Raw genomic sequence first — 144179 nt, forward strand, 5'->3', positions numbered from 1 at the left:
GTACAGAGAATCTGTATTCCCTATTTGAGTGAGAAAGGGTTCATACAAGAGATATTCATTCTCACTGTCTGTCACTCACTCTCTCACTGTCTGTCACTCACTCACTCTCTCTGTCTGTCTGTCACTCACTCTCTCACTGTCTGTCACTCACTCTCTCTGTCTGTCACTCACTCTCTCTGTCTGTCACTCTCTCAGACAGACAGACAGACAGACAGACAGACAGACAGACAGACAGACAGACAGACAGACAGACAGACAGACAGACAGACAGACAGACAGACAGACAGACAGACAGGACAGACAGACAGACAGACAGACAGACAGACAGACAGACAGACAGACAGACAGACAGACAGGACAGACAGACAGACAGACAGACAGACAGACAGACAGACAGACAGACAGACAGACAGACAGACAGACAGACAGACAGGACAGACAGACAGACAGACAGACAGACAGACAGACAGACAGGACAGACAGAAGACAGACAGACAGACAAGACAGACAGACAGACAGACAGACAGACAGACAGACAGACAGACAGACAGACAGACACTCACTCACTCACTCACTCACTCACTCACTCACTCACTCACTCACTCACTCACTCACTCACTCACTCACTCACCTCACTCACTCACTCACTCACTCACTCACTCACTCACTCACTCACTCACTCACTCACTCACTCACTCACTCACTCACTCACTCACTCACTCACTCACTCACTCACTCACTCACTCACTCAGCCTTAGGTATCGGACAGATAGCTTTGCCAGGTTATGTGACATCCAAGTGTATATGTGGTCTGTGAGAGGGGTGTATGTGGTTCAGATGAGTGAGTGTGTGAGATCCAGGTGTATATGGTGCCTGTGATACAGGTGCAGCATACCTGGCTCAGGGGGAATGACCCAGCCTCCTCTCTCCTGCTGCAGCATCCAGGCCCTCCACCCCCTGGCCCCACGCTCCCCCACCCGTGGCTCACCACTGTCCCAGAATGGCTCAAAGAACTCGACCTGAATGCATACACGTGTACACACACCCACCAAAAGTCAAGAGTTAAGACAGCATGCACATTCCCCCAGTAGAAAAAAAATCGCTGTCAGTCCATTGGAAACAGCTAGGTGTACAGTTGCTAAATGGTGGTGTGAAGAATGAGCTCAGAGGAGAGGTCTGCTTTTATAATTATTAATCCCTCTGCATTGTTGCTTACAGCCAGAAATACCTCATACTGCAGCACATACCCAGACCTCAGCTGTTACACAGCCAATCGCACACAGTCAGCATGACGAAGGCAGCCAATCTTAAAGAGACAGCTGGTAGCTGACCAAATGCAGCCTGTAGCATTAATAGTTAAGTCAGGTTTGGGAGGCTCACTATGTGAGATGAATATGAGCAACAGTGGAGAATGCTAGCCAACTGATGACATCCGTCTTTTCTGTCATTCACTACACTCACAGTCCGCTACGCTAACACACAAAAACGTAGCGCTACACCACCCTTCTACACAAGCAACTTAGCAACTAATCAGTAACATGCCCAAAGTAGTAAGAGTCGAACTTTTTGGAAGGTGCCTCACTCAGAATGAAGAAGATTTGGCTTAATTCTTAAAAGTCCCTATCAAAAAGCAACAAATACATCTAAAGCTGACAGTTTTGCAGAGTCATAGCAGACACAACCCATATCAGAGCTTTTGTTTGACAGGTAATTCATACATTACAGTCAACTCAATATATGAAATTTGTACGTATGTGACCTACTGCTTGGTGGGTAACTAATACATTACAGCCAGCTTAGTATATTAAATTTGTGTGTGTGTGTGTGTGTGTGAGAGAGAGAGAGAGAGAGAGAGAGAGAGAGAGACCTGTTGTCTGGTGGGTAGGTCTTTCAGGCTGTCAGGTTTAAAGAAGGTGAAGTCCAGGAGGGCCTGGAAAAGAGACACAGCCTTCTCCGAGTGGCCCACTTGGCGCAGGAAGTGGCACTGTAGCAAGAAGATGTCTACAAGAACGCAACAGAATGACAGCATTAGAGACCAGAAGAACACATCAAAATGACTTCATTAGTGCAAGGTCTCCCACACGCACACAAAACCAGGATAAATACTATATCACCAAGTAAAATTAAACTGAAAACTGCAATGCAGTACCAGACACTGCCAGACGCAGTTGTAGTATCATTACTTAATGCATGACATCCACCTCTGGCCACATTAAAAATATTAATAGGCATATTTAAAAATATTGCAGTTCAGTTGTTTTTGACTTCTTTCTTAAAGCTCAACCAAAGTCATCGCCAATTCTTATCTATCTATCTATTTATTTATTTATTTACATTTGTGACCACACATCCATTGCTAGTGCAGCTAACTGGCTAGCTACAGCTTTCAATCAGAAACCTAAAAAACGAATGGATGTGACTGGTTAATCTTGTTTTTCTCCACAGTAACTGTTAGACAATGGACCATTGAAATCATATCACTGAAATCACTGATGACATATCGTCATTTTGTTGTCAGCAGCATGCTCTTATTCTGTTACAAAGTACTTCAATTCTAATAGGTTCTTGTCAATGAGAAAATTTAGTTTTCAGAAATTGCCCGTCACACCTTGTGGTATGCAAAAATGTTTAAAATATATGTAGTCTTGTCCTACATACATTTTTTCTCCTAAATATCACTGGATCATTTGAAATATGTTGTTAAAGTGTAGAAACACACTAAATAAATCCTTCCATTCAGTTCATAGCTTGCTCAATCCCTACAAGCAGCCTTGCTTTCAAACTGCTGAACACAACCAGACTGAACGAGCTTTCCACCTTGAATAAGGTACTCGTCCTTGGAAAAGTCTGATCAAGCACAGAAGCAGCAACCCACCCCAACCGTCTTACTGAAGTAATTTATATGTGCAGTAGCTTTATCTTACGGAACAATATTCGTGTTTTATATTTTAGACTTTGACAGAGGTGATTTTCGAAAACAATATTAATTTGTCTGTAGAGAGAAAACATTTAAACCCAGAGTTCCTAATATGGGAATGACACTTACCTGATGTGCAACTATTTGAATGTAAATAAACCACAGGTTGGCTATGTACAAAATCGCATACTTCTGTACTAAAGTATGCCAAAGTTCCTAGATTATATGATACACAGGGTGAAAATCTGAACTGTGCAAACACTGGACACTATTCAATCCTATGATTCCAATGTCGAGGGATGTTTCTGAAGCCAAACCAAACAATAAAAAAATGGTGGATGCTGACAAAGCAGTTTTGGAGTGTAAATATAATGCTTAATAGAATTGTATAAAAATACATAAAATTAACACAACACAACACAACTGCACCAAGCACAACTGAGCAGTTCACTTGCACGGGAAAGGCAGGGTTAAAAGCTGTACTGCGGCATACAAGTGGACTGGTGAAGTCACTATGTGGCAGACAGCTTTTAACCCTGAATGGCTCAAACTTTCGTTTCAAATTAAACACCTAATTATTTTGTTTGGCGATTAAATGATTGATTCATATTAGTTGTCAAATTGCTGAGCACACAGGTAGCTTTATTAGACTGAGACTCCACAGCAGCTTTTTCAAGCTTTGCTCAAATTTTTTTGCCTTTGACATGTCTTAATAATATTGACTGTTTTACTTAAAATATTCAAAGCAAACAATGTCTTGTTCAGCAGTAAAGAGTTTCATTCCAAAACATGGTTCATGGCAGTGAAAGCACACATTACTGATTATGGATGATCATGGATCGTTAAGAGAAGGGATGCGTTTGTTTGCTTATAATGCTCCTGCATTAAGAGAGAGGGAGAAGTGAACGATATCTATGTGTGTACTAACACATGTAGCCAGGGTCTGAGTGGAGATACTGTCTGTCTACAGTCTCCATTACACATGGCTTTGGCTCTAATTACTGCGAGAACTACTAAAACACTGAGTTTGCACACTAAAACACATCAGTCAATATTCACCATTCATATGACCTCATGTTGATATAAGACTTATTTATGCAAGGCTGCATGAATGAATGAATGCTGTTGTGTATACTAATGAAAGTGTCTGTATAAAATGTTATTTGCTTTCATTTAACATACCTAGCATGTCCTCCTGTGTCCCTGGCAGAGGGGGGTGGGACACCATGCTTCCATCCTGCACCGCACTGAGCGTGCTCAAACACTTTCCATAAACAGCATTCACCTTTGACATAGAAAAGGTGCTGAAGTGACTCTGAGCGAAGAGCAGGTAGCTTTTCCACAGGGGGGCGCTGTTGGGATGGATGAACACCAGTTTCTTCCACTCTTTCAGAAGCATCGCAGGCTCCCAGAGCTCTTGGCACAGCTGCAGTCTCTTTAGCTTGAGGTCGACGCTGCCAGGGTTACTCTCCAGCGCACGATCTAGAATGGAAACCTTCCTCTCCAGCAGAGCGCGTACAGAAAGCCTCCGAGCTTCTGCCTCACTGTCCTGCGCATCTGGAAATGCGCCACATGCTGCACCCATCTCATCCTTAACACACACACACACGCACACACACACACACACACACAAACTCAGGACCTCCTGCAACAGGTTAGCCAGCAGATTTGACTGAAAGGTGTTTTGACAGGGCTTCTAGGCTGGACAATGCTTATGTTTACCTGGAAGCATATAAAAGCCAGCCATGTTTGAATATCAGTGGGATTCTCGCGTAGTTTTCTGTTGAACTCCTCCACTTTGGCTTTTAGCAGGGTGGCACTGTTCTCCGGAGGCTGCAGCACGTTGTCTTTTACCTGTTGCTGACCTTTGCCCTCCAGCCACAGGAAAGTACCAGAGTCATAAACTCCAAGAGGGTTGAGCCCGGCAGTACATGCTCTCAAGCCGGCATCCTTGTCCTGGGTGGAGCTCAGGGGGATGAATGCGGCAGAAACAGAGTCCAGAGCATCAGGGAGCAAAGGCAGGGCCTCGCAGCGGAGTAGCTGGCAGACAGACAGGGAAAAGTAGCGTTTTGGTCTCTGGTCCCCTCGCTTTGTCTGCCCTGCAGAGTCGTCCCAGCACACAGCCTGTGTCCTGCTGTCCAGCCCCAGAACAGAACTGCCCTTTCTTTTATACCTGTGCACATGATACACAGCATGCAAGTACATGCACACAAACACACAGACAAAAGAGAAAAAAGACTAAGAATTGATGAAGCTATCTGTCCAATACCTGATGGTGTGAATGAGGGAGAGAGAAAGAAAAAGTGTGTGCATATCTTGTATGAACGCTTTTAGTCATTGCAGTGTGAAATAGGGAATGCAAATTCTCTGTACTGCTACAAATCATCCAATGATCCTGGCCATTGGCATATTTTTAGCTGAGGGTTTAATAGCCTCTATGAGGAAAAAAGAACAGAGAGGAAATATGAGCCTGTGTATGTGTGTGTGTGTGCAAGAAAGAGAAAGAATATTGACTGCTAGTGACAGATCGGAGCCTTGACACCAGAATCAAGCAGACCTCCCTGACTGCCTGTGAGCCCTGCACGCACATGTGCACACAATCGTGCACACACACACCAAAGTGGAAATAGTCCAGTATAATGCATCACTAAACAAAATGCTGTAGAAGTGGAAAATGTGGGCCAGAGAGAGAACAGCAGGCAGTGCAGACACGGAAACCTTCCCAACGGCTATGCAGAAAGTCACACATACCAACAGTAAATCTGTTCCCAAAGTCATACTGTATTGAACATTGTAAAGTTAAAAAAAAGGCAAGCAGAATTAGAAATCAGAATTTCAGATTTATGATATGCTTTAATATTTAGAGTAAGATAAACAGCTAAAGTCATAACCTGTCATATACACACACCCTGCAGTGGCTGCAACATCACTGAAATGTGGAGTGAACGAGTATGGCTGTCTTTCACCTCACCTTTGTACACAACTCCGAGGGAGACAGACAGACAGACAGAGAGACAGAGAGGCAAGTGCCCTTACCTGGCTATGTGTGCCCTATAAAGGGATCTGTATTCCCAGTTGGCAGGGTCTGCCCTCCTGTCAATGCAGAAAGATTGACTGGTCGGGGCTTGGAGGTCGTCCAGCCACATAAACCCCCCTACTTGTACCTGACACTCCTGTCTGGAGGTGACAAAGGGAAAACTGAGACATACTTGGGGGGCTTAAAAATGTACACTTGTACTTTTACTTTGTAAAAAAAAAGTTCACGGACAGGAAAATGCTCATTTCTTACAAATATATACAGTACAGGCTGTAGGTGCGTTAGCTTTGTACTAGGTTTGAAATTAACCAGACACAGAAAAATGACTATCATTAGCACTACTTTGATTAACTTAGTTTTCTCGATGCATGACCATAAAATAATTTTACAATAAGACTTCTGCAATGTTTATGATCAGTTTGCAGAGGATAAGAAATCTCTGTGTCTGGTGGCTACTAGTAGATTGGCTACTAGATTTACTTGCTGCTATTGTATGAAACGATCCACGTGTAATATGTAGCTTTTGCTGGACTACAAAATATTGTTGCTGCATTAAATATGAATTTATATTAACAAACATTATCTGTCTAGTACTATTATGAACTCACTTGCCTGTAATCCTACATACATCGTCTATGCAAAATGTTAATATTTAATAAAATTGCTTATTAGTAACAGTATCTTGGGTTTTAATAGCAGCAAGATACATACATTTTCCTAAAGATACTAGAATTGTCTGCTCCCTGAAGTCTTTGGCAAATAAGTGCCAAAATATAAATGCTTCATAAGAAGCACAAGATGTGACTGAATATTTGCTGACATGGCAATTTGCACAGATTTAAAATAAACGGGTCATTTTACAGAAGGTAAAAAAAAAATCTTTACAGGTGTGGATGTGTGCAGCCGTATGAATGACATCGAAGACTTGGAAGAGGACCAAATCACTGAGTAATGGGGGTAGTAATTACATTACCCCTCCCCCATGTAAAACTAATCCCAACGAATAGGTTGATATTCTGATATTCTTCATGATCGCCAGTTTTTCTTTAGTTATCCACTACTACCGTGACCTACAAGGTCAATATTTTCTATTGCTAAACTAACCAATGCATATTTGATTCTTAATAGTGTGTCAAGAAGATTTTATGACTCACTTTCACTTTGGTTGATTCATTCAGAGTTGTGTGTCTTGTAATACTTATGTGGTTTACTATCCAAACACAGACTCAACAGTTTATAGGGTCTATATATATATTTTTTCCTTTCTCTCTCTCTCTCTCTCTCTCTCGCTCCCCTTCTCTTTCTCCATCCCTCGCTCCCCTCCCTCACACCCCATTTCTCTCACTCTCCCGCGTATCTCACTCTCCCCTCCCTCTCTCTTGCACCCCATCTTTCTCACTCTCCCGCATCTCTCACTCTTCCCCCCCCCCTCCCTCCCTCCCTCCCTCTCTCTCTCCCTCTCTCGCACTCCATCTCTCTCACATCTCTCACTCTTTTTGATTTTTGGATCATGTGAAGGCTGTGATTCATTAAAACTACAGGAGAACACTTGTCTGAGATCAATCAGGATGCTCACAAATGACTCTGCACAGGCCAATACTGCAACAATTAAAACACAGACCAGTAGGCAGACCTTACAAAGACAAGGGCAGTCACACACAGTGTGTGAATGTCATGGTTACTGGCAGGTAAAACCCAGTGTGTAAACATCATGGTTACTGATAGGTAAAAAAAAAAATGAAGTGTGTGAACGTCTTGGTTATTGACAGGTGAAAACCAGTGTGTGAACATAATGGTTGCTGACAGAGGCAGTGTTGTGTCTCCTACCTGTCTGGGTTTTGTTCTTTTTTCTTGAGCAGGTCACTGGGGTAGACTGTGTCACAGTCTGAATCGCTGCTCTCTGAGCTTGCTCTATTCGTTTTTTTCTGTTTCTTTCGCTTCTTCTTCTTTTCTTTCTTTCTTCTCTTTTTGGATTTGAAATCATAATCATCCTGCTCTTCAGGTTTCTGCAAACTAGACATTAAACACCTTAAACTTGCCATCAAAAAAACAGAAAATCCATTCAATTTCAACTTTACTGTAATGTTTATTTTTATGTTTTTTGAAAGTCTGTCAGATATAAATAAAGTGTACACATATGAATAAACCTTAAGTTGTGTGTGCGGGCATGCGTGGAGTTTCTGTGGGATTTCGTTACCTTGCATGCGGAGGACTGGGAGGACTGGTAAGGCTGTGATGTAGGTTCAGGGCATCATTTGTGCAGAAACTCTGATTGTTCAGCCATTCAAGGTCTGTCAGGGCAGTGAGGAAAAATGACCAGTCAATGTCAGTCTTAAGAAGTTCTTAAGAAGTTTATTAATCTGCCAACACGTGAAGCCTCCACATCAAGCTAAATTTCTCCACAAGATACAGAACAGTATTAGTGCATCCACTGGAAATCTATTTAACATCAGACATCGATGGATAGAATGTGAGGGTATTACTAAACAGACTGACTCACTTGTAAAAATGTCCCAGTACTACAGGTAAAGTTAGCACACTGAAGCAGTCTGGTCTACTGGACTCAATGTGTCTTACATTTCAATTATTTGACCATTCAGACATAAAAGGAGTAATCTTTTTCACTTTAATGGAAAGACAGACCCATGCACCAGACACATTTGCCTTTGTAGGCCTTATGACTTACCATAATCTTGCAGTGATATGTTCAACATGCTCCTTTCCATTTAACCTTTCTCAGTCCTTATGACTTGTGCTACAATACTGTACATACTTTGGTACTGCACCAGTGTGTTAAACAAATGGCACCACAAGGCTACAAAAAAGTACATGCTACAGTCATAAACACTGGTTTCAGTGGTCTTTAAAACTGTCTGAAAATATTTACATTTTACATTGTAATTTGACGTTAAAACCTATGAAGACACTATGAAAAGACAGTAATGACATCCACAAGTAATCCTAATGTCAATCTTACAGTGTGAGCACTTTTGTATTTATTCATGTTGATTTGATTGGTCTATTACTTAATAATTAATTATAAATTCTCCTTGTGCATAAAATCACCTACATGCAAAATATATAATTACCAGTAATACTCAGGACTCCCACAAGTATAAACAATGAAATGAATATATCACATTTAACCAAATGCACATCTTTATTAAATACTGATGTATAACTATATCTAAATTTGCTGATAATGATTAAAGAGCAGGCTGGAAAAAAACTCTATCCAAAAATAACTATAGTTTTACTCTTCTTGAATTTCCTTTGCAACGTAAGAATATGATTTACCTTACAAAGTGGAAATAAATTAAGTAAAAAAACAAAACAAAACAAAAAAAAACAAAATACACACACACACGCCTATTTCCTCTCAGCACTGTTCAAGGTTGCTATATGCAATAAATATGAAGTTTTTAATCTAGTTTAAATTACAAATATGAGTTTTGGTTGACAGGAGTTTGATGTCACTGTTCATCCCAGTGCTAGAGGACAAAAAGGGTTGCTAGTAGGTTAAACTAGTAACTACTGATTTTTTTGTGAAATAATATTATATTTAACTTGTCAACATCTATTTCACTATTATGCCATTTCCAATGGTATAATAGTCATTAACATCACAAGAAAATATTATTGCTGTTTGGACTAGTGTGTTATTTTTCCTCAGTCTGAGTCTGTAAGTATCTGTACTCCCTCTGCTCAATACACGCAATTCAGTTTAACAATTACTTCAGTCTGTCATGCTGACTCAGGAGGTAATTGTATAGAAAATACAAAACTGTACAGTGCATGTGTGGGGGAAAAATAACTTGCTGTTCGTACTGCCTACAGTGATTACATTTAGGTTATCAAAAAAAAAAAGGGGGGGGGGGTCCACATATACATACTTTTAACCAATTTATTTATTACTTATAGGAGCAGTAAAAACTGCCTTCAGAGCCTACACGCCCAAATAATCTTATTCCTCTCCATTTGGCTCTTCTTTACAAATAACATTTTAAACAATGTATAAAGTAAAAGAATATACTTTCATGGTAATAGAATAAATGAAAAACAGTTAGTACAAAACTCTACTCTTCAGTAGTTCTAATGCTCTCAGGTACTCTTTTCTGAAAATTAAATGTTTTAAATACAATATTGGCAATTTAAAACAAGCCAAATGTGCAATGCACACAAACTCTGGCCACTTCACTTCATCTATACCTCTGTCAAATTTGTTTTTCATTTGTTTTATTATATTTACAAGCCTAAAAGGTCATTTAACCAAAGTGTAGGTGCTGAGGTGTGAACATAAGGAGACTGATGTATGTAAAATTCTTGTGTTACATGCAGACTGTATACAGACAAAACAAAACAAAACAAACAAACAAAAACCCTAATAGCATCACAGTTCTGTGTCTGGGCATTTTAGGTCTTAACAGGCTCCATACAAAATAACATACAGAAAGTAAACTTCCCATGTCCTCTCAGGCCATACGCTACTGTGAAGCAGCATAATAAAACCAATCTCACCAATGGTAACGTGTAGGTCGTGTACATGACTGGCCAACTGACCAATGGTAGCGTGTAGGTCGTGTACATGACTGGTCAACTGGCCAGTGGTAGCGTGTAGGTCATGTACATGACTGGCCAACTGACCAATCTGACCAATGGTAGTGTGTAGGTCGTGTACATGACTGCCCAACTGACCAATCTGACCAATGGTAGTGTGTAGGTCGTGTACATGACTGCCCAACTGACCAATCTGACCAATAGTAACATGTAGGTCGTGTACATGACTTGCCAACTGACTAATGGTAGCATGTAGGTCGTGTGCATGACTTGCCAACTGACCAATGGTAGCATGTAGGTTTTGTACATGACTGCCCAACTGACCAATCTGACCAATGGTAGCGTGTAGGTCGTGTACATGACTGCCCAACTGACCAATCTGACCAATAGTAACATGTAGGTTGTATACATGACTGCCCAACTGACCAATGGTAGCGTGTAGGTCGTGACTGCCCAACTGTGCTGTGCATGTAGGTGGATCCTGTAGAGACTGGCCAAAGCAATGCAAAAAACATGCCGACTGTATGGCGACTGTAGAAAGCAAAAAATCAACATGAAAGAAATGCCAAATCCCGGACATTTCAGAAATACCAGTCGGAAACATTTTTAGATCCCAAAAAGATGTAAGGTCACCCTATTACTGCCAGCTATGACGCACTCACATTGGGTAACAAACACTCAAATCTAACCTCACTGTTAGCAAACACCAGTTAGCTAACGCTAGCTATTTAGCTACTTTTCAATGAAACGGACAGCTAATTATTGAAAAGACTATGCATTGTACTTATTCAGATCTGCAAAGTTGAAAGGGAGAATACACGGCGTACTTAACTTACCTCTATTTCGAGAGCTGTCAACATTTTAATACTCCGCGGAAAGCAGGAAACAGTGCCATGTCGCAGGTGGCTAAGATAAAGTGGTTTAGTTAGCCCTCAAAAACAGTCGCCTACACATGACGTCATTTGCAGCCTTCCGGTGGGAATGATGACGTCACAAGTGTGGCTGAAAGTCCGGTTCAGCACTATTGACGGTATAAGCGTCAGCTTGTCTGGACTGAAGACGTAATATAAAACAAGCTTGTTTTTGCATATTTGGCTGAAAGCACTACTTGAATGTTTTCCCCCATATGGTACAGTGACGTTTTTTGTTTTTTTTTACTCCATCAGCTGGTGTAACTGCCATGCTTATGCAAATATCCGGAGTGCTTTCCATACTTTGGCAACTTTACTTTTTTTATTATACTTTACTCTTTTAATGCCTTTTTCAATCCCGAGTCTCCATACATTTTCCATGTTTCCACACGCAGTGGCAAAATGCTTCTTATAAAAAATAACCATAGCCTCCCTTGACATACCAAAAGTGTCGTTTTGAACATTTATCCCCTTAAAAATTATTCCACTGCAATTTCATTTCGTGTTTTGTGAACGGTGTTTTTCTTGCTTTATCAAGCCTAAATTGAACTCCAATGCTTGACGCATTGCAGGTCTAACGAAACCAATTACAGACTCTCGCAAACTCCAGACAGTATTGCGGGTCTGCTGTAACCAATCGGCTACTCTGTTTCACGTTGGGGCCGCAATATATCCAGCTCCAACAACGATAACATGGGGGATAACCTTCCGCCACGAACTAGTACCTTACTTAGAAATAGTGCGATATGCAAATTTTTGACATATTTTAACCTTAGAAATAAATGCTATGCATGAGATCACATTTTGAATGAATTTGTATGAACGATGATCAAATTATTTATCATTATTTATCAGAAAAAAGCCAAGTAATTTACATTTTAAAGAAAATGACAAATGTACATTTTTAAAAGCTTTTTGGACCCCTCAAAAAACAAATTATTTAATAACCACAAATTAAACTAATTTAAAACTCACAATGTCTTCACACAATGCTGTGCTGCATTAATATAATTTCACAATGCATGGCATGAGTTTTCTAGATGCCTCATAAAATGCATCAATACTCTATACTGACAAAAATTAATTGTTATTGGGAGATTGTACAGAAGGTAAGCTATTAATATTTTTCTGATTGTATATGGCTACTGAATATATCCTGATATTGTCCTTATCTAAATAAGATGTAGCCTGTTATGGAAGAATAAAAACTTCACACCTGAAATTAGTCAAGTGTGGGATGGTAAAACATACCACAGTTTTGACTAATTATGACTAATACCTCACTTTAGAGTTTCAGTGAGCTTCAGATCCATTGCTGTAGTGTCGAAGTGGAAGGGCTCTGATGAGTGTTCTGCAGCAAGTATATACGGAAGTGAGTGAAAAGTCTCATTGGTGGAGGAACATTTACAGACCTCATTCGATGCCACACTTTACCTACAGTAGGGTGGAGAGAAACACTTACAGACCACACTCGACACACACTTTACTCACGGTAGGGCGGAGGAACACTTACAGACCCACATTCGCTGCACACTATACCTACAGTGGGGCAGAGGAACACTTACAGATCACATTCGACACACACTTTACCTACAGTAGGGCAGAGAAACAATTACAAGACCACATTCGACACACACTTTAACCTACGATAGGGCCGGAGAACACTTACAGACACATTTCATGCACACTTTACCTACAGTATGGCGGAGGAACACTTACAGACCCCATTCTATGGACACTTACCTACAGTAAGGCGGAGGAACACTTACAGACCACATTCGAAGCACACTTTACCGGCGGTTAGGGCAGAGGAACACTTACAGACCACATTCCACACACTTTACCTACAGTAAGGCGGAGGAACACTTACACCGCATTTCACGCACACCATTACCTACGGTTAGGGCGGAGGAACACTTACAGACCACATTCAAAGCACACTTTACCTACGGTAGGGCGGAGGAACACTTACAGAGCAGTAGGGGTTTCTGCCGGGCGACAGCTTCTAGTAGCTGTAGTGTAGGTTGATAAGTCATCTCATTCGCTGCGCTAAGAAATGGTACGTATGGAGTTTTATCTGTGATTACAATATCAGGCGTATAGCCACAAACAATTGTTCTTTGTATTATTTTAAAAAAACGGGGACAAGTGAATCCCCATGCCATCTGCGTTTTGATGACAGTTTCGAGTGACTCCTACGTCGAGATTTCCCCCAATTATTGTCTCATTCATTGCTTTTGCTACTGATTATAGTGTTAGTTGTATAGGGAATTCATTTCGCAACACCTATTTTAGAATTGCAGGTATGTGAATTAGCAATTAGCAATTACAGGGTTTATTAATGCATCTAAACGGAGAGACTGCCATGCGTTATAACTTAAGCGATGTGTTGAATAGACACTGCGTGTGCAAACAGCCTGCTAGCAACATTGCCGTTTTATAGCATGTTCAGTAAGATCTAGCTGGATAGATATGTGAATAAGCAGGGTCGTGTGATCGCCGTTGATTCTGCTATTTTATATTGACCTTATTCGTGACTGGTTATAAGCAAGCTAGCTAAACTAGCTATCCTAGCTAACAACCGTTTCTGAAGTGCCAGCTATCTTAGCTTGCTAGCTACATACTTATGCTTAAACCGCTTCGCGAAATACCATCCTATCTAGGGCGTAGAAAATCAAAATATTTAAATTAGATTATTATTTGCTTGAATCAAATGTTAAGGTGTATCCGAATTACGCAAGCAACGATGTAGTCTTCTGATGCTAGATAACTAGACAGGAATAGCCTGAATTTATTTTGTAAAATAACTAGGCAATCACTGTTAGTTGTGTTAAGACTCATTTGTTTTACAATCTCAACGTTTATTAAACAGTATGGTGGTTATTTAAATCCCAATTGTAGCAGTTCTTTTAATTGCTTTTAAAGAATTTGTTATCTTTTGGTTAGGTTCTCGTTTGTGATTACTTCACTAGATTTTGCTGTTACCTCACCCCAAGAGAGCACTCTTAGGAATAATGTCACCAGCCAATTTCTATACCTCTAGTGATGAGAAGAGTCTTACAAACGTGTTTTTGCTGCAGCTGTTTTTTCACAATATGCGCTACCAGATCATCTGCTGTACATGTTCAACTGGGCTTAATGAAAGTTAATAAACTGTAGACAGGGAGGCATAAGTGACTGACCTTGGCTGTAATGTGGTAATAACTGCAGTATTGCTCCACTTTAATTTTCTACACCTCTGTTGATACCCAAAAGTACAGGGTACTCTTCTGCAGGGTCATGCTCAGTCATGCTGTGGGAATTAATGTGTCCAGATGAGGAAATATTTGTCATTTGAGTTTACATGCACAAGGATGTAGAATGCTTGTGTCCAAAGTAGAAAACGCTGCAGCTCTGCATTACTCCTCAAAGAGAGACGGTGGAATCAATGGATCTAAATTCCTGAAGTGTAGATTCACTTACTCTCCAACCCAGAATGACATTGTAAATAAAATAATTGACATTGTTACTAGTCAATTGTAAAGCCCACATAATGCATGGAATTCTGTTGTAGAAAGCTGTCTTTGTCTGAGTAACAGTGTCAGGTGGGTACTTTGAGCTTTCAGTATCTTCACTGAATATGTGCACTCTACGCTCCTCATATCACAACAAAACTGCCCGCAGCAGTGACCTCAGGAGAATACCCAGTTAATTTAGCACACTTCCTGGTAGGATGATTTAGTCTCAGTAGTGGCTGCGGGTTGTAGGCAGAGCCATGGGGGTGTTGCATTTAGTTTGAGTTATATGAAAGAGCAGCAGAGGACAGCTCTGTGTACAGTAGCTTTGTGGGATGTATTATAGGCCTCACTACTCCGTGGGACCATGCTGTAGCCAGCAACCTGTGTAACGCAAGTTGTGCTCCCAGGAGAAGCTGCACCATGGTCACACATACACATACACTCTTCCTGTAGCCCATGCTGTATTGGACAGCACCATAGTAACGGCCGGGACTTTCTGTAAACAAGGTGCAAAAAGTGGTATTCACACATTGATTGTTAGCCCCTGATTTAATTGCTGGTCTGTGTACTGACGTCTGTATACATTCCAAGTTCCAAGTGTTCCACTGCATTCTTGAATCCATACCAAATTCCCAACAGGAGGATGTGGTATGCTTGATAGGCTTGTGCAATTTAGATTTTTTTTATCGTCCAGAACAAATCTTTAGATTAAAAAAGAAAGTAACAGCCAAAAAATAAAACTTCAGAGTGATGCTGTTAGCACATTTCTGTATCACAGCCAAATAATCAATGCAATCTTGAAAAGTCGTTTTTACTATTATTCAGTTGTATCAATTACACACTCTTTGAAATGAAACATATTCAATATGCCTCCAAGGTAAACATCACAGTTTTCCTCAGCATCAAGAGCAAAGCCAGCATCTGACAAGTGAGAGGAAGCGTCACAGTCCTCAGCATTGAGAATCTGCAGTAATCTGAGAAATGTCACCTGATGCTGAGAAGGGCAGTATTAAGTATAGACATAGAAGATCTAGAGAGGAGAGAGAAATGCAGTTCTGGATCCTATAGATGGTCATGGAAGTAGAAACTGGAACACACATTGTGACGCGGGGAGGCATGGTAGCATGCAAAGAAGAGCTGCATGAGATACATTTATTGTTAAACACAAAAGACAACATTGTGCTTAGGCTATCAGAGGATCGAACACCGACGATATTCACTGTTAAACAAAAGACTTATTTACTCACACACTAACAACAGGCAATGAGGAGCAGGTGTGAAACACAGGGAGGGCATGACCATACGGACAAACGAACACACATACACACACACACGGAGATGTTTGGGAGGAGGGGCCGTACCGTGAGACACATACTGCATGGAGTAAACCATGAAGACCAAAACACCAGTATGCAGTGATGCATTTGTGGACTGCAGCGTTGGCACAGTAACACTGAATACCATCGATGCATACAGTAGGAAACGGAGAGTAAGACCCTGGAGTGGAAGTAAGCTTACAGAGTGGCACACTTAAGTGACATCAGAAAAGTGATAGCACTGAGTCAAATCCACAGATTGAGCTAGCGGGTTATCACCGCAGGTGTGAGTTATGAGAGAGACCTAAAGGGACTCCCGCGTGGCCCATCTGTAATCATGAAAGTGATCTAAATCACACTAACTCTACCATGGTGCTGACAAGCTGGATTCTGGCAGCGTGGCAAAAAGCAAAGCATGATGCAAATCCATCAGATGGACCCCTTGCTGAAGCAACCCAAATGGCAGGACACAATCTTGCAATGCCCACACTGTCTCAGCATACAATCCAGCAACACCCACACTGCCTCATAACACAATCCACAATCCAGCAATACCCACACTGCCTCAGAACCCAATGCAGCAATACCCACACTGCCTTAGCACCCAATCCAGCGATTACCCACACTTCAGCACACAATGTAGTAATACCCACTCTGCCTCAGAACACAATTCAGCAATACCTACACTGCCTCAGAACACAATTCAGCAATACCTACACTGCCTCAGAACACAACCCAGCAATACTCACACTGCCTCAGGACACAACCCAGCAATATTCACACTGCCTTAGAACCCAATACAGCAATTACTCACACTTCAGCACACAATCCACTAATACCCACACTGCCTTAGCACACAATCTATCAATACTCACACTACCTCAGGACACAATCCAGCAATTTTCACACTGCCTTAGAACCCAATACAGCAATTACTCACACTTCAGCATACAATGTAGAAGTACTGCCTCAGGACACATCCAGCAATACTCACACTGCCTCAGCACACAATACAGCATAATGACTACTTTGGAGCAGAAACCGAAAGTAAACAAACTGGTGGCAGATTTGACCGACATTCAGCTGGACAATATTTAGTAGAGTAAAAAAGCTGGTGGCAGACTTGACTGTCATTCAGCTGGACAATATTAAGGTTGTGCTGGTGAGGGACCTACATTTTTATGCAGAGCAGAGTGCTGTATCTGTAATGTATTTACAGTGACTCATATAGGAGATTAAATTGTTTTGCATTTGTTGATTCAGCCTATGTAACATTTCACCTGTCTGTCATATTTGGGCATGTGCTCTGCTCATGGGCTTTATATAAACATTGACAGATTTTTACAATGAAGTGATTGTTAGTTTCAGAACAGAAAGTGTTGAGCAGTGTCAAGCAATGATCATTTTTGACAGAAATGGGTATTACACGTACTGCTTATTTTTTTTAACTGAGAAATGTTTTTTTTTGTGAGAAATGCTTAAGGAAAACATATTTGTGTCAAGTTGACACTATTTTTGTTACTTGGGACCAACAAAATCATAAATCCTTGTGACTCAGCTTGGACTTCATTACTGGTGTTATGATTCCAGTAGGAACGAGGCAAGAGGTAGAATGCAAATGCAGGAGACATACATATTAAATGAGGGACATACAAACATGAAGGGCAAAACAAACAGAAGCAAAGGGGTAACACTGAGGGTAAAATAATACATGAGCAGAGTAAACAGCAAAGCAATGTCGACGACAGTACAACAAGCATAAGGTAAACCTGATGGAAGGAACGTAACTTACCACAATAACTGACAACATGGGAAACCAAACACAGGGTTTAAATAACCAAGACAATCAAGTGCTAATCAGACACAAGTGAACATATGAACAGGGAGAACCAAAACAAGGACTGGAATAAAGGAACAGACGAGGGGCGGAGAAAACGAAACCAAGAAACTGAACAACCAGGAAGCAAAAGGAAAACAGACACAACAGGGAAACTGTGGAAACAGGGATGTCAGGAGGGTGGCCATTCGTGACAGAACCCCCCATGAAAGCATGCAACACCGTAGTATGCAAAACAGAACACAGGATAAGATGCTGACAAGTGGAATGGCCAAGACACGGAGCAGGGACAAGACCCAGACAAGACATAAGAATGGACAGAAACAGGAGACCCAACTGGAGCACACAAGGGGATCGATACTGAAACCAGGCAAAAGGAATGGATAGAAACCTAGGGAACAGGACAAGAACCAGAAACAGATGTAGGAACAGAGGCAGGAATTCAGGTAAGACAGACAGCAGGAACAAAAGTACTAGCAGAGTATAAAGCTGAGACAGGGACAGGACCAAAAGGAGGAGCTAGGGATGATGAGGCAGAACAGGAAACAGAACCATAGGATGCTGAGAAAGTTAATCTGGACTTAGAAGCCTGAGGGACACAAGTGGACCTAGAACCAGAACCTGGTTGAAGAGCAGAAACAGATAAGGGGACACAGGGAACAGACATAGAAGTAGGAACAGGTCCAGGAGCAGGACTACAGATAGACATTCAGGATGGGGCAGGACTACAGTCAGGGATAGTGGCAGGACAAGGGGCATACACGGGATTCAAGGCTAAACCCTGGGCAGGTACTGGAGTCTGGGCAGATTGAGGGACGGAAACAGCACAGGGAAAGGGAGTCGGACCGGCAACGTGGCTGGAACAGGAGGCGGACGCAGAGTAAGGAGAGGAGAGGAGACATGCTGGTAGCAGGCACAGTTGCGGGAACAGGGACAGGAACAGAAGCAAGGACAGAGGTAAGTATAGTCAGCATAACAGACACAGGAACAGGAACAAAATACACAGTCGGCATGGATACAGGTATTGGGACGGACAAGGAAACACTAATGCCACAAGGCAGGGTAACGGGTTTCACCAAGTTAACGTAAATAGGCATCGATATATTGACAGGATCAAGGACAAAACCGGGAACAGGAGCAGGCAAAACAGGAATTGAGGAAAAAGACGCAGACACGGGGGCAGTAATGGGGGCTGGCACAGCAGCCTCAAGGGGCAGAAGAGGTACATAAGGTGTAGAAATAGGAGTCGTAGGGGTATGGGAGGCCGACGGAGAGGGCTTAAGAGTCACTGGCCTGCTGTGAGGTGTGGTCGAAGGAGTCCTAAGCATCTTAGGAGGGACACCTGTAGCAGCTATTAGGGGCACAGGGGAGCCTCGAGGAGCAACCACACGGACAGGCCTGGCATCAGGCACAGGGACTTGTGGAATGGCTTCTTCTACTACAGGAACAGGAACTGGTGGATCCGGTGACGCGGTATCCTGCGGCAGGTCCGGGGGTGCGGCTGCAGCGTTCAGCGGCGGCGGGTCTGGGGGGTCTGGAGGCGCGGCTGTGGCGGTCAGTGGCAGGTCCGGATGCACGGCTTTGATGGTCTGCGGCAGGTCTGGGTGCGCAGCTACAGAAACAGACTTGACACAGGAAACAGAATTGGTGGCATCTGCTATGCCGGGAACGGGAACAGAACTGGTGGCTGAATCAGGATGGGTGGCGTCTTTCGTGCTGGGGACTGGGACTGGGTCAGGACGGGCGGTGTCTCTCGCGCCGGAGGCGGAATCTGGCCGGGCGGTGTCTCTCACGCCGGAGGCGGGATCTGACTGGGTGGTTTCCTTCACACAGGGTGAGAGCTAACAGGGTGTCTGGGAGGGCGGTAGCTAAAGCAAGTTGTTTTGGTGGAGCAAATCGTGTGGTGAGCAACCAGAGAAAACCCTCCACTGTCATTGCTTCCTGAGCCCTGTGCTGGAGTATTATTTCTGCCCATTTGAGCGCTTTACCCCAGAGAAATGTTTTCAAAAATATTATCTTCACAAACTCTGGCGGATTAGGGCAGGTCAGGTGGTGAAGGTATATATGGCTTTGCATAGCATATGTTCCAACTGACTTACCCTCCCCTAGGAGTTGCTATAAGTGAGGATAGAGCCAAAGGCTTCCCGTCTCTAAGCGTAGAGAGTAGTGACTTGATGTAATTCATGTCTTCGTCTGGGAGCAAACCATTGTGCGAAGGTGGCTGGGCTGACGCGGATGGAGCACGACATGACTCAACATGGCCCTCCTGCTGCATTCTCATTTTACGGTTGGTTATTTTGTTACGATTCCAGTAGGAACGAGGCAAGAAACGGAACAACCAGGAAGCCAAAGGAAAACAGACACAACAGGGAAACTATGGAAACAGGGATGTCAAGAGGGTGGCCATTCATGACAACTGGCTAGAGACTTGAACTGACCTGTAGGTCAGTGACTTTCTAGACACTTGAACTGACCTGTGGGTCAGTAACTTTCTAGACACTTGAACTGACCTGTGGGTCAGTAACTTTCTAGACACTTGAACTGACCTGTGGGTCAGTGACTTTCTAGAGACTTTGATTTTTACTTTATTTTTATTTTGAGTTTAGCTTTAGAACTTTATAAAAGCAGATAAGTATTGCCCACTAACTGAAATGCCCTTTGAAACAGACCACAATATGTAGGGAAGAGCACTATATATAGGGAAGAGTACAGCTCTGCATATGTTTAGATACTATACTCATTTTGGACATCTATCTCACAAGTTGGGTTTACTATGAAATGTGTAACAGTGTGTAGCAATGAAAGGGTACATTCTCCCCATTTTCAAAAATAAATTTCAGGCATGGTTGTTGAACACAGGGTAAAATGAATTAGGTTAATGAGGGTTGTATTGCTTCATATCAGACTCTGTCCCTTCTCACCTCTTTCTTTTTTCAACAACAGGCTGACCAGCTCACAGAGGAGCAGATTGCTGGTAAGGAATCCAGCACCTTATGTGTTTGTGTGTGTGTGTGTTTGTGTGTGTGTTTGTGTTTGTGTGTGTGTGTGTGTGTGTGTGTGTGTGTGTGTGTGTGTGTGTGTGTGTGTGTGTTAATTCATGAGTCATGCACATTTAAGTTCATTTTTAAACTATTTATTTGTTATACATCCTGGCCATCCACCTTGTACATTGTTTATCTGACTGTACGCTCCTCCTGTCTGCAGAGTTTAAGGAGGCTTTCTCCTTGTTTGATAAGGACGGTGACGGTACCATCACAACCAAAGAGCTGGGCACAGTGATGCGTTCACTTGGTCAGAACCCCACAGAGGCAGAGCTGCAGGACATGATCAACGAGGTGGATGCAGACGGTGAGGAGATGGGCAGGGTGTTGTAAATTTAGAACTTTTAAATATCCTACTTAAGTGTTTTGGCCTGTGCCATGGTCAAATCATTTGACAGCTGGATTCTCTGCTGGAGCAGGTTAATCTCCTGAAGAGCACAGTATTTATCAAGAATAGTGTTTATCAAGCATATTTATCATGCACGGTCTTCATTAAGAGCATAGCAGCAGGTCTTCAGCGCTGCTATGTTTTTTTTCAAAAATGTTTTTTTATTCAGTGTGCGCAGCATAAAATGATGCCAGAAAGAAACAACAGATACAATAAGTATAGCTTAAACTTCAATTCAAGGACTGTTAGGTAGGTTGGTTCTGTTTTGCATTGTCACTGAACTTATTCCTAATGACAAAATCCGCAGGTTTTGTGTTTCTGATAATGTCATTAATTAAAATCTGATATTAGGCCCGCAGAAACAGCTAAATCATAAGCCATGTACAGGATGCTCACCACATGTGAATAACCACCTGTGTGTCAACACCACACATGAAATCGCAATAACCATGTGTGTAGTCAACTATGTGGTCATGTCTACATTTATAAAACAACACAGTCTTGCATAAAGATACTGAAAATGAGAATGAGAATGAATCTTCCTTGAAAGCATTTTCTAACCTCTGTTTAAAGTGATCAGTTCTCTTTTTTTCATGTGGATGGAGGGACAAAACTTGAAGAAAAAACTTATTTTTCAAAATCTTATTTTCCAGGCACATGTTGCTTTGCATTGGAACAAAAGATTTTTGACTACTGCTATTCACAGTTTTAGTTTCCTAGTGCAGAGATCCATGAGAGAAACTCCTGAATTGCAAAAATAAATTGATGCTTTTAAAGAGTCACAACCATTTACTTCACACTCAACCATCACTCCATATGCTGCCTGGAAGAGCATTATCCAGAGGAAAATGTGACTAAAATCAGTCTAATCAAACTAAAATCAGTCAGAAATGTGAGATCCTGGAGGCTAATTAAAGATGCGGTAATAGTAATTTTATTGCCATCCAGATTCATGAGTTTGCTCACTGAAGAGATGTGTAAAATATAAAAAACTGCATAAAACTAATCTACTCAGAATAGGGCTATAGGATTAGTAGTTCTGACTACAGTTTAACATGCTGCGTGTCTGTATAGTGTGTGCTTTTTATACGGTGTTCATGTGATGCAGACAGAAGGCCTGCCTCATCACCAGGACTGCTTGGACTACTGCTTGGAATTTGGTGATTTTTAAATGTGAGGGATGAGAGGAAAAATCTATATGTGTATTTACTTACCCCTCTTGCTGTGAGGGGATGTTGTAAACCTCAGTGTGAACCCCTTGTGAGAAGCATAGTTGTGACCCTGGAAGGGTGGATGCGTGAGGGACACACAGAATGTGTGAAGTGCTCAGGTGTGCTCTCCAGTGGTGAAGTAAGTGTGATGGAGTCTGTTTCTCCCTGAAGGAGAGGATGGTGTGATGGAGCCCATCGCTCAGGACGGTCCAGTGGTCAACACATATTTACCACCTGCAGGACCGAGGTTTAAAGCAAGGTGTTGTTGATGCCCTCAGCCTTCTGCACATCTCATAGCTCACAGCTGTGGCACTATGCCAGGTGAGCTTGGTTTTAGAAATGTCTTTTATGTAAAGTAAAATTTATGGAATATGAAGTGGTCCAGATACCTAAGCAAGCCAAAGGTGGCAGTGGCAAGGAAAACCTCCCTGGGCAGAGTTAAGGAAGAAACCTTGGGAAGACCCAGAATGAAGAGGCAACACAATAACCAGTACATGCTTTACTACATTATATATAGTCCAGGTAGTAAGTTCAGTATAGATGTGAGCGCTTCACCTACTTTGCTGGGTCTAGGGTGGGTGACCTGTTTCTGCATCCATTGGAGAAGATGGAGTGGGTAGAGGAATATGGCAGTATCAGGCTGTGAAACTCCTATGGCAGCAGATAAAACAAAGACATAATTATATATGTAAAGATGAACAATCCATATATAGTAGATGTGCCAGTGATCGGCATGCATCTCTGGCAGGTTTATCTGTAGCAGCTTAACTAAAAGTGAGGGACAGAGGATGACCACAATCCTGAGGGACCAGAGGATGATCACAGTCTTGAAGGCGAGTGTGTGTGTGTGTGGGGGGGGGTGGGGGGGGGGGTGGGGGGGTATGAGACTATGGGTATCAGACTGACTGTGTGTGTGATATGGTATGAGACTTATGTGTGTGTTTGTGTGTATGTGGTATGGTCTGAGACTAGTGTGTGTTGTTTGATCCTGGGGGAGTACGGAATCATTGGTCTGGACTATGTATCAGACAGCTATAAAGCTTGTTGAGTAACAGCTTTACATGAATTCTATTACTAAATCGTATGTGTGTTGCTCAGTCCTGGCTGAGAAGGGTGACTTAATTTCTTATAGTACCAAACAGTGCTATGCAGAATCCCCCAAGATATGAATGAGAAAATGCTGATCTAGCTGTCCAGGTAAATAGACCCTAACATCACAGCTCAGTCCAATGAGAGTGTTCAAGGAACTTTGGGATTAGTTTTAGTTGAAGCTTAATGTTGGTGAGGTACATTGTGCTGAAGGGTTAAGTTCTTATAGACACTCCACCCCTTTTCTCTATGAAGGTAATGGAACCATCGACTTCCCTGAGTTCCTGACCATGATGGCCAGAAAGATGAAGGACACAGACAGTGAAGAGGAGATCCGGGAGGCTTTTAGGGTGTTTGACAAGGTCGGTGGAGGGGGGGGGGGGGGGAGAGAGAGAGAGAGAGAGAGAGAGCCTATATAATAACATAAGCCACTGGAGTGAAGACAACGTTATAGTCACACCTCCAGGTATCGGTTGCTTGGTTCAGTGTGTCCCCACTCATGCACCCTCTCATGGGTCAGGACGGTAACGGCTACATCAGTGCGGCGGAACTGCGTCATGTGATGACCAACTTGGGGGAGAAGTTGACAGACGAAGAGGTGGATGAGATGATTCGGGAAGCTGACATCGATGGCGACGGACAGGTCAACTATGAAGGTAAGACCTGACTTTTGTTTTCTCTCTGGGCTTTTCAGTTCCACCCTGCTGATTACCATCACGCACAATGCACAACGTCACGCACAAGGGATTCATAAGAACAGGCAGTAAATACGAATGTAAACACATAAACAGATTATTCTGGATGAAAACATTGAAAGGAATCAAACACAAGATGAGGTAAACATCATCAAACCTCACAGATGATCACACCTATTGACATTCAGATCACTTCTGCATAACATTAATTCTACTTGAATATAGCTGATCTAAGCAATTTGAAATATAGTGAAGTGATTTTCTATAAAGCTCAGTGATTTTAACTTCTTTATAAAGGACATGTGCAATGCAATGCTTATCATTATACTTAAAAATCTAGATTGCTAAAGTGCCTAAGCAATGATGAAGAATTATGCAAAAGTCCCGAATTATGCATAACAGCACATGCACTTGTTGTAATGCCTTTTGTAATATGACAGAAGGTTTTATGTTTTTGTGTGAAGATGGTTTCACTACATGCTGTTTACCATTGGAATTTAACATTTGACCCTGTCCTTATTTTCTGCTTTTATTCACAGAGTTTGTACAAATGATGACGGCAAAGTGAAGCTCTCATTTTCTCTCCTGACCACCCTTGAAGACAAAAAATAAATAAATCAGTCAAATGTTTTACTTACCTCTCGCAAAAATATTCATATATTCATAAACACTTCTGTATAGAAAAGCATTACTGAATGTTGAAAATGAAAAGTCCATATAGTGAATAATAATAATAATAATAATAATAATAATAATAATAATAATAATTATTATTATTATTATTATTATCATAAAAAGCTAACAGAACTTATGTGCAAACAAAACTGATGTGCATGTTCTGGGTAGGGGTCCTGTTTCTAATGATCAGTCATAAACATCGGTATTCAGACCTAAATCTCCAAATAACCTTTCAAACTTTGCAAACTGCTTAACTGAATATTTGGCTGGGGGCAGTGTTTGAGCTGGCCACTTGTCTTTTACTTTCAGTTTATGTTCTACATACAACATGACAAGGAATTATACAGGGCAAATGATGGAGGGCAGAGAGGAGTGGTGCAGTGTGGTGTAACACATTGGGAAGAGTCAAAATAAGACTTGATAAAAGGGACCTTTGCAGTTTGCTTAAATAAGATATTTTTAAGGAATATGCACTTAAAAGATTTTAAACCATGATTTTAAACTTTCAGCATGTCTGGTTATGTAGAGTGTTTATTTGTTTATTCTTCTTGAGCAGGGGTCAACGATAGGGAGTGGGGTCAGTTTTAGGTTGTAACCTTTCACCCTGTATAGAAGAGCTTTATTTTCAGGCACGGGTAAGCAGTTGTGTTGTTCACATTGCTCTCCTGTTTTTAACTCACCTCTGATCATGAGTGCATTGATTATATTCGAGAGCATGTGGGAGTCTCCTCATCATGAGTTTAGTTTACATTCATTCCAAGCTGTACAAGCTAATCTTTTTTTTTTCCAATAAAAGACCATGACCTTGACCATGACCTTAATGAGTATGCTGTCCTTCTTCCTGCTGTGAGCCTCACATCACAATTCCCAAGTGTCCATTCTTTTGGATCCAGCACGTTGCCTGGCAACATGCATCCATGGAGGTGGGGAATTAAAGAGGCATGTAGGAAGTGGGGAAGAAATGTCACCAGCCATGCCATCTGCCTCCCTCCATCCTCCATCCAACCTGTTGCTTCATTATATAACTAACTACTTTCACTAGTGACTCCTTATGTTAAAGAAGGACCAGTGGAGAAAAGCTTGATCATAAGAGCCTTAATTCTGCTATTTGCTAAGGAAGGACATTCTGCTGTCTCGTCACACCTTTACAAATAGTCCTGAAGTCATAAATTTAGTGTTTTGTGTGATGCTCATGTAAACAACTAAAAGTGTATTTTTAGTTTGAGTGTGTGTTTGTTGCTGTAGGTTAGAGAACAATGCTCTTGACAGGCAGCAGGGTCTTTAGCATGGCTGGCAAAAGTAAGTCAGCTGTCTGGCTTTTCTATGTGTGTCTGTGTGTGCATGCACACACACCTTATTGGTAGAGGTCAATTTTCTAGCAAATGTGATAGAAAATTAATATTTTGATGTTGTGGGGGCAACTAACATTTTTAAAAATCCACAAAAGATGGGTTTCATTTGACACAAACCAATAGAGATACACAAAGAGAGAAATATATGGCTGTCTTTAAACTGAATTCTTGTACCATCAACCACAATACCAAGCCAGTCAGTATGGCAGAACCAATGATAACAGCCATCTCTGTCAGTATGGTAGAATCAGCTTACACACATAGTTTGAGCTGTGTTTCATGAGCATAGAACATGCAGGGGGAAAAAATGGAAGCAAACTGAATAGTCTAATGAAACAAACGAAAACGAAACCTAATGTGAATTGGTACTAGTAAGAAACCTGCACTAACTGGAACAAAAGAAAACAATGGTCATGGAAACAAACAGTTTATAAAGGATTTCTTTATTGCAAATCATAATCACGGAAAAATCTAAATTGCACAAGCCTATCAAGCATACCACATCCTCCTGTTGGGAATTTGGTATGGATTCAGGAATGCAGTGGAACACTTGGAACTTGGAATGTATACAGACGTCAGTACACAGACCAGCAATTAAATCAAGGACAACATAAGAATACAACAGCCCCCAGGTGGTGTGGCAAATGAGGCACAACACACACCACCTATTGGGAAGCATGACAACAAAATCACAAACAAGGCATGTGGAACAAAGGCCAAAATGTAAACACAAAGCTGCTCGCATTGCTATCGCTGTCTAACAGAAGCCACCGGCGGGGGCAACGTCACAATGTCACAACTGTTTTAACTGAAGCCAGCTCTCAACTGAGTCAGACAGAAAGGTTACGACAGCTCTGAATTCACTATCAGTTTTGGTGTTTTGCCTGCTCTGACTCACCTGATTCAGGTCAAGAGTGATTGGCTGATGAACTGAATCAGCAGGCGATCCTCTAGGCTTACAGCTACATACATTATTAGGGCCCTCCTGCTCATTCATGTTCTGAGCACTGGTCCAATGATGCCGTTTAATTCAAAACAAAACAGGAAACAAATTTAGACTGTGGAACATAATTCAGACTATGACTTGGTAAAATCTACTTATCTTAGAACTGGTGCCAGATGCTTATCAACAGAAGTTTAGAAACAAAAAAAAATAAACCAGCCAAACCTTTGTGGAATTTTCTAGAGAGAGGTTTGGATTGTTTGAGAAATGGTGTGCAATGAGTGGTATGAGTACTTTTGAACAACTTAAAGAGCTGTTTATGTTAGAAGATTTTAAACATTGTCTTCCAGAGAAAATCGTGGTTTACATAAATGAGAAAAAGGTGGATAAATTGTCTGCTGCAGCTACATTGGCAGACAAACACATAAAACCATCTTTTACTCAACTATGCATAAGGAGAATGCAGGTCGATCAATGACTAGTAAATAAATCGGCAAAGCCACTGTTAATTCAGAGCCACTACCACTGGGTGAGACAATTGTTTTGGACACACATGAGTGTTTTTATTGTCATGGCCAGGGGCACCTTTTTGCCATGGGTCCTATTTTGAAATGCAAAAACACTCATAAGCGCTCATCTGTGAAGAAAGTCAATGCAAGGTGATTAGAGACTCTGGGAATTTTGACATACCTACTTCTGATGTTGAGCCTGTTTTTAAGCCTTTTGTGTTCTCATGGACCATTGTGCTGACAGAAGGTGAACAGATCCAATCCATAACTATCCTACGGGATACTGGGCATCCCAATCATTTGTTTTGGACAGTATATTACCGTTTTTGGAGTCAGCATATAGCGGAAGCGACGTACATATAGTTTGTGTATACTATATGTATAGTTACATATAGTACATATATTTGTGTACAAATGAGATCTCCAGTTAATTTAAAGTTACAGTTATTTCTAAATTTCCTGTTAAAGTTTTTTTTTAATTCTTGGTAATGATATTGCTGGTGGTAAACTGTTTCGACTTCCTGAGGTTGGGGATGGACCACTAGAAAATATGGCCATTCCTGATCAGAATATAGAAAACATATCATGTCTTTTTGCTCACAATCACCCTTTATTGGGACACCTAGTATCCAAAAAACCATTGGGTGTTTGTTAAATCATTTCTTTTGGACTGCTACGAAGTCAGATGTTGTTAGATATTGTCGCTCTTGTCATGAATGTCAACTTCTCTGTGTCAGGTTTGGCCAATCCGTAGCATCCTATTGTCTTGGTTACCCTGTCTCGTATCTTTGTATTACTTTACTTGTGGTTCTGTTCCTTAGTTTTATTTTCTCCAACCCTCATGAGTTTCACCCATGTCTTGTTTAGTGCTCACTGGCCCATGTATTTAATCCTTGTGTTTGTACAGTCTTGTTGCTGGTTATTGTGAATCCATGTTGCTGGTGTGTTCACTGTTCATATTTGTCAGTGCAACCTCTGTAAGTCTTTTCCTCTGCTCATGTAAGTTGTTTTCTTTTTTGAAGCCTGCTTCTCCTTTTTGTCATCATATTGTTCCCTTTTGGTTAATCATGTATTTTCATGATTTACGTATTGGAACAGTCCAAGGTCATAGAACCAATGATTATGATTCTGGATTTGCCCATAATAAATCTCACTCTTCTCCGCTCTTACATCCACCTCATAACCGTTTCATCATTACAGTTGGAAAACAACATCAAGTCATCCCTTCCGATCCTTTGTGTCCCATTTTGGTAATGGCCGAACTTTTTGAGAGATTCTTAACTGATTGTGTAGGACCCTTACCCAAGACTAGTTCAGGAAATTGGTATTTGATAACACTTGTGTACAGCTACCAGATTCCCAGAAACAATCCCGTTGCATTCAATAAGGTGAAAAACCATACTAAATGCACTTGTGAAATTTTGTACTACATTCGGTTTGCCAAAGTACCTGCAGTCTGATTAAGGTTCCAAATTACAATCAAAACTTTTTGCTCAGATCAGAATTGATAATTCAACACCAGGTATTGAGTACATATCATCAAAAAAGTCAAGGAGCATTAGACAGATTCCATCAGATGTTTAACAATATGCTCTGCTCTTATCGCTTAGAAGCAGGGAAAGACTGGTAAAGACCCTTGCTACTGTTTGCAATACATGATACTATTCAAGAGTCTTTGGCGTTCATTCCGAATACCTGGTTTTTGGTTGTGAAGTTTGTGGTCCCCTCAAACTGTTTTGTTTGTTCTTGACCCAACAAATACTTCATTATCTGTGAATAGACATTAAATTGCTCATATATATATATATATATATATATATAAAATATTTTCTCTTAAAATTGTAGTGACCATTGTCAGTGAGAGGAGGATAGGGCCCCCTTTTGGAGTCTTGGATCCTCTCAAGGTTTCTTTCTTATGCTCTAGGTTGTTTTTCCTTGCCACTGTCCCCCATGGCTTACTCATTGGGGGCTTGGACTCAGACATGTGTAAAGCTGCTTTGTATAAAGCGCTACATAAATATTTGATCTCATTTTTGCCATATTTCTTAAATGAAAATAAGTAAACACTGTTTTCAACCAACATGTAAAGCATGACCCTGTCTAGGCTGTGAGGCCGTAACAAGGAAAAAGAAATATAAACGGCTAACAGAATGTAAGATTTAAAAAGTGAATAGTAATAAAACAAACAGAAGTCTCCTTTTTGGTGTATTTCACAGAGGATATTATTTACATACAATCTTACTGGTGCAATGTCTTCAGGAGTGACCCAGTCCAAAACAATAAACAAAACCCACACTAATGAAAGAAAAGTACACACTAAATAATCCTAACAACAAAAGAAACATACAACAGACTTTCCTAACTACCTGACACAAACAGAGGCAAAACCCACACCCAACAAAAATGGCCACCAGTAGCCAACACCAAAGTACCAAACAAAACAATATTTACACTCTCTATGCAATATCTATAAGTACAAAAGCATGAGGGGCAAAGCCAAAGAACGAAATCCAAAAATGGGGAAAACAAGGTCATACACAAACTTCATACAAAATTTTAACCACAAGCCAAACAAACCGACAAATTCCAAACTAACAAAACCTTCTCTTTTCTCTTCCTCCTTTTCTCTTGTGGGAGGGGCCATTAAATAGTAGGAGCAGTTGTCTTGAAAACCCGGCAAGGAGTGAGGCGGAGTATGAAACGGAAGGAAATCCTGCCAGTGAACATGGAACACACACACACACACACTAGCAGTAGATTGGTGGTATACTTAAGGGCTACACAAACTGGGATTACAAGTACTCGAGGTAAAATATAACAATGACTATGCTGGCCCAGCAGCCCTGACTGGGCTGTGTTTAGGAGCAAGAGATAGTGTTCTCAACCAAAATGAAATGGATAACAAGAAAACATTTTCTAAGAAGTAAATAAAGTTTTAAAATTATGTGCAAGGGAAAAGAAGCTGTTGTAATGTACATGTTACAAGCATCCTCTTTGCCTTAAACACTCTTTCAGAGCAAGAGATAGTCATCTCAATCAAAATTAAATGTATAAGAAAACATTTTCAAAGACGTATTTCAAGTTTGGACATTGTGTTGAATGGAAAAAAAAACTGTTGCAAGCATTCTATTTACCTTAAACAATATTTCAGAGCAAGATATAGTGTTCTCAATCAAAATTAAATGAATAAGAATACACATTCTAAGATGTAATTCAAGTTTTAAAAATGTGTGCAAGGGAAAACAAGCTGTTTGTAATGTTCATTTTCAAGCATTCTATTTGGCTTCAATAGTGTTTCAGAGCAAGACATTGTTCTCAACGAAAGTGAAATGGATATCAAGAAAACATGTTCTAAGACGTATTTCAAGTTTTAACAGTATGTGTAAGGGAAAACAAGCTGTTGTAATGTACATTTTGCAAGCGTTCTATTTGCTTTCAACAGTGTTTCAGAGCAAGACATAGTGCTCTCAAAGAAAGTGAAATGGATATCAAGAAAACGTTCTAAGACGTATTTCAAGTTTTAACAGTATGTGCAAGGGAATAGAAGCTGTTGTAATGTACATGTTGCAAGACTTCGATTTGCCTCAAACAGTGTTTCAGAGCAAGACTTAGTGTTCTCAACGAAAGTGAAATGGATATCAAGAAAACATTTTCTAAGTCGCATTTCAAGTTTTAACAGTATGTTTAAGGGAAAAGAAGCTGTTGTAATGTACATGTTGCAAGCATCCTCTTTGCCTTAAACAGTGTTTCAGAGCAAGACATAGTCATCTCAATCAAAATTAAATGTATAAGAAAACACATTCTAAGACGTATTTCAAGTTTGGACATTGTGTTGAATGGAAAAAAAAAGCAGTTGCAAGCATTCTATTTACCTTAAACAATATTTCAGAGCAGGAGATAGTGTTCTCAATCAAAATTAAATGTAAAAGAATACACATTCTAAGATGTAATTCAAGTTTTAAAAATGTGTGCAAGGGAAAACAAGCTGTTTTTAATGTTCATTTTCAAGCATTCTATTTGGCTTCAATAGTGTTTCAGAGCAAGACTTATTGTTCTCAACGAAAGTGAAATGAATATCAAGAAAACATGTTCTAAGTCGTATTTCAAGTTTTAACAGTATGTGCAAGGGAAAAGAAGCTGTTGTAATGTACATGTTGCAGGCATCCTCTTTGCCTTAAACAGTGTTTCAGAGCAAGAGGTTGTGTTCTCAACCAAAATGAAATGGATAACAAGAAAACATTTTCTAAGACGTATTTCAAGTTTTAACAGTATGTGTAAGGGAAAAGAAGCTGTTGTAATGTACATGTTGCAAGCATCCTCTTTGCCTTAAACAGTGTTTCAGAGCAAGAGGTTATGTTCTCAACCAAAATGAAATGGATAACAAGAAAACATTTTCTAAGAAGTAAATAAAGTTTTAAAATTATGTGCAAGGGAAAAGAAGCTGTTGTAATGTATATGGTGCAAGCATTCTATTTGCCTCAAACAGTGTTTCAGAGCAAGAGACAGTAATCTCAACGAAAGTGAAATGGATAACAACAAAAAATGTTCTAAGTCGTATTTCAAGTTTTAACAGTATGTGCAAGAGAAAAGAAGCTGTTGTAATGTACATGTTGCAAGCATCCTCTTTGCCTTAAACACTCTTTCAGAGCAAGAGATAGTCATCTCAATCAAAATTAAATGTATAAGAAAACACTTTCAAAGACGTATTTCAAGTTTGGACATTGTGTTGAAGGGAAAAAAAAAGCTGTTGCAAGCATTCTATTTACCTTAAACAATATTTCAGAGCAGGAGATAGTGTTCTCAATCAAAATTAAATGTAAAAGAATACACATTCTAAGATGTAATTCAAGTTTTAAAAATGTGTGCAAGGGAAAACAAGCTGTTTGTAATGTTCATTTTCAAGCATTCTATTTGGCTTCAATAGTGTTTCAGAGCAAGACATTGTTCTCAACGAAAGTGAAATGGATATCAAGAAAACATGTTCTAAGACGTATTTCAAGTTTTAACAGTATGTGTAAGGGAAAACAAGCTGTTGTAATGTACATGTTGCAAGCGTTCTATTTGCTTTCAACAGTGTTTCAGAGCAAGACATAGTGTTCTCAAAGAAAGTGAAATGGATATCAGAAAACGTTCTAAGACGTATTTCAAGTTTTAAAATTATGGGCAAGGGAAAAGAAGCTGTTGTAATGTACATGTTGCAAGCATCCTCTTTGCCTTAAACATTCTTTCAGAGCAACTGATAGTGTTCTCAATCAAAATTAAATGTATAAGAAAACACATTCTAAGACGTATTTCAAGTTTTAACAATGTGTGCAAGGGAAAACAAGCTGTCTGTAATGTTCATTTTCAAGCAATCTAATTGCCCTAGACAGTGTTTCAGAGGAATACATCGTGTTCTCAACCAAAATGAAATGGATATCAAGAAAACATGTTCTAAGATGTATTTCAAGTTTTAACAGTATGTGTAAGGGAAAACAAGCTGTTGTAATGTACATGTTGCAAGCATTCTATTTGCTTTCAACAGTGTTTCAGAGCAAGAGATAGTGTTATCAATCAAAATTAAATGTATAAGAAAACACATTCTAAGACGTATTTCAAGTTTGCATGATAAGAATCTTTACATTGAAACTCTGTACTTTACCTTCTGCATTAATTGAAACAGCACTGTAATCGTCTTAAACACTGTTTTGGGACAAGAAATTGTGTTTTAGACTAATAGGTAATGCATTATAAGAAGAATCTTTACATTGCAACTCTGTTCTTTATCTTTTACATTCACTGAAACAGCGTGTCAAAGCATTGTAATCGCCTTAAACACTGTTTCAGGGTTTGGGTTTTAGATTAAAATGTAATGCATGATAAGAATCTTTACATTGAAATTCTGTTCTTTACTTTTTACACACTATGAAACAGCTGTGTAATCGCCTTAAACACTGTTTCAGGGCAAGAGATTGGGTTTTAGATTAAAATGTAATGCATGATAAGAATCTTTACATTGAAATTCTGTTCTTTACTTTTTACACACTATGAAACAGCTGTGTAATCGCCTTAAACACTGTTTCAAGGCAAGAGATTTTGTTTTAGACTAAATTGTAAAGCATGACAAGAAGAATATTTACATTGCAACTCTGTTCTTTACCTTTTACACACTATGAAACAGTGTGACAAAGCATTGTAAGCACCGAAAACACTGTTTCAGGGAAGAGATTAGGTTTTATATTACATTGCATCTCTGTTCTTTACCTTTTACACACTATGAAACAGCTTTGTAATCGCCTTAAAAACTGTTTCAGGGCAAGAGATTTTGTTTTAGACTAAACTGTAAAGCATGACAAGAAGAAACTTTACATTCCAACGCTGTTCATTACCTTTTACACTCATTGTAACATGGTTTGACATCATTGTAATCGCCTTAAACACTGTTCAGGGCAAGAGATTGTATTTAAGACTAAAATGTAAAGCATGATGAGAAGAATCTTTACATTGGAACTCTGTTCTTTACCTTATACAGACTATGAAACAGCTTTGCAATTGCCTTAAACCCTGTTTCAGGGCAAGAGATTTTGTTTTAGACTAAATTGTAAAGCATGACAAGAAGAATCTTGGCATTGCAAGTCTGTTCTTTAACTTTTACACTCATTGAAACAGCATGTCAAAGCATTGTAATTGCTTTGAAACATTGAAAACATTGTTTCATGCCAAGATATTGTGTTTTAGACTAAAATGTAATGCATGATAAGAAGAATCTTTACATTGCAAATCTGTTCTTTACCTTTTACAAACTATGAAACAGCTGTGTAATTGACTTAAACACTGTTTCAGGGCAAGAGATTTTGTTTTAGACTAAACTGTAAACCATGACAAGAAGAAACTTTATATTCCAACACTGTTCTTTACCTTTTACACTCATTGAAAGACGGTTTCAAATCATTGTAATCGCCTTAAACACTGTTCAGGGCAAGAGATTGTATTTTAGACTTAAATGTAATGCATAATAAGAAGAATCTTTACATTGCAAATCTGTTCTTTACCTTCTGCATTCATTGAAAGAGCACTGTAATTGCCTTAAACACTGTTTCGGGACAAGAAATTGTGTTTTAGACCAAAAGGTAAGCGCATGATAAGAAGAATCATTACATTGCAACTCTTTTCTTTACCTTTTACACTCATTGAAACACCATTTCAAATTATTGTAATCGCCTTAAACACTGTTTTAGGGAAAGAGATTGGCTTTTAGATTAAAATGTAATGCATGATAAGAATTTTTACATTGCAACTGTTCTTTACCTTTTACACACTATGAAACAGTATTGTAAGCACAGTACACGCTGTTTCAGGGCAAGAGATTGTGTTTTAGACTAAAAGGTAATGCATGAAAAGAAGAATCTTTATATTGCAACTCTGTTCTTTACCTTTTATGCACTATGAAACAGCTTTTAATCGCCTTAAGCACTGTTTCAGGGTAAGAGATTTTGTTTTAGACTAAATTGTAAAGCATGACAAGAAGAACCTTTACATTCCAAATCTGTTCTTTACCTTTTACACTCATTGAAACAGTGCGTCAAAGCATTGTAATCGCCTTAAACACTGTTTCAGAGCAAGAGATTGGGTTTTAGATTCAATGTAATGCATGATAAGAATCTTTACATTGCAACTCTGTTCTTTACCTTTTACACACTACAGAACAGTATTATAAGCACCGTAAACACTGTTTCAGGCCAAGAGATTGTGTTTTAGACTAAAATATAATGCATGATAAGAAGAATCTTTACATTGCAACTCTGTTCTTTACCTTTTACACTCAATGAAACACCGTTTCAAATCATTGTAATCGCCTTAAACACTGTTTTAGGGAAAGAGATTAGGTTTTACATTAAAATGTAATGGATGATAAAAATCTTTGGGTCCCACTCTATTATTTAGCTTTTACACTCATTGAAACAGCATGTCAAAGCATTTTAATCGCCTTAAACACTGTTTTAGGGCAAGAGATTGGATTTTAGATTAAATGTAATGCATGATAAGAAGAAACTTTACATTGCAACTCTGTTCTTTACCTTTTACAGTCATTGAAACACCATTTTAAATCATTGTAATCGCCTTAAACACTGTTTCAGGGCAAGACATTGTGGTTTAGACTTAAAGGTAATGCATGATAAGAAGAATCTTTACATTTCAACTCTGTTCTTTACCTTCTGCATTCATTGAAACAGCATTGTAATTGCTTTAACACTGTTTCAGGCAAGATATTGTGTTTTAGACTAAAAGGTCATGCATGATAAGAAGAATCTTTACATTGCAACACTGTTCTTTACCTTTTAGACACTATGAAACAGCATTGTACTCACCCTAAAACACTGTTTCAGGGCAAGAGATTTTGTTTTAGACTAAATTGTAAAGCGTGACAAGAGGAATCGTTAAATTGCAACTATGTTCTTACCTTTTACACTCATTGAACATCGTTTCAAAGCATTGTCATCGCCTTAAACTCTGTTTCAGGCAAGATATTGGGTTTTAGATTCAATGTAATGCATGATAAGAAGAATCTTTACATTGCAAATCTGTTCTTTACCTTTTACACACTATGAAACAGCATTGTAATTGCCTTAAATATTGTTTCGGGGCAAGAAATTGTGTTTTAGACTAAAAGGTCATGCATGATAAGAAGAATCTTACCTTGCAACTCTGTTCTTTACCTTATAGACACTATGAAACAGCATTGTAAGCACCTTAAACACTGTTTCAGGGCAAGATATTTGTTTTAGACTAAAATGTAAAGCATGATAAGAAGAATCTTTACATTGCAACTCTGTCCTTTACCTTCTGCATTCATTGAAACGGCACTGTAATCGCCTTAAACACTGTTTCAGGGCAAGAGATTTTGTATTAGACTAAATTCTAAAGCGTGACAAGAATAATCTTTTAAATTGCAACTCTGTTCTTTACCTTTTACACTCATTGAAACAGCATTTCCAAGAGTTGTAATTGCCTTAAACATTGTTTCAGGGCAAGATGTTGGGTTTTAGGTTAATGTAATGCATGATAAGAAGAATCTTTACATTGCAATTCTGTTCTTTACCTTTTACAGTCACTGAAACATCATTTTAAATCATTGTAATCGCCTTCAACACTGTTTCAGGGCAAGACATTGTGTTTTAGGCTAAAATGTAAACATGAGAAGAAGAATTTTTACATTGCAACTCTGTTCTTAACTTTTTACACACTATGAAACAGCTTTTTAATAACCTTAAAACACTATTTCAGGGCAAGAGATTTTGTTTTAGACTAAATTGTAAAGCATGACAAGAAGAACCTTACATCAAAATCTGTTCTTTACGTTCTGCATTCATTGAAACAGCACTGTAATCGCCTTAAACACTGTTCAGAGCAAGAGATTTTGTTTTAGGACTAAATTGTAAAGCGTGAGAAGAGGAATCTTTAAATTGCAACTTTGTTCTTTACCTTTTACACTCATTGAAACAGCGTTTCAAAGCATTGTGATCGCCTTAACACTGTTTCAGGTCAAGATATTGGGTTTAGATTCAATGTAATGCATGATAAGAAGAATCTTGACATTGCAAATCTGTTCTTTACCTTTTACACACTATGAAACAGCATGTAATTGCCTTAAATATTGTTTCAGGGCAAGAATTGTGTTTTAGACTAAAGGTCATGCATGATAGAAGAATCTTTACTTGCAACTCTGTTTTTTAGCTTTTACAAACTATGAAATACGTTTGTATTCGCCTTAAACACTGTTTCAAGGCAAGATATTTTGTTTTAGACTAAAATGTTAAGCATGATAAGAAGAATCATTACATTGCAACTCTGTTCTTTACCTTTTACACTCATTGAAGAAGCATTGTAATTGCTTTTAAACACTGTTTCAGGGCAAGATATTGTGTTTTAGACTAAAGGTCATGCATGATAGAAGAATCTTTACATTGCAACACTGTTCTTACCTTTACACACTATGAAACAGCTTTGAAATCACCTTAAACACTGTTTCAGGGCAAGAGATTTTGTTTCCGACTAAATTGTAAAGCATGACAAGAAGAACCTTTACATTCAAAATCTGTTCTTTACGTTCTGCATTCATTGAAAACAGCACTGTAATCTCCTTAAACACTGTTTCTGGGCAAAATATTCTGTTTTAGACTAAAAGGTAATGCATGATAAGAATTTTTACATTGCAACACTGTTCTTTACCTTTTAGACACTATGAAACAGCATTGTACTCACCCTAAACACTGTTTCAGGGCAAGAGATTTTGTTTTAGACTAAATTGTAAAGGGTGACAAGAAGAATCTTTAAATTGCAACACTGTTCTTTACCTTTTACACTCATTGCAACAGCATTTCCAAGAGTTGTAATCGTCTTACACATTGTTTCAGGGCAAGATGTTGGGTTTTAGATTAAATGTAATGCATGATAAGAAGAATCTTTACATTGCAATTCTGTTCTTTACCTTTTCCATTCACTGAAACACCATTTTAAATCATTGTAATCGCCTTCAACACTGTTTCAGGGCAAGACATTGTGTTTTAGGCTAAAACGTAAAACATGAGAAGAAGAATCTTTACATTGGAAGTCTGTTCTTTACTTTTTACACACTATGAAACAGCTTTGAAATCACCTTAAACACTGTTTCAGGGCAAGAGATTTTGTTTTAGACTAAATTGTAAAGCGTGACAAGAGGAATCTTTAAATTGCAACTATGTTCTTTACCTTTTACACTCATTGAAACATCGTTTCAAAGCATTGTCATCGCCTTAAACTCTGTTTCAGGGCAAGAGATTTTGTTTTAGACTAAATTGTAAAGCGTGACAAGAGGAAACTTTAAATTGCAACTCTGTTCTTTACCTTTTACACTCATTGAAACAGCGTTTTAAAGCATTGTCATCGCCTCTTAAACACTGTTTCAGGGCAAGAGATTGTGTTTAGATTAAATGTAATTGCATGATAAGAGAATCTTAGATTGCAACTCTGTTCTTTACCTTTTACACTCATTGAACAGCATTGTAATTGCCTTAAACACTGTTTCGGGAGGGGCAAGAAATTGTGTTTTAGACTAAAAGGTCATGCATGATAAGAAGAATCTTTACATTGCAAACTCTGTTCTTTCCTTTATGACACTATGAAACCAGCATTGTAAGCACCTTAAACACGTTTCAGGGCAAGAGATTTGTGTTTTAGACTAAATGTAATGCATGATAAGAAGAATCTTACATTGCAACTCTGTCCTTTACCTTCTGCATTCATTGAAACAGCACTGTAATCCGCCTTAAACACTGTTTCAGGGCAAGAGATTTTGTATTAGACTAAAAGGTCATGCATGATAAGAAGAATCTTTACCTTGCAACTCTGTTCTTTACCTATAGACACTATGAAACAGCATTGTAAGCACCTTAAACACTGTTTCAGGCAAGATATTTTGTTTTAGACTAAATTGGAATGCATGACAAGAAGAACCTTTACATTCAAAATCTGTTCTTTACGTTCTGCATTCATTGAAACAGCACTGTAATCACCTTAAACACTGTTTCAGAGCAAGAGATTTTGTTTTAGACTAAATTGTAAAGCGTGAGAAGAGGAATCTTTAAATTGCAACTTTGTTCTTTACCTTTTACACTCATTGAAACAGCGTTTTCAAAGCATTGTGATCGCCTTAAACACTGTTTCAGGTCAAGATATTGGTTTTAGATTCAATGTAATGCATGATAAGAAGAATCTTGACATTGCAAATCTGTTCTTTACCTTTTACACACTATGAAACAGCATTGTAATTGCCTTAAATATTGTTTCAGGGCAAGAAATTGTGTTTTAGACTAAAAGGTCATGCATGATAAGAAGAATCTTTACCTTGCAACTCTGTTTTTTAGCTTTTACAAACTATGAAATACGTTTGTATTCGCCTTAAACACTGTTTCAGGGCAAGAGATTTTGTTTTAGACTAAAATGTAAAGCATGATAAGAAGAATCTTTACATTGGCAACTCTGTCCTTTACCTTTTAGACACTATGAAAAAGCATTGTAAGCACCTTTAAACACTGTTTCAAGGCAAGATATTTGTTTTAGACTAAAATGTTAAGCATGATAAGAAGAATCATTACATTGAAACTCTGTTCTTTACCTTTTACACTCATGAAAAAGCATTTGTATTGACTTTAACACTGTTTCAGGGCAAGATATTGTGTTTTAGACTAAAAGGTAATGCATGATAAGAAGAATCTTTACTTTGGAAAGACTCTGGTTCTTTACCTTTTCAACACTATGAAACAGCTTTGTATTCACCTTAAACACTGTTTCAGGGCAAAGAGATTGTGTTTTAGACTAAAAGGGAATGCATTATAAGAAGAATCTTACTTTGAAACTTTGTTCTTTACCTTTTCACACTATGAAACAGATTTGTATTCAACGTAAACACTGTTTCAGGGCAAGAGATTGTGTTTTAGACTAAAAAGGGAATGCATTAGTAAGAAGAATCTTTACTTTGAAACTCTGTCTTTACCTTTTCACACACTATGAACAGCTTTGTATTCACCTTAAACACTGTTCAGTAGGGCAAGAGATTGTGTTTAGACTAAAAGTAGGAATGCATTATAAGAAGAATCTTTTACTTTGAAAACTCTGTTCTTTACCTTTTTCCACACTATGAAACAGCTTTATATTCAACTTAAACACTGTTTCAGGGCAAGAGGTTGTGTTTTAGACTAAAAGGGAATGCATTGTAAGAAGAATCTTTACTTTGAAACTGTGTTCTTTACCTTTTCCATTCACTGAAACACCATTTTAAATCATTGTAATCGCCTTCAACACTGTTTCAGGGCAAGACATTGTGTTTTAGGCTAAAACGTAAAACATGAGAAGAAGAATCTTTACATTGGAAGTCTGTTCTTTACTTTTTACACACTATGAAACAGCTTTGAAATCACCTTAAACACTGTTTCAGGGCAAGAGATTTTGTTTTAGACTAAATTGTAAAGCGTGACAAGAGGAATCTTTAAATTGCAACTATGTTCTTTACCTTTTACACTCATTGAAACATCGTTTCAAAGCATTGTCATCGCCTTAAACTCTGTTTCAGGGCAAGAGATTTTGTTTTAGACTAAATTGTAAAGCGTGACAAGAGGAAACTTTAAATTGCAACTCTGTTCTTTACCTTTTACACTCATTGAAACAGCGTTTTAAAGCATTGTCATCGCCTTAAACACTGTTTCAGGGCAAGATATTGGGTTTTAGATTCAATGTAATGCATTATAAGAAGAATCTTTACTTTGAAACTCTGTTCTTTACCTTTTTCACACTATGAAACAGCTTTGTATTCACCTTAAACACTGTTTCAGGGCAAGAGATTGTGTTTTAGACTAAAAGGGAATGCATTATAAGAAGAATCTTTACTTTGAAACTCTGTTCTTTACCTTTTTCTACACTATGAAACAGCTTTGTATTCACCTTAAACACTGTTTCAGGGCAAGAGATAGTGTTTTAGACTAAAAGGGAATGCATTATAAGAAGAATCTTTACTTTGAAACTCTGTTCTTTACCTTTTTCATCACTATGAAACAGCTTTGTATTCACCTTAAACACTGTTTCAGGGCAAGAGATTGTGTTTTAGACTAAAAGGGAATGCATTATAAGAAGAATCTTTACTTTGAAACTCTGTTCTTTACCTTTTCACACTATGAAACAGCTTTGTAATTCACCTTAAACACTGTTTCAGGGCAAGAGATTGTGTTTTAGACTAAAGGGAAAGCATTATATAGAAGAATCTTTACTTTGAAACTCTGTTCTTTTACCTTTTTCTCACTATGAAACAGCTTGATATTCAACTTAAAACACTGCTTCAGGCAAGAGATTGTGTTTTAGACTAAAAAGGGAATGCATTATAAGAAGAATCTTTACTTTGAAACTCTGTTCTTTACCTTTTTCATCACTATGAAACAGCTTATATTCAACTTAAACACTGTTTCAGGGCAAGAGATTGTGTTTTAGACTAAAAGGGAATGCATTATAAGAAGAATCTTTACTTTGAAACTCTGTTCTTTACCTTTTTCTCACTATGAAACAGCTTTATATTCAACTTAACACTGCTTCAGGGCAAGAGATTGTGTTTTAGACTAAAAGGGAATGCATTAGTAAGAAGAATCTTTACTTTGAAACTCTGTTCTTTACCTTTTTCACACTATGAAACAGCTTTAGTATTCACCTTAAACACTGTTTCAGGGCAAGAGATTGTGTTTTAGACTAAAGTGTAAAGCATGATAAGAAGAATCTTTACATTGCAACTCTGTCCTTTACCTTTAGACACTATGAAAAAGCATTGTAAGCACCTTAAACACTGTTTCAAGGCAAGATATTTTGTTTTAGACTAAAATGTTAAGCATGATAAGAAGAATCATTACATTGAAACTCTGTTCTTTACCTTTTACACTCATTGAAAAAGCATTGTAATTGCTTTAACACTGTTTCAGGCAAGATATTGTGTTTTTAGACTAAAAGGTCATGCATGATAAGAAGAATCTTTACATTGCAACACTGTTCTTTACCTTTTTACCACACTATGAAACAGCTTTTGAAATCACCTTAAACACTGTTTCAGGGCAAGAGATTTTGTTTCCGACTAAATTGTAAAGCATGGACAAGAAGAACCTTTACATTCAAAATCTGTTCTTTACGTTCCTGCATTCATTGAAACAGCACTGTAATCTCCTTAAACACTGTTTCTGGGCAAAATATTCTGTTTTAGACTAAAAGGTAATGCATTATAAGAGAATCTTTACTTGAAACTCTGTTCTTTACCTTTTTCACACTATGAAACAGCTTGTATTCAACCTTAAACACTGTTTCAGGGCAAGAGATTGTTGTTTTAGACTAAAATGTAAAGGGCATGATAAGAAGAATCTTTAACTTTGCAAACATCGTGTTCTTTTACCTTTGTCTCACTCATGAAACAGCATTTCAAGAGGGTCAATCGTCTTACACATTGTTTCAGGGCAAGAGATTGTGTGTTTTAGACTTAAAAGGTAATGCATGAGAAGAAGAATCTTTACATATGGAAAGCTCTGTTCTTTTACTTTTTACACACTATGTAACAGCTTGTAATTCACCCTTAAACACTGTTTCAGGGCAAGAGATTGTTGTTTTAGACTAAATCGTAATAGAGTGATAAGAGGAATCTTTAACTTTGAAACTCTGTTCTTTACCTTTTACTTACTCACTTGAAATCGTCAAAGCACTTTGTATATTGCAAGCCTTAAACACTCGCTTTCAGGCAAAGACGATTTTGTTTTAGACTAAAATGTAAATGCGTTATAAGAAGAAATCTTTAACTTTGAAACTCTGTTTCTTTACCTTTTCACACTCATTGAAACAGCGTTTGTAATTGTCATCGCCTTAAACACTGTTTCAGGGCAAGAATTGGGTTTTAGACTAAAATGTAATGCATTGATAAGAAGAATCTTTACTATTGCAACTCTGTTCTTTACCTTTTACACACTATGACACAGCATTTGTAATTGCCTTAAATACTGTTTCAGGGGCAAGAGAATTGTGTTTAGACTAAAAGGTAATGCATGATAGAAGAATCTTTACTTGGAAACTCTGTTCTTTACCTTTATCGACACTATGAAACAGCATTTGTAATGCACCTTAAACACTGTTTTCAGGGCAGATATTTGTTTTAGACTAAAATGGAATAGCATGATATGAAGAATCTTTACATTTGACAAGTCTGTTCCTTTACCTTTTCGCATCATTGATACAGCACTGTAATCGCACTTAAACACTGCTTTCAGGGCAAGAGATTGTGTTTTAGACTAAAAGGGAATGCATTATAAGAAGAATCTTTACTTTGAAACCTGTGTCTTTACCTTTTTCACACTATGAAACAGCTTTGTATTCACCTTAAACACTGTTTCAGGGCAAGAGATTGTGTTTTAGACTAAAAGGGAATGCATTATAAGAAGAATCTTTACTTTGAAACTCTGTTCTTTACCTTTTTTCACACTATGAACAGCTTTGTATTCACCTTAAACACTGTTTCAGGGCAAGAGATTGTGTTTTAGACTAAAAGGGATGCATTATAAGAAGAATCTTTACTTTGAAACTCTGTTCTTTACCTTTTTCACACTATGAAACAGCTTTGTATTCACCTTAAACACTGTTTCAGGGCAAGAGATTGTGTTTAGACTAAAAGGGAATGTATTATAAGAAGAATCTTTACTTTGAAACTCTGTTCTTTACCTTTTTTTACACAATGAAACAGCTTTGTATTCACCTTAAACACTGTTTCAGGGCAAGAGATCGTGTTTTAGACTAAATTGTAAAGCGTGACAAGAAGGAATCTTTAAAATTGCAGCTATGTTCTTTACCTTTTACACTCATTGAAACATCGTTTCAAAGCATGTTCAATCCGGCCTTAAACTCTGTTTCAGGGCAAGAGATTTTGTTTAGACTAAATTGTAAAGCGTGGACAAGAGGTCTCTTTAAAGTTGCAACTTCTGTTCTTTACCTTTTAACACTCTTGAAACAGCGTTTTAAAGCATTGTCCATCGGCCTTAAACACTGTTTCAGGGCAAGATATTGGGTTTTAGATTCCGAATAGTATGCATGATAAGAAGAATCTTTACATTGCAAATCTGTTCTTTACCTTTTACACACTATGAGAACAGCATTGTAATTGCCTTAAATATTGTTTCGGGGCAAGAAATTGTGGTTTAGACTAAAAGGTTCATGCATGATAAGAAGAATCTTTACCTTGCAGACTCTGTTCCTTTACCTTATAGACACTAGGAAACGCATTGTAAGCACCTTAAACACTGTTTCAGGGCAAGATATTTTGTTTTAGACCTAAAATGTAAAGCATGATAAGAGAATCTTTACATTGCAACTCTGTCCTTTACCTTCTGCATTCATTGAAACAGCACTGTAATCGCTTAAACCACTGTTTTCAGGGCAAGAGATTTTGTATTAGACTAAATTCTAAAGCGTGACAAGAATAATCTTTAAATTGCAACTCTGTTCTTTACCTTTTACACTCATTGAAACAGCATTTCCAAGAGTTGTAATTGCCTTAAACATTGTTTCAGGGCAAGATGTTGGGTTTTTAGGTTAAATGTAATGCATGATAAGAAGAATCTTTACATTGCAATTCTGTTCTTTACCTTTTACAGTCACTGAAACATCATTTTAAATCATTGTAATCGCCTTCAACACTGTTTCAGGGCAAGACATTGTGTTTTAGGCTAAAATGTAAAACATGAGAAGAAGAATTTTTACATTGCAACTCTGTTCTTAACTTTTTACACACTATGAAACAGCTTTTTAATAACCTTAAACACTATTTCAGGGCAAGAGATTTTGTTTTAGACTAAATTGTAAAGCATGACAAGAAGAACCTTTACATTCAAAATCTGTTCTTTACGTTCTGCATTCATTGAAACAGCACTGTAATCGCCTTAAACACTGTTTCAGAGCAAGAGATTTTGTTTTAGACTAAATTGTAAAGCGTGAGAAGAGGAATCTTTAAATTGCAACTTTGTTCTTTACCTTTTACACTCATTGAAACAGCGTTTCAAAGCATTGTGATCGCCTTAAACACTGTTTCAGGTCAAGATATTGGGTTTTAGATTCAATGTAATGCATGATAAGAAGAATCTTGACATTGCAAATCTGTTCTTTACCTTTTACACACTATGAAACAGCATTGTAATTGCCTTAAATATTGTTTCAGGGCAAGAAATTGTGTTTTAGACTAAAAGGTCATGCATGATAAGAAGAATCTTTACCTTGCAACTCTGTTTTTTAGCTTTTACAAATCTATGAAATACGTTTGTATTCGCCTTAAACACTGTTTCTGGGCAAGAGATTAGGTTTTAGATTAAAAGGTCATGCATGATAAGAAGAATCTTTACATTGCAACTCTGTTCTTTATCTTTTAGACACTATGAAACAGCATTGTAAGCACCTTAAACACTGTTTCGAGGCAAGAAATTGTGTTTTAGACTAAAAGGTCATGCATGATATGAAGAATCTTTAGAATGCAAACTCTCTTCTTTAGCTTCTACACTCATAGAAACAGCACTGTAATCTCCTTAACACACTGTTTCTGGGCAAGAGATTGGGTTTTTAGATTAAAAGGTCATGCATGATAAGAAGAATCTTTAAATTGCAAATCTGTTTCTTTCCCTTTTACACTCATTGAAACGAGTATTTTAATTGCCTTAAACACTGATCGAGGCAAGAAATTGTGTTTTAGGACTAAAAGGTCATGCATGATAAGAAGAATCTTTACATTGCCACTCTGTTCTTTCCCTTTTACACTCATTGAAACAGCATTGTAATTGCCTTTAAACTACAGTTTTCGGGCAAGAGATTGTGTTTTAGACTAAAATGTAATGCATGATAAGAAGAATCTTTACATTGAATCTCTGTTCTTTACCTTTTACACTTCATTGAAACAGTGTTTCAAAGCATTTTAATCGCCTTAAACACTTTTCAGTGCAAGAGATTGGGTTTTAGTCTAAAATGTAATGCATGATAAGAAGAATCTTTACATGGCAAGTTTTTTTTTTAGCTTTTACACAATATGAAATACGTTTGTATTCGCCTCAAACACTGTTCAGGGCAATAGATTTTGTTTTAGACTAAAATGTAATGCATGATAAGAAGAATCTTTACATTGCAACTCTGTTCTTTACCTTTTACAGTCATTGAAACAGCATTGTAATTGCCTTAAACACTGTTTCGGGGCAAGAGATTTTGTTTTAGACTAAAACGTAAAGCATGATAAGAAAAAGTTTTACATTGCAACTCTGTTCTTTATCTTTTAGACACTATGAAACAGCATTGTTAAGCACCTTAAACACTGTTTCGAGGCAAGAAATTGTGTTTTAAGACTAAAAGGTCATGCATGATATGAAGAATCTTTAGAATGCAACTCTCTTCTTTAGCTTCTACACTCATAGAAACAGCACTGTAATCTCCTTAACACTGTTTCCGGGCAAGAGATTGTGTTTAAGACTAAAATGTAATGCATGATAAGAAGATTCTTTACATTGCAACTCTGTTCTTTACCTTTTACACTCATTGAAACAGTGTTTCAAAGCATTTTAATTGCCTTAAACACTGTTTCCGGGCAAGAGATTGCGTTTTAGATTAAAAGGTCATGCATGATAAGAAGAATCTTTACATTGCAAACTCTGTTCTTTACCTTTTACACTCATTGAAACAGTGTTTCAAAGCATTTTAATTGCCTTAAACACTGTTTCTCCGGGCAAGAGATTGCGCTTAAGATTAAAAGGTCATGCATGATAAGAAGAATCTTTAAATTGCAACTCTGTTCTTTCCCTTTTACACTCATTGAAAGAGTATTTTAATTGCCTTAAACACTGTTTCGAGGCAAGAAATTGTGTTTTAGACTAAAAGGTCATGCATGATAAGAAGAATCTTTACATTGCAACTCTGTTCTTTCCCTTTTACACTCATTGAAACAGCATTGTAATTGCCTTAAATACTGTTTCGGGGCAAGAAATTGTGTGTTAGACTAAAAGGTAATGCATGATAAGAAGAATCTTGACATTGAAACTGTTCTTTACCTTTTACACTTATTGAAACAGTGTTTCAAAGCATTTTAATCGCCTTAAAAACTGTTTCAGTGCAAGAGATTGGGTTTTAGTCTAAAATGTAATGCATGAAAAGAATCTTTACATTGCAACTCTGTTCTTTACCTTCTGCATCTATTGAAACAGCATTGTAATTCGCCTTAAACCTGTTTAGGGCAAGAGATTTGTTTTAGACTAAAATGTAATGCATGATAGAAAGAACTTAAATTGAAACTCTGTTCTTTACCTTTTACACTCATTGAAACGGCATTGTAATTGCTTAAACACTGTTTCAGGGCAAGAGATTGTGTTTTAAACTAAAATGTAATGCATGATAAGAAGAACCTTTACATTGATACTCTGTTTCTATACCTTTTACAATCATTGAAACACCGTTTTAAATCATTGTATCGCATATAAACACTGTTTCAGGGCCAAGAGATTGTTTTTAGATTAAAATGTAATGCATGATAGGAAGAATCTTATATTGCAACTCTCTTCTTTAGCCTTTAGACACTATGAAACAGCATTGTAAGCACCGTTAAACACTGTTTTAGGGAAGAGTTTTGGGTTTAGAACAAACAATGTAAAGCATGTCATTAAGAAGAATCTTTACATGGCACATGCACGCTGTTCTTTAGCTTTTAGACACTATGAAAAAGCATTGTAAGCACCTTAAACACTGTTTCAAGGGCAAGATATTTTGTTTTAGACTAAAATGTTAAGCATGATAAGAAGAATCTTACATTGAAAATCTGTTCTTTACCTTTTTACACTCATTGAAACAGTGTTTCAAAGCATTTTATTGCCATTAAACACTGTTTCTGGGCAAGAGATTAGGTTTTAGATTAAAAGGTCATGCATGATAAGAAGAATCTTTAAATTGCAAATCTGTTCTTTCCCTTTTACTCTCATTGAACGAGTATTTTAATTTGCCTTAAACACTGATCGAGGCAAGAAATTGTGTTTTAGACTAAAAGGTCATGCATGATAAGAAGATTCTTTTACATTGCCACTCTGTTCTTTCCCTTTACACTCATTGAAACAGCATTGTAATTGCCTTAATACTGTTTCGGGGCAAGAAAATTGTGTGTTAGACTAAAAGGTAATGCATGATAAGAAGAATCTTGACATTGAAACTCTGTTCTTTACCTTTTACACTTATTGAAACAGTGTTTCAAAGCATTTTAATCGCCTTAAAAACTGTTTCAGTGCAAAAGATTGGTTTTAGTCTAAAATTTATTGCATGATATGAAGAATCTTACATGGCAAGTTTTTTTTTTAGCTTTTACACACTATGAATACGTTGTATTTGCCTCAACACACTGTTCAGGGCAATAGATTTTGTTTTAGACTAAATTGTAAGCATGACAAGAAGTATCTTTATATTGCAACTCTGTTCTTTACCTTTTACAGTCATTGAAACAGCATTGTAATGCCTTAAACACTGTTTCGGGGCAAGAGATTTTGTTTTAGACTAAAACGTAAGCATGATAAGAAAAGTTTTAATTGCAACTCTGTTCTTTATCTTTTAGACACTATGAAACAGCATTGTAAGCACCTTAAACACTGTTTCGAGGCAAGAAATTGTGTTTTAGACTAAAGGTCATGCATGATAAGAAGAATCTTTAGATTGCAACTCTGTTCTTTACCTTTTACACACTATGAAACAGTATTGTAATTGCTTTAAACACTGTTTCAGGGCAAGAGATTGTGTTTTAGACTAAAATGTCAACTATGATAAGAAGAAACCTTTACTTGGCACGTCTGGTCTTTACTTTTACTCACTATGAAACAGCATGGTAATTGCCTTAAAAATTGTTCAGAGCAAGAAATTGTGTTTTAGACTAAAAGGCAATGCATGATAAGAAGAATCTTTATATTGCAACTCGGTTCTTTAGCGATTACACCTCATGTGAAACAGCATTGTAATTGCCTTAAAACCACTGTTTCGAGTCAAGAAAATTGTTGTTTTAGACTTAAAAGGTCATGCAATGATAAGAAGCATCTTTACATTGCAACTCTCTTCTTTCCTTTTTACACTCATTGAAACAGCATTGTAATTGCTTTAAACACTGTTTTAGGGCAAGAGATTGGGTTTTAGATTAAAATGTAATGCATGAAAAGGAAATCTTTACATTGCAAACTCTGTTCTTTACCTTTTAGACACTATGAAACAGCATTGTAATTGCCTTAAATACTGTTTTAGGGCAAGAGATTGTGTTTTAGACTAAAATGTAATGCATGATAAGAAGAATCTTTACATTGAAACTCTGTTCTTTACCTTTTACACTCATTGAAACAGTGTTTCAAAGCATTTTAATCACCTTAAACACTGTTTCAGGGTAAGAGATTGGGTTTTAGTATAAAATGTAATGCATGATAAGAAAAATCTTTACATTGCATCTCTGTTCTTTACCTTTTTCACTCATTGAAACGGCATTATAATTGCCTTAAACACTGTTTCAGGGCAAGAGATTGGGTTTTAGTCTAAAATGTAATGCATGATAAGAAGAATCTTTACATTGCAACTCTGTTCTTTACCTTTTACACATTATGAAACATTATTGTAATTGCCTTAAACACTGTTTCAGGGCATGAAATTGTGTTTTAGACTAAAAGGTAATGCATGATTAGAAGAATCTTACATTGCAACTCTGTTCTTTACCTTCTGCATTCTTTGTAACAGCACTGTAATCGCCTTAAACACTTTTCGGGGCAAGAGATTTTGTTTTAGACTAAAATGTAATGCATGATAAGAAGAACCTTTAAATTGATACTCTGTTCTTTACCTTTTACACTCATTGAATCGGCATTTTAATTGCCTTAAACACTGTTTCAGGGCAAGAGATTGTGTTTTAGACTAAAGTGTAATGCATGATAAGAAGAACCTTTACATTGATACTCTGTTCTATACCTTTTACACGCATTGAAACACCGTTTTAAATAATTGTAATCGCATTAAACACTGTTTCAGGGCAAGAGATTGTTTTTTAGACTAAATGTAATGCACGATAAGAAGAATCTTTATATTGCAACTCTCTTCTTTACCTTTTAGACACTATGAAACAGCATTGTAAGCACCTTAAACACTGTTTTAGGGAAGAGTTTTGGTTTAGACAAAAATGTAAAGCATGATAAGAAGAATCTTTACATTGCAACTCTGTTCTTTACCTTTTACACTCATTGAAAAAGCATTGTAAATGCTTTAAACACTGTTTTAGGGCCAGAGATTGTGTTTTAGACTAAAATGTAATGCATGATAAGAAGAACCTTTACATGGCAAGTCTGTTCTTTATATTTTACACACTGTGAAACAGCTTTGTAATCACCTTAAACACTGTTTCAGGGCAAGAGATTTTGTTTAAGACTAAATTGTAAAGCATGACAAGAAGAATCTTTACATTGCAACTCTGTTCTTTACCTTTTACACTCATTGAAACACCATTTTAAATCATTGTAATTGCCTTAAACACTGTTTCAGGGCAAGAGATTGTGTTTTAGACTAAAATGTCATGCATGATAAGAAGAACCTTTACATTGATACTCTGTTCTATACCTTTTACACACATTGAAACACCGTTTTAAATCATTGTAATCGCATTAAACACTGTTTCAGGGCAAGAGATTGTTTTTTAGATTAAAATGTAATGCATGATAAGAAGAATCTTTATATTGCAACTCTCTTCTTTACCTTTTAGACACTATGAAACAGCATTGTAAGCACCTTAAACACTGTTTTAGGGAAGAGTTTTGGTTTAGACAAAAATGTAAAGCATGATAAGAAGAATCTTTACATTGCAACTCTGTTCTTTACCTTTTACACTCATTGAAAAAGCATTGTAAATGCTTTAAACACTGTTTTAGGGCCAGAGATTGTGTTTTAGACTAAAATGTAATGCATGATAAGAAGAAACTTTACATGGCAAGTCTGTTCTTTAGCTTTACACTCATTGAAACAGCATTGTAATTGCCTTAAACAATGTTTCAGGGCAAGAGATTGTGTTTTAGACTAAAATGTAAAGCATGATAAGAAGAACCTTTACATGGCAAGTCTGTTCTTTACCTTTTACTCACTATGAAACAGCATTGTAATTGCCTTAAAAATGTTTCAGAGCAAGAAATTGTGTTTTAGACTAAAAGGCAATGCATGATAAGAAGAATCTTTATATTGCAACTCTGTTCTTTAGCTATTACACTCATTGAAACAGCATTGTAATTGCCTTAAACACTGTTTCGAGGCAAGAAATTGTGTTTTAGACTAAAAGGTCATGCATGATAAGAAGCATCTTTACATTGTAACTCTGTTCTTTCCTTTTTACACTCATTGAAACAGCATTGTAATTGCTTTAAACACTGTTTTAGGGCAAGAGATTGGGTTTTAGATTAAAATGTAATGCATGAAAAGAATCTTTACATTGCAACTCTGTTCTTTACCTTTTAGACACTATGAAACAGCATTGTAATTGCCTTAAATACTGTTTTAGGGCAGGAGATTGTGTTTTAGACTAAAATGTAATGCATGATAAGAAGAATCTTTACATTGAAACTCTGTTCTTTACCTTTTACACTCATTGAAACGGCATTGTAATTGCCTTAAACACTGTTTCAGGGCAAGAGATTGTGTTTTAGACTAAAATGTAATGCATGATAAGAAGAACCTTTACATTGATACTCTGTTCTATACCTTTTACAGGCATTGAAACACCGTTTTAAATCATTGTAATCGCATTAAACACTTTTTCAGGGCAAGAGATTGTTTTTTAGACTAAAATGTAATGCATGATAAGAAGAATCTTTATATTGCAACTCTCTTCTTTGCCTTTTAGACACTATGAAACAGCATTGTAAGCACCTTAAACACTGTTTTAGGGAAGAGTTTTGGTTTAGACAAAAATGTAAAGCATGATAAGAAGAATCTTTACATTGCAACTCTGTTCTTTACCTTTTACACTCATTGAAAAAGCATTGTAAATGCTTTAAACACTGTTTTAGGGCCAGAGATTGTGTTTTAGACTAAAATGTAATGCATGATAAGAAGAACCTTTACATGGCAAGTCTGTTCTTTATATTTTACACACTATGAAACAGCTTTGTAATCGCCTTAAACACTGTTTCAGGGCAAGAGATTTTGTTTAAGACTAAATTGTAAAGCATGACAAGAAGAATCTTTACATTGCAACTCTGTTCTTTACCTTTTACACTCATTGAAACACCATTTTAAATCATTGTAATCGCATTAAACACTGTTTCAGGGCAAGAGATTGTTTTTTAGACTAAAATGTAATGCATGATAACAAGAATCTTTACATTGCAACTCTGTTCTTTATATTTTACACACTAGGAAACAGCTTTGTAATCGCCTCAAACACTGTTTCAGGGCACGACATTGTGTTTTAAACTAAAATGTAAAACATGATAAGAAGAATCTTTACATTGCAACTCTGTTCTTTACCTTTTACACACTATGAAACAGCATTGTAAGCACCTTAAACACTTTCAGGACAAGAGATTTTGTTTTTGACTAAAATATGAAGCATGATAAGAAAAATATTTACATTGCAACTCTGTTCTTTACCTTTTACACTCTTTGAAAAAGCATTGTAATTGCTTTAAACACTGTTTTAGGGCAAGAGATTGCATTTTAGACTAAAATGTAATGCATGATAAGAAGAATCTTTACATTGAAATTCTGTTCTTTACCTTTTACACTCATTGAAACAGTGTTTCAAAGCATTTTAATCACCTTAAACACTGTTTCAGGGCAAGAGATTGTGTTTTAGTCTAAAATGTAATGCATGATAAGAAGAATCTTTACATTGCAACTCTGTTCTTTACCTTTTACACACTATGAAACAGTATTGTAATTGCTTTAAACACTGTTTCAGGGCAAGAGATTGTGTTTTAGACTAAAATGTAAAGCATGATAAGAAGAACCTTTACTTGGCACGTCTGTTCTTTACCTTTTACTCACTATGAAACAGCATTGTATTTGCCTTAAAAATGTTTCAGAGCAAGAAATTGTGTTTTAGACTAAAAGGCAATGCATGATAAGAAGAATCTTTATATTGCAACTCTGTTCTTTAGCTATTACACTCATTGAAACAGCATTGTAATTGCCTTAAACACTGTTTCGAGTCAAGGAATTGTGTTTTAGACTAAAAGGTCATGCATGATAAGAAGCATCTTTACATTGCAACTCTCTTCTTTCCTTTTTACACTCATTGAAACAGCATTGTAATTGCTTTAAACACTGTTTTAGGGCAAGAGATTGGGTTTTAGATTAAAATGTAATGCATGAAAAGAATCTTTACATTGCAACTCTTTTCTTTACCTTTTAGACACTATGAAACAGCATTGTAATTGCCTTAAATACTGTTTTAGGGCAAGAGATTGTGTTTTAGACTAAAATGTAATGCATGATAAGAAGAATCTTTACATTGAAACTCTGTTCTTTACCTTTTACACTCATTGAAACAGTGTTTCAAAGCATTTTAATCACCTTAAACACTGTTTCAGGGTAAGAGATTGGGTTTTAGTCTAAAATGTAATGCATGATAAGAAAAATCTTTACATTGCATCTCTGTTCTTTACCTTTTTCACTCATTGAAACGGCATTATAATTGCCTTAAACACTGTTTCAAGGCAAGAGATTGGGTTTTAGTCTAAAATGTAATTCATGATAAGAAGAATCTTTACATTGCAACTCTGTTCTTTACCTTTTACACACTATGAAACATTATTGTAATTGCCTTAAACACTGTTTCAGGGCATGAAATTGTGTTTTAGACTAAAAGGTAATGCATGATTAGAAGAATCTTTACATTGCAACTCTGTTCTTTACCTTCTGCATTCTTTGTAACAGCACTGTAATCGCCTTAAACACTTTTCGGGGCAAGAGATTTTGTTTTAGACTAAAATGTAATGCATGATAAGAAGAACCTTTAAATTGATACTCTGTTCTTTACCTTTTACACTCATTGAATCGGCATTTTAATTGCCTTAAACACTGTTTCAGGGCAAGAGATTGTGTTTTAGACTAAAGTGTAATGCATGATAAGAAGAACCTTTACATTGATACTCTGTTCTATACCTTTTACACGCATTGAAACACCGTTTTAAATAATTGTAATCGCATTAAACACTGTTTCAGGGCAAGAGATTGTTTTTTAGACTAAAATGTAATGCACGATAAGAAGAATCTTTATATTGCAACTCTCTTCTTTACCTTTTAGACACTATGAAACAGCATTGTAAGCACCTTAAACACTGTTTTAGGGAAGAGTTTTGGTTTAGACAAAAATGTAAAGCATGATAAGAAGAATCTTTACATTGCAACTCTGTTCTTTACCTTTTACACTCATTGAAAAAGCATTGTAAATGCTTTAAACACTGTTTTAGGGCCAGAGATTGTGTTTTAGACTAAAATGTAATGCATGATAAGAAGAACCTTTACATGGCAAGTCTGTTCTTTATATTTTACACACTGTAAAACAGCTTTGTAATCACCTTAAACACTGTTTCAGGGCAAGAGATTTTGTTTAAGACTAAATTGTAAAGCATGACAAGAAGAATCTTTACATTGCAACTCTGTTCTTTACCTTTTACACTCATTGAAACACCATTTTAAATCATTGTAATTGCCTTAAACACTGTTTCAGGGCAAGAGATTGTGTTTTAGACTAAAATGTCATGCATGATAAGAAGAACCTTTACATTGATACTCTGTTCTATACCTTTTACACACATTGAAACACCGTTTTAAATCATTGTAATCGCATTAAACACTGTTTCAGGGCAAGAGATTGTTTTTTAGATTAAAATGTAATGCATGATAAGAAGAATCTTTATATTGCAACTCTCTTCTTTACCTTTTAGACACTATGAAACAGCATTGTAAGCACCTTAAACACTGTTTTAGGGAAGAGTTTTGGTTTAGACAAAAATGTAAAGCATGATAAGAAGAATCTTTACATTGCAACTCTGTTCTTTACCTTTTACACTCATTGAAAAAGCATTGTAAATGCTTTAAACACTGTTTTAGGGCCAGAGATTGTGTTTTAGACTAAAATGTAATGCATGATAAGAAGAAACTTTACATGGCAAGTCTGTTCTTTAGCTTTACACTCATTGAAACAGCATTGTAATTGCTTTAAACAATGTTTCAGGGCAAGAGATTGTGTTTTAGACTAAAATGTAAAGCATGATAAGAAGAACCTTTACATGGCAAGTCTGTTCTTTACCTTTTACTCACTATGAAACAGCATTGTAATTGCCTTAAAAATGTTTCGGAGCAAGAAATTGTGTTTTAGACTAAAAGGCAATGCATGATAAGAAGAATCTTTATATTGCAACTCTGTTCTTTAGCTATTACACTCATTGAAACAGCATTGTAATTGCCTTAAACACTGTTTCGAGGCAAGAAATTGTGTTTTAGACTAAAAGGTCATGCATGATAAGAAGCATCTTTACATTGTAACTCTGTTCTTTCCTTTTTACACTCATTGAAACAGCATTGTAATTGCTTTAAACACTGTTTTAGGGCAAGAGATTGGGTTTTAGATTAAAATGTAATGCATGAAAAGAATCTTTACATTGCAACTCTGTTCTTTACCTTTTAGACACTATGAAACAGCATTGTAATTGCCTTAAATACTGTTTTAGGGCAGGAGATTGTGTTTTAGACTAAAATGTAATGCATGATAAGAAGAATCTTTACATTGAAACTCTGTTCTTTACCTTTTACACTCATTGAAACGGCATTGTAATTGCCTTAAACACTGTTTCAGGGCAAGAGATTGTGTTTTAGACTAAAATGTAATGCATGATAAGAAGAACCTTTACATTGATACTCTGTTCTATACCTTTTACAGGCATTGAAACACCGTTTTAAATCATTGTAATCGCATTAAACACTTTTTCAGGGCAAGAGATTGTTTTTTAGACTAAAATGTAATGCATGATAAGAAGAATCTTTATATTGCAACTCTCTTCTTTGCCTTTTAGACACTATGAAACAGCATTGTAAGCACCTTAAACACTGTTTTAGGGAAGAGTTTTGGTTTAGACAAAAATGTAAAGCATGATAAGAAGAATCTTTACATTGCAACTCTGTTCTTTACCTTTTACACTCATTGAAAAAGCATTGTAAATGCTTTAAACACTGTTTTAGGGCCAGAGATTGTGTTTTAGACTAAAATGTAATGCATGATAAGAAGAACCTTTACATGGCAAGTCTGTTCTTTATATTTTACACACTATGAAACAGCTTTGTAATCGCCTTAAACACTGTTTCAGGGCAAGAGATTTTGTTTAAGACTAAATTGTAAAGCATGACAAGAAGAATCTTTACATTGCAACTCTGTTCTTTACCTTTTACACTCATTGAAACACCATTTTAAATCATTGTAATCGCATTAAACACTGTTTCAGGGCAAGAGATTGTTTTTTAGACTAAAATGTAATGCATGATAACAAGAATCTTTACATTGCAACTCTGTTCTTTATATTTTACACACTAGGAAACATCTTTGTAATCGCCTCAAACACTGTTTCAGGGCACGACATTGTGTTTTAAACTAAAATGTAAAACATGATAAGAAGAATCTTTACATTGCAACTCTGTTCTTTACCTTTTACACACTATGAAACAGCATTGTAAGCACCTTAAACACTTTCAGGACAAGAGATTTTGTTTTTGACTAAAATATGAAGCATGATAAGAAAAATATTTACATTGCAACTCTGTTCTTTACCTTTTACACTCTTTGAAAAAGCATTGTAATTGCTTTAAACACTGTTTTAGGGCAAGAGATTGCATTTTAGACTAAAATGTAATGCATGATAAGAAGAATCTTTACATTGAAATTCTGTTCTTTACCTTTTACACTCATTGAAACAGTGTTTCAAAGCATTTTAATCACCTTAAACACTGTTTCAGGGCAAGAGATTGGGTTTTAGTCTAAAATGTAATGCATGATAAGAAGAATCTTTACATTGCAACTCTGTTCTTTACCTTTTACACACTATGAAACAGTATTGTAATTGCTTTAAACACTGTTTCAGGGCAAGAGATTGTGTTTTAGACTAAAATGTAAAGCATGATAAGAAGAACCTTTACTTGGCACGTCTGTTCTTTACCTTTTACTCACTATGAAACAGCATTGTAATTGCCTTAAAAATGTTTCAGAGCAAGAAATTGTGTTTTAGACTAAAAGGCAATGCATGATAAGAAGAATCTTTATATTGCAACTCTGTTCTTTAGCTATTACACTCATTGAAACAGCATTGTAATTGCCTTAAACACTGTTTCGAGTCAAGAAATTGTGTTTTAGACTAAAAGGTCATGCATGATAAGAAGCATCTTTACATTGCAACTCTCTTCTTTCCTTTTTACACTCATTGAAACAGCATTGTAATTGCTTTAAACACTGTTTTAGGGCAAGAGATTGGGTTTTACATTAAAATGTAATGCATGAAAAGAATCTTTACATTGCAACTCTGTTCTTTACCTTTTAGACACTATGAAACAGCATTGTAATTGCCTTAAATACTGTTTTAGGGCAAGAGATTGTGTTTTAGATTAAAATGTAATGCATGATAAGAAGAATCTTTACATTGAAACTCTGTTCTTTACCTTTTACACTCATTGAAACAGTGTTTCAAAGCATTTTAATCACCTTAAACACTGTTTCAGGGTAAGAGATTGGGTTTTAGTCTAAAATGTAATGCATGATAAGAAGAATCTTTACATTGCAACTCTGTTCTTTACCTTTTACACACTATGAAACATTATTGTAATTGCCTTAAACACTGTTTCAGGGCATGTAATTGTGTTTTAGACTAAAAGGTAATGCATGATTAGAAGAATCTTTACATTGCAACTCTGTTCTTTACCTTCTGCATTCTTTGTAACAGCACTGTAATCGCCTTAAACACTTTTCGGGGCAAGAGATTTTGTTTTAGACTAAAATGTAATGCATGATAAGAAGAACCTTTAAATTGATACTCTGTTCTTTACCTTTTACACTCATTGAATCGGCATTGTAATTGCCTTAAACACTGTTTCAGGGCAAGAGATTGTGTTTTAGACTAAAATGTAATGCATGATAAGAAGAACCTTTACATTGATACTCTGTTCTATACCTTTTACACGCATTGAAACACCGTTTTAAATAATTGTAATCACATTAAACACTGTTTCAGGGCAAGAGATTGTTTTTTAGACTAAAATGTAATGCACGATAAGAAGAATCTTTATATTGCAACTCTCTTCTTTACCTTTTAGACACTATGAAACAGCATTGTAAGCACCTTAAACACTGTTTTAGGGAAGAGTTTTGGTTTAGACAAAAATGTAAAGCATGATAAGAAGAATCTTTACATTGCAACTCTGTTCTTTACCTTTTACACTCATTGAAAAAGCATTGTAAATGCTTTAAACACTGTTTTAGGGCCAGAGATTGTGTTTTAGACTAAAATGTAATGCATGATAAGAAGAACCTTTATATGGCAAGTCTGTTCTTTATATTTTACACACTGTGAAACAGCTTTGTAATCACCTTAAACACTGTTTCAGGGCAAGAGATTTTGTTTAAGACTAAATTGTAAAGCATGACAAGAAGAATCTTTACATTGCAACTCTGTTCTTTACCTTTTACACTCATTGAAACACCATTTTAAATCATTGTAATCGCATTAAACACTGTTTCAGGGCAAGATAATCTTTACATTGCAACTCTGTTCTTTATATTTTACACACTAGGAAACAGCTTTGTAATCGCCTCAAACACTGTTTCAGGGCACGACATTGTGTTTTAAACTAAAATGTAAAACATGATAAGAAGAATCTTTACATTGCAACTCTGTTCTTTACCTTTTACACACTATGAAACAGCATTGTAAGCACCTTAAACACTTTCAGGACAAGAGATTTTGTTTTTGACTAAAATATGAAGCATGATAAGAAAAATATTTACATTGCAACTCTGTTCTTTACCTTTTACACTCTTTGAAAAAGCATTGTAATTGCTTTAACACTGTTTTATGGCAAGAGATTGTATTTTAGACTAAAATGTAATGCATGATAAGAAGAATCTTTACATTGAAATTCTGTTCTTTACCTTTTACACTCATTGAAACAGTGTTTCAAAGCATTTTAATCACCTTAAACACTGTTTCAGGGCAATAGATTGGGTTTTAGTCTAAAATGTAATGCATGATAAGAAGAATCTTTACATTGCAACTCTGTTCTTTACCTTTTACACACTATGAAACAGTATTGTAATTGCCTTAAACACTGTTTCAGGGCATGAAATTGTGTTTTAGACTAAAAGGTAATGCATGATTAGAAGAATCTTTACATTGATACTCTGTTCTATACCTTTTACATTCATTGAAACACCATTTTAAATTATTCTAATCGCCTTAAACATTGTTTCAGGGCAAGACATTGTGTTTTAAACTTAAATGTAAAACATGATAAGAAGAATATTTATATTGCAACTCTGTTCTTTACCTTTAACACTCATTGAAACAGCATTGTAATTGCTTTAAACACTGTTTTAGGTCAAGAGATTGTGTTTTAGACTAAAAGGTAATGCATGATAAGAAGAATCTTTACATTGCAACTCTGTTCTTTACCTTTTAGCCACTATGAAACAGTTTTGTAAGCACCATAAACATTGTTTCGGGGCAAGAGATTTTATTTTAGACTAAAATGTAAAGCATGATAAGAAGAACCTTTACTTGGCACGTCTGTTCTTTACCTTTTACTCACTATGAAACAGCATTGTAATTGCCTTAAAAATGTTTCAGAGCAAGAAATTGTGTTTTAGACTAAAAGGCAATGCATGATAAGAAGAATCTTTATATTGCAACTCTGTTCTTTAGCTATTACACTCATTGAAACAGCATTGTAATTGCCTTAAACACTGTTTCGAGTCAAGAAATTGTGTTTTAGACTAAAAGGTCATGCATGATAAGAAGCATCTTTACATTGCAACTCTCTTCTTTCCTTTTTACACTCATTGAAACAGCATTGTAATTGCTTTAAACACTGTTTTAGGGCAAGAGATTGGGTTTTACATTAAAATGTAATGCATGAAAAGAATCTTTACATTGCAACTCTGTTCTTTACCTTTTAGACACTATGAAACAGCATTGTAATTGCCTTAAATACTGTTTTAGGGCAAGAGATTGTGTTTTAGATTAAAATGTAATGCATGATAAGAAGAATCTTTACATTGAAACTCTGTTCTTTACCTTTTACACTCATTGAAACAGTGTTTCAAAGCATTTTAATCACCTTAAACACTGTTTCAGGGTAAGAGATTGGGTTTTAGTCTAAAATGTAATGCATGATAAGAAGAATCTTTACATTGCAACTCTGTTCTTTACCTTTTACACACTATGAAACATTATTGTAATTGCCTTAAACACTGTTTCAGGGCATGTAATTGTGTTTTAGACTAAAAGGTAATGCATGATTAGAAGAATCTTTACATTGCAACTCTGTTCTTTACCTTCTGCATTCTTTGTAACAGCACTGTAATCGCCTTAAACACTTTTCGGGGCAAGAGATTTTGTTTTAGACTAAAATGTAATGCATGATAAGAAGAACCTTTAAATTGATACTCTGTTCTTTACCTTTTACACTCATTGAATCGGCATTGTAATTGCCTTAAACACTGTTTCAGGGCAAGAGATTGTGTTTTAGACTAAAATGTAATGCATGATAAGAAGAACCTTTACATTGATACTCTGTTCTATACCTTTTACACGCATTGAAACACCGTTTTAAATAATTGTAATCACATTAAACACTGTTTCAGGGCAAGAGATTGTTTTTTAGACTAAAATGTAATGCACGATAAGAAGAATCTTTATATTGCAACTCTCTTCTTTACCTTTTAGACACTATGAAACAGCATTGTAAGCACCTTAAACACTGTTTTAGGGAAGAGTTTTGGTTTAGACAAAAATGTAAAGCATGATAAGAAGAATCTTTACATTGCAACTCTGTTCTTTACCTTTTACACTCATTGAAAAAACATTGTAAATGCTTTAAACACTGTTTTAGGGCCAGAGATTGTGTTTTAGACTAAAATGTAATGCATGATAAGAAGAACCTTTATATGGCAAGTCTGTTCTTTATATTTTACACACTGTGAAACAGCTTTGTAATCACCTTAAACACTGTTTCAGGGCAAGAGATTTTGTTTAAGACTAAATTGTAAAGCATGACAAGAAGAATCTTTACATTGCAACTCTGTTCTTTACCTTTTACACTCATTGAAACACCATTTTAAATCATTGTAATCGCATTAAACACTGTTTCAGGGCAAGATAATCTTTACATTGCAACTCTGTTCTTTATATTTTACACACTAGGAAACAGCTTTGTAATCGCCTCAAACACTGTTTCAGGGCACGACATTGTGTTTTAAACTAAAATGTAAAACATGATAAGAAGAATCTTTACATTGCAACTCTGTTCTTTACCTTTTACACACTATGAAACAGCATTGTAAGCACCTTAAACACTTTCAGGACAAGAGATTTTGTTTTTGACTAAAATATGAAGCATGATAAGAAAAATATTTACATTGCAACTCTGTTCTTTACCTTTTACACTCTTTGAAAAAGCATTGTAATTGCTTTAACACTGTTTTATGGCAAGAGATTGTATTTTAGACTAAAATGTAATGCATGATAAGAAGAATCTTTACATTGAAATTCTGTTCTTTACCTTTTACACTCATTGAAACAGTGTTTCAAAGCATTTTAATCACCTTAAACACTGTTTCAGGGCAATAGATTGGGTTTTAGTCTAAAATGTAATGCATGATAAGAAGAATCTTTACATTGCAACTCTGTTCTTTACCTTTTACACACTATGAAACAGTATTGTAATTGCCTTAAACACTGTTTCAGGGCATGAAATTGTGTTTTAGACTAAAAGGTAATGCATGATTAGAAGAATCTTTACATTGATACTCTGTTCTATACCTTTTACATTCATTGAAACACCATTTTAAATTATTCTAATCGCCTTAAACATTGTTTCAGGGCAAGACATTGTGTTTTAAACTTAAATGTAAAACATGATAAGAAGAATATTTATATTGCAACTCTGTTCTTTACCTTTAACACTCATTGAAACAGCATTGTAATTGCTTTAAACACTGTTTTAGGTCAAGAGATTGTGTTTTAGACTAAAAGGTAATGCATGATAAGAAGAATCTTTACATTGCAACTCTGTTCTTTACCTTTTAGCCACTATGAAACAGTTTTGTAAGCACCATAAACATTGTTTCGGGGCAAGAGATTTTATTTTAGACTAAAATGTAAAGCATGATAAGAAAAGCTTTACATTGCAACTCTGTTCTTTACCTTTTACACTCATTGAAACACCATTTTAAATCATTGTAATCGCCTTAAACACTGTTTCAGGGCAAGACATTGTGTTTTAAACTAAAATGTAAAACATGATAAGAAGAATCTTTACATTGCAACTCTGTTCTTTACCTTCTACACTCATTGAAACAGCATTGTAATCTCTTTAAACACTTTTCCAGGGCAAGAGATTGTGTTTTAGACTGAAAGGTAATGCATGATGAGAAGAATCTTTACATTGCAACTCTGTTCTTTACCTTTTACACACTATGAAACAGATTTGTAATTGCCTTAAATAAATGGGTTGTTGTGTTTGTAGGTTTGATTCAACACAGGATCAGAGAGATTCCTATAAATTGGAAAATAAAAAAATGTAAAAAAAAATATTTCTGCTGAACCTGAATCTGCATCCAGCTATTCATCAGAGTAAGACTATTTAAAGACCTATAAAGAAACTGATGTCATATGCATATGATGAACAAGATTTCCTGCTGGATCTGTACTCTCATGTGAAGGACTCTGAGACTCAAACAGGCAGGAATGTCCTTCCAGCATACCAGTCAGCTTCTGTTTACCAGTCAGCTTCTGCAGTCTCGTACATAGACCTCTCATAGATCTCCCTCTTCCTAGAAGTGCTGAAACTTCAAACAGTGAAGAAACCAGTGGAGCTTAATGACTGGTCAGATGAAGAGAGTGAAGTGAGGAGTTTCCTTCAGCGTCTGCCATGTCCCAGTTGAGGTGAGTGTGAAGCTTTTATTAGTACTATAGGAGTTGTGTTTAACTTTGAAATTGATGTTGTCACAGCCATTTGTGGCCTGGAGACTAAAAGAGCATAATTGGCTATACTCTTAGGGAGAGAGGGAGTGGCATACGCTCTCTCCCCTGTCAATTACAGAGACACCATGCAATCAAGGGCATCTATAAGTTCACGCATCAGAAGGGGGTGGAAAAGACTATTTTCCCAGTAGTTAGAATAACATTCAGTACTTTTTGGAGAAAACTTTCTAGAGTGTTTTCATGTAGAGAGAGAAATGAGTGGCTAAAGTGTCAGAAAAATTAAGGAGACAAATGGATAATACTATAACAGTCCAAACACTTTAATTATACTGTACAGCATGAGACCTGGAAATGTGTGTCTGTGTGTGTGTGTGTCTTTTCCCCAGGCTGAGCTCCAGCTTTGTACTGTCCATCATCAGAGAGATCTATCAGACTGGCTCTGCTCACTGTGTGTCCAGTCTGTTGAGTTCAGCAGAGAACTGCATTAACCTGAACAGCAGAGAGCTGGACTCTGTCCACTATGCTGCCCTGTGCTTCACCCTCCAGCACTGCACAGCAGACTCTCTGAGCTCAGGATGATCTCACATAAAACAATAAAATCATTTTCTCCCATTGGGGAAAGGGCTCTGAATTCCACTAGCCAGATTATAATCCAGAACAAGATGTAAAACATCTGTTTCAGTGAAGCTCCAACCCCAGTCACACATGACCTGCCAGGATTGTAAGAACACATGGACACATTAGCCTAAGCCATTTTATGATCACATCGTAACTTCATATTTGTCATTCATTTATTCCATCAAACAGCATTTATTTTGCATATCATAATTTCTTACTTGCAGCCAGTACAGTGAAAACTGATGCAAGTTTGTACTTGAAGGAACTCCTCATTAAAACACTCTAAGGTCATCTTAAATGGAGTGTAGTGGTCTTAACTGGTTTCAAAGTGACTAGTGGTGAAAAAAGACAATGTGTTCATTTTTAAATAAAATATATATTTACATGCATGGAGCCTAAATATAACTTGGACTAAGAATCATATTATTATTTTGCCCACGTACAGAAATATTAACTTATTCTAATTCAAGGATTGCTTGTTGCCTATGGTTGGCATACTGTGTACACGAAAACTGTGTACATACATGGTAATGCTTAAAAATAGGTGTATCTGCCAGTGAAGTTTATGCTTTGACCTTTAGATTAGCTGTGATGCTGAGACAGGCAGGGCAGGACACAAGCGTGTTGTCGAACTTTGTTTATTAGGAGGAGCAGAAACATTATCCAAGAGCAGGTTACCAGAATACATGAGAAACAAAAAACAAAGTGAGGCTAACCAGGAAGAAGAAAACACAGAGGTAAAAGTAAGATAACACAGATATTAAGAACACAGGAACGGAGAACAATATGGAAAACGAACAGGCAGAGCAAGAATACATATGGTAGAACTCCAAAATAGTGATGGGATGTTAGATACTGAGGCATCAAAGCTCACTATTGCAAAGCACAGTGATTCAACACTGTATTGAAGATTGTATCAAAGTTACTATTAGCATATGACTAATGAGGTCTAAGCATCAAACATCATCTAAACACTGGATGAAGTGGCACTGTTTCACTAGGTCTGGCACTGTCCTATAACTTGCAAGCTATAAGAGAGTGTAAAATCTCCAGACATCTTTTTCCCACAAAATTTGAAATATGGAAAATATGGAAGCAAATCTTTCCATATGAGGATAAATAACATAAATTGACCATTTCTTAATGCACAGAAATTAAAGCATTAAAATCTCATTTGACATAATATAAATGCAGTTACCAAAAAGTGGCTGAAAATAAGCAGGAAACTGGGCATGGTATAAAAACTTATATACATTTACATACACTTATATATACATTTATGTGTGTTTTGGAAAGTTTCCAAGATGTCATTTTGTGCCAGCATTGTTTAGGTTTTATTGAGACTCCTGTGTCAGGTAATCAACATATTACAGTCCATGGTAATTGGTAAATTCAGGTGAAATATTTATATTAATCTGAAATTAACTGCCCTGCCACTGTGTGTGTGTGTGTGTGTTTTGTTTTCTCAGTGTTGACAGGCTGCTGCTAGTGAGGCTGCTCCACTGCTGGAGTGTCTCTGAACTACAGCAGGGGGCAGCAGCAGCAGATCTGCTCTTCGCTCTGCAGCACAGAGTGGTGCTGCTCTGGACCTCACAGCAGACACACAGACACATACACTGACACTGAGCACTGAGGACTGCAGAGTGGTCTCCATGGTCATCCAGAGAGCACACACTCTCTCTCTCACACACACACACAGCTCACTCTACACGGCTGTGAGGGCAACTCTTTCCCCATTTTACACACAGTCACCCTTCAGTAAGCCACTGACTCAACACCACAGAAACTAGGGAAACATTCTGGAAAAGGGGAAAGAATTTTATAATTTGAAACAAAATGTGTGTAAATAGTATTAATGTTAGAAGTTATGTGAGTCTGTTAGTGACTCTACATGTTGGTGAATGTTGAGTGTTTTCAGCTTCAGTAAAGCCATGCTGCTCCAGTCCCTGTCTCTTGTCCGTGTGGGGACTGATATGGAGTGTGTGAGAAGCGCTGTAGCTCTCTCCCAGGTTCCGGGTGAGATGGTGGACAGTCAGACCCGGCTGGACCAACAGGCCTGTAGGTAACTGGCACTCATTCTGGAACATTCTGAAGGGCTGTCAGAACTGGACCTTAGCCACTGTCAGCTCATTAACCACTGCCTGCAGCTGCTGTTCCCACACCAGGACAAAGCCCATGTCCTGGAGTGAGTGAATAAGCGGGAGGAGGGATGTGTAGAGAGTCTTGATTGTTGAGTGCACAGTGAACACTAACATAGATATAACACATTTTACTCTTTTTCTCACAATTTAACACAAAATCCAGCAGGGTGACTGAATGTAGAAGCTGTGTGTGTTCATTGTAAAGCATTGTATGTTCCTTGAAAGGCTCTATATAAATGTAACTTTGCTCATTCAGTCATATCCTGTGTTCCTTCAAGGACTTTATTTTTCAAAAGCAAACAGCAAAAAGCTTGATTTTCTTGGTGATTTTATTTGGAAATGACGACCTCTCTCACTGGCTGCCTGGATCACTGATCACTGCCTGTACTTGGCAGGATGGATCTCTGTGGTCTACAGAATATCCAGACTGCTTGTAGAAACACATGTTCTCATTAAAAAGAGAAATAAGGCATAACAGACTCTTTATGATTTACAGTTTCATGCCTGATAGATAACAAGTCATGTGTACAAGAACTGAAAGAAATGATATTTTGTTTAAAATGTCAAAATGCATAATTATCTGGCCATTAATGACTCAGGTCCACTGACACAAATATACTATTTATTGCTTTGCTTATTCATTCATTTGCTAATTCAATCATTCGTTTATTAATTCATTCGTTCATTACTTTAATTCATTGATATATAAATCTACAGGTGTTTGTACTACTACACGGTGATTTAGTAGAGGGAGGTGTGTTTGGGAATCCTGAACAATGTGGTAATTATAATCCATCTAATTTCAGCCTCAGTCACAATGACATCACTGATGTGTCAGCAAAGAGGATCTATGATACTTTCTCCACCAACAACAATATTCACACTGTGAGGTAACTGTGTGTGTGTGTGTTTAGGCATTTAAAATAAGGCTGTATTTATTTGAGTTTAAAAATTCAATGTGTTAAGCCTATTTTGAATTTTACAGGCTCTTCAACAACATAATTACAGGCACATACAACTCTTCCTCTCAGACAAGGCCTTTGATAGTCTGGTGATGTTGATGTGCTGTTGGACACTGTAATGATGAGATATCTGATTTTACTAGATTATTGTGACTATCCAAATTATATTTTTGTTTTAAGTGAAAAAAATGTCATGATAAAAAAAAAAAAACAAACCCAAAACATTTTAGCGAGCTTTATGAATATTAGTCCAGTGTATCAGTGCAACCAGGTTTGATTCCTAGCCTGAGAACATCTGAAATCGTTCAGTTAAGAGAGCATTAGACTGAAGATCGGAAGGTTCAGTCCTGGCTTTGGCTTTGTCCTACGAAAACAGATGATGCAAAAAAGTCATCTACTTACTAAAGTTCTTGGAAATCACATTCTGCAAAGAGGAATTGAATAATGTGAAAAAACTTCCCAAAAAAATGCACTCTAATGACAGTGGCCAACATACTTATCCTAATTACGCAACAGTGCAGACAAGACACACTGGAAAATGTGGGCATTAACTACCTGTCGCATGCTAAGCAAGCACTCTACCACTTAAGCTAATTCCCCATTCCGCTACCACACCTTCCCATTGGCGCTCAAACTTAATCTTAGGTCTGAAGACTGATTTAATAGGACAGCCTACAAAATCAAGCATCAGCTATAAATGCTTTCTCATGCTGGCAACTCGAGTAAACTTGCTCTGGAAAGATGCAGAAATCTATTCTGCTCCCCCTGTCATGCTAAGCAAACATTCTACAAGTTGAGGCATGTCACATGTGGCAGCCCTTGTCTCTGGATTTCTCTGTGTGATGAGATTGACAATGCTTACAGAATACCTTTCCATAGCTTCAAGGACTCCCAACAGTGAAAACTTCTAGACCTTTCAAGCCAACAAGGCTACACACGTTCATGTGACATACTAGATGCCACAATACTTTGGCTAGAATGACATGGTTAGCTCCATTCTCGGCATGAGGAAAAATGTGCTCATTGCCTTTTTGCTTTTACATAATGCTAAGGAACAGATTGTCATTTTGTGAATACACACCATATTATTGTAAATGGAGCTACATTCATAGAAAATGTTTTAATTGGAACCAGTCAAGCATATGCTGCCACTAGCTGAAATAGCTCAGCTGGGAGAGCATTAGACTGAAGATCTAATGCATGATCTAATGAAGATCTAATTCAGTACAGCATCTGTACTGAAAAGAATTCATCATTGAATAGTTTTACTTTTTTAAGTATATTTCATAAACCTTTACATTGCATTCCTGAAAAATGAATGAGATATTCCCCTTTTTTACGTTATGGTTAGATGTCATTGTGTAATTGTGCTCTGTACTTTGAATTCCGTGAACTTAAACTTTTGTGGAAGTCGCGCTGCCTTACGAAATGTTTCCTCACTGCACAGAGAGGCACTTGAACAGTGGCTTCTGCACAAATGCTTTTGAAATGTAGTTCATTACTTATCTGCTCGCCAAACAACTGGACAAGAAAAGGGTAGGTGTATATGTCCACAGTCCTTCCCAAATCCTCTGTGGGAACACTGATATACAGTATTTATTTCTCACTTTGGGAGCACTGAACATCTTCCAGACATGTTGGTTCTTTTCCAAAATCTATTTCCTGTTGAGGTAATAACATTTATAAAAGGCTTTGAAGCTCTTTGTAACAGGTGCAGAGTGGTGCAAGACTGTGTTTGAAAGCAAAAAATGAATAATGTTTCTGGGATATCTTAAGGTCAGAGACATTTTTGATTCTGTACGTACAGAACAGAGGCTCTGATGGAGGGGGTTTCAAGGCTTCTGTACAAGTCTAAGGAAGAGTACGTTGAACTGTTCCTGTGAGAAATAACTTCAATAGTGTTGCAAAAGATCTAAGTTTTTAATAGACTTGAAAGCCTCTTTGAGAGTTCTGTGGCTAAACAAGGTTTATTATCTTACCACGGGGTGATACTGACCAGCAACATCATCTTGCAGGTGTTTGGTGGTGTGAGTTGAGATCATCTTTGTTTAAAAAAAAGGAAAATCTTCCAAAGGGATATAATGGTGTCAAGCTTCAATTTGCATATATTGAATAATGTATGTTTGAACATTGTGGTGGAGATTTCAAACACTAGTATGTAAAGAAGGTGGGGCAATTACATAATCAGTTCTGAAAACTGTATAAAAAATGTGTGTTCTTTGTGTGATTGTTCGACATATTCCAGACTATGCTTCGTTTGTAACATTGAGCTCAGAATAAACATGGGACTGACTATTCTCTTCAATTAATTCTGAGTCTGCGTCTTTATTTTCTATTTAAAGTGTACTTAATAAAATTACTGGAATGTGGGGAAAATCTATGAACCACACGGTATAATTCCCCACCGAGTAAATTATTTATTTTATATATGACATGCCTTATGTGAACGGGGCAGGGTTTAATGATAAACCTCATAGCAGTTTTTCTGTTGCTATGGAAAAAGGTCAAATGAGAACAACCTGCTGGGGATTTCCTAAAAGTAACGTGCATTTTTGACCTGCAATAATGTGGATTTATTTTTCATAAATATTCCTGCTTTTGATTTTAAAAAGCCATTTCGTCGTTACAAACATCACGGTTATATTTTGGAAGTTATTTGCAGTTCCATGCTAAACTAAAGCCAGTACAGGGCTCAGCATGGCAGGCCTAGTGAGTCTAAGTGGCTATCCTAACTATGAAGCTTCTTCAGTGTTATTTAATAAATGCCATGAAATGTAGCCTAAAATTAATTTGTATCCTAAAATTCATGAAATAATTTTTTTATAAAATAGGTCCGTGAAATTAACTGACGTTCTTGTGAAATTAGTAGAGTCCTATTATAAGCGCCTTCCATTGCACACGGTATTATGACGTCACAATGTTGCCATGTGTCCTCACTATTCGGCTACAAATAGGTAGAAATAGATACGGTCATTTAACTAGACGACATACAAAGCTTTGAAACAATTTGTAACGTGTCCAAGTTGAGACAGGAACGTTCATTGACGGTGAGTATACATAAATTAATATTAGCTAATTATGCTCGTAAATTTCTTATATTATTCAATACCTGGGGGTATATTTACTGTCACATCTTAGGAAATACAAGGTAAACACAATTTCAAGATGTCATTTTTGCTCTCACAATAAGGGCCAGTTTGTGAAAGAGAATAGCACTATACAAGAGGGAAAGGCCTGCGGCTAGATAACTTGGTCATAGTCTAATTTTAATTCTCTAGCTATCCAGCTAGCTAACATTAGCCAGACTGTCATTGCAAAGATAGGCAAGTTGACCATATATAAATAAGTGTGGTTTGTGTGAATATAATTCGATTGATTTATGTATTTCACTGTCGGCGGGTTTTGTTTTCCTCTATAGTCTGTAATCTGGTAGGAAATAGCGGACTATCTTGCCAAAGTGAGTATCGGTAACAATTTTGCTTAGTAACAGCGCAAGTTACTTAGCAACGGTCATTACACGTTTTAAATAGGCGCGTGCGTCGCTACTGGTCTTGGTGCAACAGGCGTAAACTTGTCTATGAAAATGATCTTTTAGCTTCTACCAGTTTAGCAATTAATCCCAATTGGTGCAACTGATCCATGGAGACAAGAATTCAGAGCGGGTGTCCAATCAGTTCTGGCGCCCCTCAAGTTCACGTCCCTTTAAGACATCAAATCCTCGGGCACGCGCGTTTACTGAAAAGAAATGAACTCCGACTGAAACAAGTTTATGAAAGGTGTTATGGACACACTGCTTAAGTCTGTCATCGGCGTTGAACAACACAAGGAGTATCGGCACCGTGTCGCTCCCAATCCCCGGACATCTAACGACACCTGCCCTTTATTACCTTGATTCATGTTCGTATATAAAGCCTCTTGTTTGGTATTCCATTTGCGAAGTTTCGTTTGGTACAGCGAGCGCGTTTGATCCCTGTTCGTACGGTTCCTGCCTTTTGGCCTATCGTGTTTTGGATTGTTTTATCTAGTCTTTATTCTGCCCAATAAAGCACTAAATGTGTAGTTGCGTGCGACTCCCGTCTTGCCCACTTCTCCAAACTAAAACTATGGTTTTATTTATATATATATATATATATATGTAGTAAAATTATTTTCTATTTATTTTGATTGAACCATAATTCAAGAAACGTCAGTTGTACTGCGTTTATTAGCGTGACAACATATCAGCACGAACGTGTTCTGATTGTCATTAAAAGCATAATAGGATTATAGACCAAAACAACACATTAATCGAATTATATTTTAATAAATGAAGCAAAAACAAACTTGCGAAAGAAATACAAATATTTTGTTAATACACTTTCAAGAAGTTGTGGGGACAAAATCATGTATTTCACAAAGTGGTGAGGACAGTGTAAATTGCGTCTATGGTTTAGGGCAAATGTAGGGCAATTATTGGCAATTGTCTCGGGTATTTCCAATGCTGTGTCTCATGAGCTGAAAACTAACATTGTTGTTTACCATGTTCCACAGGTTTTAAACTGACGGGATTTTTGTCAAAACAGAATGCATGCTTTTAAGGTTAGTAGCAGAAAGTTCACACCTTTTTAGATACAATTTACATGCTGGACACCCTCCTATAGAGCTTGGTATCAGAGGTCAAAGCACATTACTGTTTTGCAGGAGGATACTGAAACCAACAATATAGATGTTGGCACCATTCCCCCTCATCGCAGTTTGAGTTGCCCCTTGTTCCACATGGGACACCACAAGGCTGCGGATGAGGCAAAGCCAGGAGAGTGGCTGAGTAAGATGAGGGAGGAGCAGCAGACTCTGAAGAAGGAGAGAGATGTGGCAACATCTCCTGCAGATGTGAGTAAATGTATGATAAGATATTTTCATACAGAAGCCATTTTATGCATCATCTCTACTTTTCTGTTTATTTGTCTGGAATTGGTATTTTCATAGCGTCCCATTCTTAATGTCATGGTAACCAGAATGAAGTCATTTTAATAACATTCTATGTACCATGTAAGCATAATCTTTTCTCTGCAATATGAAACATTAATTTTTGTTAGGTGTACAGGTAGCAGTCTAAGCAGTCACAATGACAGCAAGCTTTTAGAGTGTGTGGCAGCAGTTGTCTGGGCTGTTATGAATAGGAGAACTTAATTGTTGGTTAAGAGCTTAATTAATTGGTATCTGTTCCCTCAGAGAGGCTGGATTTCCCAGTTTAAGTTGGGAGTGGAGAAATTGCAGGCTGTTCTTATGGAGGAAGAACAGGATGGAATCCAGCAGACAAGTGAAGCGGCCCTGAAAAAGAAGATGGATAAAAACCTGTCGAACATTCTGAAAAAGATCGAAAAAGCAGAGGAAAAAGTCAGAGAAAAGGAGAGAAAGGCAATAGAAAAAGAGAAGCGAATGGAAATTAAAGAACGTAAGAAACTGGAAAAGGAATGGAAGGAAAGACGGGAGCACCGGGAGAGGGTGATGAGACTGTTCGCAATGTTGGAGGAGATGAATCAGAAACAGTTGCTGAAGCAGCAAGCCAAAGAGCAAAGAAAATCAGCCAAGGAGGCAGAAAAACGCCAGAAGGAGCTGAAAAAAGCCCAAGAACGTAAGGAGAAGGAAGAGATGAGAAAGGAAAAGAATGGGAGGAAAGGAAGAGGATGTTTGCAGCAATTGTGGTTCACTATGAATAGAAGATGAGGATAATAGACTGAACAACACACAATCATGATAAAAAAATATTACAAACGTAAAGATAAAACACTGGATAATAAAATCATACAACATAAAAACCGATAAAACAGTGTAAAATATAAACAGTGAAATAAAAGTTGTAAGAGGGATAAAACAAGACTTACATTTGTTATTAAAAAAAGGTTTATGGTCCTGCCTGACCGGTCTATGGATTTCACAGTGGTAAAGTCATTTTCTGAATACACACCATATTATTGTAAATTAGCTGAAATAGCTCAATTGGGAGAGCATTAGACTGAAGATCTAAAGGTCCTGGGTTCAACCCTCTGTTTTGGCATCTGTACTTAAAAGAATTCATCATTGAATAGTTTTACTTTTTTAAGTATAATTCATAAACCTTTACATTAGCGTTCCTGAAAAATGAATGAGATAGTCCCCTTTTTTACGTTATGGTTAGATGTCATTGAGTAATTGCGCGCTGTACTTTGAATTCCGTGAACTTAAACTTTTGTGGAAGTGGCGCTGCCTTACGAAATGTTTCCTCACTGCACAGAGAGGCACTTGAACAGTGGCTTCTGCACAAATGCTTTTGAAATGTAGTTCATTACTTATCTGCTCGCCAAACAACTGGACAAGAAAAGGGTAGGTGTATATGTCCACAGTCCTTCCCAAATCCTCTGTGTGAACACTGATATACAGTATATATTTCTCACTTTGGGAGCACTGAACATCTTCCAGACATGTTTGTTCTTTTCCAAAATCTATTTCCTGTTGAGGTAATAACATTTATAAAAGGCTTTGAAGCTCTTTGTAACAGGTGCAGAGTGGTGCAAGACTGTGTTTGAAAGCAAAAAATGAATAATGTTTCTGGGATATCTTAAGGTCAGAGACCTTTTTGATTCTGAACGTGCAGAACAGAGGCTCTGATGGAGGGGGTTTCAAGGCTTCTGTACAAGTCTAAGGAAGAGTACGCTGAACTGTTCCTGTGAGAAATAACTTCAATAGTGTTGCAAAAGATCTAAGTTTTTAATAGACTTGAAAGCCTCTTTGAGAGTTCTGTGGCTAAACAAGGTTTATTATCTTACCACGGGGTGATACTGACCAGCAACATCATCTTGCAGGTGTTTGGTGGTGTGAGTTGAGATCATCTTTGTTTAAAAAAAAGGAAAATCTTCCAAAGGGATATAATGGTGTCAAGCTTCAATTTGCATATATTGAATAATGTATGTTTGAACATTGTGGTGGAGATTTCAAACACTAGTATGTAAAGAAGGTGGGGCAATTACATAATCAGTTCTGAAAACTGTATAAAAAATGTGTGTTCTTTGTGTGATTGTTCGACATATTCCAGACTATGCTTCGTTTGTAACATTGAGCTCAGAATAAACATGGGACTGACTATTCTCTTCAATTAATTCTGAGTCTGCGTCTTTATTTTCTAATTAAAGTGTACTTAATAAAATTACTGGAATGTGGGGAAAATCTATGAACCACACGGTATAATTCCCCACCGAGTACATTATTTATTTTATATATGACATGCCTTATGTGAACGGGGCAGAGTTTAATGCCAAACCTCATAGCAGTTTTTCTGTTGCTATGGAGAAAGGTCAAATGAGAACAACCTGCTGGGGATTTCCTAAAAGTAACGTGCATTTTTGACCTGCAATAATGTGGATTTATTTTTCATAAATATTCCTGCTTTTGATTTTAAAAAGCCATTTCGTCGTTACAAACATCACGGTTATATTTCGGAAGTTATTTGCAGTTCCATGCTAAACTAAAGCCAGTACAGGGCTTAGCATGGCAGGCCTAGTGAGTCTAAGTGGCTATCCTAACTATGAAGCTTCTTCAGTGTTATTTAATAAATGCCATGAAATGTAGCCTAAAATTAATTTGTATCCTAAAATTCATGAAATAATTTTTTTTATAAAATAGGTCCGTGAAATTAACTGACGTTCTTGTGAAATTAGTAGAGTCCTATTATAAGCGCCTTCCATTGCACACGGTATTATGACGTCACAATGTTGCTATGTGTCCTCTCTATTCGGCTACAAATAGGTAGAAATAGATACGGTCATTTAACTAGACGACATACAAAGCTTTTAAACAATTTGTAACGTGTCCAAGTTGAGACAGGAACGTTCACTGACGGTGAGTATACATAAATTAATATTAGCTAATTATGCTCGTAAATTTCTTATATTATTCAATACCTGGGGGTATATTTACTGTCACATCTTAGGAAATACAAGGTAAACACAATTTCAAGATGCCATTTTTGCTCTCACAATAAGGGCCAGTTTGTGAAAGAGAATAGCACTATACAAGAGGGAAAGGCCTGCGGCTAGATAACTTGGTCATAGTCTAATTTTAATTCTCTAGCTATCCAGCTAGCTAACATTAGCCAGACTGTCATTGCAAAGATAGGCAAGTTGACCATATATAAATGTGTGGTTTGTGTGAATATAATTCGATTGATTTATGTATTTCACTGTCGGCGGGTTTTGTTTTCCTCTATAGTCTGTAATCTGGTAGGAAATAGCGGACTATCTTGCCAAAGTGAGTATCAGGTAACAATTTTGCTTAGTAACAGCGCAAGTTACTTAGCAACGGTCATTACACGTTTTAAATAGGCGCGTGCGTCGCTACTGGTCTTGGTGCAACAGGCGTAAACTTGTCTATGAAAATGATCTTTTAGCTTCTACCAGTTTAGCAATTAATCCCAATTGGTGCAACTGATCCATGGAGACAAGAATTCAGAGCGGGTGTCCAATCAGTTCTGGCGCCCCTCAAGTTCACGTCCCTTTAAGACATCAAATCCTCGGGCACGCGCGTTTACTGAAAAGAAATGAACTCCGACTGAAACAAGTTTATGAAAGGTGTTATGGACACACTGCTTAAGTCTGTCATCGGCGTTGAACAACACAAGGAGTATCGGCACCGTGTCGCTCCCAATCCCCGGACATCTAACGACACCTGCCCTTTATTACCTTGATTCATGTTCGTATATAAAGCCTCTTGTTTGGTATTCCATTTGCGAAGTTTCGTTTGGTACAGCGAGCGCGTTTGATCCCTGTTCGTACGGTTCCTGCCTTTTGGCCTATCGTGTTTTGGATTGTTTTATCTAGTCTTTATTCTGCCCAATAAAGCACTAAATGTGTAGTTGCGTGCGACTCCCGTCTTGCCCACTTCTCCAAACTAAAACTATGGTTTTATATATATATATATATATTTGTAGTAAAATTATTTTCTATTTATTTTGATTGAACCATAATTCAAGAAACGTCAGTTGTACTGCGTTTATTAGCGTGACAACATATCAGCACGAACGTGTTCTGATTGTCATTAAAAGCATAATAGGATTATACACCAAAACAACACATTAATCGAATTATATTTAATAAATGAAGCAAAAACAAACTTGTGAAAGAAATACAAATATTTTCTTAATACACTTTCAAGAAGTTGTGGGGACAAAATCATGTATTTCACAAAGTGGTGAGGACAGTGTAAATTGCATCTATGGTTTAGGGCAAATGTAGGGCAATTATTGGCAATTGTCTCGGGTATTTCCAATGCTGTGTCTCATGAGCTGAAAACTAACATTGTTGTTTACCATGTTCCACAGGTTTTAAACTGACGGGATTTTTGTCAAAACAGAATGCATGCTTTTAAGGTTAGTAGCAGAAAGTTCACACCTTTTTAGATACAATTTACATGCTGGACACCCTCCTATAGAGCTTGGTATCAGAGGTCAAAGCACATTAATGTTTTGCAGGAGGATACTGAAACCAACAATATAGATGTTGGCACCATTCCCCCTCATCGCAGTTTGAGTTGCCCCTTGTTCCACATGGGACACCACAAGGCTGCGGATGAGGCAAAGCCAGGAGAGTGGCTGAGTAAGATGAGGGAGGAGCAGCAGACTCTGAAGAAGGAGAGAGATGTGGCAACATCTCCTGCAGATGTGAGTAAATGTATGATAAGATATTTTCATACAGAAGCCATTTTATGCATCATCTCTACTTTTCTGTTTATTTGTCTGGAATTGGTATTTTCATAGCAGTCCCATTCTTAATGTCATGGTAACCAGAATGAAGTCATTTTAATAACATTCTATGTACCATGTAAGCATAATCTTTTCTCTGCAATATGAAACATTAATTTTTGTTAGGTGTACAGGTAGCAGTCTAAGCAGTCACAATGACAGCAAGCTTTTAGAGTGTGTGGCAGCAGTTGTCTGGGCTGTTATGAATAGGAGAACTTAATTGTTGGTTAAGAGCTTAATTAATTGGTATCTGTTCCCTCAGAGAGGCTGGATTTCCCAGTTTAAGTTGGGAGTGGAGAAATTGCAGGCAGTTCTTATGGAGGAAGAACAGGATGGAATCCAGCAGACAAGTGAAGCGGCCCTGAAAAAGAAGATGGATAAAAACCTGTCGAACATTCTGAAAAAGATCGAAAAAGCAGAGGAAAAAGTCAGAGAAAAGGAGAGAAAGGCAATAGAAAAAGAGAAGCGAATGGAAATTAAAGAACGTAAGAAACTGGAAAAGGAATGGAAGGAAAGACGGGAGCACCGGGAGAGGGTGATGAGACTGTTCGCAATGTTGGAGGAGATGAATCAGAAACAGTTGCTGAAGCAGCAAGCCAAAGAGCAAAGAAAATCAGCCAAGGAGGCAGAAAAACGCCAGAAGGAGCTGAAAAAAGCCCAAGAACGTAAGGAGAAGGAAGAGATGAGAAAGGAAAAGAATGGGAGGAAAGGAAGAGGATGTTTGCAGCAATTGTGGTTCACTATGAATAGAAGATGAGGATAATAGACTGAACAACACACAATCATGATAAAAAAAATATTACAAACGTAAAGATAAAACACTGGATAATAAAATCATACAACATAAAAACCGATAAAACAGTGTAAAATATAAACAGTGAAATAAAAGTTGTAAGAGGGATAAAACTAGACTTACATTTGTTATTAAAAAAAGGTTTATGGTCCTGCCTGACCGGTCTATGGATTTCACAGTGGTAAAGTCATTTTCTGAATACACACCATATTATTGTAAATTAGCTGAAATAGCTCAATTGGGAGAGCATTAGACTGAAGATCTAAAGGTCCTGGGTTCAACCCTCTGTTTTGGCATCTGTACTTAAAAGAATTCATCATTGAATAGTTTTACTTTTTTAAGTATAATTCATAAACCTTTACATAGCATTCCTGAAAAATGAATGAGATATTCCCCTTTTTTACGTTATGGTTAGATGTCATTGTGTAATTGCGCTCTGTACTTTGAATTCCGTGAACTTAAACTTTTGTGGAAGTCGCGCTGCCTTACGAAATGTATCCTCACTGCACAGAGAGGCACTTGAACAGTGGCTTCTGCACAAATGCTTTTGAAATGTAGTTCATTACTTATCTGCTCGCCAAACAACTGGACAAGAAAAGGGTAGGTGTATATGTCCACAGTCCTTTCCAAATCCTCTGTGTGAACACTGATATACAGTATATATTTCTCACTTTGGGAGCACTGAACATCTTCCAGACATGTTTGTTCTTTTCCAAAATCTATTTCCTGTTGAGGTAATAACGTTTATAAAAGGCTTTGAAGCTCTTTGTAATAGGTGCAGAGTTGTGCAAGACTGAGTTTGAAAGCAAAAAATGAATAATGTTTCTGGGATATCTTAAGGTCAGAGACCTTTTTGATTCTGTACGTGCAGAACAGAGGCTCTGATGGAGGGGGTTTCAAGGCTTCTGTACAAGTCTAAGGAAGAGTACGCTGAACTGTTCCTGTGAGAAATAACTTCAATAGTGTTGCAAAAGATCTAAGTTTTTAATAGACTTGAAAGCCTCTTTGAGAGTTCTGTGGCTAAACAAGGTTTATTATCTTACCACGGGGTGATACTGACCAGCAACATCATCTTGCAGGTGTTTGGTGGTGTGAGTTGAGATCATCTTTGTTTAAAAAAAAGGAAAATCTTCCAAAGGGATATAATGGTGTCAAGCTTCAATTTGCATATATTGAATAATGTATGTTTGAACATTGTGGTGGAGATTTCAAACACTAGTATGTAAAGAAGGTGGGGCAATTACATAATCAGTTCTGAAAACTGTATAAAAAATGTGTGTTCTTTGTGTGATTGTTCGACATATTCCAGACTATGCTTCGTTTGTAACATTGAGCTCATAATAAACATGGGACTGACTATTCTCTTCAATTAATTCTGAGTCTGCGTCTTTATTTTCTATTTAAAGTGTACTTAATAAAATTACTGGAATGTGGGGAAAATCTATGAACCACACGGTATAATTCCCCACCGAGTAAATTATTTATTTTATATATGACATGCCTTATGTGAACGGGGCAGGGTTTAATGCCAAACCTCATAGCAGTTTTTCTGTTGCTATGGAGAAAGGTCAAATGAGAACAACCTGCTGGGGATTTCCTAAAAGTAACGTGCATTTTTGACCTGCAATAATGTGGATTTATTTTTCATAAATATTCCTGCTTTTGATTTTAAAAAGCCATTTCGTCGTTACAAACATCACGGTTATATTTTGGAAGTTATTTGCAGTTCCATGCTAAACTAAAGCCAGTACAGGGCTTAGCATGGCAGGCCTAGTGAGTCTAAGTGGCTATCCTAACTATGAAGCTTCTTCAGTGTTATTTAATAAATGCCATGAAATGTAGCCTAAAATTAATTTGTATCCTAAAATTCATGAAATAATTTTTTTATAAAATAGGTCCGTGAAATTAACTGACGTTCTTGTGAAATTAGTAGAGTCCTATTATAAGCGCCTTCCATTGCACACGGTATTATGACGTCACAATGTTGCCATGTGTCCTCACTATTCGGCTACAAATAGGTAGAAATAGATACGGTCATTTAACTAGACGACATACAAAGCTTTTAAACAATTTGTAACGTGTCCAAGTTGAGACAGGAACGTTCACTGACGGTGAGTATACATAAATTAATATTAGCTAATTATGCTCGTAAATTTCTTATATTATTCAATACCTGGGGGTATATTTACTGTCACATCTTAGGAAATACAAGGTAAACACAATTTCAAGATGCCATTTTTGCTCTCACAATAAGGGCCAGTTTGTGAAAGAGAATAGCACTATACAAGAGGGAAAGGCCTGCGGCTAGATAACTTGGTCATAGTCTAATTTTAATTCTCTAGCTATCCAGCTAGCTAACATTAGCCAGACTGTCATTGCAAAGATAGGCAAGTTGACCATATATAAATGTGTGGTTTGTGTGAATATAATTCGATTGATTTATGTATTTCACTGTCGGCGGGTTTTGTTTTCCTCTTTAGTCTGTAATCTGGTAGGAAATAGCGGACTGTCTTGCCAAAGTGAGTACCAGTAACAATTTTGCTTAGTAGCAGCGCAAATTACTTAGCAACGGTCATTACACGTTTTAAATAGGCGCGTGCGTCGCTACTGGTCTTGGTGCAACAGGCGTAAACTTGTCTATGAAAATGATCTTTTAGCTTCTACCAGTTTAGCAATTAATCCCAATTGGTGCAACTGATCCATGGAGACAAGAATTCAGAGCGGGTGTCCAATCAGTTCTGGCGCCCCTCAAGTTCACGTCCCTTTAAGACATCAAATCCTCGGGCACGCGCGTTTACTGAAAAGAAATGAACTCCGACTGAAACAAGTTTATGAAAGGTGTTATGGACACACTGCTTAAGTCTGTCATCGGCGTTGAACAACACAAGGAGTATCGGCACCGTGTCGCTCCCAATCCCCGGACATCTAACGACACCTGCCCTTTATTACCTTGATTCATGTTCGCATATAAAGCCTCTTGTTTGGTATTCCATTTGCGAAGTTTCGTTTGGTACAGCGAGCGCGTTTGATCCCTGTTCGTACGGTTCCTGCCTTTTGGCCTATCGTGTTTTGGATTGTTTTATCTAGTCTTTATTCTGCCCAATAAAGCACTAAATGTGTAGTTGCGTTCGACTCCCGTCTTGCCCACTTCTCCAAACTAAAACTATGGTTTTATATATATATATATATATTTGTAGTAAAATTATTTTCTATTTATTTTGATTGAACCATAATTCAAGAAACGTCAGTTGTACTGCGTTTATTAGCGTGACAACATATCAGCACGAACGTGTTCTGATTGTCATTAAAAGCATAATAGGATTATACACCAAAACAACACATTAATCGAATTATATTTAATAAATGAAGCAAAAACAAACTTGTGAAAGAAATACAAATATTTTGTTAATACACTTTCAAGAAGTTGTGGGGACAAAATCATGTATTTCACAAAGTGGTGAGGACAGTGTAAATTGCATCTATGGTTTAGGGCAAATGTAGGGCAATTATTGGCAATTGTCTTGGGTATTTCCAATGCTGTGTCTCATGAGCTGAAAACTAACATTGTTTACCATGTTCCACAGGTTTTAAACTGACGGGATTTTTGTCAAAACAGAATGCATGCTTTTAAGGTTAGTAGCAGCAAGTTCACACCTTTTTAGATACAATTTACATGCTGGACACCCTCCTATAGAGCTTGGTATCAGAGGTCAAAGCACATTGCTGTTTTGCAGGAGGATACTGAAACCAACAATATAGATGTTGGCACCATTCCCCCTCATCGCAGTTTGAGTTGCCCCTTGTTCCACATGGGACACCACAAGGCTGCGGATGAGGCAAAGCCAGGAGAGTGGCTGAGTAAGATGAGGGAGGAGCAGCAGACTCTGAAGAAGGAGAGAGATGTGGCAACATCTCCTGCAGATGTGAGTAAATGTATGATAAGATATTTTCATACAGAAGCCATTTTATGCATCATCTCTACTTTTCTGTTTATTTGTCTGGAATTGGTATTTTCAAAGCATCCCATTCTTAATGTCATGGTAACCAGAATGAAGTCATTTTAATAACATTCTATGTACCATGTAAGCATAATCTTTTCTCTGCAATATGAAACATTAATTTTTGTTAGGTGTACAGGTAGCAGTCTAAGCAGTCACAATGACAGCAAGCTTTTAGAGTGTGTGGCAGCAGTTGTCTGGGCTGTTATGAATAGGAGAGCTTAATTGTTGGTTAAGAGCTTAATTAATTGGTATCTGTTCCCTCAGAGAGGCTGGATTTCCCAGTTTAAGTTGGGAGTGGAGAAATTGCAGGCTGTTCTTATGGAGGAAGAACAGGATGGAATCCAGCAGACAAGTGAAGCGGCCCTGAAAAAGAAGATGGATAAAAACCTGTCGAACATTCTGAAAAAGATCGAAAAAGCAGAGGAAAAAGTCAGAGAAAAGGAGAGAAAGGCAATAGAAAAAGAGAAGCGAATGGAAATTAAAGAACGTAAGAAACTGGAAAAGGAATGGAAGGAAAGACGGGAGCACCGGGAGAGGGTGATGAGACTGTTCGCAATGTTGGAGGAGATGAATCAGAAACAGTTGCTGAAGCAGCAAGCCAAAGAGCAAAGAAAATCAGCCAAGGAGGCAGAAAAACGCCAGAAGGAGCTGAAAAAAGCCCAAGAACGTAAGGAGAAGGAAGAGATGAGAAAGGAAAAGAATGGGAGGAAAGGAAGAGGATGTTTGCAGCAATTGTGGTTCACTATGAATAGAAGATGAGGATAATAGACTGAACAACACACAATCATGATAAAAAAATATTACAAACGTAAAGATAAAACACTGGATAATAAAATCATACAACATAAAAACCGATAAAACAGTGTAAAATATAAACAGTGAAATAAAAGTTGTAAGAGGGATAAAACTAGACTTACATTTGTTATTAAAAAAAGGTTTATGGTCCTGCCTGACCGGTCTATGGATTTCACAGTGGTAAAGTCATTTTCTGAATACACACCATATTATTGTAAATTAGCTGAAATAGCTCAATTGGGAGAGCATTAGACTGAAGATCTAAAGGTCCTGGGTTCAACCCTCTGTTTTGGCATCTGTACTTAAAAGAATTCATCATTGAATAGTTTTACTTTTTTAAGTATAATTCATAAACCTTTACATAGCATTCCTGAAAAATGAATGAGATATTCCCCTTTTTTACGTTATGGTTAGATGTCATTGTGTAATTGCGCTCTGTACTTTGAATTCCGTGAACTTAAACTTTTGTGGAAGTCGCGCTGCCTTACGAAATGTATCCTCACTGCACAGAGAGGCACTTGAACAGTGGCTTCTGCACAAATGCTTTTGAAATGTAGTTCATTACTTATCTGCTCGCCAAACAACTGGACAAGAAAAGGGTAGGTGTATATGTCCACAGTCCTTTCCAAATCCTCTGTGTGAACACTGATATACAGTATATATTTCTCACTTTGGGAGCACTGAACATCTTCCAGACATGTTTGTTCTTTTCCAAAATCTATTTCCTGTTGAGGTAATAACGTTTATAAAAGGCTTTGAAGCTCTTTGTAATAGGTGCAGAGTTGTGCAAGACTGAGTTTGAAAGCAAAAAATGAATAATGTTTCTGGGATATCTTAAGGTCAGAGACCTTTTTGATTCTGTACGTGCAGAACAGAGGCTCTGATGGAGGGGGTTTCAAGGCTTCTGTACAAGTCTAAGGAAGAGTACGCTGAACTGTTCCTGTGAGAAATAACTTCAATAGTGTTGCAAAAGATCTAAGTTTTTAATAGACTTGAAAGCCTCTTTGAGAGTTCTGTGGCTAAACAAGGTTTATTATCTTACCACGGGGTGATACTGACCAGCAACATCATCTTGCAGGTGTTTGGTGGTGTGAGTTGAGATCATCTTTGTTTAAAAAAAAGGAAAATCTTCCAAAGGGATATAATGGTGTCAAGCTTCAATTTGCATATATTGAATAATGTATGTTTGAACATTGTGGTGGAGATTTCAAACACTAGTATGTAAAGAAGGTGGGGCAATTACATAATCAGTTCTGAAAACTGTATAAAAAATGTGTGTTCTTTGTGTGATTGTTCGACATATTCCAGACTATGCTTCGTTTGTAACATTGAGCTCATAATAAACATGGGACTGACTATTCTCTTCAATTAATTCTGAGTCTGCGTCTTTATTTTCTATTTAAAGTGTACTTAATAAAATTACTGGAATGTGGGGAAAATCTATGAACCACACGGTATAATTCCCCACCGAGTAAATTATTTATTTTATATATGACATGCCTTATGTGAACGGGGCAGGGTTTAATGCCAAACCTCATAGCAGTTTTTCTGTTGCTATGGAGAAAGGTCAAATGAGAACAACCTGCTGGGGATTTCCTAAAAGTAACGTGCATTTTTGACCTGCAATAATGTGGATTTATTTTTCATAAATATTCCTGCTTTTGATTTTAAAAAGCCATTTCGTCGTTACAAACATCACGGTTATATTTTGGAAGTTATTTGCAGTTCCATGCTAAACTAAAGCCAGTACAGGGCTTAGCATGGCAGGCCTAGTGAGTCTAAGTGGCTATCCTAACTATGAAGCTTCTTCAGTGTTATTTAATAAATGCCATGAAATGTAGCCTAAAATTAATTTGTATCCTAAAATTCATGAAATAATTTTTTTTATAAAATAGGTCCGTGAAATTAACTGACGTTCTTGTGAAATTAGTAGAGTCCTATTATAAGCGCCTTCCATTGCACACGGTATTATGACGTCACAATGTTGCTATGTGTCCTCTCTATTCGGCTACAAATAGGTAGAAATAGATACGGTCATTTAACTAGACGACATACAAAGCTTTTAAACAATTTGTAACGTGTCCAAGTTGAGACAGGAACGTTCACTGACGGTGAGTATACATAAATTAATATTAGCTAATTATGCTCGTAAATTTCTTATATTATTCAATACCTGGGGGTATATTTACTGTCACATCTTAGGAAATACAAGGTAAACACAATTTCAAGATGCCATTTTTGCTCTCACAATAAGGGCCAGTTTGTGAAAGAGAATAGCACTATACAAGAGGGAAAGGCCTGCGGCTAGATAACTTGGTCATAGTCTAATTTTAATTCTCTAGCTATCCAGCTAGCTAACATTAGCCAGACTGTCATTGCAAAGATAGGCAAGTTGACCATATATAAATAAGTGTGGTTTGTGTGAATATAATTCGATTGATTTATGTATTTCACTGTCGGCGGGTTTTGTTTTCCTCTATAGTCTGTAATCTGGTAGGAAATAGCGGACTATCTTGCCAAAGTGAGTATCGGTAACAATTTTGCTTAGTAACAGCGCAAGTTACTTAGCAACGGTCATTACACGTTTTAAATAGGCGCGTGCGTCGCTACTGGTCTTGGTGCAACAGGCGTAAACTTGTCTATGAAAATGATCTTTTAGCTTCTACCAGTTTAGCAATTAATCCCAATTGGTGCAACTGATCCATGGAGACAAGAATTCAGAGCGGGTGTCCAATCAGTTCTGGCGCCCCTCAAGTTCACGTCCCTTTAAGACATCAAATCCTCGGGCACGCGCGTTTACTGAAAAGAAATGAACTCCGACTGAAACAAGTTTATGAAAGGTGTTATGGACACACTGCTTAAGTCTGTCATCGGCGTTGAACAACACAAGGAGTATCGGCACCGTGTCGCTCCCAATCCCCGGACATCTAACGACACCTGCCCTTTATTACCTTGATTCATGTTCGTATATAAAGCCTCTTGTTTGGTATTCCATTTGCGAAGTTTCGTTTGGTACAGCGAGCGCGTTTGATCCCTGTTCGTACGGTTCCTGCCTTTTGGCCTATCGTGTTTTGGATTGTTTTATCTAGTCTTTATTCTGCCCAATAAAGCACTAAATGTGTAGTTGCGTGCGACTCCCGTCTTGCCCACTTCTCCAAACTAAAACTATGGTTTTATTTATATATATATATATATATATATATGTAGTAAAATTATTTTCTATTTATTTTGATTGAACCATAATTCAAGAAACGTCAGTTGTACTGCGTTTATTAGCGTGACAACATATCAGCACGAACGTGTTCTGATTGTCATTAAAAGCATAATAGGATTATAGACCAAAACAACACATTAATCGAATTATTTTTAATAAATGAAGCAAAAACAAACTTGCGAAAGAAATACAAATATTTTGTTAATACACTTTCAAGAAGTTGTGGGGACAAAATCATGTATTTCACAAAGTGGTGAGGACAGTGTAAATTGCATCTATGGTTTAGGGCAAATGTAGGGCAATTATTGGCAATTGTCTCGGGTATTTCCAATGCTGTGTCTCATGAGCTGAAAACTAACATTGTTGTTTACCATGTTCCACAGGTTTTAAACTGACGGGATTTTTGTCAAAACAGAATGCATGCTTTTAAGGTTAGTAGCAGAAAGTTCACACCTTTTTAGATACAATTTACATGCTGGACACCCTCCTATAGAGCTTGGTATCAGAGGTCAAAGCACATTACTGTTTTGCAGGAGGATACTGAAACCAACAATATAGATGTTGGCACCATTCCCCCTCATCGCAGTTTGAGTTGCCCCTTGTTCCACATGGGACACCACAAGGCTGCGGATGAGGCAAAGCCAGGAGAGTGGCTGAGTAAGATGAGGGAGGAGCAGCAGACTCTGAAGAAGGAGAGAGATGTGGCAACATCTCCTGCAGATGTGAGTAAATGTATGATAAGATATTTTCATACAGAAGCCATTTTATGCATCATCTCTACTTTTCTGTTTATTTGTCTGGAATTGGTATTTTCATAGCGTCCCATTCTTAATGTCATGGTAACCAGAATGAAGTCATTTTAATAACATTCTATGTACCATGTAAGCATAATCTTTTCTCTGCAATATGAAACATTAATTTTTGTTAGGTGTACAGGTAGCAGTCTAAGCAGTCACAATGACAGCAAGCTTTTAGAGTGTGTGGCAGCAGTTGTCTGGGCTGTTATGAATAGGAGAACTTAATTGTTGGTTAAGAGCTTAATTAATTGGTATCTGTTCCCTCAGAGAGGCTGGATTTCCCAGTTTAAGTTGGGAGTGGAGAAATTGCAGGCTGTTCTTATGGAGGAAGAACAGGATGGAATCCAGCAGACAAGTGAAGCGGCCCTGAAAAAGAAGATGGATAAAAACCTGTCGAACATTCTGAAAAAGATCGAAAAAGCAGAGGAAAAAGTCAGAGAAAAGGAGAGAAAGGCAATAGAAAAAGAGAAGCGAATGGAAATTAAAGAACGTAAGAAACTGGAAAAGGAATGGAAGGAAAGACGGGAGCACCGGGAGAGGGTGATGAGACTGTTCGCAATGTTGGAGGAGATGAATCAGAAACAGTTGCTGAAGCAGCAAGCCAAAGAGCAAAGAAAATCAGCCAAGGAGGCAGAAAAACGCCAGAAGGAGCTGAAAAAAGCCCAAGAACGTAAGGAGAAGGAAGAGATGAGAAAGGAAAAGAATGGGAGGAAAGGAAGAGGATGTTTGCAGCAATTGTGGTTCACTATGAATAGAAGATGAGGATAATAGACTGAACAACACACAATCATGATAAAAAAAATATTACAAACGTAAAGATAAAACACTGGATAATAAAATCATACAACATAAAAACCGATAAAACAGTGTAAAATATAAACAGTGAAATAAAAGTTGTAAGAGGGATAAAACAAGACTTACATTTGTTATTAAAAAAAGGTTTATGGTCCTGCCTGACCGGTCTATGGATTTCACAGTGGTAAAGTCATTTTCTGAATACACACCATATTATTGTAAATTAGCTGAAATAGCTCAATTGGGAGAGCATTAGACTGAAGATCTAAAGGTCCTGGGTTCAACCCTCTGTTTTGGCATCTGTACTTAAAAGAATTCATCATTGAATAGTTTTACTTTTTTAAGTATAATTCATAAACCTTTACATTGCGTTCCTGAAAAATGAATGAGATATTCCCCTTTTTTACGTTATGGTTAGATGTCATTGAGTAATTGCGCGCTGTACTTTGAATTCCGTGAACTTAAACTTTTGTGGAAGTCGCGCTGCCTTACGAAATGTTTCCTCACTGCACAGAGAGGCACTTGAACAGTGGCTTCTGCACAAATGCTTTTGAAATGTAGTTCATTACTTATCTGCTCGCCAAACAACTGGACAAGAAAAGGGTAGGTGTATATGTCCACAGTCCTTCCCAAATCCTCTGTGTGAACACTGATATACAGTATATATTTCTCACTTTGGGAGCACTGAACATCTTCCAGACATGTTTGTTCTTTTCCAAAATCTATTTCCTGTTGAGGTAATAACATTTATAAAAGGCTTTGAAGCTCTTTGTAACAGGTGCAGAGTGGTGCAAGACTGTGTTTGAAAGCAAAAAATGAATAATGTTTCTGGGATATCTTAAGGTCAGAGACCTTTTTGATTCTGAACGTGCAGAACAGAGGCTCTGATGGAGGGGGTTTCAAGGCTTCTGTACAAGTCTAAGGAAGAGTACGCTGAACTGTTCCTGTGAGAAATAACTTCAATAGTGTTGCAAAAGATCTAAGTTTTTAATAGACTTGAAAGCCTCTTTGAGAGTTCTGTGGCTAAACAAGGTTTATTATCTTACCACGGGGTGATACTGACCAGCAACATCATCTTGCAGGTGTTTGGTGGTGTGAGTTGAGATCATCTTTGTTTAAAAAAAAGGAAAATCTTCCAAAGGGATATAATGGTGTCAAGCTTCAATTTGCATATATTGAATAATGTATGTTTGAACATTGTGGTGGAGATTTCAAACACTAGTATGTAAAGAAGGTGGGGCAATTACATAATCAGTTCTGAAAACTGTATAAAAAATGTGTGTTCTTTGTGTGATTGTTCGACATATTCCAGACTATGCTTCGTTTGTAACATTGAGCTCAGAATAAACATGGGACTGACTATTCTCTTCAATTAATTCTGAGTCTGCGTCTTTATTTTCTAATTAAAGTGTACTTAATAAAATTACTGGAATGTGGGGAAAATCTATGAACCACACGGTATAATTCCCCACCGAGTACATTATTTATTTTATATATGACATGCCTTATGTGAACGGGGCAGAGTTTAATGCCAAACCTCATAGCAGTTTTTCTGTTGCTATGGAGAAAGGTCAAATGAGAACAACCTGCTGGGGATTTCCTAAAAGTAACGTGCATTTTTGACCTGCAATAATGTGGATTTATTTTTCATAAATATTCCTGCTTTTGATTTTAAAAAGCCATTTCGTCGTTACAAACATCACGGTTATATTTCGGAAGTTATTTGCAGTTCCATGCTAAACTAAAGCCAGTACAGGGATTAGCATGGCAGGCCTAGTGAGTCTAAGTGGCTATCCTAACTATGAAGCTTCTTCAGTGTTATTTAATAAATGCCATGAAATGTAGCCTAAAATTAATTTGTATCCTAAAATTCATGAAATAATTTTTTTATAAAACAGGTCCGTGAAATTAACTGACGTTCTTGTGAAATTAGTAGAGTCCTATTATAAGCGCCTTCCATTGCACACGGTATTATGACGTCACAATGTTGCCATGTGTCCTCACTATTCGGCTACAAATAGGTAGAAATAGATACGGTCATTTAACTAGACGACATACAAAGCTTTGAAACAATTTGTAACGTGTCCAAGTTGAGACAGGAACGTTCATTGACGGTGAGTATACATAAATTAATATTAGCTAATTATGCTCGTAAATTTCTTATATTATTCAATACCTGGGGGTATATTTACTGTCACATCTTAGGAAATACAAGGTAAACACAATTTCAAGATGTCATTTTTGCTCTCACAATAAGGGCCAGTTTGTGAAAGAGACTAGCACTATACAAGAGGGAAAGGCCTGCGGCTAGATAACTTGGTCATAGTCTAATTTTAATTCTCTAGCTATCCAGCTAGCTAACATTAGCCAGACTGTCATTGCAAAGATAGGCAAGTTGACCATATATAAATAAGTGTGGTTTGTGTGAATATAATTCGATTGATTTATGTATTTCACTGTCGGCGGGTTTTGTTTTCCTCTATAGTCTGTAATCTGGTAGGAAATAGCGGACTATCTTGCCAAAGTGAGTATCGGTAACAATTTTGCTTAGTAACAGCGCAAGTTACTTAGCAACGGTCATTACACGTTTTAAATAGGCGCGTGCGTCGCTACTGGTCTTGGTGCAACAGGCGTAAACTTGTCTATGAAAATGATCTTTTAGCTTCTACCAGTTTAGCAATTAATCCCAATTGGTGCAACTGATCCATGGAGACAAGAATTCAGAGCGGGTGTCCAATCAGTTCTGGCGCCCCTCAAGTTCACGTCCCTTTAAGACATCAAATCCTCGGGCACGCGCGTTTACTGAAAAGAAATGAACTCCGACTGAAACAAGTTTATGAAAGGTGTTATGTACACACTGCTTAAGTCTGTCATCGGCGTTGAACAACACAAGGAGTATCGGCACCGTGTCGCTCCCAATCCCCGGACATCTAACGACACCTGCCCTTTATTACCTTGATTCATGTTCGTATATAAAGCCTCTTGTTTGGTATTCCATTTGCGAAGTTTCGTTTGGTACAGCGAGCGCGTTTGATCCCTGTTCGTACGGTTCCTGCCTTTTGGCCTATCGTGTTTTGGATTGTTTTATCTAGTCTTTATTCTGCCCAATAAAGCACTAAATGTGTAGTTGCGTGCGACTCCCGTCTTGCCCACTTCTCCAAACTAAAACTATGGTTTTATTTATATATATATATATATATTTGTAGTAAAATTATTTTCTATTTATTTTGATTGAACCATAATTCAAGAAACGTCAGTTGTACTGCGTTTATTAGCGTGACAACATATCAGCACGAACGTGTTCTGATTGTCATTAAAAGCATAATAGGATTATAGACCAAAACAACACATTAATCGAATTATTTTTAATAAATGAAGCAAAAACAAACTTGCGAAAGAAATACAAATATTTTGTTAATACACTTTCAAGAAGTTGTGGGGACAAAATCATGTATTTCACAAAGTGGTGAGGACAGTGTAAATTGCGTCTATGGTTTAGGGCAAATGTAGGGCAATTATTGGCAATTGTCTCGGGTATTTCCAATGCTGTGTCTCATGAGCTGAAAACTAACATTGTTGTTTACCATGTTCCACAGGTTTTAAACTGACGGGATTTTTGTCAAAACAGAATGCATGCTTTTAAGGTTAGTAGCAGAAAGTTCACACCTTTTTAGATACAATTTACATGCTGGACACCCTCCTATAGAGCTTGGTATCAGAGGTCAAAGCACATTACTGTTTTGCAGGAGGATACTGAAACCAACAATATAGATGTTGGCACCATTCCCCCTCATCGCAGTTTGAGTTGCCCCTTGTTCCACATGGGACACCACAAGGCTGCGGATGAGGCAAAGCCAGGAGAGTGGCTGAGTAAGATGAGGGAGGAGCAGCAGACTCTGAAGAAGGAGAGAGATGTGGCAACATCTCCTGCAGATGTGAGTAAATGTATGATAAGATATTTTCATACAGAAGCCATTTTATGCATCATCTCTACTTTTCTGTTTATTTGTCTGGAATTGGTATTTTCATAGCGTCCCATTCTTAATGTCATGGTAACCAGAATGAAGTCATTTTAATAACATTCTATGTACCATGTAAGCATAATCTTTTCTCTGCAATATGAAACATTAATTTTTGTTAGGTGTACAGGTAGCAGTCTAAGCAGTCACAATGACAGCAAGCTTTTAGAGTGTGTGGCAGCAGTTGTCTGGGCTGTTATGAATAGGAGAACTTAATTGTTGGTTAAGAGCTTAATTAATTGGTATCTGTTCCCTCAGAGAGGCTGGATTTCCCAGTTTAAGTTGGGAGTGGAGAAATTGCAGGCTGTTCTTATGGAGGAAGAACAGGATGGAATCCAGCAGACAAGTGAAGCGGCCCTGAAAAAGAAGATGGATAAAAACCTGTCGAACATTCTGAAAAAGATCGAAAAAGCAGAGGAAAAAGTCAGAGAAAAGGAGAGAAAGGCAATAGAAAAAGAGAAGCGAATGGAAATTAAAGAACGTAAGAAACTGGAAAAGGAATGGAAGGAAAGACGGGAGCACCGGGAGAGGGTGATGAGACTGTTCGCAATGTTGGAGGAGATGAATCAGAAACAGTTGCTGAAGCAGCAAGCCAAAGAGCAAAGAAAATCAGCCAAGGAGGCAGAAAAACGCCAGAAGGAGCTGAAAAAAGCCCAAGAACGTAAGGAGAAGGAAGAGATGAGAAAGGAAAAGAATGGGAGGAAAGGAAGAGGATGTTTGCAGCAATTGTGGTTCACTATGAATAGAAGATGAGGATAATAGACTGAACAACACACAATCATGATAAAAAAAATATTACAAACGTAAAGATAAAACACTGGATAATAAAATCATACAACATAAAAACCGATAAAACAGTGTAAAATATAAACAGTGAAATAAAAGTTGTAAGAGGGATAAAACTAAGACTTACATTTGTTATTAAAAAAAGGTTTATGGTCCTGCCTGACCGGTCTATGGATTTCACAGTGGTAAAGTCATTTTCTGAATACACACCATATTATTGTAAATTAGCTGAAATAGCTCAATTGGGAGAGCATTAGACTGAAGATCTAAAGGTCCTGGGTTCAACCCTCTGTTTTGGCATCTGTACTTAAAAGAATTCATCATTGAATAGTTTTACTTTTTTAAGTATAATTCATAAACCTTTACATTGCGTTCCTGAAAAATGAATGAGATATTCCCCTTTTTTACGTTATGGTTAGATGTCATTGAGTAATTGCGCGCTGTACTTTGAATTCCGTGAACTTAAACTTTTGTGGAAGTCGCGCTGCCTTACGAAATGTTTCCTCACTGCACAGAGAGGCACTTGAACAGTGGCTTCTGCACAAATGCTTTTGAAATGTAGTTCATTACTTATCTGCTCGCCAAACAACTGGACAAGAAAAGGGTAGGTGTATATGTCCACAGTCCTTCCCAAATCCTCTGTGTGAACACTGATATACAGTATATATTTCTCACTTTGGGAGCACTGAACATCTTCCAGACATGTTTGTTCTTTTCCAAAATCTATTTCCTGTTGAGGTAATAACATTTATAAAAGGCTTTGAAGCTCTTTGTAACAGGTGCAGAGTGGTGCAAGACTGTGTTTGAAAGCAAAAAATGAATAATGTTTCTGGGATATCTTAAGGTCAGAGACCTTTTTGATTCTGAACGTGCAGAACAGAGGCTCTGATGGAGGGGGTTTCAAGGCTTCTGTACAAGTCTAAGGAAGAGTACGCTGAACTGTTCCTGTGAGAAATAACTTCAATAGTGTTGCAAAAGATCTAAGTTTTTAATAGACTTGAAAGCCTCTTTGAGAGTTCTGTGGCTAAACAAGGTTTATTATCTTACCACGGGGTGATACTGACCAGCAACATCATCTTGCAGGTGTTTGGTGGTGTGAGTTGAGATCATCTTTGTTTAAAAAAAAGGAAAATCTTCCAAAGGGATATAATGGTGTCAAGCTTCAATTTGCATATATTGAATAATGTATGTTTGAACATTGTGGTGGAGATTTCAAACACTAGTATGTAAAGAAGGTGGGGCAATTACATAATCAGTTCTGAAAACTGTATAAAAAATGTGTGTTCTTTGTGTGATTGTTCGACATATTCCAGACTATGCTTCGTTTGTAACATTGAGCTCAGAATAAACATGGGACTGACTATTCTCTTCAATTAATTCTGAGTCTGCGTCTTTATTTTCTAATTAAAGTGTACTTAATAAAATTACTGGAATGTGGGGAAAATCTATGAACCACACGGTATAATTCCCCACCGAGTACATTATTTATTTTATATATGACATGCCTTATGTGAACGGGGCAGAGTTTAATGCCAAACCTCATAGCAGTTTTTCTGTTGCTATGGAGAAAGGTCAAATGAGAACAACCTGCTGGGGATTTCCTAAAAGTAACGTGCATTTTTGACCTGCAATAATGTGGATTTATTTTTCATAAATATTCCTGCTTTTGATTTTAAAAAGCCATTTCGTCGTTACAAACATCACGGTTATATTTCGGAAGTTATTTGCAGTTCCATGCTAAACTAAAGCCAGTACAGGGATTAGCATGGCAGGCCTAGTGAGTCTAAGTGGCTATCCTAACTATGAAGCTTCTTCAGTGTTATTTAATAAATGCCATGAAATGTAGCCTAAAATTAATTTGTATCCTAAAATTCATGAAATAATTTTTTTATAAAACAGGTCCGTGAAATTAACTGACGTTCTTGTGAAATTAGTAGAGTCCTATTATAAGCGCCTTCCATTGCACACGGTATTATGACGTCACAATGTTGCCATGTGTCCTCACTATTCGGCTACAAATAGGTAGAAATAGATACGGTCATTTAACTAGACGACATACAAAGCTTTGAAACAATTTGTAACGTGTCCAAGTTGAGACAGGAACGTTCATTGACGGTGAGTATACATAAATTAATATTAGCTAATTATGCTCGTAAATTTCTTATATTATTCAATACCTGGGGGTATATTTACTGTCACATCTTAGGAAATACAAGGTAAACACAATTTCAAGATGTCATTTTTGCTCTCACAATAAGGGCCAGTTTGTGAAAGAGACTAGCACTATACAAGAGGGAAAGGCCTGCGGCTAGATAACTTGGTCATAGTCTAATTTTAATTCTCTAGCTATCCAGCTAGCTAACATTAGCCAGACTGTCATTGCAAAGATAGGCAAGTTGACCATATATAAATAAGTGTGGTTTGTGTGAATATAATTCGATTGATTTATGTATTTCACTGTCGGCGGGTTTTGTTTTCCTCTATAGTCTGTAATCTGGTAGGAAATAGCGGACTATCTTGCCAAAGTGAGTATCGGTAACAATTTTGCTTAGTAACAGCGCAAGTTACTTAGCAACGGTCATTACACGTTTTAAATAGGCGCGTGCGTCGCTACTGGTCTTGGTGCAACAGGCGTAAACTTGTCTATGAAAATGATCTTTTAGCTTCTACCAGTTTAGCAATTAATCCCAATTGGTGCAACTGATCCATGGAGACAAGAATTCAGAGCGGGTGTCCAATCAGTTCTGGCGCCCCTCAAGTTCACGTCCCTTTAAGACATCAAATCCTCGGGCACGCGCGTTTACTGAAAAGAAATGAACTCCGACTGAAACAAGTTTATGAAAGGTGTTATGGACACACTGCTTAAGTCTGTCATCGGCGTTGAACAACACAAGGAGTATCGGCACCGTGTCGCTCCCAATCCCCGGACATCTAACGACACCTGCCCTTTATTACCTTGATTCATGTTCGCATATAAAGCCTCTTGTTTGGTATTCCATTTGCGAAGTTTCGTTTGGTACAGCGAGCGCGTTTGATCCCTGTTCGTACGGTTCCTGCCTTTTGGCCTATCGTGTTTTGGATTGTTTTATCTAGTCTTTATTCTGCCCAATAAAGCACTAAATGTGTAGTTGCGTTCGACTCCCGTCTTGCCCACTTCTCCAAACTAAAACTATGGTTTTATATATATATATATATATTTGTAGTAAAATTATTTTCTATTTATTTTGATTGAACCATAATTCAAGAAACGTCAGTTGTACTGCGTTTATTAGCGTGACAACATATCAGCACGAACGTGTTCTGATTGTCATTAAAAGCATAATAGGATTATACACCAAAACAACACATTAATCGAATTATTTTAATAAATGAAGCAAAAACAAACTTGTGAAAGAAATACAAATATTTTCTTAATACACTTTCAAGAAGTTGTGGGGACAAAATCATGTATTTCACAAAGTGGTGAGGACAGTGTAAATTGCATCTATGGTTTAGGGCAAATGTAGGGCAATTATTGGCAATTGTCTTGGGTATTTCCAATGCTGTGTCTCATGAGCTGAAAACTAACATTGTTGTTTACCATGTTCCACAGGTTTTAAACTGACGGGATTTTTGTCAAAACAGAATGCATGCTTTTAAGGTTAGTAGCAGAAAGTTCACACCTTTTTAGATACAATTTACATGCTGGACACCCTCCTATAGAGCTTGGTATCAGAGGTCAAAGCACATTACTGTTTTGCAGGAGGATACTGAAACCAACAATATAGATGTTGGCACCATTCCCCCTCATCGCAGTTTGAGTTGCCCCTTGTTCCACATGGGACACCACAAGGCTGCGGATGAGGCAAAGCCAGGAGAGTGGCTGAGTAAGATGAGGGAGGAGCAGCAGACTCTGAAGAAGGAGAGAGATGTGGCAACATCTCCTGCAGATGTGAGTAAATGTATGATAAGATATTTTCATACAGAAGCCATTTTATGCATCATCTCTACTTTTCTGTTTATTTGTCTGGAATTGGTATTTTCATAGCGTCCCATTCTTAATGTCATGGTAACCAGAATGAAGTCATTTTAATAACATTCTATGTACCATGTAAGCATAATCTTTTCTCTGCAATATGAAACATTAATTTTTGTTAGGTGTACAGGTAGCAGTCTAAGCAGTCACAATGACAGCAAGCTTTTAGAGTGTGTGGCAGCAGTTGTCTGGGCTGTTATGAATAGGAGAACTTAATTGTTGGTTAAGAGCTTAATTAATTGGTATCTGTTCCCTCAGAGAGGCTGGATTTCCCAGTTTAAGTTGGGAGTGGAGAAATTGCAGGCTGTTCTTATGGAGGAAGAACAGGATGGAATCCAGCAGACAAGTGAAGCGGCCCTGAAAAAGAAGATGGATAAAAACCTGTCGAACATTCTGAAAAAGATCGAAAAAGCAGAGGAAAAAGTCAGAGAAAAGGAGAGAAAGGCAATAGAAAAAGAGAAGCGAATGGAAATTAAAGAACGTAAGAAACTGGAAAAGGAATGGAAGGAAAGACGGGAGCACCGGGAGAGGGTGATGAGACTGTTCGCAATGTTGGAGGAGATGAATCAGAAACAGTTGCTGAAGCAGCAAGCCAAAGAGCAAAGAAAATCAGCCAAGGAGGCAGAAAAACGCCAGAAGGAGCTGAAAAAAGCCCAAGAACGTAAGGAGAAGGAAGAGATGAGAAAGGAAAAGAATGGGAGGAAAGGAAGAGGATGTTTGCAGCAATTGTGGTTCACTATGAATAGAAGATGAGGATAATAGACTGAACAACACACAATCATGATAAAAAAAATATTACAAACGTAAAGATAAAACACTGGATAATAAAATCATACAACATAAAAACCGATAAAACAGTGTAAAATATAAACAGTGAAATAAAAGTTGTAAGAGGGATAAAACAAGACTTACATTTGTTATTAAAAAAAGGTTTATGGTCCTGCCTGACCGGTCTATGGATTTCACAGTGGTAAAGTCATTTTCTGAATACACACCATATTACTGTAAATTAGCTGAAATAGCTCAATTGGGAGAGCATTAGACTGAAGATCTAAAGGTCCTGGGTTCAACCCTCTGTTTTGGCATCTGTACTTAAAAGAATTCATCATTGAATAGTTTTACTTTTTTAAGTATAATTCATAAACCTTTACATTGCGTTCCTGAAAAATGAATGAGATATTCCCCTTTTTTACGTTATGGTTAGATGTCATTGAGTAATTGCGCGCTGTACTTTGAATTCCGTGAACTTAAACTTTTGTGGAAGTCGCGCTGCCTTACGAAATGTTTCCTCACTGCACAGAGAGGCACTTGAACAGTGGCTTCTGCACAAATGCTTTTGAAATGTAGTTCATTACTTATCTGCTCGCCAAACAACTGGACAAGAAAAGGGTAGGTGTATATGTCCACAGTCCTTCCCAAATCCTCTGTGTGAACACTGATATACAGTATATATTTCTCACTTTGGGAGCACTGAACATCTTCCAGACATGTTTGTTCTTTTCCAAAATCTATTTCCTGTTGAGGTAATAACATTTATAAAAGGCTTTGAAGCTCTTTGTAACAGGTGCAGAGTGGTGCAAGACTGTGTTTGAAAGCAAAAAATGAATAATGTTTCTGGGATATCTTAAGGTCAGAGACCTTTTTGATTCTGAACGTGCAGAACAGAGGCTCTGATGGAGGGGGTTTCAAGGCTTCTGTACAAGTCTAAGGAAGAGTACGCTGAACTGTTCCTGTGAGAAATAACTTCAATAGTGTTGCAAAAGATCTAAGTTTTTAATAGACTTGAAAGCCTCTTTGAGAGTTCTGTGGCTAAACAAGGTTTATTATCTTACCACGGGGTGATACTGACCAGCAACATCATCTTGCAGGTGTTTGGTGGTGTGAGTTGAGATCATCTTTGTTTAAAAAAAAGGAAAATCTTCCAAAGGGATATAATGGTGTCAAGCTTCAATTTGCATATATTGAATAATGTATGTTTGAACATTGTGGTGGAGATTTCAAACACTAGTATGTAAAGAAGGTGGGGCAATTACATAATCAGTTCTGAAAACTGTATAAAACATGTGTGTTCTTTGTGTGATTGTTCGACATATTCCAGACTATGCTTCGTTTGTAACATTGAGCTCAGAATAAACATGGGACTGACTATTCTCTTCAATTAATTCTGAGTCTGCGTCTTTATTTTCTAATTAAAGTGTACTTAATAAAATTACTGGAATGTGGGGAAAATCTATGAACCACACGGTATAATTCCCCACCGAGTACATTATTTATTTTATATATGACATGCCTTATGTGAACGGGGCAGAGTTTAATGCCAAACCTCATAGCAGTTTTTCTGTTGCTATGGAGAAAGGTCAAATGAGAACAACCTGCTGGGGATTTCCTAAAAGTAACGTGCATTTTTGACCTGCAATAATGTGGATTTATTTTTCATAAATATTCCTGCTTTTGATTTTAAAAAGCCATTTCGTCGTTACAAACATCACGGTTATATTTCGGAAGTTATTTGCAGTTCCATGCTAAACTAAAGCCAGTACAGGGATTAGCATGGCAGGCCTAGTGAGTCTAAGTGGCTATCCTAACTATGAAGCTTCTTCAGTGTTATTTAATAAATGCCATGAAATGTAGCCTAAAATTAATTTGTATCCTAAAATTCATGAAATAATTTTTTTATAAAACAGGTCCGTGAAATTAACTGACGTTCTTGTGAAATTAGTAGAGTCCTAGTTATAAGCGCCTTCCATTGCACACGGTATTATGACGTCACAATGTTGCCATGTGTCCTCACTATTCGGCTACAAATAGGTAGAAATAGATACGGTCATTTAACTAGACGACATACAAAGCTTTGAAACAATTTGTAACGTGTCCAAGTTGAGACAGGAACGTTCATTGACGGTGAGTATACATAAATTAATATTAGCTAATTATGCTCGTAAATTTCTTATATTATTCAATACCTGGGGGTATATTTACTGTCACATCTTAGGAAATACAAGGTAAACACAATTTCAAGATGTCATTTTTGCTCTCACAATAAGGGCCAGTTTGTGAAAGAGACTAGCACTATACAAGAGGGAAAGGCCTGCGGCTAGATAACTTGGTCATAGTCTAATTTTAATTCTCTAGCTATCCAGCTAGCTAACATTAGCCAGACTGTCATTGCAAAGATAGGCAAGTTGACCATATATAAATAAGTGTGGTTTGTGTGAATATAATTCGATTGATTTATGTATTTCACTGTCGGCGGGTTTTGTTTTCCTCTATAGTCTGTAATCTGGTAGGAAATAGCGGACTATCTTGCCAAAGTGAGTATCGGTAACAATTTTGCTTAGTAACAGCGCAAGTTACTTAGCAACGGTCATTACACGTTTTAAATAGGCGCGTGCGTCGCTACTGGTCTTGGTGCAACAGGCGTAAACTTGTCTATGAAAATGATCTTTTAGCTTCTACCAGTTTAGCAATTAATCCCAATTGGTGCAACTGATCCATGGAGACAAGAATTCAGAGCGGGTGTCCAATCAGTTCTGGCGCCCCTCAAGTTCACGTCCCTTTAAGACATCAAATCCTCGGGCACGCGCGTTTACTGAAAAGAAATGAAGTCCGACTGAAACAAGTTTATGAAAGGTGTTATGGACACACTGCTTAAGTCTGTCATCGGCGTTGAACAACACAAGGAGTATCGGCACCGTGTCGCTCCCAATCCCCGGACATCTAACGACACCTGCCCTTTATTACCTTGATTCATGTTCGTATATAAAGCCTCTTGTTTGGTATTCCATTTGCGAAGTTTCGTTTGGTACAGCGAGCGCGTTTGATCCCTGTTCGTACGGTTCCTGCCTTTTGGCCTATCGTGTTTTGGATTGTTTTATCTAGTCTTTATTCTGCCCAATAAAGCACTAAATGTGTAGTTGCGTGCGACTCCCGTCTTGCCCACTTCTCCAAACTAAAACTATGGTTTTATTTATATATATATATATATATATATTTGTAGTAAAATTATTTTCTATTTATTTTGATTGAACCATAATTCAAGAAACGTCAGTTGTACTGCGGTTTATTAGCGTGACAACATATCAGCACGAACGTGTTCTGATTGTCATTAAAAGCATAATAGGATTATAGACCAAAACAACACATTAATCGAATTATTTTTAATAAATGAAGCAAAAACAAACTTGTGAAAGAAATACAAATATTTTGTTAATACACTTTCAAGAAGTTGTGGGGACAAAATCATGTATTTCACAAAGTGGTGAGGACAGTGTAAATTGCATCTATGGTTTAGGGCAAATGTAGGGCAATTATTGGCAATTGTCTCGGGTATTTCCAATGCTGTGTCTCATGAGCTGAAAACTAACATTGTTGTTTACCATGTTCCACAGGTTTTAAACTGACGGGATTTTTGTCAAAACAGAATGCATTCTTTTAAGGTTAGTAGCAGAAAGTTCACACCTTTTTAGATACAATTTACATGCTGGACACCCTCCTATAGAGCTTGGTATCAGAGGTCAAAGCACATTACTGTTTTGCAGGAGGATACTGAAACCAACAATATAGATGTTGGCACCATTCCCCCTCATCGCAGTTTGAGTTGCCCCTTGTTCCACATGGGACACCACAAGGCTGCGGATGAGGCAAAGCCAGGAGAGTGGCTGAGTAAGATGAGGGAGGAGCAGCAGACTCTGAAGAAGGAGAGAGATGTGGCAACATCTCCTGCAGATGTGAGTAAATGTATGATAAGATATTTTCATACAGAAGCCATTTTATGCATCATCTCTACTTTTCTGTTTATTTGTCTGGAATTGGTATTTTCATAGCGTCCCATTCTTAATGTCATGGTAACCAGAATGAAGTCATTTTAATAACATTCTATGTACCATGTAAGTATAATCTTTTCTCTGCAATATGAAACATTAATTTTTGTTAGGTGTACAGGTAGCAGTCTAAGCAGTCACAATGACAGCAAGCTTTTAGAGTGTGTGGCAGCAGTTGTCTGGGCTGTTATGAATAGGAGAACTTAATTGTTGGTTAAGAGCTTAATTAATTGGTATCTGTTCCCTCAGAGAGGCTGGATTTCCCAGTTTAAGTTGGGAGTGGAGAAATTGCAGGCTGTTCTTATGGAGGAAGAACAGGATGGAATCCAGCAGACAAGTGAAGCGGCCCTGAAAAAGAAGATGGATAAAAACCTGTCGAACATTCTGAAAAAGATCGAAAAAGCAGAGGAAAAAGTCAGAGAAAAGGAGAGAAAGGCAATAGAAAAAGAGAAGCGAATGGAAATTAAAGAACGTAAGAAACTGGAAAAGGAATGGAAGGAAAGACGGGAGCACCGGGAGAGGGTGATGAGACTGTTCGCAATGTTGGAGGAGATGAATCAGAAACAGTTGCTGAAGCAGCAAGCCAAAGAGCAAAGAAAATCAGCCAAGGAGGCAGAAAAACGCCAGAAGGAGCTGAAAAAAGCCCAAGAACGTAAGGAGAAGGAAGAGATGAGAAAGGAAAAGAATGGGAGGAAAGGAAGAGGATGTTTGCAGCAATTGTGGTTCACTATGAATAGAAGATGAGGATAATAGACTGAACAACACACAATCATGATAAAAAAAAATATTACAAACGTAAAGATAAAACACTGGATAATAAAATCATACAACATAAAAACGGATAAAACAGTGTAAAATATAAACAGTGAAATAAAAGTTGTAAGAGGGATAAAACAAGACTTACATTTGTTATTAAAAAAAGGTTTATGGTCCTGCCTGACCGGTCTATGGATTTCACAGTGGTAAAGTCATTTTCTGAATACACACCATATTATTGTAAATTAGCTGAAATAGCTCAATTGGGAGAGCATTAGACTGAAGATCTAAAGGTCCTGGGTTCAACCCTCTGTTTTGGCATCTGTACTTAAAAGAATTCATCATTGAATAGTTTTACTTTTTTAAGTATAATTCATAAACCTTTACATTGCGTTCCTGAAAAATGAATGAGATATTCCCCTTTTTTACGTTATGGTTAGATGTCATTGAGTAATTGCGCGCTGTACTTTGAATTCCGTGAACTTAAACTTTTGTGGAAGTGGCGCTGCCTTACGAAATGTTTCCTCACTGCACAGAGAGGCACTTGAACAGTGGCTTCTGCACAAATGCTTTTGAAATGTAGTTCATTACTTATCTGCTCGCCAAACAACTGGACAAGAAAAGGGTAGGTGTATATGTCCACAGTCCTTCCCAAATCCTCTGTGTGAACACTGATATACAGTATATATTTCTCACTTTGGGAGCACTGAACATCTTCCAGACATGTTTGTTCTTTTCCAAAATCTATTTCCTGTTGAGGTAATAACATTTATAAAAGGCTTTGAAGCTCTTTGTAACAGGTGCAGAGTGGTGCAAGACTGTGTTTGAAAGCAAAAAATGAATAATGTTTCTGGGATATCTTAAGGTCAGAGACCTTTTTGATTCTGAACGTGCAGAACAGAGGCTCTGATGGAGGGGGTTTCAAGGCTTCTGTACAAGTCTAAGGAAGAGTACGCCGAACTGTTCCTGTGAGAAATAACTTCAATAGTGTTGCAAAAGATCTAAGTTTTTAATAGACTTGAAAGCCTCTTTGAGAGTTCTGTGGCTAAACAAGGTTTATTATCTTACCACGGGGTGATACTGACCAGCAACATCATCTTGCAGGTGTTTGGTGGTGTGAGTTGAGATCATCTTTGTTTAAAAAAAAGGAAAATCTTCCAAAGGGATATAATGGTGTCAAGCTTCAATTTGCATATATTGAATAATGTATGTTTGAACATTGTGGTGGAGATTTCAAACACTAGTATGTAAAGAAGGTGGGGCAATTACATAATCAGTTCTGAAAACTGTATAAAAAATGTGTGTTTTTTGTGATATGTTGAAACTAACACTACCAATGTCTAAATTTGGGCCCCCCTTACTAAGGTTACATCTTAAAGACCAGCAGTATGGCCTTAGACAAAGACAGAAATAGATACTTGGTGAGTCATAATAAATCATTTTAATGATCAAATATACTGCAGATGGGATGAAAATCTTAATTCAATTAAATTTCATTGATCTCTCAAATATATTACAGATGGGATGAAAATCCCAATTCAATTAGATTTTATTGGTTTGTCAAATATACTGTCAAATATAATGCATTTGGGATGGTAAATATGCCATATGTGGGATGGTGTCAAATTCAAGTATATTTGAATTATGACAAATATAATGCACGTGGGATTGAAAATATACCAATCGTGGGATGCTGTCAAGAAAAGTTGTGAGGAGAGCCCTATTTAAAGAAGTTATATTTGTTGTAAAATACATTATGTCCGTATGTTGTTACCTGTAAACTTGTGTGTTGTGTGTTTAAACTTGTTCACTTGTGTTTGTATACATTTTCTACATTTTACATGTGTATTTGAATGTGTTTGATAAATGGTTTCCAAAGTTTATTAATATATTATGTCTTTTTTCCAGTCATGTACACAAAGTCCGGTATGCATCCAAATGTAATCAAGAGATATCTGTTGGGAGCTGAACATCTCCAGCTCGTACAATGCAATGTTTCTTCTTTGTGTCAAATGAACTTAACAATTCAAACATCCATATCTGGCCTTGTTTCTTGCCAACATACTGGTGTTTGGACCTATGGGATTACATGTCTGTTGCCTTCAATAGCTCAGTTGGTAGAGTGGAGGACTGTAGAAGTTAAACTGTTATCCTTAGTCTGTCAGTTAAAATCTGACTCAAAGGAAGTTTGTTTTTTCACATACAAGCTTCTGTTTTAATTGAGCAAAAACAAAGACCTTTCCCTGACCAGGAATTGAGCACAAGTCGCAGTGGTAAGAGTGTTGAATCCTAGCCACTCACCCACCAGCAATAAAGTTCTGATGCTTCTGACAAACAATTTTCAAACTCTGTATTCCTAGTATACTGACGATGTTTGTATGCATACTGGACTTGGGATGCATGAGCATTAGAAGGTCATAAAGCAAGGTATTCATATTTCTTTTTGTTCCACATAAAAATTAAGTTTGAAAGAGAATCCTAGCCACTAGCTCACCAGGGATAAAGGTGACAGTTTCCTCTGACATGAACATGAGCTACATTCATTGGTAACATTTCGATCAAAACCAGGCAAAAGTACTTAGTCACTAGCTGAAATAGCTCAGCTGGGTGAGTGTTAGATTGAATATCAAAAGACTCCTGGTTCAGTCCTGGGTTTTGGTAGCTGTGCAAGACCAAGCTCCTCATCAAATTGTCCTCTTTTTAAGAATATTTCATAAACTTTTACATTCCTTTACAAAAAAAGGAATACGACTTTACTGTTTTTACGCTATCATTAGAAGTCATAGTGTAATAGTGCTCTAGACTTTGAATTCAGTGATCCTACTTAAACTTTAGTGGAATTTGCACTTCCTTATGATATGTTTCCTCACTGCACAGAGAGCCATTTGAACAGTGGCTTCTGTATAAACGCTTTTGAAATGTTTTTCATTAGTTGTCTACTGGCCAAACAGCTGCACAAGGGAAGGGTAGGCGTCAGCTTGCATGTATGCTTGTGTTGGTATCCTGGTTCACACACTCCCTGTGTTTTCATGGAATGGGGCCTACCTCAGCTTCCTTTGGCTCATGGATGGGCTTTGTCCTACCAAAACAGATGATACAAAGGCCACAACAGGAACAACAGACTTAAGAAGGGACACATGAAATGACCTCAAAACACGCAAGGGAGCAGGTAAGTTGAGTTGATATGTGACTTCATTAATGTGCTTGGTAATTTCATATGGACCGATATACTTGGGACCTAACCTGCGACATGACCCCTGCTTGCGGAAGTCCTGTGTAGAGAGCTACACTCTGTCACCAGGTTGGTATATCGGGTTCTCCCCTCTGTGCCTGTTTGCAATTTCCTTATACATTCAGAGAGCTCATACAATACACTGATGTGTTTCCTCCCATAGCCTTTCGCTCCGCTGCATCCACTCATCCACAGCGGGATAAACAGCTGATATGGAAGTCCATGGGACATTTGAGGCTGATAACCTAAAATACATTAAAAAGGATTCAAGCCACTGGATGAACTAGTAAGGTCATTTCTGCCAATAAGAGGAACTTGGACCGGTCTGATGGATTGTTCATATAAAAACAATGTAGGAATTGGCCATTTGAATGTGGATGTAAAACTAATAGCTACCCCGATTTGTTCAATACAGGGAGCCCAAACTCGAGATGTGAATTGATGTCCCCAATATGATCATATGTCCTCTGGGATTCCAAATATATGGAACACCTGGTTAAACAAGGCTTCCACAGTTTGGAAGGCTGTAGGCATACTCGGAAACACAATGAACCACACACCCCTGGAGAATCCATCAACTACAGTGAGGACAGTAGTGTTCCCTTCGGAACAAGGGAGGTCAGTAACGCAATCTAAGGTGATGTGAGACCAAGGACTTTCTGGTACGGGAAGAGGCATGAGCTTTCCTGTGGGTAGGGTCTTAGGCATCTTGCTTTGACTGCAAATTGAACATACTTATGAATATCGCTCATCATAGCCCTGAACCAGCGAGGAATGAGCCCACTTCAACAGATGGTCACAGCACAAGGTAGGTACATAATGTTTTCCTGACGGACATTCCGTTGGGATGACTGTGTCTTGTATGGCTTGTTTATTTCATCATCTATTTTATATACACTTGTCTATTTAATCAACTATTTCCCATCGTATAGATGACAGGTGTATCCAGCTAGGAAGCATAGCTTCCTTTTTGCTAGATTCCTCTTCTGTCTCCTCCAGGAAAATGCGGGATAAAGCATCAGCTTTTCTATTGCGGGTCCCGGGACAATATAATCTTAAAATGAAACCTTGAAAAGAACAAAGACCAATGGGCTTGATTGATGTGGGTTCATTTGTTTAGCTGCATGCATGTTTTCCAAATTTCTATGGTCGGTGATAACTAAAAAGGGATGATTAGCCCCCTCTAGCCAATGCCTCCACTCTTCTAAGACCAGTTTATTGGCAAAAAGTTCACGTTCTCCTATTCCATAGTTATGGTCTGCCATTGATAATTTACGGGAGAAATAAGCCACTGGGTGTAACTTGGACTTGTCGTATCGTTGTGAAAGTACAGCTCCTACCCCGATGTTAGCAGCATCAGCTTCCACGACAAATGGAATGGAAGGATCAGGATGTCGAAGTATTCTAGCTGTGGTTAAAGCTTCTTTCAGTTTCCTGAATGCTTGATCAGCCTCCTGATTCCAAAGTAGCTTGGTTATTGCTCCTTTCAGGAGGGCTGTGAGAGGAGCTGCAATGCTGCAATGCTGCTAAAATTCCATAAAATTCAAATTCCATATGAAGCGTCGGTAAAAGTTTGCAAATCCCAAGAATCTCCGGAGTTTTTTAACTATAACAGGAATGGGCCACTGGAAGATGGCTTTGATCTTCTTATCATCCATAGTGATTTCACCATGGCTGATCACGTATCCTAGAAAAGTTATAGTTGGAAGGTGGAACTCACATTTCTCTCCCTTTACATATAATCCTTTATCCAGAAGAGCCTTCAGTACTGCTCACACATGTTATACATGGATTTCAATGTCAGGGGGATAGATGAGGATGTCATCAATATAACCAATAACGGATTTTCCAATGTATTCACAAAGGATATAATCGACGAAGGCCTGAAAGACAAATGGAGCCACACCGAGACCGTACAACATGACTTTGTACTCATAGTGACTTCTGGTGGTAATAAAGGTGGTTTTCCATTCATCACCTTTCTTTATCCTTATAAAATTATAAGAGCTACGGAGGTCTAATTTAGTGAAGATCTTGACCTCTCGTAATTATTTTAGAGTGACGGGAATAAGAGGTAGTGGGTATGCATCTTTCTTCGATATTTGATTGAGATTTCAGTAATCAATACAGGGGTGAAGACCTCCATCTTTCTTCTTCACAAAGAAGAAGCCAGATGCCAGGGGGGAAGTGGATGGCTGAATAAAGCCTTGGCTCAGTGCTTCATCTATATATTCTTCCATGTTCTCATCTTCTTCTTGGGAGAGAGGGTAAATATGAGCCTTGGGGAATACGGCTCCCTCCAGGAGCTCAATAAAAGAGTCATAAGGACAGTTATAAGGACTCTTACTAAAGACCATAGAGAGATCTTGGTATTCTGGAGGGAGGGAAAAGGTTTGGTCATCAGCAGGACTATCTATAGTGCTGAAACATAACTGAACAACAGGTAATGTCAAACAATTCCTCATACATTGAGATGACATACATTTCCTTTTGGGGCCATGATATGCATGGGTTATGTTGTTCTAGTCAAGGTAGACCTAAAATGACTGGAAATGATGAGGCTTCTATGACCTGAAATGAGATGAGTTCTGAATGGAGTGCCCTTGTGGTGATTCATCCAGAGCAGCCAGGTGAAGTGTAATGGTTCTACTGGAATGCCAATTCCTGTACAAGATGGGTGTGTATGAAGGTACCCTCGGCTCCTGAATCAGCTAAGGCTGTAAACATAGAGAATGCTGTATGCAGCCCAACACAGACAGCTAACCAAAACAAGCCATTGAGGTAATAAAATGATATTGTAAGCACAAAAGTATGGATGGTCCAGAATAATCTGGTTTCATGCAGGAAAGGCCTCTGTAGGCTTCAGTGTAAATCTTCAGGCCTCTTTGACAGGCTTCTAGTGGCCGCAGTCAAAGGGAGAGCCTGGATTCAAGGCTGGGACATCCTGATCAAGCACTGAAAGAGATAATATGGACATCACCGGAAGAACATATATGGGCATCTGGTGATATAGAATAGAGCAGAAAGAAATAGAAGTAGTTCAGGGTGAACATAATGGTACCAAGAACCATTTGGTGTAAGTATTGAATAATGTTTGGTTTGGAGAGCAATAGAGGAACCTGGAGAAGTATTATGAAAAAATAAAAATGGTTAAGGGTCCTTGAAGAAAATGTATAAAATGTGTGCCCACTTGAGACTGTTAGACATTCTCTGGACAATGTCTCGTTTGTAACATTGAGCTCAGAATAAAGACGGGACCAGCTATTCTCTTCAATTAATTCCAGAGTCTGCATCTTTATTTCTATTTAGTGTGTACTGAGTAAACGGTCATGAACTTAGGAAGATCTAGGAATGACACTATCATCTTTCTTGGGGGCAAGATCACTAGCTTGTTTTGTAATGTGGGTTGCATGCTTCTTGTATGGTTCAGTGATGAGGCTCGGTGAGTGTGACCTCCCATCCCCCCACCAACTCTATAGGCTTCAAAAATTTGGTTGTGTAGCACGAAATCTTATTATCGAGGTACATGTCTTTGGAGGCGTTGCACGGTAGAGTCACGTAGAATCCGTTCTCTTCCATGGTGACCGGATTATAATTTCAATTTGGTTTTAGCACCCCCTTTTAATCTTTTACAACGTTAAGGACATCCTCCGCCGGAATCCAGAAATAAAAATCAAGCAAATCTTTTTTCTGTTCCTAGTTTTTTCAGATAGAATCTTTTCTATTTTAAAGGCTTTGTCTTTTCCCACTATAATCTTTTGCAGCTCCTGTTCATAAAAGGTCCCATGTATATTTTCCCCGTCGAAATCCCGTAATTTGTATATGGGAGGGTGGCCGGAAGGAGCCTCGGCCTGGCACCAACCCTTACAGGTATATTTTACAGAGGATATTATTATTCACAAATAATCTTTCTGGTGCAATTTGTTCAGGAGTGACCCAGGCCAAAACAATAAACAAAACCCACACTAATGAAAAAGAATACACCCTAAATAAACCTAACAAACAAAAGAAACATACAACAGACCTTCCTAATTTACTGACACACAAACAGAGGCAAATCCCACACCCAACAAAAATGGCAGTCACTCCCTTTCACCAGTATCCAACACCAAAGTACCAAACAAACAATATTTACACTCTTTATACACATCTAACACTAATTATTGCATTGAGTTCTGTTTAGATGTCTTTTGATTTTATATTAACACATCTACTGTTATCTATTTACCTTTTCCTTTTGTCATTATATGTCTTTTTTTTTAGCCTTTGGGCAATTCGTCTCTTCTCAATGTGTTTTATTTTCTGTGTGCAGAGAGAAGGGGTAAGAAGATACATACAGAGGTCTGGACTAGCTGTGCTGTCAAAGGTAAGGGGAAATGAAATAAATACATGTTCCAAAATGTTTTTTCAATTGTTTAGTAACCAACATTGTAAATTTTAACATTTATGATCAGCCACAGCAGTGATCAGTGGTAGCTCAGTGATTGAGGTACTTGACTTATAGTCAGAAGCTTACCAGTTCCAGCCCTACTGCTGCCAAGTTGCCACTGTTGGTTCCCTGCGCAAGGCCCTTAACCCTCAATTGCTCAAGTTATACTCACTCGTAAGTCACTTTGGATATAAGTATCAGGTAAATGTATGATTGTGTTTTTTATAATCTTGTCGACATAAATGTCATATTCAACCAGAATATGTAAAACACACTGTCAAAATGTGTTTATAAAAATACGTTTCAGTTTTAATTAATTTCTATAACTTCATGTCACTGATGTTGATATGGTTGTTTGCTAAGACAACAATGGCCACAAGATGGAGACAAAGAGCTTCCCTAGTAATCAATGAAAACAGGCATACCCTGTAACTGTATGCTATACTATTCTTTTATTTTATATTTTTCCATGATGTCCACTTACAATGTTTGCATGGCTTATATTCCAAAAATAATCATAATCTATTTTACAGAAATATTTTCCAACCTGTTTATCTTGTAGAATTAAATAGGACATGTATTACATTACGAATAAAGAATTCTGCGCTGCATACACTTAGTCATCGATAATATAACTTGCAGTTATATAACTTCTAGTGAAAATCCTTGAAGCAGTCAACACCATCATCTGAGCGAGCTCCATTTAACCCTCTGAGTTTAATAAATAATACTATTTCTATATTCACCTCTGCCTTTTGTTTGGAACATCTGCAAATGTTAAATATAGTTTTATCTGCAGTTCATAAAGGAAAAAACAAAAATACATTAGAGTCAGAACTTTTGTTTCTTTGTCACACAGTTTTATTATTGTTTTGAATTATTATATTGTCTTTTAGCAATTGTCGATTGTCCTTGGACTTGTCCTCGGCCTCGCACAGCCAGGTGAAAAAGGCTGTCACGGATATGAGGGCCACACCTTTGCCTCTTGTTTTGCTTGGCCAGCAGCTGCTGGTGCACCTTCCTCTGCTCCTCCTGCTCCTCAAATTTGGCCTCCTTGTGGATCTGCTCAATGGTCTTGGGCCCCTGGTCAGCTCGCCATGACACCCAGTTATGCTAGAAAAACAAAATCAGCAGATGCATACTTTTGCATCACCATGTGCTGGAATGGCAAACACAAACACACAAACACAGGCAGAGTCTCTAACCAGTCGCAGGTCGATGACGTCCTGGAGCAGGAACCGAATGTGTGAGGAAGCCCTCCTCTCCTTCACTGTCCTTTCTATATAACTAAAGTAGTGATCCATTTGTGGCTGAGAGAGAAAGAAAGAGAGAGAGAGAGAGAGAGAGAGAGAGAGAAAGAAAGAAAGAAAGAAAGAAAGAAAGAAAGAAAGAAAGAAAGAGAGAGAGAGGAGTGTGTAAGAGAAATGTTGACAAATTTCAGGTATTCTTCACCTTTCGATTCGATCAGGTCTGCTCTCAGCTAAACTCATGTCGCAAGACGCTTATGACTCTTATGTAAACCCTGCTGCCTTGCACGTTGGTCAGTGCTGTAAAGCAGTTCACTGCCACTGTGGCTGTAGCTGTGCTGTAATCAGCTGCACTTGGCTTTGGGGAATCCAGTGTGCAGCAGCAGGACGCAGAAAACGTGGAGGAGGCTGTGAGAGCACGCTCCCATGGGCCTGGACAAAACCTTCTAACAGCTGACCAGTTCTGAATAAAAGCCTTTCATTTTGTCAGCTGCAGTAGGAGCAGAGCTAACAACCACACTAACAACTTCACTAAACAACATGAACTTGGACACTTTTAAAATCATTGCCAAGGCCTAATAATACACTGATATCAGCACAGCATGCTAGTCGCACTATAGATGATGATCCTAATTAGTTGGCTACCCTGTAGTCAGAGTGCAGGCAACAGGCAAGCAACAGAAAACACTGATGGCAAAACTTTTATAGACAACATTTAAACATGCTTGTTTTTTGGTTAAAAGCATGCATGGAAATGTAAAAACATTTTTTTAAAATACAATAAAAAAGACCAGGACAATAACTGTCACACTAGATGGTGACTGAACTGTCAACATTACAACTGCTGTTCCTACCAGAGACAAAATGGACAGTCAAGATACAATATTCAAAACATCTTCATTCAGTTTTGTTGTGTAAAGTACTTGCTGTGAAAAACGCATCATGGACAAAATCCGGAAAAACGTGCACAGTCGCGGCACTGCACACTAGCACTCATCTACGCATGCACCGTAAACCTTTACATGACATATTAAAGATAAACCGATGCAAGTGCTGAGCATGTGCTGAGAATATTAAATCAACCCAGACCAGGACCGCGGCCTGCTTACCCTGGCCTTCTCCAAGTCCAGGTCTTTGCCGATGGCTGTGAGGAGGTGGCACAGACGCTCCAGGCTCTCCTCGTTGTGGTTCATGAATAACTTGACCACGCAGTCGTGCATGATGGCTTCTGACAGCATGCGCAGCTTGAACAGCTCCCCGATGAACTTGATGTTGCCGATGGACCTCCTGTGGGCCTTGTCCTTCGCCTCCTCCAGATCCTGCTTCAGCCTCTCCCGCTCACTGGCCTTGCAAGGAGTAACCAGAACAAAGACAAAAGCAAGAAACAACACGCTTGGACCCGATAACGACCTGGCCGCCTCCTAGCACTGCTGCTGATTTCAGTCCCCTTTCTTGTGATCTGTGGGTTGGTGAGTCGGGTAAACTAGACAGGAGCGGTGCTTACTGAAGTGGTCGCTTCCAGCTGGTGTCGCAGCTTCTCCAAAACATCATTGTTGGCCATTGTCCTTCTCAAACTCCTTCTGACAGCGGTTCAGCAGCAGCTTTTGGAAACTCACAGTGCTGGTGGGCTTGTCTGCAATGGGTACTTTTAACTACACAGGAAAGACATGTAGGAGAAACACTTGGGTATAAGACAGTGTTGAGAGTTCTGTTACTACACAGAAGCTGATTAAAGCTCCATGTCAATTTAGAGTGGTTCGAACAGAATTCACTTCTGTGTGGCATTTGTTTTTGTATGGAACTTCAGCAGCAATGTATGGGAACATGTTACTCACCTTAGCCAGACAGCTGCACATATTGCCATAGGCCATAGAGAAGCTGGGCTCATCGATGGCTTTTTCAAAAACCAGGTCAACGACACCTTTGAGGCGCTCCTCCGTGTCGATGGTGAGGTCCATCACCTGCTTCATCAGCTGGTTAAACATCTGCGGTGTCAGTTTGTTCAGGATACTGCGCACCTTCTGGAAAAGCTCCTGGAGAGGAAAACAGACTACTGACTAAGCTTTCCATTACAAAGATCCCAATCTTTTGTTAAATTCAGCAGTTCTTCCACATAATGACTAACTCCTCACTTTCACCAAATTTTTACTCTGCCATTTGGAACTTCGTCATGAACAAAAATCACTCAGCTTTACTATGTAGACTGAAAAAGGCATCATACATCAATCACAATTTCCGAGAAGTGTAGCACTGGCAGCAAACAGTTTATCAAATCTTATCAACTAAAACCCCTCATGTGCTCCAAATTCAAATTAAAAGAAAACCCATTAGAACTACCTATAAGAATTTCAGATTTAATCAACATATAACTCCTACAAAAAAACAATAAATACATAATAACCAAATCTGATCCAATAATAATCCTACCGACCAGACAATGCAATGAACATCTGTCAATCTCTCCCAATGCTGAATTGCACACAAATTTGCAAGAATATTTTTAACACAACCACTGGCCACTAACCTAAAATATATACAAGATCATCCACAGAATACGCTACTGTTCACACAAAACACAGTAGATAACTATATGCATGCCATAATGCACAGTACACCCATAAAACATTTTTGGCAGGAAGCTGCCAACCTTTTATCACACTCTCTAAATATCCCTCGGCCCTCATCTCCAGCAGTGTCTGCTAGGAGACACGTCAGCAATCACTGGGACAGAAAAGGTCTCCACAGCATACAACATTAATCCAAGAAAACTATACTTGCGAACTGACAAACAAAAAAGTACCATTACTCACTAGAGAAACTTACTACTGAATTGCAATGGAAAAAGTTTTATGCATGCATCAAAAACAAAACTACTCTTTTTTAACTCAGTCTGAACACCTCACTTCAATAATCTACAATACTCTTTCACCAAAATCAACATCACAATCAACACAAGGAACAACAAGCACACAAGATCTGGCCCTCAGTATCATCACACCCCCTGTTTACACTAGAAACCAATGTCCCCCTGCATAGCTACATTCGTGCACACTCCCCACACACCCACCCAATTAAACAATGACCCCAATTCTTGAAGAGCATATTTCGAAAAAAAAATTAAGTAGCTTTCAAGCCCACCATAACAGGATGTGACTCTGAAATCTGAAAACAGGGTACGGCGGAGTGAGGTGCTGAGCTGAGTTTTCTGGGTCTCGGGGTTCTGTGTGTTCTCCCTTTTCATGCCAGGCTTCCAAGCATTATTGGCCTTCTTCAGCTGCACCTCGTTGTTCATGGAAACATTGCTGATGATCTTGCGGGGAGGTGTTTGATCTAGAAAAGAACAGAGTCAAGTCAAAGTCCATCAGCCCCTCTCCATGGAATGGTTTTAAAGGTCCCCTAAGGCCAATGTTTTAGCAGGCTTACCTTGTCCAGTACCACATCAGAGATGTAAGGAAGCCCCTCTGGCTTCTGCATGCAGGCAGGCATGAACTGGAAGGCCAACAGGAAGTCTCTATCATACTGCCTCTTCCCATCCTTCAGCTCTGGCTCTGCATGCAGAGAGGGGTACAGTGAGCACCTGGAGAGAGGAATCACCTCTCTGTCAGGACACTGGGCCTGCCCCACAGGAGTGTCCTCTTTTGGCTTCTTCCAGGTGTTGGGTAAACTAATAGCTGTAAAACATAACAAATCAGTCTGGTGTCTTTTTAGTGTCCTAACATAGCATGTCTTGCATGTGGTTATTTACCTTGACTCAAGCTTTGCCTAAGATTGGGCTGTAAGATGGGCTCCACTTTATCCTCCAGCAAGACCTCTGGCTCCTTCCCAGTCTCTTTCAGCTCTGCCCCAGTGGAGGCTCCACAGGCCAGGCCTGCCTCTATAACAGCCTGGCCTGGGAGAGTGAGGCCTGAAGGAGCAGCAGTGCTGGAAGGCAATGAGGGCGTCAGCATGCCTGTGGCAACTGCCTCTCCGGCTGCTGGAATTGCAGCCTTCGCCGGACAGTAGGCCTCCAGGGCCAGGCCGGCGGGGCTGGGCTCTGAGATGGGAGCATGTGGCCGAGGAGGGCTGGGGGCAGGCTGTAGCTGGGAGGTGTGGCTGGGCTGGAAGCCCGGATCACTGCAGGGAGGAGTGGGATTTCTTTCGGCCAGCCCGTTGACAGCCTTGAGCACCTGAATTGGAGAGATAGGCAGTGCTGAGGGGCATGCTGGGCCTCCAGTTTCTCTGGCTCTGGAGAGATGGCTGGCTCAGGCTTTGGTGAAGCGCTGCGGGGGTCTGTCCCCTCTGCTGCTAACAAACGCTTGGAGGGGCCAGGAGCTGGAGCTGAGGCTACATTGGGGGCTGGTTCTAGGCCAGAGGGAGGAAGCTCTGATTTCTCAGTGGGATAAGAGTCTGGGGTGGGGGCAGGAGTGGGAGCTGGAGCTGGGACAGGTCCATGTGCAGAGACAGGGGCAGGAGCAAAAGCAGGACTGCCGGGCTATCGTCTCTGCACAGGAGGCTCGACTGGCTGTAGCGCTGGTGATGAAGACTTCAGCATTGCACACTCAAGCTTTGGCTTGTCATCTACAGCCAATCACAGATGAGGGTTGGGAAAGTTGAACCACCAAAAAGGGGGAAAAAAATTTAAATAAAATAAAAAAATCAGTGGAGTCAAAAGCAAACCATCCACAAAAACTAGTACTAGTTTCATAAGGAAGTTCATGCATGTGCTAGCTAGCCCTAAACCAGCTGTGTGTGTGTGTGATGTGTAGTTAGAGGGTTGAAAGGGACAGTGAGGCCTGACCTGGTTTCAAGTCCACGGGAGCAGGAAGGACCTGAGCACTGTCCACATTATACATCACATTACCTTGCTCTGCTACCTGGCTGTTCAGCTGCTAGGATTTGAGGTAGAAAATGTGAGGATAATGAGGGTGTGGACATAAAAACTAGCAAAAGACAGAAAAGATGGAGAGAGAGAGAGAGAGAGAGAGAGAGAGAGAGAGAGAGAGAGAGAGAGAGAGAGAGATACTGCACACACATGCAGAAGAAGGAGAATGGCAACGAGCGTGGGGGGGTGAGAACAGCACAGCACAGCATAATTAGAGAAGTGAGTAGAAAAAGAGGCAAAGAGAGAGAGAGAGGAAATGAGAAAGCACAAGAGGGCAAAAGATCCAGCCGCAAAGGCACAAAATGTGACAAGCATGGGGTGGTTAAATAAATGGGCAGGGGAAATAGAGAAAGAGAGGAATGAGGAACACTTAACTTTTAGGGAAAGAGGACACAAAGTAAGTGCAACAACGCAGTAGTGAGTGTTCCCTTTAAAGAGAGGCCTTTCCTCAGAGAAGCTGAGGTGCTCAGGTTTTGGCTGAATCGTTCTTACAGGGCCTTTACGTGGGCTGTCTGTGTAGAGGGAACACGAGGGAAGAGCAGGAGGATTCGAGTGGCTGTGAGGGAGAACTAAGATGGAGGCAGATGAAAGAATAGGCACGGCAAGTCGGAACATCAAAACACATCTGAGAAGCCCACAATCACACAAGCTACTGGAACAAGTCAAATATGACAGAGGAGGGTCAACGGTGCGAGCGAATCAATGAAGGAGGAAGAGAGAAAGGCTGGAAATCAAACTACACCATCAGCTTTTGTTGCTGATTGTATGATGCTTTTAATAGGACAAGACAATGAAAGCCAGCCAAACAACCAAACAACCAGCTCAGAGCTTATTATGAGGGAGGACTACATGAGAGAGTACTTTGACCTGTGGAGTGGATCATGCGAGGCAGCGGCCTGCAGCCGATCAGGGGCTCGGGCTGCGGGACTGAATGGCTTACCTGTGGAGCAGTAGGGGTAGTGCAGGGACGTCCCACTGGTGGGCTTGTGTTCTGGCTAACGCCTACTCCTGACATGATCTCCTCTGTGATATCCTTGCCATCCTGGTTAGGGTCTCGGATACGGATCTTAGCGAACAGCAAGTTATTTGCATCTATTAAGTCAATCCACGATTAAATTAATTTCACCTCTGAAGCAGGGGGAATACTCACTGTTTTCTTTTCCCTCTTAGTGGGTGGAGGCTGCTGAGCTGTATGCACTATTATGGATGGAGATTGGGTGTATATGGTCTGGCCAGGATAGTATGAAGGCCCTGCCACTAGTGGTGACCAAAAAAAAGCACTGGTTTCAGTTAGAGAGCAAACGACAAACCAGTTTTAGCCAGCAGGAATACCTAGAAGAAAGGTCTCTTTATCGGTGAGAGCAAGCATGTGTGTTTCCGAGGTGGGGGTAAGGAAAGGGAAGTCCAAACTCACTATATGCTAGTGGGCAGTCTGCAGGAAAGAGCCCAGGGTAGAATGTAGTGGGTCCTGTGGGCTGGATGGAGTACTGCTGGGGATGTCCCACGTAGGGAAGGCCACTGTGGCGATACTGAGAATGAAACAGAACAGCAGAGGTAAAGGGCCTAGCACCAGACATGGCCATTCATATAGGACACTCCTAAAGGAAATATTCAAAGCAGCAAACAAACAAAAAATACAAAAAAAATCTACTTTTTACACTGAAAAAAAAACTAAACTAGAACTTCTCATTTCTGCTTCCAAGATAAAACATATTTTTATCTACACATTTTAGGAGCAGTTTATTTATTGCTGGCCAACCTGTTTATAGACAGATTTTCAACCCATTTGCTACACTGTGTACATATTTGCACAGGCGCTTTTCTCTGCTCTGGGTACCTGGGGCACGTACTACTGGAGTACGTAGTACTGGGCGGTCTGGGATGAGGTGAAGGGCATGGGCGTCATGAACATCATGATGGGCTGGCCGGACACGGGTGGAATGGAAGGGCTGTTACTTGGAATGGCAGGCTGGGCTGTCTGCATCTGAGGGATCTGGAAAAGCTGGGAGAGGAGAGGAGTGGAGAGTGAGGGTCACAGAGCAGCGTGGCGTATGCCGCAGCAGCCGGCTCAGACGCTCGGCTCGAAGTGAAGACTTTAGTCAAGAGTTGAGTCGTGGACTCTACAGCAGTTGTACTGGGAATGTTGAGGAGATATATACATTAAAAAAAAAAAAGTTTAAAATTTTCAAGGGATTTTGAATGTCCTATTAGGCTAGGCATGCAAGATACGAGAAGAAAACCTTTCAAGAGTCTGTTTCACATGCATGGCACTAATACAAGAGTGACTGAACTAGCATGAAAAATTAAATAATTAAAAGAAATGACAGATGCAGCTAATTAGCCATGATTGCAGGAGAGGAGATATATATGTAATAGACAACTAATCTTGAATGTAAATTTGTACTGATAACCTGAGTCTATCAATGCCAATGCTGACAAAATATCATGACATGAGCTAGAATTCAGAATGTGACAAACCCCCATCCCATTTGGCTTTGATGCTCAGAATGGGAACACAGTGAGGGAATTCCTTCTACATGAGAAACAGTAAAATCAGCCTAAGAGGTGATTCTCACATACTGTCTCCCACCGAGCTGTTTCCATCTTAACATTTTCTGGACATAAAATCCTCCCTCCAGCAGTTATGCAGGCAGGCAGAAATGAACCTTTGTATGGGCTCCTGGGTAATGTCCAAAACAGATTATTAAAAAGCACTGGTGTCCAAAGGAAATAAAGAGAAACAAACTAAAAAAGACTAAACATAAAAGACTAAACATAGGTGCTGGCGTCCTCCGAACTGGGGAGCAGAGTGGAGTGCAGGTGCACCACTGAGCTACTGGAATGTCTTTCAATGCATTTTTTGAAGACTGCAAAATTACCTGAATGGATCTGAATCCTCCCTTGAATCCTCCCTTGAGAGAGAAGCGAGTGGAAGAACGCACTAATGGGTGTGGAGGGTCAGAGAGACTGCAACACACTCACATACACTGGCAGACACGATTTAAACAAATCTAGATTTCGGAACAGTTTTTTTTTTTTTTTTTTAATGACGGAATTGAACAATGTTGTCACAGTGGAATTGTGAGTTCAGAGGCAGAGCAAATGTGTTCCACTAACCTTCCTGGCCCTTTAAGTGCACTACTGCAGATAGACTGAAAACAAATTTCACATAAATAAAAATACACTGTAACACTTGAAAACATAAACACAGACAAGCACTGAATGAGTGGTAAAGGGCATTAAAGTCTAAGTATTACATGGAGATCACCATTCACATTTTCAATTCTTTCCTTTGACCAAACAACTCACATCAACAGCCAAGGCACTGCACTGGCTTTCTAAAAGGAGATGGCAGATGGCACTATAAATTAGCTTCACTCAAAAATGGGAGAAAACAAGGAATGCAGCATGTTATGCGCTCGTGTATATAGTTCGGTCACACATCTCTGCTATGGTCTTCCAACGTACACTGCCCTTGATATGAGGCAATATGGCCACCTACTGTAAGCTCAACCTTGGGTCACGATATCATGCAGAGCCTTCATAATACCCTATGCTTCTGTGCATGTGCTAGTCAGATTCAAGCTTAAATATCGTCTCTCTCAGCTAGCACAGCCCGGCCTCGCCTGTCTACAAAACGTCCAAGAGGTCTCCGTTACACTAGACAAATGTTGCTGTTTTGTATTCACAGAGAACATTTATCCAAGTATGGGAGACAGGAATCCATCTGCCTCTGAGATTGATGTGTGAGTTGGGGAGCGGAGTACAGTGGCTAGAAGGCTAAACTTGGCGATGTTTTACCATAGGCACACAGTGGAGCATGCAGCATACAGTGGGAGGTGCTGCGCTGCGGCGGCGGACATTAGCTGCTGGTGGGCAGGACGAGAGAGCAAACTGGGGGTGGAGGAGGGTGGGGGGAGCCAGGCAGAGACTGTGGGGGCAGGATGCGTGCAGATGCATGTCACATGCTGCAGGAAGCTGGACCATGTTGCTGACAAGTTCATTTAATCTTTTGAAGCCAACTTACAGCACATGCATGTCTGTGTTGTATCTGGGCTTGGTGTAGTAGGGTCAAGGAAGATTTATTTTTAGCTGAAGATGTCTATCAATAGCAACACACTTCCCTCTAGCTGCAGATAACCATATTTACTGCTAAACTTTGGCTGACATCTCAAGTGAGGCGCACTTCATACAGAATGAATACAAGTGTTCATTTACTGTCTTGTGCAGTTTAATACAACAAGCTCATGGTTCATTGCAGGTGGAGCCACCGTCCTTGTTGATTGAAAACCTTAAGAAGCAGAAGCAACAGTCCTATTCCAAGCTAGAGAAAAAAGGCACAGGACTCTCACACAGCAGACTCTGAAATGGAGGATCTCTCACATTAAGGTATGGCTATGCAGCCTTGACATTTTACCTCCAGACATTCTTGTGTGGTTCCTAGAGTTTTCCCACATTCCAGTAATTTTCTCAAGTACACTTTAAATAGAAAATAAAGATATGGACGCAGTAATTAATTGAAGAGAATAGCCGGTGTCATCTTTATTCTGAGCTCAGTGTTGCATACAGACGAGGCATTGTCCAGAGAATGTCTAACAGTCTCAGGTGGGTTCAATCTTTATACATTTTCATCAAATTACAAAACCATTTTTTATTAAAATTGTATCTTTAGGCGGTATCCTGGCCTCAATCCCGGACTTAACACAGAGGCCATATTTGGTCATTCTCACTTCCTGCTTACTTCCGAAGCCTAATTGGGTCTTTTACAATTCCTGCCATCATATTATTACATTAATAATTTCATTTTATTACCTCACTTGAGTACACCTCTGGCTGGACATTGAACCACTTGGTTGTAATCCTAAATGAATCATGAATGATGCAATCAAAGGATCACTGCTTGAAGCCAAGCAAAAAAGTTTGATTTTGCACATTCACAGACATGACGAACCAGCAGGAGGAGCCAAGACTCATGTGAACTGTGTGGGAAAGTAGACTTTGCACATACTGTAGAACAAAACCGCTTTGATGAAGTTGTAAGCAAAGAGGTATTAAGAACTTAAGTCTGTGTAAATCCTGATAAGCAATTGTAGTTCAGAAGTGTTTGAATATCTGTATTGTTTGTTTGTATTTTCACAGGCCAAAAACAAGTACTGATTAGCAAGATTTACTACCTCCCAGTACACCATTTCTTTTTACTGCCTGAGTAGATGTTGATGGAAGTCAAAAGGCCAACAGAAGCAACAGCCATCTGGTGGTTGCTTCCAGACTACCAGATCAGCTTGATATTCTCTATTGCCTCTCTCTGGCAGAAGACCCACCAGGTCATTCCACATTTGCATAGTTTTGGTGATGCTGTTTGCTTTGGCTTCAGTGTCACTTTGGTGGGCTTCTTTGGGTGGGATGACTCCCCCGCTGAGAGTGTGCGGGCTGTTGTGGAGAGAGGATGTGTCTCCAGAGTCACATCCAGACCCACATATGGCCACCGCAACCAGAAAAGCACAGGTGAGGAAGGCAAGGCTTCTGAGAGCTACCAGCCAAGCAGGTGTGGACAGAAAAGAGGTGCTCTGTAGCAAAGGAAAGGAAGCTGATTGCTTGGTATGTAAAAGGATAGAAACCTGGAAGCTGGTGTGGATAGTATGAAACCCACCAAAAACGAAAACAACAGCTTCATTTGGAAAAAAAAAACAAACAAACAAAAAAACCCGCAAAATGCAGCAAGAGAAAACAGGTCTTTGCTTATCTTAGATAAATCAATGTTTGAGATAATCAATGCTTAAAAAAGCATGGTAGCCAGGAACAAAAAAGTAACCAAAAGTATTCAAGGTGAAATGTGCAGTGTATTGGCTCAGTCATTTCAACTGTTCCCCAATTTTTTATATCAATTTTCATCTCTGACAAGGAAGATGTGGAGGGGAACCTAGGAGCCTGTTGGACAGGGTAATGAACTGGATTGCAGGCTCAAACACTGTGGGTTATATGCACTTGAAGGACAGTGTTCACTACCAGTTCCGTGTACGTCCTTTTTTTCTAGCGTCACTTTGTATCAACCGGGAAGGAGCAACTGTCATTCACACCCAACAGGAATGCAGCGAGTTGTGACCGTGAGAATTCTTGGCTATGGAATCGCCTAAAAGTATCTTAAGCACTTCAGCACCATTCTAAGACAACCACTGACAATAATTACTCACCTTAATGAATGCTTTGTCCGCATCTTGGCTGCATCTGAGCTGGTGGTTGAAAAGCAGGGCCGGCAGCTGTCGGTTCTGGTGCTTGATGTCATACTGCTCAGCGGTCTGACAGGCCCACACAACTCGTAGGTCTGTTCAAGGTGGCGCTTGTACACCTCGATTTCCATTGTAATTGTCCTGTACAACCATTAAAAATTTGACAGAAGTTAAAAAACAGCAGAACGGTTTGTTACAACTGGAAAAATAAATAAATAAGAAAATATTGTTTGTTGTTGTACATGAAAGTCAGTGAGCCATGAGGAAAAACCCTCCTGTCCAAAGTTCTGATCAGCAGTTATGACCTACTAACACTGCAATCAAAATGCATGGGCAAAAGATGCATTACTGAAAAAACACTCTGCAGATCTGGAATTCATGTCACCACAGTCAAAGTTGAAGGTATTGTTCGGTGAAAAGAAAACAAATGCATCAAAGTTTGCGTTATACTCAGTAAGAACTCAGTAGAGGAAGAAAATGCAAAATAGTAAGAGACCTCTGTGCATGAGTCAGTGGCTCAATAGTTTATTTTTCATAAATATTCCTGCTTTTGATTTTAAAAAGCCATTTCGTCGTTACAAACATCACGTTATATTTTGGAAGTTATTTGCAGTTCCATGCTAAACTAAAGCCAGTACAGGGCTTAGCATGGCAGGCCTAGTGAGTCTAAGTGGATATCCTAACTATGAAGCTTCTTCAGTGTTTTTTAATAAATGCCATGAAATGTAGCCTAAAATTAATTTGTATCCTAAAATTCATGAAATAACTTTTTTATAAAACAGGTCCGTGAAATTAACTGACGTTCTTGTGAAATTAGTAGAGTCCTATTATAAGCGCCTTCCATTGCACACGGTATTATGACGTCACAATGTTGCCATGTGTCCTCACTATTCGGCTACAAATAGGTAGAAATAGATACGGTCATTTAACTAGACGACATACAAAGCTTTGAAACAATTTGTAACGTGTCCAAGTTGAGACAGGAACGTTCATTGACGGTGAGTATACATAAATTAATATTAGCTAATTATGCTCGTAAATTTCTTATATTATTCAATACCTGGGGGTATATTTACTGTCACATCTTAGGAAATACAAGGTAAACACAATTTCAAGATGTCATTTTTGCTCTCACAATAAGGGCCAGTTTGTGAAAGAGACTAGCACTATACAAGAGGGAAAGGCCTGCGGCTAGATAACTTGGTCATAGTCTAATTTTAATTCTCTAGCTATCCAGCTAGCTAACATTAGCCAGACTGTCATTGCAAAGATAGGCAAGTTGACCATATATAAATAAGTGTGGTTTGTGTGAATATAATTCGATTGATTTATGTATTTCACTGTCGGCGGGTTTTGTTTTCCTCTATAGTCTGTAATCTGGTAGGAAATAGCGGACTATCTTGCCAAAGTGAGTATCGGTAACAATTTTGCTTAGTAACAGCGCAAGTTACTTAGCAACGGTCATTACACGTTTTAAATAGGCGCGTGCGTCGCTACTGGTCTTGGTGCAACAGGCGTAAACTTGTCTATGAAAATGATCTTTTAGCTTCTACCAGTTTAGCAATTAATCCCAATTGGTGCAACTGATCCATGGAGACAAGAATTCAGAGCGGGTGTCCAATCAGTTCTGGCGCCCCTCAAGTTCACGTCCCTTTAAGACATCAAATCCTCGGGCACGCGCGTTTACTGAAAAGAAATGAACTCCGACTGAAACAAGTTTATGAAAGGTGTTATGGACACACTGCTTAAGTCTGTCATCGGCGTTGAACAACACAAGGAGTATCGGCACCGTGTCGCTCCCAATCCCCGGACATCTAACGACACCTGCCCTTTATTACCTTGATTCATGTTCGTATATAAAGCCTCTTGTTTGGTATTCCATTTGCGAAGTTTCGTTTGGTACAGCGAGCGCGTTTGATCCCTGTTCGTACGGTTCCTGCCTTTTGGCCTATCGTGTTTTGGATTGTTTTATCTAGTCTTTATTCTGCCCAATAAAGCACTAAATGTGTAGTTGCGTGCGACTCCCGTCTTGCCCACTTCTCCAAACTAAAACTATGGTTTTATATATATATATATATATATTTGTAGTCAAATTATTTTCTATTTATTTTTGATTGAACCATAATTCAAGAAACGTCAGTTGTACTGCGTTTATTAGCGTGACAACATATCAGCACGAACGTGTTCTGATTGTCATTAAAAACATAATAGGATTATAGACCAAAACAACACATTAATCGAATTATTTTTAATAAATGAAGCAAAAACAAACTTGTGAAAGAAATACAAATATTTTGTTAATACACTTTCAAGAAGTTGTGGGGACAAAATCATGTATTTCACAAAGTGGTGAGGACAGTGTAAATTGCATCTATGGTTTAGGGCAAATGTAGGGCAATTATTGGCAATTGTCTCGGGTATTTCCAATGCTGTGTCTCATGAGCTGAAAACTAACATTGTTGTTTACCATGTTCCACAGGTTTTAAACTGACGGGATTTTTGTCAAAACAGAATGCATGCTTTTAAGGTTAGTAGCAGAAAGTTCACACCTTTTTAGATACAATTTACATGCTGGACACCCTCCTATAGAGCTTGGTATCAGAGGTCAAAGCACATTACTGTTTTGCAGGAGGATACTGAAACCAACAATATAGATGTTGGCACCATTCCCCCTCATCGCAGTTTGAGTTGCCCCTTGTTCCACATGGGACACCACAAGGCTGCGGATGAGGCAAAGCCAGGAGAGTGGCTGAGTAAGATGAGGGAGGAGCAGCAGACTCTGAAGAAGGAGAGAGATGTGGCAACATCTCCTGCAGATGTGAGTAAATGTATGATAAGATATTTTCATACAGAAGCCATTTTATGCATCATCTCTACTTTTCTGTTTATTTGTCTGGAATTGGTATTTTCATAGCGTCCCATTCTTAATGTCATGGTAACCAGAATGAAGTCATTTTAATAACATTCTATGTACCATGTAAGCATAATCTTTTCTCTGCAATATGAAACATTAATTTTTGTTAGGTGTACAGGTAGCAGTCTAAGCAGTCACAATGACAGCAAGCTTTTAGAGTGTGTGGCAGCAGTTGTCTGGGCTGTTATGAATAGGAGAACTTAATTGTTGGTTAAGAGCTTAATTAATTGGTATCTGTTCCCTCAGAGAGGCTGGATTTCCCAGTTTAAGTTGGGAGTGGAGAAATTGCAGGCAGTTCTTATGGAGGAAGAACAGGATGGAATCCAGCAGACAAGTGAAGCGGCCCTGAAAAAGAAGATGGATAAAAACCTGTCGAACATTCTGAAAAAGATCGAAAAAGCAGAGGAAAAAGTCAGAGAAAAGGAGAGAAAGGCAATAGAAAAAGAGAAGCGAATGGAAATTAAAGAACGTAAGAAACTGGAAAAGGAATGGAAGGAAAGACGGGAGCACCGGGAGAGGGTGATGAGACTGTTCGCAATGTTGGAGGAGATGAATCAGAAACAGTTGCTGAAGCAGCAAGCCAAAGAGCAAAGAAAATCAGCCAAGCAGGCAGAAAAACGCCAGAAGGAGCTGAAAAAAGCCCAAGAACGTAAGGAGAAGGAAGAGATGAGAAAGGAAAAGAATGGGAGGAAAGGAAGAGGATGTTTGCAGCAATTGTGGTTCACTATGAATAGAAGATGAGGATAATAGACTGAACAACACACAATCATGATAAAAAAATATTACAAACGTAAAGATAAAACACTGGATAATAAAATCATACAACATAAAAACCGATAAAACAGTGTAAAATATAAACAGTGAAATAAAAGTTGTAAGAGGGATAAAACTAGACTTACATTTGTTATTAAAAAAAGGTTTATGGTCGATGTGAGTTTCAGACTGTGATGGCCCAAGTGGCGCAGGGCATGGAGCAGGATGCACAGACTCCCTCGACTTTGACAAACATTCATTGACATACGACAATGGTGGCACTCACACCTAACATTAGAGGTGAACATAAATGCACGTCATGCTAACGACAATGACCAAAACATTAGAAGAGGCTACACAAACAATGACCATTGAGGAAGCACACAACAACAGGGGTTTAAAAACAGACAGACAACACTAAACCCTAAGCAGGTGTGTGCCATCAAGGAGGGCGTGATCACAAAAGACAAATGTGAATCCTTTTGCACGCGGAAGGCTAGACTATGTGCCTATGCCTACCAAGGGGTGCGGCTCCCGACGCCTCCATCCCAGGACTGCGATTCCCAGGCCGCCATGTATACATACACACAAATACAACTAACTAAGGTCTGGTGCCCATCCAACACAAGGTGAGCTAGAAACCACCAACACGGAAGACCTCGACGTAGCAGGCAGAAAGGCAAGAGTCTGTGCCCTTCTCAGGGCAGTCCGGTACACTCCACACATCGTGGCGATGCGCCTGTAAACACACAAAAGGTGCAGACACACACGTAAGGTGCAGTATGCAGCGCCTGCTAGTGGCACAGCCAGTGGAGGCGTGTCCTTGGCCCCACTGGAAACGCAGGGGTGCATGTCTGCCCCGGCTCTGAACGTGCTACTCTCCCTAACGGTCATTCTTTTGCCAGCCGCTCTAGGAGCGCACCAGATGCAGTTGAGCTCTGGGACTTTGGGCGGACCCATCCAGTATTCCTGGCGTGTTCATGGAAGAGGAAGAACTTGGGCTTTTCCTTCGCTAGCTAGAGATTTAGTTGGCTCCACCAAACCACCTTCACTGCGGTCCCCTTGGAGCCCCCCAGCTCTCTGCAGTCCTGGCTTGGTAGCTCTAGGCTCCCCCGAGGAGATTCCAGGGGGCATTCCACTCCTCATCCGGAGTGACCGCAAAGTCCGGTTGCAGTCCTCTGCCCAAGATCCAGGGATCCCGGTAGCAGCTTGCGATGTCCTTAGACACATCCCTGTAGAAAGTCCATTTCCCATCGAAGAAGTTGGTGTCCTGTGGTGGTTGGTCATTCTGTAACGGCCCGAGTGCCGCAGGGCACGGAGCAGGATGCACAGAATCCCTCGACTTTGACAGATGTTTATTAACACATGACGTAGATGACAACAGTGGCACTCACACATGACACTAAAGATGAATATGAATACACACTTAACAACTTAACATTAAGAAGGATTATATAAACATCGAAGGTGGCTACACAAATGAACGTTACCACTACAAAGACATTGACAGCAATATCTACATAGACAATGACCAACAAGGGAGCATACACTGACAAGGGTTTAAATACAGACAAACACTTAACATTAAACCCCATGCAGGTGTGTGCTATCCCAGGGAGATGTGGTTACAAATTAGACAATCGTGAATCCCCCTGCACGTGGTGGGCCGTACCACGTGACTTGCGGGGGGAGCATTCCATTGCACAGACGCTCCAACTGTGATGGGGTTTGCAGATCTGTGCCCTTCTAAACTATTAGAATGAAACAGCTTGAAAGCAATTATTAGAGGCCCACCCCACACTCCCCACCCCTCAGGCTCCATGTATGTGTCTGCTTAGTCATCTCTCCACATCACTAAATAAAATCAAGCAGTCCAAGTTGTTTATGGAAAAGTAATAACAGGCTACGGAAGAAGTGAGTGATGGGAAATGAATTATGTATAAATGTAACGTTGAGCGGTAAGGAGGTGGACGCATGTGCGGAGAAGAGCGAGATTTAATAGGGGCGAATCCAGAATCAGAGTCGTTAAGGCAGTCCAGGGTCAAAGAGCTGGCATGGAGAGTGCACGTATACATGATTAACAAAACAAACACACGGAGGCAAACAGGATAAGCAGGCTATAACAAAGACTAGGGAAAACTCAGGGCTAAGAAACATGAAGGCTAGAATACCCGGAGTACAAACCAACACATTCACAATTACATAAATGCAACCATTCAAATGAACAGCAACACACTGGGATCCAGACAGGGTTTAAATACATGAACTTAATACTAGAAATGAGGGACAGGTGTTGAAAATCAAACAAGGGACGGAGTAAACGAAACTGTGCAATGGAAATAAAAAACACAAGATGGAGAACATGGAACCCAGGAGGGACTGATTGTGACAATGAACACAAAATAGGCTCACATAATTTTATGTTTATAAGTTGAAGTAGAGGAAACTGAAGAATACACATTTTGGCCATCAGAGTAAAAACAAAGGAACAGTTAGATAATGAAAGTAAAAAGGTGATTAGAAATGGTGTGTTAGCCCTACACATACTCAGCTGCAGTATATGTGAAACTCACATCACATAAAATATACCTAAATGGTTTTTTTTGTTTTGTTTTTTATAAATGATCCCTTTTATGTTTCATAAGTGCTGCAACAATTGCAACTTACTAATTCATTGTGTTGTTGTAGTTACAAGGGGTGTATGCGCATGTGTTTGTAATGTTTTGAGCTTGAGAGCAAACATGTGTGGAGTACAATTGTCTCATATGAAAGAGTATAGAAAGTCATAGTCTGATATATGACGTGAAGCCATGACTAATTAATGGCAAGGAATGAATAAAAAGGAGTGATCTTAATACCAATTTTCCTTGAACCACATCTCTCCTTGACCCCATATCTGTCTTAAGAGTTGTGAAATTCTACTGTCTAAAACCCCTATATATTCTTGATTGGAATATATTTGAAATGGGATCATCAGATCTCTGAATTTGTGGGAGATATGTTGAAACTAACACTACCAATGTCTAAATCTGGGCCGCCCTTACTAAGGTTACATCTTAAAGACCAGCAGTAACCAGCAGTATGGCCTTAGACAAAGACAGAAATAGATACTTGGTGAGTCATAATAAATCATTTTAATGATCAAATATACTGCAGATGGGATGAAAATCTTAATTCAATTAAATTTCATTGATCTCTCAAATATATTACAGATGGGATGAAAATCCCAATTCAATTAGATTTTATTGGTTTGTCAAATATACTGTCAAATATAATGCATTTGGGATGGTAAATATGCCATATGTGGGATGGTGTCAAATTCAAGTATATTTGAATTATGACAAATATAATGCACGTGGGATTGAAAATATACCAATCGTGGGATGGTGTCAAGAAAAGTTGTGAGGAGAGCCCCATTTAAAGAAGTTATATTTGTTGTAAAATACTTTATGTACGTATGTTGTTACCTGTAAACTTGTGTGTTGTGTGTTTAAACTTGTTCACTTGTGTTTTTATACATTTTCTACATTTTACATGTGTATTTGAATGTGTTTGATAAATGGTTTCCAAAGTTTATTAATATATTATGTCCTTTTTCCAGTCATGTACACAAAGTCCGGTATGCATCCAAATGTAATCAAGAGATATCTGTTGGGAGCTGAACATCTCCAGCTCGTACAATGCAATGTTTCTTCTTTGTGTCAAATGAACTTAACAATTCAAACATCTATATCTGGCCTTGTTTCTTGCCAACATACTGGTGTTTGGACCTATGGGATTACATGTCTGTTGCCTTCAATAGCTCAGTTGGTAGAGTGGAGGACTGTAGAAGTTAAACTGTTATCCTTAGTCTGTCAGTTAAAATCTGACTCAAAGGAAGTTTGTTTTTTCACATACAAGCTTCTGTTTTAATTGAGCAAAAACAAAGACCTTTCCCTGACCAGGAATTGAGCACAAGTCGCAGTGGTAAGAGTGTTGAATCCTGGCCACTCACCCACCAGCAATAAAGCTCTGATGCTTCTGACAAACAATTTTCAAACTCTGTATTCCTAGTATACTGACGATGTTTGTATGCATACTGGACTTGGTATGCATGAGCATTAGAAGGTCATAAAGCAAGGTATTCATATTTCTTTTTGTTCCACATAAAAATTAAGTTTGAAAGAGAATCCTAGCCACTAGCTCACCAGGGATAAAGGTGACAGTTTCCTCTGACATGAACATGAGCTACATTCATTGGTAACATTTCGATCAAAACCAGGCAAAAGTACTTAGTCACTAGCTGAAATAGCTCAGCTGGGTGAGTGTTAGATTGAATATCAAAAGACTCCTGGTTCAGTCCTGGGTTTTGGTAGCTGTGCAAGACCAAGCTCCTCATCAAATTGTCCTCTTTTTAAGAATATTTCATAAACTTTTACATTCCTTTACAAAAAAAGGAATACGACTTTACTGTTTTTACGCTATCATTAGAAGTCATAGTGTAATAGTGCTCTAGACTTTGAATTCAGTGATCCTACTTAAACTTTAGTGGAATTTGCACTTCCTTATGATATGTTTCCTCACTGCACAGAGAGCCATTTGAACAGTGGCTTCTGTATAAATGCTTTTGAAATGTTTTTCATTAGTTGTCTACTGGCCAAACAGCTGCACAAGGGAAGGGTAGGCGTCAGCTTGCATGTATGCTTGTGTTGGTATCCTGGTTCACACACTCCCTGTGTTTTCATGGAATGGGGCCTACCTCAGCTTCCTTTGGCTCATGGATGGGCTTTGTCCTACCAAAACAGATGATACAAATAAGTCATCTGCTTACTAAAGTTCTTGAAAATCACACTCTGCGAAGAGACAAAACACTTCTGAAACAATACACTCTAATGACAGCAACCAACATACTTAATACAGGAGTGACCTCAGGGGCGACCTCATCCAAAGGCCACAACAGGAACAACAGACTTAAGAAGGGACACATGAAATGACCTCAAAACACGCAAGTGAGCAGGTAAGTTGAGTTGATATGTGACTTCATTAGTGTGCTTGGTAATTTCATATGGACCGATATACTTGGGACCTAACCTGCGACATGACCCCGGCTTGCGGAAGTCCTGTGTAGAGAGCTACACTCTGTCACCAGGTTGGTATATCGGGTTCTCCCCTCTGTGCCTGTTTGCAATTTCCTTATACATTCAGAGAGCTCATACAATACACTGATGTGTTTCCTCCCATAGCCTTTCGCTCCGCTGCATCCAATCATCCACAGCGGGATAACCAGCTGATATGGAAGTCCATGGGACATTTGAGGCTGATAACCTAAAATACATTAAAAAGGATTCAAGCCACTGGATGAACTAGTAAGTGAACTTTGGGTCATTTCTGCCAATAAGAGGAACTTGGACCGGTCTGATGGATTGTTCATATAAAAACAATGTAGGAATTGGCCATTTGACTGTGGATGTAAAACTAATAGCTACCCCGATTTGTTCAATACAGGGAGCCCAAACTCGAGATGTGAATTGATGTCCCCAATATGATCATATGTCCTCTGGGATTCCAAATATATGGAACACCTGGTTAAACAAGGCTTCCACAGTTTGGCAGGCTGTAGGCATACTCGGAAACACAATGAACCACACACCCCTGGAGAATCCATCAACTACAGTGAGGACAGTAGTGTTCCCTTCGGAACAAGGGAGGTCAGTAACGCAATCTAAGGTGATGTGAGACCAAGGACTTTCTGATACGGGAAGAGGCATGAGCTTTCCTGTGGGTAGGGTCTTAGGCATCTTGCTTTGACTGCAAATTGAACATGAAGAAATATACTTATGAATATCGCTTATCATAGCCCTGAACCAGCGAGGAATGAGCCCACTTCAACAGATGGTCACAGCACAAGGTAGGTACATAATGTTTTCCTGACGGACATTCCGTTGGGATGACTGTGTCTTGTATGGCTTGTTTATTTCATCATCTATTTTATATACACTTGTCTATTTAATCAACTATTTCCCATCGTATAGATGACAGGTGTATCCAGCTAGGAAGCATAGCTTCCTTTTTGCTAGATTCCTCTTCTGTCTCCTCCAGGAAAATGCGGGATAAGGCATCAGCTTTTCTATTGCGGGTCCCGGGACAATATAATCTTAAAATTAAACCTTGAAAAGAACAAAGACCAATGGGCTTGATTGATGTGGGTTCATTTGTTTAGCTGCATGCATGTTTTCCAAATTTCTATGGTCGGTGATAACTAAAAAGGGATGATTAGCCCCCTCTAGCCAATGCCTCCACTCTTCTAAGACCAGTTTATTGGCAAAAAGTTCACGTTCTCCTATTCCATAGTTATGCTCTGCCATTGATCATTTACGGGAGAAATAAGCCACTGGGTGTAACTTGGACTTGTCATATCGTTGTGAAAGTACAGCTCCTACCCCGATGTTAGCAGCATCAGCTTCCACGACAAATGGAATGGAAGGGTCAGGATGTCGAAGTATTCTAGCTGTGGTTAAAGCTTCTTTCAGTTTCCTGAATGCTTGATCAGCCTCCTGATTCCAAAGTAGCTTGGTTATTGCTCCTTTCAGGAGGGCTGTGAGAGGAGCTGCAATGCTGCAATGCTGCTAAAATTCCATAAAATTCAAATTCCATATGAAGCGTCGGTAAAAGTTTGCAAATCCCAAGAATCTCCGGAGTTTTTTAACTATAACAGGAATGGGCCACTGGAAGATGGCTTTGATCTTCTTATCATCCATAGTGATTTCACCATGGCTGATCACGTATCCTAGAAAAGTTATAGTTGGAAGGTGGAACTCACATTTCTCTCCCTTTACATATAATCCTTTATCCAGAAGAGCCTTCAGTACTGCTCATACATGTTATACATGGATTTCAATGTCAGGGGGATAGATGAGGATGTCATCAATATAACCAATAACGGATTTTCCAATGTATTCACAAAGGATATAATCGACGAAGGCCTGAAAGACAAATGGAGCCACACCGAGACCGTACAACATGACTTTGTACTCATAGTGACTTCTGGTGGTAATAAAGGTGGTTTTCCATTCATCACCTTTCTTTATCCTTATAAAATTATAAGAGCTACGGAGGTCTAATTTAGTGAAGATCTTGACCTCTCGTAATTATTCTAGAGTGACGGGAATAAGAGGTAGTGGGTATGCATCTTTCTTCGATATTTGATTGAGATTTCAGTAATCAATACAGGGGTGAAGACCTCCATCTTTCTTCTTCACAAAGAAGAAGCCAGATGCCAGGGGGGAAGTGGATGGCTGAATAAAGCCTTGGCTCAGTGCTTCATCTATATATTCTTCCATGTTCTCATCTTCTTCTTGGGAGAGAGGGTAAATATGAGCCTTGGGGAATACGGCTCCCTCCAGGAGCTCAATAAAAGAGTCATAAGGACAGTTATAAGGACTCTTACTAAAGACCATAGAGAGATCTTGGTATTCTGGAGGGAGGGAAAAGGTTTGGTCATCAGCAGGACTATCTATAGTGCTGAAACATAACTGAACAACAGGTAATGTCAAACAATTCCTCATACATTGAGATGACATACATTTCCTTTTGGGGCCATGATATGCATGGGTTATGTTGTTCTAGCCAAGGTAGACCTAAAATGACTGGAAATGATGAGGCTTCTATGACCTGAAATGAGATGAGTTCTGAATGGAGTGCCCTTGTGGTGATTCATCCAGAGCAGCCAGGTGAAGTGTAATGGTTCTACTGGAATGCCAATTCCTGTACAAGATGGGTGTGTATGAAGGTACCCTCGGCTCCTGAATCAGCTAAGGCTGTAAACATAGAGAATGCTGTATGCAGCCCAACACAGACAGCTAACCAAAACAAGCCATTGAGGTAATAAAATGATATTGTAAGCACAAAAGTATGGATGGTCCAGAATAATCTGGTTTCATGCAGGAAAGGCCTCTGTAGGCTTCAGTGTAAATCTTCAGGCCTCTTTGACAGGCTTCTAGTGGCCGCAGTCAAAGGGAGAGCCTGGATTCAAGGCTGGGACATCCTGATCAAGCACTGAAAGAGATAATATGGACATCACCGGAAGAACATATATGGGCATCTGGTGATATAGAATAGAGCAGAAAGAAATAGAAGTAGTTCAGGGTGAACATAATGGTACCAAGAACCATTTGGTGTAAGTATTGAATAATGTTTGGTTTGGAGAGCAATAGAGGAACCTGGAGAAGTATTATGAAAAAATAAAAATGGTTAAGGGTCCTTGAAGAAAATGTATAAAATGTGTGCCCACTTGAGACTGTTAGACATTCTCTGGACAATGTCTCGTTTGTAACATTGAGCTCAGAATAAAGACGGGACCAGCTATTCTCTTCAATTAATTCCAGAGTCTGCATCTTTATTTCTATTTAGTGTGTACTGAGTAAACGGTCATGAACTTAGGAAGATCTAGGAATGACACTATCATCTTTCTTGGGGGCAAGATCACTAGCTTGTTTTGTAATGTGGGTTGCATGCTTCTTGTATGGTTCAGTGATGAGGCTCGGTGAGTGTGACCTCCCATCCCCCCACCAACTCTATAGGCTTCAAAAATTTGGTTGTGTAGCACGAAATCTTATTATCGAGGTACATGTCTTTGGAGGCGTTGCACGGTAGAGTCACGTAGAATCCGTTCTCTTCCATGGTGACCGGATTATAATTTCAATTTGGTTTTAGCACCCCCTTTTAATCTTTTACAACGTTAAGGACATCCTCCGCCGGAATCCAGAAATAAAAATCAAGCAAATCTTTTTTCTGTTCCTAGTTTTTTCAGATAGAATCTTTTCTATTTTAAAGGCTTTGTCTTTTCCCACTATAATCTTTTGCAGCTCCTGTTCATAAAAGGTCCCATGTATATTTTCCCCGTCGAAATCCCGTAATTTGTATATGGGAGGGTGGCCGGAAGGAGCCTCGGCCTGGCACCAACCCTTACAGGTATATTTTACAGAGGATATTATTATTCACAAATAATCTTTCTGGTGCAATTTGTTCAGGAGTGACCCAGGCCAAAACAATAAACAAAACCCACACTAATGAAAAAGAATACACCCTAAATAAACCTAACAAACAAAAGAAACATACAACAGACCTTCCTAATTTACTGACACACAAACAGAGGCAAATCCCACACCCAACAAAAATGGCAGTCACTCCCTTTCACCAGTATCCAACACCAAAGTACCAAACAAACAATATTTACACTCTTTATACACATCTAACACTAATTATTGCATTGAGTTCTGTTTAGATGTCTTTTGATTTTATATTAACACATCTACTGTTATCTATTTACCTTTTCCTTTTGTCATTATATGTCTTTTTTTTAGCCTTTGGGCAATTCGTCTCTTCTCAATGTGTTTTATTTTCTGTGTGCAGAGAGAAGGGGTAAGAAGATACATACAGAGGTCTGGACTAGCTGTGCTGTCAAAGGTAAGGGGAAATGAAATAAATACATGTTCCAAAATGTTTTTTCAATTGTTTAGTAACCAACATTGTAAATTTTAACATTTATGATCAGCCACAGCAGTGATCAGTGGTAGCTCAGTGATTGAGGTACTTGACTTATAGTCAGAAGCTTACCAGTTCCAGCCCTACTGCTGCCAAGTTGCCACTGTTGGTTCCCTGCGCAAGGCCCTTAACCCTCAATTGCTCAAGTTATACTCACTCGTAAGTCACTTTGGATATAAGTATCAGGTAAATGTATGATTGTGTTTTTTATAATCTTGTCGACATAAATGTCATATTCAACCAGAATATGTAAAACACACTGTCAAAATGTGTTTATAAAAATACGTTTCAGTTTTAATTAATTTCTATAACTTCATGTCACTGATGTTGATATGGTTGTTTGCTAAGACAACAATGGCCACAAGATGGAGACAAAGAGCTTCCCTAGTAATCAATGAAAACAGGCATACCCTGTAACTGTATGCTATACTATTCTTTTATTTTATATTTTTCCATGATGTCCACTTACAATGTTTGCATGGCTTATATTCCAAAAATAATCATAATCTATTTTACAGAAATATTTTCCAACCTGTTTATCTTGTAGAATTAAATAGGACATGTATTACATTACGAATAAAGAATTCTGCGCTGCATACACTTAGTCATCGATAATATAACTTGCAGTTATATAACTTCTAGTGAAAATCCTTGAAGCAGTCAACACCATCATCTGAGCGAGCTCCATTTAACCCTCTGAGTTTAAACAAAGAATTGCAGCTAAATGTGTGAACGTTATCACACGTGTCAGTTCATAACAAGTTAAGCTTCATAATAGGTCACGAAGTGAAGAAAATTCATACCTAAGCATTATTTTTGTTTGATGTGTTTATTGATGTATTTGGGTATAACCAGGTCATTTGCCTGTTTTTATGTATTGATCTTTATTGCTCCAAAAAACTACTCACGTCTTCCAATGTTCTTGATCCCCACTTCTAAGAAATAGTAAATGGACTAATACTAGTTGTGGATAAGTATAAGACTAAACAGCCATGAACTAATTCCACACGAGGGGAGTCATCACTGGAAAGGTGTCCTGCTGCGAGACGTGCAGTGGTCCCTGTCCTGCGAACACAGAGAGACACAGAGGCAAGATACCAGTTAAAAAGGTTTTGAGAAAGTACATCCTTCACTGACAAGATTCTGTTGTTTAAATGTAAATGGATCTGTGACTTGAACAGGTCTGCTCCTTCTGTCAGCCAATATAGAAACAGCTCACTGCACTACAATAAGTACACAAGATGTAATGAACTTGCTATGAGAATGATCTCAGTAAGTAATTCAAAAATGTTTTCTTTGTTCTCTTATTGTTAGTGTTTGTGTTTGCTCTTTCAAAACACTACTGCACTCATTCCTCACACTAAAACATGAACCTGGTGTTGTTTACACAGTGACTTGGTGTAAGGCATCTGATCCATGATTTCCCCCTGGGGTCACAGGTCTCGTTTGTCGCCTTTTTTTCAGGTTAAAATAAGGTTTATGAAACATATTGAATTTATTTGTGGAATAGTCACAAAGTATTGCACCACATTTCTCATGCACAATTTGAACACAATGGGATTGACTCATTTTTCTGTTTTTAAATACCTTTTCATATGTCAGAGGGGCTCTATTGGCAAAAATGTCCTATAATTGCCATGCTAGCTCAAAGTCCATAAATCGGTACTCATGTCAAGTTTCATAAGAATTACTCAAAGAAGTTTTAATTTTTTTCAGCTGTTTTCAATGAATCAGTACACCTTGGAAGGATTGATAGGTATGTAGGGGCAATACTCCGTACAAATATCAACTTGTTTCAGTCTCATCAATATTTTGATACCAAATTTGTGAAGATTGGAGAAAGGTCCTACGACTAGTGTGTAACAGTTCATCAGCAACATAAAAAGCAGTAGGATATTTAAATTCAAAGTAATTTCTACAAGAATCAATGTTGTAGCAGTCCACTGAAGCCAGTTCTTACTAAATTACATTACATCCTTTGAAGCCCACTGAAAAATGATTAGCCAATTACCTGAAAAACATTAGCCAATGTTTGAGTCATCCTTAAGAATCCTCCAGCTTGCTTACAGAAGCAGTATGCAAAATTTCATCTTGATCACAAGAGCAATTGTTGAGAAACAGTTATCTGCATATTATAATGCCCCATATTGACAAAACTGCTACATTTGGTAAGCTACCTCAAAGTCAATACTGGTATAAGTCTTTTAAATTTCATGAAATCTGAACATGTCGTTCAGGAGTTACAGCTAGTTAAAATTAAAGTTAAAGCCTGACCTTTGTACTACTACATTGTACTACTAATATTAGCCTGGAATAGGGCAGCTGTATTTTTTATGTCAGGTTTTTGTTTAAATAATTATTGAGATTCAGACTCTTGCAAATATTTTGACACCAATTTCACTCAGATTGTGTGAAAATCCTAGGACTGGTTTGAAATTAGCAAAAAATAAACAAACAAACAAAAAAACTGAAATCTAATGGGCAGTGCCTATCTGAATTCAGGAGAAACCAAGGAAGAATAAAATAAAAATAAATAATAATATTTCTATATTCACCTCTGCCTCTTGTTTTGAACATCTGCAAATGTTACATTTAGTTTTGTCTGCAGTTCATAAAGGAAAAAGCAAAAATAAATTAGTGTCTGAACGTTTGTTTCTTTGTCACACAGTTTTATTATTGTTTTGAATTACTGTATTGTCTTTTAGCACACATTGGCAAATGTGTCCATCCTCCTGTCAATTGTCCTTGGACTTGTCCTCGGCCTCGCACAGCCAGGTGAAAAAGGCTGTCATGGATTTGAGGGCCACACCTTCGCCTCTTGTTGTCCTTGAACAGCAGCTGCTGGTGCACCTTCCTCTGCTCCTCCTGCTCCTCAAATTTGGCCTCCTTGTGGATCTGCTCAATGGTCTTGGGCCCCTGGTCAGCTCGCCATGACACCCAGTTATGCTAGAAAAGCAAAATCAGCAGATGCATACTTTTGCATCACCATGTGCTGGAATGGCAAACACAAACACACAAACACAGGCAGAGTCTCTAACCAGTCGCAGGTCGATGACGTCCTGGAGCAGGAACCGAATGTGTGAGGAAGCCCTCCTCTCCTTCACTGTCCTTTCTATATAACTAAAGTAGTGATCCATTTGTGGCTGAGAGAGAAAGAAAGAGAGAGAGAGAGAGAGAGAGAGAGAGAAAGAAAGAAAGAAAGAAAGAAAGAAAGAGAGAGAGAGAGGAGTGTGTAAGAGAAATGTTGACAAATTTCAGGTATTCTTCACCTTTCGATTCGATCAGGTCTGCTCTCAGCTAAACTCATGTCGCAAGACGCTTATGACTCTTATGTAAACCCTGCTGCCTTGCACGTTGGTCAGTGCTGTAAAGCAGTTCACTGCCACTGTGGCTGTAGCTGTGCTGTAATCAGCTGCACTTGGCTTTGGGGAATCCAGTGTGCAGCAGCAGGACGCAGAAAACGTGGAGGAGGCTGTGAGAGCACGCTCCCATGGGCCTGGACAAAACCTTCTAACAGCTGACCAGTTCTGAATAAAAGCCTTTCATTTTGTCAGCTGCAGTAGGAGCAGAGCTAACAACCACACTAACAACTTCACTAAACAACATGAACTTGGACACTTTTAAAATCATTGCCAAGGCCTAATAATACACTGATATCAGCACAGCATGCTAGTCGCACTATAGATGATGATCCTAATTAGTTGGCTACCCTGTAGTCAGAGTGCAGGCAACAGGCAAGCAACAGAAAACACTGATGGCAAAACTTTTATAGACAACATTTAAACATGCTTGTTTTTTGGTTAAAAGCATGCATGGAAATGTAAAAACATTTTTTTAAAATACAATAAAAAAGACCAGGACAATAACTGTCACACTAGATGGTGACTGAACTGTCAACATTACAACTGCTCTTCCTACCAGAGACAAAATGGACAGTCAAGATACAATATTCAAAACATCTTCATTCAGTTTTGTTGTGTAAAGTACTTGCTGTGAAAAACGCATCATGGACAAAATCCGGAAAAACGTGCACAGTCGCGGCACTGCACACTAGCACTCATCTACGCATGCACCGTAAACCTTTACATGACATAATAAAGATAAACCGATGCAAGTGCTGAACATGTGCTGAGAATATTAAATCAACCCAGACCAGGACCGCGGCCTGCTTACCCTGGCCTTCTCCAAGTCCAGGTCTTTGCCGATGGCTGTGAGGAGGTGGCACAGACGCTCCAGGCTCTCCTCGTTGTGGTTCATGAATAACTTGACCACGCAGTCGTGCATGATGGCCTCCGACAACATGCGCAGCTTGAACAACTCCCCGATGAACTTGATGTTGCCGATGGACCTCCTGTGGGCCTTGTCCTTCGCCTCCTCCAGATCCTCCTCCAGCCTCTCCCGCTCGCTGGCCTTGCAAGGAGTAACCAGAACAAAGACAAAAGCAAGAAACAACACGCTTGGACCCGATAACGACCTGGCCGCCTCCCAGCACTGCTGCTGATTTCAGTCCCCTTTCTCCTGATCTGTGGGTTGGTGAGTCGGGTAAACTAGACAGGAGCGGTGCTTACTGAAGTGGTCGCTTCCAGCTGGTGTCGCAGCTTCTCCAAAACATCATTGTTGGCCATTGTCCTTCTCAAACTCCTTCTGACAGCGGTTCAGCAGCAGCTTTTGGAAACTCACAGTGCTGGTGGGCTTGTCTGCAATGGGTACTTTTAACTACACAGGAAAGACATGTAGGAGAAACACTTGGGTATAAGACAGTGTTGAGAGTTCTGTTACTACACAGAAGCTGATTAAAGCTCCATGTCAATTTAGAGTGGTTCGAACAGAATTCACTTCTGTGTGGCATTTGTTTTTGTATGGAACTTCAGCAGCAATGTATGGGAACATGTTACTCACCTTAGCCAGACAGCTGCACATATTGCCATAGGCCATAGAGAAGCTGGGCTCATCGATGGCTTTTTCAAAAACCAGGTCAACGACACCTTTGAGGCGCTCCTCCGTGTCGATGGTGAGGTCCATCACCTGCTTCATCAGCTGGTTAAACATCTGCGGTGTCAGTTTGTTCAGGATACTGCGCACCTTCTGGAAAAGCTCCTGGAGAGGAAAACAGACTACTGACTAAGCTTTCCATTACAAAGATCCCAATCTTTTGTTAAATTCAGCAGTTCTTCCACATAATGACTAACTCCTCACTTTCACCAAATTTTTACTCTGCCATTTGGAACTTCGTCATGAACAAAAATCACTCAGCTTTACTATGTAGACTGAAAAAGGCATCATACATCAATCACAATTTCCGAGAAGTGTAGCACTGGCAGCAAACAGTTTATCAAATCTTATCAACTAAAACCCCTCATGTGCTCCAAATTCAAATTAAAAGAAAACCCATTAGAACTACCTATAAGAATTTCAGATTTAATCAACATATAACTCCTACAAAAAAACAATAAATACATAATAACCAAATCTGATCCAATAATAATCCTACCGACCAGACAATGCAATGAACATCTGTCAATCTCTCCCAATGCTGAATTGCACACAAATTTGCAAGAATATTTTTAACACAACCACTGGCCACTAACCTAAAATATATACAAGATCATCCACAGAATACGCTACTGTTCACACAAAACACAGTAGATAACTATATGCATGCCATAATGCACAGTACACCCATAAAACATTTTTGGCAGGAAGCTGCCAACCTTTTATCACACTCTCTAAATATCCCTCGGCCCTCATCTCCAGCAGTGTCTGCTAGGAGATATGTCAGCAATCACTGGGACAGAAAAGGTCTCCACAGCATACAACATTAATCCAAGAAAACTATACTTGCGAACTGACAAACAAAAAAGTACCATTACTCACTAGAGAAACTTACTACTGAATTGCAATGGAAAAAGTTTTATGCATGCATCAAAAACAAAACTACTCTTTTTTAACTCAGTCTGAACACCTCACTTCAATAATCTACAATACTCTTTCACCAAAATCAACATCACAATCAACACAAGGAACAACAAGCACACAAGATCTGGCCCTCAGTATCATCACACCCCCTGTTTACACTAGAAACCAATGTCCCCCTGCATAGCTACATTCGTGCACACTCCCCACACACCCACCCAATTAAACAATGACCCCAATTCTTGAAGAGCATATTTCGAAAAAAAAATTAAGTAGCTTTCAAGCCCACCATAACAGGATGTGACTCTGAAATCTGAAAACAGGGTACGGCGGAGTGAGGTGCTGAGATGAGTTTTCTGGGTCTCGGGGTTCTGTGTGTTCTCCCTTTTCATGCCAGGCTTCCAAGCATTATTGGCCTTCTTCAGCTGCACCTCGTTGTTCATGGAAACGTTGCTGATGATCTTGCGGGGAGGTGTTTGATCTAGAAAAGAACAGAGTCAAGTCAAAGTCCATCAGCCCCTCTCCATGGAATGGTTTTAAAGGTCCCCTAAGGCCAATGTTTTAGCAGGCTTACCTTGTCCAGTACCACATCAGAGATGTAAGGAAGCCCCTCTGGCTTCTGCATGCAGGCAGGCATGAACTGGAAGGCCAACAGGAAGTCTCTATCATACTGCCTCTTCCCATCCTTCAGCTCTGGCTCTGCATGCAGAGAGGGGTACAGTGAGCACCTGGAGAGAGGAATCACCTCTCTGTCAGGACACTGGGCCTGCCCCACAGGAGTGTCCTCTTTTGGCTTCTTCCAGGTGTTGGGTAAACTAATAGCTGTAAAACATAACAAATCAGTCTGGTGTCTTTTTAGTGTCCTAACATAGCATGTCTTGCATGTGGTTATTTACCTTGACTCAAGCTTTGCCTAAGATTGGGCTGTAAGATGGGCTCCACTTTATCCTCCAGCAAGACCTCTGGCTCCTTCCCAGTCTCTTTCAGCTCTGCCCCAGTGGAGGCTCCACAGGCCAGGCCTGCCTCTATAACAGCCTGGCCTGGGAGAGTGAGGCCTGAAGGAGCAGCAGTGCTGGAAGGCAACGAGGGCGTCAGCATGCCTGTGGCAACTGCCTCTCCGGCTGCTGGAATTGCAGCCTTCGCCGGACAGTAGGCCTCCAGGGCCAGGCCGGCGGGGCTGGGCTCTGAGATGGGAGCATGTGGCCGAGGAGGGCTGGGGGCAGGCTGTAGCTGGGAGGTGTGGCTGGGCTGGAAGCCCGGATCACTGCAGGGAGGAGTGGGATTTCTTTCGGCCAGCCCGTTGACAGCCTTGAGCACCTGAATTGGAGAGATAGGCAGTGCTGAGGGGCATGCTGGGCCTCCAGTTTCTCTGGCTCTGGAGAGATGGCTGGCTCAGGCTTTGGTGAAGCGCTGCGGGGGTCTGTCCCCTCTGCTGCTAACAAACGCTTGGAGGGGCCAGGAGCTGGAGCTGAGGCTACATTGGGGGCTGGTTCTAGGCCAGAGGGAGGAAGCTCTGATTTCTCAGGGGGATAAGAGTCTGGGGTGGGGGCAGGAGTGGGAGCTGGAGCTGGGACAGGTCCATGTGCAGAGACAGGGGCAGGAGCAAAAGCAGGACTGCCGGGCTATCGTCGCTGCACAGGAGGCTCGACTGGCTGTAGCGCTGGTGATGAAGACTTCAGCATTGCACACTCAAGCTTTGGCTTGTCATCTACAGCCAATCACAGATGAGGGTTGGGAAAGTTGAACCACCAAAAAGGGGGAAAAAAATTTAAATAAAATAAAAAAATCAGTGGAGTCAAAAGCAAACCATCCACAAAAACTAGTACTAGTTTCATAAGGAAGTTCATGCATGTGCTAGCTAGCCCTAAACCAGCTGTGTGTGTGTGTGATGTGTAGTTAGAGGGTTGAAAGGGACAGTGAGGCCTGACCTGGTTTCAAGTCCACGGGAGCAGGAAGGACCTGAGCACTGTCCACATTATACATCACATTACCTTGCTCTGCTACCTGGCTGTTCAGCTGCTAGGATTTGAGGTAGAAAATGTGAGGATAATGAGGGTGTGGACATAAAAACTAGCAAAAGACAGAAAAGATAGAGAGAGAGAGAGAGAGAGAGAGAGAGAGAGAGAAATACTGCACACACATGCAGAAGAAGGAGAATGGCAACGAGCGTGGGGGGGTGAGAACAGCACAGCACAGCACAGCATAATTAGAGAAGTGAGTAGAAAAAGAGGCAAAGAGAGAGAGAGAGGAAATGAGAAAGCACAAGAGGGCAAAAGATCCAGCCGCAAAGGCACAAAATGTGACAAGCATGGGGTGGTTAAATAAATGGGCAGGGGAAATAGAGAAAGAGAGGAATGAGGAACACTTAACTTTTAGGGAAAGAGGACACAAAGTAAGTGCAACAACGCAGTAGTGAGTGTTCCCTTTAAAGAGAGGCCTTTCCTCAGAGAAGCTGAGGTGCTCAGGTTTTGGCTGAATCGTTCTTACAGGGCCTTTACGTGGGCTGTCTGTGTAGAGGGAACACGAGGGAAGAGCAGGAGGATTCGAGTGGCTGTGAGGGAGAACTAAGATGGAGGCAGATGAAAGAATAGGCACGGCAAGTCGGAACATCAAAACACATCTGAGAAGCCTTCTTAAATCAGAACAGCCACAATCACACAAGCTACTGGAACAAGTCAAATATGACGGAGGAGGGTCAACGGTGCGAGCGAATCAATGAAGGAGGAAGAGAGAAAGGCTGGAAATCAAACTACACCATCAGCTTTTGTTGCTGATTGTATGATGCTTTTAATAGGACAAGACAATGAAAGCCAGCCAAACAACCAAACAATCCAGCTCAGAGCTTATTATGAGGGAGGACTACATGAGAGAGTACTTTGACCTGTGGAGTGGATCACGCGAAGCAGCGGCCTGCAGCCGATCAGGGGCTCGGGCTGCGGGACTGAATGGCTTACCTGTGGAGCAGTAGGGGTAGTGCAGGGACGTCCCACTGGTGGGCTTGTGTTCTGGCTAATGCCTACTCCTGACATGATCTCCTCTGTGATATCCTTGCCATCCTGGTTA

The 144179-nt window shown here is 38.7% G+C and overlaps 2 protein-coding genes, 7 non-coding genes and 2 pseudogenes across 10 annotated transcripts in view; 8 read left to right on the forward strand and 3 right to left on the reverse strand.

Moving 5' to 3' along the window:
• nrde2 (NRDE-2, necessary for RNA interference, domain containing) overlaps positions 1-13458 on the reverse strand; it is a 20651-nt gene extending 7193 nt beyond the window's left edge. Inside the window, 10 exon segments of the mRNA XM_035532931.1 lie at positions 896-1019; positions 1868-2001; positions 4100-4508; positions 4640-5090; positions 5954-6094; positions 7782-7967; positions 8152-8245; positions 10938-11042; positions 12914-12961; positions 13395-13458. Of these exon segments, the coding sequence (XP_035388824.1) occupies positions 896-1019; positions 1868-2001; positions 4100-4508; positions 4640-5090; positions 5954-6094; positions 7782-7967; positions 8152-8245; positions 10938-11042; positions 12914-12961; positions 13395-13458 (1756 nt within the window).
• On the forward strand, positions 13160-25989 carry calm1a (calmodulin 1a). Of its 2 annotated transcripts, XM_026999921.2 has the most exons (7): positions 13180-13481; positions 20385-20516; positions 21016-21046; positions 21277-21420; positions 24057-24163; positions 24322-24457; positions 25036-25989. In XM_026999921.2, the coding sequence occupies exons 4-7, from the start codon at positions 21351-21353 to the stop codon at positions 25062-25064; spliced, it is 342 nt and encodes a 113-aa protein (XP_026855722.2). In that variant the 5' UTR covers positions 13180-13481; positions 20385-20516; positions 21016-21046; positions 21277-21350; the 3' UTR covers positions 25065-25989. The 2 variants fall into 2 exon arrangements, with proteins under 2 accessions (XP_026855721.2, XP_026855722.2); XM_026999920.2 differs by lacking the exon at positions 20385-20516 and having other exon boundaries at positions 13160-13481.
• Positions 25990-73440: 47451 nt separating this feature from the next.
• Positions 73441-73513, forward strand: trnaf-gaa. The gene has a single exon. It is a non-coding gene; the product is annotated as a tRNA-Phe (tRNA).
• A 4730-nt stretch (positions 73514-78243) lies between these two features.
• trnaf-gaa lies at positions 78244-78316 on the forward strand. Its single transcript has one exon. It is a non-coding gene; the product is annotated as a tRNA-Phe (tRNA).
• A 4722-nt stretch (positions 78317-83038) lies between these two features.
• Positions 83039-83111, forward strand: trnaf-gaa. The gene has a single exon. It is a non-coding gene; the product is annotated as a tRNA-Phe (tRNA).
• Positions 83112-87848: 4737 nt separating this feature from the next.
• Positions 87849-87921, forward strand: trnaf-gaa. Its single transcript has one exon. It is a non-coding gene; the product is annotated as a tRNA-Phe (tRNA).
• Positions 87922-92654: 4733 nt separating this feature from the next.
• trnaf-gaa lies at positions 92655-92727 on the forward strand. The gene has a single exon. It is a non-coding gene; the product is annotated as a tRNA-Phe (tRNA).
• Positions 92728-97454: 4727 nt separating this feature from the next.
• Positions 97455-97527, forward strand: trnaf-gaa. The gene has a single exon. It is a non-coding gene; the product is annotated as a tRNA-Phe (tRNA).
• Positions 97528-102266: 4739 nt separating this feature from the next.
• On the forward strand, positions 102267-102339 carry trnaf-gaa. Its single transcript has one exon. It is a non-coding gene; the product is annotated as a tRNA-Phe (tRNA).
• An 8192-nt stretch (positions 102340-110531) lies between these two features.
• LOC118242345 lies at positions 110532-117720 on the reverse strand (annotated as a pseudogene).
• Positions 117721-135964: 18244 nt separating this feature from the next.
• The window catches only part of LOC118242346, an 11479-nt pseudogene continuing 3264 nt past the window's right edge, over positions 135965-144179 (reverse strand).

This window comes from Electrophorus electricus, chromosome 13 (genome assembly GCF_013358815.1).
Source record: "Electrophorus electricus isolate fEleEle1 chromosome 13, fEleEle1.pri, whole genome shotgun sequence".
NCBI classification, from domain to species: domain Eukaryota; kingdom Metazoa; phylum Chordata; class Actinopteri; order Gymnotiformes; family Gymnotidae; genus Electrophorus; species Electrophorus electricus.

What these genes read in the sequence shown, in the direction of transcription:
- calm1a (XM_026999920.2), top strand. An exon ending in CACAGAGGAGCAGATTGCTG is followed by an intron (nt 21,047 to 21,276) that starts GTAAGGAATCCA and finishes TCCTGTCTGCAG; the next exon opens with AGTTTAAGGAGGCTTTCTCC. An exon ending in CTTTTAGGGTGTTTGACAAG is followed by an intron (nt 24,164 to 24,321) that starts GTCGGTGGAGGG and finishes CTCATGGGTCAG; the next exon opens with GACGGTAACGGCTACATCAG.